General features: G+C 43.9%; 5 protein-coding genes across 14 annotated transcripts; 4 read left to right on the forward strand and 1 right to left on the reverse strand.

Annotated features, from left to right (window-relative positions):
- The first annotated feature begins 38,357 nt into the window (after nt 1-38,357).
- psip1a (PC4 and SFRS1 interacting protein 1a) lies at nt 38,358-58,817 on the forward strand. Of its 6 annotated transcripts, none has more exons than XM_036933769.1 (18): nt 38,358-38,512; nt 39,169-39,262; nt 39,810-39,886; nt 40,063-40,201; nt 41,146-41,241; nt 41,710-41,805; nt 42,658-42,702; nt 43,200-43,259; nt 43,654-43,717; nt 43,939-44,038; nt 44,489-44,687; nt 45,115-45,218; nt 50,772-50,827; nt 50,927-50,997; nt 52,473-52,574; nt 53,175-53,376; nt 57,445-57,541; nt 57,804-58,817. In XM_036933769.1, exons 2-18 carry the CDS (start codon nt 39,191-39,193, stop codon nt 57,877-57,879), a joined length of 1,656 nt encoding a protein of 551 aa, XP_036789664.1. In that variant the 5' UTR covers nt 38,358-38,512; nt 39,169-39,190; the 3' UTR covers nt 57,880-58,817. The 6 variants fall into 6 exon arrangements, with proteins under 6 accessions (XP_036789664.1, XP_036789666.1, XP_036789665.1 ...); XM_036933771.1 differs by having other exon boundaries at nt 57,849-58,815; XM_036933770.1 differs by having other exon boundaries at nt 57,854-58,815.
- A 784-nt stretch (nt 58,818-59,601) lies between these two features.
- LOC110497342 (snRNA-activating protein complex subunit 3) lies at nt 59,602-73,967 on the reverse strand. Its single transcript, XM_036933775.1, has 9 exons — nt 73,600-73,967; nt 73,264-73,347; nt 73,048-73,129; nt 72,556-72,660; nt 72,168-72,317; nt 71,101-71,183; nt 66,769-66,927; nt 59,976-60,083; nt 59,602-59,843 (listed from the first exon to the last, which is right to left on the reverse strand). Exons 1-9 carry the CDS (start codon nt 73,827-73,829, stop codon nt 59,696-59,698), a joined length of 1,149 nt encoding a protein of 382 aa, XP_036789670.1. The 5' UTR covers nt 73,830-73,967; the 3' UTR covers nt 59,602-59,695.
- Nucleotides 73,924-90,641, forward strand: LOC110497341 (tetratricopeptide repeat protein 39B). 4 transcript variants are annotated; one of them, XM_036933767.1, is made up of 19 exons: nt 73,924-74,033; nt 74,796-74,813; nt 81,424-81,464; nt 82,064-82,168; nt 82,444-82,575; nt 83,017-83,093; nt 85,355-85,484; nt 86,090-86,195; nt 86,459-86,524; nt 86,818-86,926; nt 87,475-87,542; nt 87,623-87,682; nt 87,942-88,103; nt 88,683-88,774; nt 88,991-89,111; nt 89,208-89,319; nt 89,472-89,589; nt 89,748-89,864; nt 89,960-90,641. In XM_036933767.1, exons 3-19 carry the CDS (start codon nt 81,424-81,426, stop codon nt 90,072-90,074), a joined length of 1,731 nt encoding a protein of 576 aa, XP_036789662.1. In that variant the 5' UTR covers nt 73,924-74,033; nt 74,796-74,813; the 3' UTR covers nt 90,075-90,641. The 4 variants fall into 4 exon arrangements, with proteins under 4 accessions (XP_036789662.1, XP_036789661.1, XP_021429075.2 ...); XM_036933766.1 differs by lacking the exon at nt 73,924-74,033 and adding an exon at nt 74,252-74,533; XM_021573400.2 differs by lacking the exon at nt 73,924-74,033 and having other exon boundaries at nt 74,562-74,813.
- Nucleotides 90,642-95,478: 4,837 nt separating this feature from the next.
- Nucleotides 95,479-107,123, forward strand: LOC110497333 (dnaJ homolog subfamily B member 14). 2 transcript variants are annotated; one of them, XM_036933777.1, is made up of 9 exons: nt 95,479-95,605; nt 95,707-95,938; nt 98,539-98,722; nt 102,813-102,958; nt 104,138-104,326; nt 104,520-104,605; nt 105,067-105,176; nt 105,558-105,730; nt 106,165-107,123. In XM_036933777.1, the coding sequence occupies exons 2-9, from the start codon at nt 95,806-95,808 to the stop codon at nt 106,287-106,289; spliced, it is 1,146 nt and encodes a 381-aa protein (XP_036789672.1). In that variant the 5' UTR covers nt 95,479-95,605; nt 95,707-95,805; the 3' UTR covers nt 106,290-107,123. The 2 variants fall into 2 exon arrangements, with proteins under 2 accessions (XP_036789672.1, XP_036789671.1); XM_036933776.1 differs by having other exon boundaries at nt 95,503-95,938.
- Nucleotides 107,124-108,300: 1,177 nt separating this feature from the next.
- pla2g12a (Group XIIA secretory phospholipase A2) lies at nt 108,301-110,999 on the forward strand. The gene is given in 4 exon segments (NM_001165095.1): nt 108,301-108,686; nt 108,985-109,061; nt 109,490-109,655; nt 110,555-110,999. Coding segments are annotated over 4 exon segments (582 nt in total). The 5' UTR covers nt 108,301-108,466; the 3' UTR covers nt 110,674-110,999.
- The last annotated feature ends 11,230 nt before the right edge of the window (nt 111,000-122,229 follow it).

A 122,229-nucleotide genomic window follows, 5' to 3' on the forward strand; every position in this document is an offset into this window, starting at 1 on the left:
ATTCACTGGGATGATTGAGCTGAAAAAAAAGTGATTAAGGATTCAAAAACGTAAAAGAACACTGCGAGTGATTACACTCGGCCACGGTCGTCCATTCGCGTAGTGAAATATCTTGACCAGAGAGAGGCATTAGCAGAGATGTTTAATCATGTATTCCCTTTAAGCCCATTAAGAATATCTATGTGGACACTTTTGATTGCTACAGAAAGTGTATCATCTAGGAATAGGCTTACCTTCAAACCACATCTCACCCTTTCGTCTCTTTCCCCCCGAGCCACAAAGATCAACTGGACCAGGCTGTAATTGTTCAGAAGTGAAGGAACACCAGAGAGGTGGATGCTACAGAGAAGCAGGTATCAGCTGACATCTGTTGGTCTGTTAGTGCTGCTAGGGGTTTTAAAGGTGTCATTGACAACGTGAAGACAGGTGCTGTAATGCAATGGTCTGAATGGTCATGCAATGCAATGGTCTGGTTGTCATGATTAGGGACTGATTCAGACCTGGGACACGCCAGGTGAGAGGGAACTCTATGGACAATCAATGACATGAATTTATTTTAAAAAACAGCAGTACTTCCAGGCCACATGTGAATAGTTCTGTCATGATCTATATCATTGGCACTTTGATGGAAGACTTTTGATAATCTAATATTTAAAAAATGTTTTTATCTCAACTTAATAGAAAATCACTTGATAGCCCAAAAAAAACAGCAAGGTCTGCATCTGCATCTTTTTCGTTTTATTGATTAATGCAACATTCATTTTGTTTACTTGTTTCCTGCTCACACATCAGTCCAATCTCCGTCCGTCCGGAAGGTTTCCCTTCTTGAATTTGTCTTGCAAATATTTATTTGGAGGTGATGCAAGCCATTGCAACTGTGAGAGGGGTGGTCAGCATGGGGTTGTGGGATCACTGTGAAGTAACCCACGTATCACCGATACCACTCCCTGTGCTCCACTGTGGGTTGAGGATTAGATAAAGAGCGTGCGTGTCAGTATTGGAATGGACAGTAATACAACACAACAGCTTACATGTCATGGATGCCAAACAATAACAAATCATAGTTTGGTTGGTGCATCCCTCGACGGGAAGAACTATCAAAGCCTGTTTGCTTTTACTCCGTGATCACTTCTCTCTTCCAAGGCTACGTGTGCCTTTTAATTCTTTTTTTACGTAGTTCTGTCTTTGAGCTGTTCTTGTCTGTTGATGTTCTGTATTTTGTCATTCTGTATCATGTTTCATGTTTTGTGTGGACCCCAGGATGAGGAGCTGCTGCTTTTGCAACAGCTAATGGGGATCCTAATAAAGTACCAAATACCAAGAGGAGGGATTGTCTAGTCTACAGAGAAAGAAAAAGAGAGAGAGAGAGAGAGAGAGATAGAGGCCCATTCACAATCCACCCTGGGGGGGTCTGGCTGGTCTGAGTGTCTTCACCGGGGATGGGGCTCCGGTCTGGGGCTCGGCTTCCACCGCTCCTGGGCCCGTCTGTCTGGGTGGAAGATGAATCTGGTCCATAGTCAACCGTCAACCTCCAGCCCCGAACAGACCCCCAACCAGCCTCCAGCCCCCAACAAACCCCCAACCAGCCTCCAGCCCCCCAAACAAGCAACCATTTCCCATGCGCCAACCAAATGGCAGGGGCTCATGAGGGATAATTGTGTGTGTAAGTAATGTTGTTTCTTTAACCATTGCAGCTCTAAAGCCCCTCAACACTTGCTAGGCCGTCATTGTAAGTAAGAATTTGCTCCTGGATGAATAACAAACCAAATAAAAAGCAGAGTGTAGGTCCCTGTTTAAGGACTCTGTCAGGGGTTGGGGGGGGGGTCTATAAAACCACACCGACAGGGGGTAAACAGTGCCGAGTCAACCCCGGCGACCTCCACAGCGACGCCTTCACTGTGTTATTAGCCCGGGGCCCTCTGGGGAAGGAGGCTTTGGAGAGCTGCCCACGCTAATGCCACGACAGACAGACAGACAGACAGGAAAACTGGCTGGGAAGCACAATGAGGCCTAATTAGCACAGAGACCTAGCAGCGTTAGCAGTTCTCGGCTACGCGCTCCCCTGGATAGCTAAACCCCCGGCCCTTCTTTTCATTTACTCTACTACTCTCATCCATCCATCCAGTGGCGTACCACATGTTGTGGCAGAGTGAAAACTGAGAGAAAACTGTGCAGTTTTATAACTAATCTCAAGTTATTCTACAAATTTTACAATGAGGCTGAGAGAGTTTTGCATTTTTAAAGCACATTTCTACACAAATTTTACAATGAGGCTGAGAGAGTTTTGCATTTTTAAAGCACATTTCCTGCCATTCTACACAAATGTTGCCATGAGGCTGAGAGAAAATATTGCAGTTTTACAGCTAATTTCCTGTAATTGTAAACATTTTTGCCATGGTTTATGACATGTTCACATGCCTTGCCAGGGCTGCTGGGGTGTGTGGTACACCAGTGCATCCATCCATCCCTCCATCCACGGAATAAAATGTGTGGGTTAGTTCACATGTGGGAGAGCAGGGAAATAGGAGAGCACCAGCCTCCCATCCTATCTCTGGCCCCAACGTCAAGCCTCAGTCTGGGCATCAGGAGGGGGCAGAGGTGGTGGGGGTATATTGTCTAAGGGTGTCGTTTAGCAACAACCCACACCATTTATGTCTAGAAACAAGGTACTGTAATTTAGAATGCGTTTCAGAGCAATTAAAATTTTACAGGCACAATTACTTATTTCCCCACTGGGGCAGCCACAATCAGAGAGTGTTTGTGTGTGTGTGTGTGTGTGTGTAATGGGTTTATGGCCTTGACGCCGTGGCACAAACATGTGATGCCTATCGCCCAGCTCGGCCGGGGCTTCTCTCAAGGCTACGGACCTGCGTTTATTAATTGTGGCTAAAGTTGATAAATAAAATCAGCTGTTTGCTCTTATGCTAATTAGCGTTAGAGATCAAATTTATGATTTCATAAGCACATATTTCTCCAAAGACTTAGGCCGTATGCCCCCTATCCATCGGTCATATGCTGCCTTGTAAGTAATCTATCTTTTGGGAGAGGAGAGGGGCCGAGAGGGGAGCTTGGACGAACACAGGCAGTAAATACTAATAGTACTTAGTGGGTACTTTGAGACTTGAAGTATTTCAGGCGATTTATTGAGCTAACTGGGCTTCTAAAGTAAAGATGCTAGAATGAAGGACTAACGCACAAAATATGACAATTTGTAGAAAAACGGAGCATCACAGGCTAACTAGCATTTAAATAAGATACCTATCTCACAATCAACACACAGAAAATAGTATAGTGTGAGATTAGGTGTCACATCTATTGAGCATTTGTCTAATTGAATCCTAACCATTTCCTCTTTTGGGTTTTCTCTCCCTTATTTGAGGTAGAGTACGGGTTAAGGTCTGTATAAAGCGACCCGTAGTGGTTTGAGAGATTCTTCTAACATAAAATGTGAAAAAGCCCTCTGACTGAAGCCCTCTTCCTCGGGTAAACCCAGTGCACCAGCTTCACACAAACACTTCATCTGTTTTTAACATCATAGTATGTCGGTGCCACCGGGCTCCTAGTCCGACTATCGATCCAAGTCACGACATCAAGGTGTAGCGTGGACGCCAGAGCCCGTGAAGAGTACCACGGCGGGACCATCCTGAAAGGGAAGACAACGTCCACATCTCTAGCCTCTAGGCCATGCCCGGAAGAGTGACAAGTGCTGAAACCACTTCAATGGACTTCACTGTGCCCCTAGCCCTTTCTAGTCCCTGCTTCAAAGCCAAGAGGAGCCTCTGGCAGTTCCCTCTCTCACTCTCTTTCCCTCTCTCCCTCACTTTCTCTCTCTCCAGTCCTTTGGGGTGGCTGGTCCTCCTCTCCTCCTCTCAGGCCTGTCAATGTCAAAGCCTGACTGAGTCCAGTCAAAGTCAGCTACCCCGCTCTCTCTCTCTCTCTCTCTCTCTCTCTGATGCTCCAGTCTCTTCCCCTCTGCATGGCTGGCCCTATCTGACAAGTGGAAATCACAGAGATCCTAGCTCCTCGCTGAGCGAAGAAGACTTCTGAGTGCCGACTACCCTACAGCGATCAGTTGTCCTGAACCTTAAAGATGACACAGAGTGCATACATTTCCCTGTACTTCAGAAACTACTTGCAGTTTGAGTTTCATGAAAAAATTTGAAAGGGGGCAAGGGATATAAAAATGGTCTGCCTGCTACTCTGCTCGTGATGTTTTTTTTTTTTACTTTCTAGGATAAATAGAGAGGGAGGAAAGAGGGATGAGAGAAAGGGAGCTTCACTTGCCAAAAGGGACCTTGGGTTTTGCCCTGTGGGCATGGCAGCTTTCATTTTCCTCTGCCTCCATCACTATTCCCCCCGGTTTCCAGAGGTATGATTAAGTTTCACATATTGGAGTTATATCTGGCAACACGTCTTGTTTATCTGCTGGGCTTGATAACAGTACTGGTCTAGGTCCGAACGGGTGGGGGGGGGGGGGGGGGGGGGGGTGTAGAGAGAGAAAGAGACTTGAACTCAATCTCTCTGTTTGACTCATTGATTTAGCCAGAGTTCATTGGCAACCCTTTCCAGCCACTTGTTATCTCAAGCTCCAGATTGGACCCAGGGTGGACTCCCCAGGACCCTCAGACCCCGAAGGCTAGCTGGGCAAGAGTCTGGTGATCAAGGTGGGCTTTCTCTGCCCAAGACAGGGAAGACAGTTATTCTGGGTGACTTGATGGGTTTTACTACCGGGTAATCACTGTTTGTTTGTGTGTTTGTTTATTTCAGTTAAAGTCCAGCCCTCAAAGTTACTCTCCTGATGTCCGCTGTGGGACTTGGTGGGGCGCACTATGGTTCAACCTTTTGGTTTTATTTTTTATAAACGGTATCCATTTTTAATAGGAGAGTCTAGGCTTTTTTTAATCAATACAAACGCTATGAATTATATTCTGCTCAAGTCCCAGGACAGTATGAGGGCGAGGGGGGGGGGGGGAGTTCTTTGGCAGAGGGGTGTAGGATGGAGAAGGAGGGAAAGGGAGGGGGGCTGTGGAGAGACAGGAGGGACGATGGCAGCCCAACTCAACTCAGGGATCATTTCACCAAAGTGGATGGTGCCACGTCTCCCAGACTTCTCTTATTGTCAAGGATTAGATGTGTCCAGCCGGACAAAGAGAAAGGAGAAAGAGAGAACGAGGGAGGGAGAGATAGCAAGAGAGATAGAGAGAGAGAGAGAAGGGTAGAGCTGTGCTTGCTGGACCCTGGCTGCGTTGCAGCGAAGCCTCAATTATTCATGGTGCAGTGCACATGTCAGGAGGCCGCCAGACAAGCACAAGAGCAAGGCCGAGCCCGAACGGCGAGCGAATCAAACGGCCGCGTCCACGGGCAAACCAGGCCCACAATGCACCTGGAGCAGAGCAGCAGCACGCCTCACCACGGCCTATCTCTACTGTTCTCTGGATAAACAGAGAACAAGGCTACCTGAGCACCGGCTGACTCTCCTGCTTCTCCTCTGGAGCCAGGAGCTGCTGGCCTGCTGTTGTTGTTGGGTTCCATCTGCTCACGGCTCATTACTTTTTCAACCACTTCAATCTTAGACTATCCTATATCTCCTCTGTGGTTCCACTTTCTGTGAGTGTGTGCGCATGTCCCCAAAATGTCTACATTAACTTGGGTTGTGAATGGTTTCCCCAGGTGGCCACAGAGGGACTGGATGGTGATGGTTCAGGAATCTCATCTTGTCTTTATTTTACTGTCGACCGCTGACTGACTCTCTTCTCACTTTCTTTATTCCCTGTTCTTGCACCTTCCTCATCTATTGTCGGTAGACCATCCAGGCTGTATCACAACCAGCCGTGATTGGGAGTCCCACAGAGCGGCGCACAAAGGTGAAATAAAATAAAATAAAAAGTTTCTCAAAGCTGTTAGAATTCCATGGATGTATTATTGTTCTAGTTGCCAAAAGAGCCTTTTACACTTGGCCATTGCTCAACACCTGTCAATTAACAATTTCTATTCCACTCAGAGGTGGTAGAATTATGGACTGTTGGCACTATGGCGACCGTGGGCCACCCAGGGCTATGGGCAGCCATTCCAGAATCTTCTGAGCCCAGTGCATGCCTGGGGTGACCTCTCCGTGCTCCCTGTCAGTGACAGCGGGGAACCAATCAGAGAGCTCGTCACTGGCTGACCCTGTGCTGTATTTTAGCAGAGAATCAGGACTGTGAGGTTGGTGAGGCCAAATACGGGGAGAAATGAATACACAGTACATTTAAATCACGATTTTGTGAATTTGCCATTGTTTACAGCATAAATTCACCCCAGTTTTGGGTTGATGCCCTCTTCCGGGTAAAACTATTTCCAAGAAAACTTTTCTAGGATATGTTGAGCTGATTTTCTAATGGAAGTATCAAAATGGTCTATTTACATTTTTTTTTTTTTATCAAACCTTTATTTAACCAGGTAGGCCAGTTCAGAACAAATTCTCTTTTACAACTGTGACCTGGCCAAGATAAAGCAAAGCAGTGCAACAAAAACAACAACACAGAGTTACACATAAACAAACGTACAGTCAATAACACAATAGAAAAAAAAAAGAAAAATCTATGTACAGTGTGTGCAAATGTAGAAGAGTAGGGAGGTAAGGCAATAAATAGGCCATAGAGGAAAAATAATTACAATTTAGCATTAACACTGGAGTGATAGATGTGCAGATGATGATGTGCACGTAGAGATACTGAGGTGCAAAGTAGTAAGAGGATAAGTAACAATATGGGGATGAGGTAGTTGGGTGGGCTATTTACAGATTGGCTGTGTACAGCTGCAGCGATCGGTAAGCTGCTCTGACAGCTGATGCTTAAAGTTAGTGAGGGAGATATAAGACTCCAGCTTCAGTGATTTTTGCAATTCGTTCCAGTCATTGGCAGCAGAGAACTGGAAGGAAAGGCAGCCAAAGAAAGTGTTGGCTTTGGGGATGACCAATGAAATATACCTGCTGGAGCGCGTGCTACGGGTGGGTGTTGCTATGGTGACCAATGAGCTGAGATAAGGCGGGGCTTTACCTAGCATAGACTTATAGATGACCTGGAGCCAGTGGGTTTGGCGACGAATATGTAGTGAGGGCCAGCCGACGAGAGCATACAGGTCGCAGTGGTGGGTAGTTTATGGGGCATTGGTGACAAAACGGATGGCACTGTGATAGACTGCATCCAATTTGCTGAGTATAGTGTTGGGGACTATTTTGTAAATGACATCTCCAAAGTCAAGGATCGGAAGGATAGTCAGTTTTACGAGGGTATGTTTGGCAGCATGAGTGGGCAGTCACAATAGGGGCAGTCCTTTTACACCTCCAGGCTATTCTGTACAGATATCAGATACACCGAGACACGGTACAGATATAAGGCACTTTTCAAGGATGATTTTGGGGGTTTCTTCCTGGTGTGTTTTCATACAGTAGATCTGTTTGATATATAGCATTGTTTATTTTCCTCTGGGTTTTTGCACTTCCATGAGCAGTGACTTGTTCTTCTGAGTATTTGTTGGCTGGAAAATATCAGCTTTCACAGACACCCTGAGAGAGAGTGAGAGAAAAGAGAGAGAGAGAGAGAGAAAAGAGAGCGAGAGAGAGAAAGGGAGAAAGAAAGGAGAGAGAGAAAGAAAGGAGAGAGAAAGAACTCCTCTGTGTCGAGTAGTCCTCAGGAGGTGCGGCTCTCAACACCACTTGACAATACATCATTGGCCAATCCCCTGGCCCTTGTATTCTAAACTGTATTTTCCCCGGCCCAACCGACAGACATGAAATGTGTACGGGTTTAATAGGTCTTCTGATGTGGTCAAGTCGAGCAGAAGCATAGCATTATGTCCCTAGGAAGAAAAAAAATCACTTTTTTAGAGGCGTTGGTCATGTTATCGGTCAATGAATCTCTCTCTCTCTCTCTCTCTCTCAGAAATGTAACATGTTTCTCTTGGACCTGAACTCCTCAACATCAATTTAAAGGAATGTGCACAGGGTAGGGTTAGTGTTGTCCACTCTACTCTCTCAGGGAGTTCACTCCAATTCCCCTCTCTGTTTGCTGCCACATGTAATATGTATTACATTCTGCGGGGTGGAATAGGCTTTTGTATTAAAGGTTAGACTGTTAGACTGTCAAGCTGCAAAAGGACAGTTGACGAGACCCTGTAAGGATGCTGGTGAACCCCTGACAACCATATGGGACAATTTGCCTTAGATATTACCTGTCTTGTGTCTATTTGATACAAATGCTGTCATTTGCACACAGGATGGAATCTTACAAACAACACCAAGTGGAGACCGTGCCTTTGTGTGCAATGTCTGCAAAGTGCAATGCAGTCTCCCACCAATCTGAAGCTTGATGCCATGGTTTAATGAAATAACCAGTCAAACATCTGCCGAGTGTTATTCAAGGCGGTTAACAGGAAAGGTGTGTGTGTACAGAAGTATTAGCAGTATCGGTCTAATACCTCTGACATACACACACTGCTGCTGCCCCAGTTACTCGTCTCCCTCTCTCTTTCTCTCTTTCTCTCTCCTGATGGATGACAAGGCTCTAGAGAAAAGGAGGACAGAAATCCCTCAGTGAAGACGGTAATAATAACTCATTTAATAAGACGCCACATCAGCTGTTTTCCTTTACCCAAAGATCAGTGGCGTTCTTCGTCTTCCGCCACATATTTCCCCTGGAACCGGAGGAGCTGAACTGAAATAAATACTACATGTTTACGTTTAGTTTTTAATGTCCGTCAGTTGTTACATTGAATGACTGATCTCCGGATCAAGAGTGTATCAAAATAGATGTCATGTATTGTCATGTTGTGTCCTGTTCCTGTTCTTTCTCTTCACCCTGTCTCCCTCTGCTGGTCGTATTAGGTTACCTTTTCTTCCCCTCTTTCCCCCAGCTGTTCCTTGTCTTCTCTAACTACCTCGTTCACTCCTTTTCCCACCTGTTCCCTTTTTCCCTCTGATTAGGTCCCTATATCTCTCTCTGTTTCTGCTTCTGTCTTTGTCGGATTCTCGTTTGTGTTACTCATGCCTGAACCAGACTATCGTCGTGTTTGCTGCAACCTTGTCCTGTCCTGTCGGAATCTGCCTGTGCATCTAACCTTGTCCTGTCCTGTCGGAATCTGCCTGTCCATCTGAGCCTACGTGTGTTTCGTCATTAAAGAAACTATGTTTTGTTAATTCGCTTTTGGGTCCTGATTCACGCACCTGACAGAAGAATCCGACCAAGAATGGACCCAGCGACTTCGGATCCTCTCCACTCAGCCGTCGAGATCCAGGGAGCGATGCTAGGCAGACACGAGCAGGAATTGTCTGCTGCTCGACATGCCGTTGAGACCCTGGCCACCCAAGTCTCCAACCTCACAGAACAGGTTCACCATCTCCGCCTCGATCCACCGGCCACTTCCAGGGCTTTCGAATCTCCGGAGCCCAGAATCAATAACCCGCCGTGTTACTCTGGGGAGCCCACTGAATGCCGCTCGTTCCTCACCCAGTGTGATATTGTGTTTTCTCTCCAGCCCAACACGTACTCCAGGAGCACTGCTCGTATCGCCTACGTCATATCTCTCCTTACTGGACGGGCTCGTGAGTGGGGCACGGCAATCTGGGAGGCAAGGGCTGAGTGTACTAACCAGTATCAGGACTTTAAGGAGGAGATGATACGGGTTTTTGATCGATCTGTTTTTGGGGAGGAGGCTTCCAGGGTCCTGTCTTCCCTATGTCAAGGTAATCGATCCATAACAGACTACTCTATTGAGTTTCGCACTCTTGCTGCCTCCAGTGGCTGGAACGAGCCGGCTTTGCTCGCTCGTTTTCTGGAGGGTCTCCGCGCAGAGGTAAAGGATGAGATTCTCTCCCGGGAGGTTCCTTCCAGCATGGATTCCTTGATTGAACTCGCTATTCGCATTGAGCGACGGGTTGATCTTCGTCACCGAGCTCGTGGAAAGGAGCTTGCGTTCTCCGTTGCCCCCCTCTCCGCATCACTACCATCTTCCTCTGCCGGCTCGGGTGCTGAGCCTATGCAGCTGGGAGGTATCCGCATCTCGACTAAAGAGAGGGAACGGAGAATCACCAACCGCCTCTGTCTCTATTGCGGTTCCGCTGGTCATTTTGTCACTTCATGTCCAGTAAAAGCCAGAGCTCATCAGTAAGCGGAGGGCTACTGGTGAGCGCTACTACTCCTGTCTCTCCTTCAAGATCCTGCACTACCTTGTCGGTCCATCTACGCTGGACCGGTTCGTCAGCTTCCTGCAGTGCCTTGATAGACTCTGGGGCGGAGGGCTGTTTTATGGACGAGACCTGGGCTCGGGAACATGACATTCCTCTCAGACAGTTAAGGGAGCCCACGGCCTTGTTCGCCTTGGATGGTAGTCCTCTCCCCAGGATTCAGCGTGAGACGCTACCTTTAACCCTCACTGTCTCTGGTAATCATAGCGAAACCATTTCTTTTTTAATTTTTCGTTCACCTTTTACACCTGTTGTTTTGGGCCATCCCTGGCTAGTTTGTCATAATCCTTCTATTAATTGGTCTAGTAATTCTATCCTCTCCTGGAACGTCTCTTGTCATGTGAAATGTTTAATGTCTGCTATCCCTCCTGTTTCCTCTGTCTCTTCTTCACAGGAGGAGCCTGGTGATTTGACAGGGGTGCCGGAGGAATATCACGATCTGCGCACGGTGTTCAGTCGGTCCAGGGCCACCTCTCTTCCTCCACACCGGTCGTATGATTGTAGTATTGATCTCCTTCCGGGAACCACTCCCCCCCGGGGTAGACTATACTCTCTGTCGGCACCCGAACGTAAGGCTCTCGAAGATTATTTGTCTGTAGCTCTTGCCGCCGGTACCATAGTCCCCTCCTCCTCTCCCGCCGGAGCGGGGTTTTTTTTTTGTTAAGAAGAAGGACGGGTCCCTGCGCCCCTGCATAGATTATCGAGGGCTGAATGACATAACAGTGAAGAATCGTTATCCGCTTCCTCTTATGTCTTCAGCCTTCGAGATCCTGCAGGGAGCCAGGTTTTTCACTAAGTTGGACCTTCGTAACGCTTACCATCTCGTGCGCATCAGGGAGGGGGACGAGTGGAAGACGGCGTTTAACACTCCGTTAGGGCACTTTGAATACCGGGTTCTTCCTTTCGGCCTCGCTAACGCTCCAGCTGTCTTTCAGGCATTAGTCAATGATGTCCTGAGAGACATGCTGAACATCTTTGTTTTCGTTTACCTTGACGATATCCTGATTTTTTCACCGTCACTCCAGATTCATGTTCAGCACGTTCGACGTGTCCTCCAGCGCCTTTTAGAGAATTGTCTTTTTGTGAAGGCTGAGAAGTGCACTTTTCATGCCTCCTCCGTCACATTTCTCTGTTCTGTTATTTCCGCTGAAGGCATTAAGATGGATCCCGCTAAGGTCCAAGCTGTCATTGATTGGCCCGTCCCTAAGACACGCGTCGAGCTGCAGCGCTTTCTCGGCTTCGCGAACTTCTATCGTCGTTTCATCCGTAATTTCGGTCAGGTGGCAGCTCCTCTCACAGCCCTTACTTCTGTCAAGACGTGCTTTAAGTGGTCCGTTTCCGCCCAGGGAGCTTTTGATCTCCTCAAGAATCGTTTTACATCCGCACCTATCCTTGTTACACCTGACGTCTCTAGACAGTTCGTTGTCGAGGTTGACGCGTCAGAGGTGGGCGTGGGAGCCATTCTTTCTCAGCGCTCCCTCTCTGACGACAAGGTCCACCCTTGCGCGTATTTTTCTCATCGCCTGTCGCCGTCGGAACGTAACTATGATGTGGGAAACCGCGAACTGCTCGCCATCCGCTTAGCCCTAGGCGAATGGCGACAGTGGTTGGAGGGGGCGACCGTTCCTTTTGTCGTTTGGACTGACCATAGGAACCTTGAGTACATCCGTTCTGCCAAACGACTTAATGCACGTCAGGCGCGCTGGGCGCTGTTTTTTGCTCGTTTCGAGTTCGTGATTTCTTATCGTCCGGGCTCTAAGAACACCAAGCCTGATGCTTTATCTCGTCTCTTCAGTTCTTCAGTAGCCTCCACTGACCCCGAGGGGATTCTCCCTGAGGGGCGTGTTGTCGGGTTGACTGTCTGGGGAATTGAGAGGCAGGTAAAGCAAGCACTCACTCACACTCCGTCGCCGCGCGCTTGTCCTAGGAACCTTCTTTTCGTTCCCGTTCCTACTCGTCTGGCCGTTCTTCAGTGGGCTCACTCTGCCAAGTTAGCCGGCCACCCTGGCGTTCGGGGTACGCTTGCTTCCATTCGCCAGCGTTTTTGGTGGCCCACCCGGGAGCATGACACGCGTCGTTTTGTGGCTGCTTGTTCGGTCTGCGCGCAGACTAAGTCCGGTAACTCCCCTCCTGCCGGCCGTCTCAGGCCGCTTCCCATTCCCTCTCGACCATGGTCTCACATCGCCTTAGATTTTGTCACCGGACTGCCTTCGTCAGCGGGGAAGACTGTTATTCTTACGGTTGTCGATAGGTTCTCTAAGGCGGCTCATTTTATTCCCCTTGCTAAGCTTCCTTCTGCTAAAGAGACGGCACAAATCATCATCGAGAATGTTTTCAGAATTCATGGCCTTCCGTCAGACGTCGTTTCGGACAGAGGTCCGCAATTCACGTCTCAATTTTGGAGGGAGTTTTGCCGTTTGATTGGGGCTTCCGTCAGTCTCTCTTCCGGCTTTCACCCCCAGTCTAACGGTCAAGCAGAACGGGCCAATCAGACTATTGGTCGCATCTTACGCAGTCTTTCTTTTCGCAACCCTGCGTCTTGGTCAGAACAGCTCCCCTGGGCAGAATACGCCCACAACTCGCTTCCTTCGTCTGCGACCGGGCTGTCTCCTTTTCAGAGTAGCCTCGGGTACCAGCCTCCGCTGTTCTCATCTCAGTTCGCCGAGTCCAGCGTCCCCTCCGCTCAGGCTTTTGTCCAACGTTGTGAGCGCACCTGGAAGAGGGTCAGGTCTGCACTTTGCCGTTATAGGGCGCAGACTGTGAGAGCTGCTAATAAGCGTAGAACTAAGAGTCCTAGATATTGTCGCGGTCAGAGAGTTTGGCTCTCCACTCAGAACCTTCCCCTTAAGACAGCTTCTCGCAAGTTGACCCCGCGGTTCATTGGTCCGTTCCGTATTTCTCGGATCATTAATCCTGTCGCAGTGCGACTTCTTCTTCCGCGATATCTTCGTCGCGTCCACCCGGTCTTCCATGTCTCCTGTGTTAAGCCCGTTCTTCGCGCCCCCGCTCGTCTTCCCCCCCCCCCATCCTTGTCGAGGGCGCACCTATCTACAGGGTCCGTAAGATTTTGGACATGCGTCCTCGGGGCCGTGGTCACCAGTACCTAGTGGATTGGGAGGGGTACGGTCCTGAGGAGAGGAGTTGGGTTCCCTCTCGGGACGTGCTGGACCGTTCGCTGATCGATGATTTCCTCCGTTGCCGCCAGGTTTCCTCCTCGAGTGCGCCAGGAGGCGCTCGGTGAGTGGGGGGGTACTGTCATGTATTGTCATGTTGTGTCCTGTTCCTGTTCTTTCTCTTCACCCTGTCTCCCTCTGCTGGTCGTATTAGGTTACCTTTTCTTCCCCTCTTTCCCCCAGCTGTTCCTTGTCTTCTCTAACTACCTCGTTCACTCCTTTTCCCACCTGTTCCCTTTTTCCCTCTGATTAGGTCCCTATATCTCTCTCTGTTTCTGCTTCTGTCTTTGTCGGATTCTCGTTTGTGTTACTCATGCCTGAACCAGACTATCGTCGTGTTTGCTGCAACCTTGTCCTGTCCTGTCGGAATCTGCCTGTCCATCTGAGCCTACGTGTGTTTCGTCATTAAAGAAACTATGTTTTGTTAATTCGCTTTTGGGTCCTGATTCACGCACCTGACAATATAATTATTTCACAATTACATAACCCTCTATCCACTTAAAATCTTGGCCCAGCGCAGTCAAAATTCAGTTTTTCCAGTGTTTTGTATCATATTGTACAACAGCTGATGAAACTAACACTGTAAAAGTGTGAAAATTTGATCAGTGTTGTTATAATCGACACGGGTCCTTCTAATCAGCAGGTTTGCATGGGCGGGGGTTTCGGCATTCCATGGTGACATCACCATGCATAGATAACATGACATGCAAAGCAAGTTCCTAACGAGTTCCGGATGCCAAGCTAGAGGTCTGTGAGACGTTCACAGCGATGGGGAAAGAAGTTTTGATCAAGAGAGACCTTTAGAAAATATGAACATTTTCTCTACCTAAACACCTTGTAGTTAGTAATTTGATTATACTAGATTTAGAACTCTTATAAGTAATTTCAAGTCTTATTCATGCAGTTTTGTTGAATAGGAAATACATCATATAAAATAGCATTACTAGTTATTGTTTATGGTACTCTCATGATAGTGCCATACTTGGGGGATGATGTAGATTACATTTTAGATTTAATTTAGTTACATTTATAAAATGTCCACTGCAGCTGTTTTTATCTCAATATCAAATCATTTCTGGGTAACAATAAAATACCTTACTGTGATTGTTTTGAATTCAAATGGGCAAAAATAAACAAAAATGGCTTCTTAGCAAAGAGCAATTTCCCAAGCAAGAATTTTGCTAGGTTTGGTCTGGGAGTGTTGAGGGGAAAATTAAAAACTAGCTTTGGAACCCTCTGTCTTAACGGTCTATTAACTTATTTACCACATGGTGATGTCACCATGGAAAGGCCAAAGGTTCATCTAGTCAAAACAGGCTGAAATGTCAGGCGGTCTATTCAAACAGCTCTTACACTAAAAGGGCAGTATCCTCATTTTCACAAATTCACAGTATTATTCCAACTTCATATTGTGGAAATATGTAGAAATTTACAGGAGCAATTATGGTGCTTTGCTTAACTGCTTTGCTCAAGGGCACATCACCAGATTTTTCACTTAGTCGGCTCAGGGATTCAAACCAGCGACCTTTAAATTACTGGCCCGTAACTTTTAACCGCTAGCCTACCTGCCACCCCAGGAAACTCACTGCCAGGCTACCTGCCACCAATGTTCCCTTTAAGCTGCACAGGGACTGCCGAGCAGAAGAAATATCAGTCCGTTCACTCAGCTTTCTAGAGTTTTCCCCGATTGTTAACATTCAACGTTTCCCTTTACTGTGGGAATTGTGATCGAATCAATGCAATATTAGCCCATTTCAGTGCAACATACCGAAACGAACTATGCAAACGTAGTATGCAAAACAAACTATGCAAGAGACTGTTTTGTAGGCAGAACTCATCGGAGTAGGATTCTATTGCGTTGACTGACAGGCACGACTCAGGCCCATACTCTAGTCTACATAGACTGGTGCGCCATAACCAATCAGAGCTGCAGTAGGCCTATGTGCAAATACACCGCTGCCATACATGGATCTGTGCCATTCACTTTGAACTGCTGTTTACAGCATGAGCGGTCTTGAGTAGATGAGTTTGTTTTGAGATCAAAGCGAGAGCTGCATCAGCCACACGCACACATTTGTTCATATTCTTTGCCAGTTAGTGAGTTATTAGCCCAGTTATAGATAATTTGTAGACAGCAATGAAGGAGTGAATGCTTCCTACAAGAGCACAAAACATGTACATTTCTAGACATCTTTGAAAAGAGAGTCAGGTGAAGAGCTTTTTTTTGTCTTAAAAGGGAAGTGTTGTATTTTGAGACATGCTTGAATAAGCTCAGTAGCCAATAGGCAGAGGGTAGCATAATTTGTCTGATTCACTGTAATAATGATATGGGTATAATAATTCATTTTATTTTGTAAAGTGGTTTCTTGCATCAACCAACCATTTTCAGTTTGTAGGAAAAGTAGGTTAACGGGTTAATGTAAAGCCCTGTATGTTTTTTTCAAAAGTCTCACGGAATGTTTTTATTTAACGTGGCAAAATAACAAATTCTTATTTACAATGACGGCCTACCCCAGCCAAACCCTCCCCTAACCCGGACGACGCTGGGTCAATGATGTGCCGCCCTATGGGACTCCCGATCACGACCAAGTTGTGATACAGCCCGGGATCGAACCTGAATGATAGAACAGCTATTTCCATGTTAAAATGTTATGGGATGCATTTTTTCCATTGTTTATGATGGTTGACCATTCTGGTAGGCTTACATTATGGTCAAATAGCCACTTAAAATTGTAACTTACAGCACGTACAGCCCCAGTGTTCACAGTAAACACACAGAAGTTGCACATTGCCTGCCACCCTGGAAACTCAACTTTTTGACTGCACCGGGCACTTAAGGATCAACTGTGGACAGAGAAGAGGAAAGAGGAGTGGCGGAGAAGCAGCCGCCACTAGGCTAATTAGCATGGGCTCACTGCTCCACCAGGCTACAGTTAATTACACACCTGGTGTGGTGGCATTGGCTCTGTGTACACACACACACACACACATATATAGACATACACACACACCCCCCTCCCTGCAAGGGAAGAAAACAAATATACATCCACACACACTAAAGGCACTCCCCCACACTGGCCTATTGTGTGGACAATGCAAAGCAAGCGCATCGGTGGTCTGCCCTGAGATGGCTCCAGTGACTGCTTCATCAGCATCCCATAATTTATGTTGTGTTAATTAGGTCCCTGTGGCTGGGCCTGGCTGCTAGCGGTGACTTCATGCTCACACCAAGGGAGGTGTGGGTGTGTGTGTGACACAGAGAGAGAGAGAGAAAGAGAGAGAGAGAGAGAGCAAAAGTTAGAGGGGGAAAGAGATAAAGAGAGTAAAAAGAGAGAGAGAGAGAGGGAGAGAGAGAGAGAGAGAGAGAGAGAGAGAGAGAGCGAGAGCGAGAGAGAGAGAGAGAGAGAGAGAGAGGGAGAGAGAGAGAGAGAGAGAGAGAGAGAGAGAGAGAGAGAGAGAGAGGGAGAGAGAGAGAGAGAGAGAGAGAGAGCGAGAGAGAGAGAGAGGGAGAGAGAGAGAGAGAGCAAAAGTTAGAGGGGGAAAGAGATAAAGAGAGTAAAAAGAGAGAGAGGCTCCTTGCAGACATCAGTCGCATTAACATGCCCTCAGCATTGGCATCAAACTGAGATATAGACAAGTCATAATTAATGCTGGTGAATTATTAATGGCGCATGAGTCCTCATTGTGTGTGTATGTGTGTGCATGCATGTGTCCATACCTTCTCAGTGCTTCAGTTGTTGCAGGACAAGTCTCTTTTCACACACACACACCTTCGCTGATTAGGACGAATGACATCACCTGGAACTGGGGTATAAAGCTCAGCTGCAGCTGCCGGGGCCCCAGCTCCGCTCCACCATGGCCCTACCTGGCTCATTAGCCATAGTCAGTGTCAGAGGTCAACACTGCACCGTGGAGCCCAGTGGAGCTTGGTGGAGCAGGGGCCACAGACACACAGCTATCCCAGCAGGAGCAGCAGGACCAGGGGCTGAGTTATTAAGACACTGCCTGCTGCCAGGGGCTGGTACAGGTCAACATCACACAGGTCTGGGAGGACTGGAGGATGTCCTGGGAGAGAGAGATGTAGACACAGATTTAAACACAAGTACACACCCACACACCTCAGATGTACACACACACACAGAAGTACACACATAAACTCAGCGCTCATGAACGAACAGAGACAGACAGACAGACAGACAGACAGACAGACAGACAGACAGACAGCTAGACAGTGCACACAAAGGTAAACAGTAGCTGAAGGTATGCCTACAGTATGTGAACTCAAAAATATTATGTGTGTGGGATTCAATGCAAAATACTGACCCAGGCAAAGTTGACACATATGGTAATACATAGTCACACCAGACCAGTACACATTGTGTAAGAAATTATTATTGTGTGGTCTGTTTTATAGCCTTGATTTATAATGCAATTCCACGAGGGAATTCAGGCTTTAAGTCGAATCCAAACGGGATAGGCCACTAGAAATGTATAGAGCTGATTTTATTTATTGATACAGCAAGAAATACATTGTAACAAAACATATCCACACATTTTGCAAATGAAATTTTAGGGATTTGACCCAGTCAAAACCCGATTCAGAACCTTACTGAAAAATGTCTGATTTAGGAAATATCTAAACCAATACAGCATGAGACAAAGCCAAACATATTTGTTATGGTACTGTATTCTAGTGGCATATACAGTTGAAGTCGGAAGTTTACATACACCTTAGCCAAACACATTTAAACTCAGTTTTTCACAATTCCTGACATTTAATACTCATAAAAATTCCCTGTCTTAGGTCAGTTAGGATCACCACTTTAGTTTAAGAATGTGAAATGTCAGGATAATAGTAGAGAGAATGATTTATTTCAGCTTTTATTTCTTTCATCACATTTCCAGTGGGTCAGAAGTTTACATACATTCAATTAGTATTTTGTAGCATTGCCTTTAAATTGTTTAACTTGGATCAAACGTCTCGGGTAGCCTTCCACAGGCTTCCCACAATAATTAATTTTGGCCCATTCCTCCTGGCAGAGCTGGTGTAACTGAGTCAGGTTTGTAGGCCTCCTTGCTCGCACACACTTTTTTCAGTTCTGCCCACAAATTTTCTATGGGATTGAGGTCAGGGCTTTGTGATGGCCACTCCAATACCTTGACGTTGTTGTCCTTAAGCCATTTTGGATGTATGCTTGGGGTCATTGTCCATTTGGAAGACCCATTCGCGACCAAGCTTTAACTTCCTGACTGATTTCTTGAGATGTTGCTTCAACATATCCACGTAATTTTCCATCCTCATGAAGCCATCAATTTTGTGAAGTGCACCAGTCCCTCCTGCAGCAAAGCACCCCCACAACATGATGCTGCCACCCCCGTGCTTCACAGTTGGGATGATGTTCTTCGGCTTGTAAGCCTCCCTCCCTTTCCTCCAAACATAACGATGGTCAATATGGCCAAACAGTTCTATTTTTGTTTCATCAGACCAGAGAACCTTTCTCCAAAAAGTATGATCTTTGTCCCCAGGTGCAGTTGCAAACCGTAGTCTGGCTTTTATATGGTGGGTTTGGAGCAGTGGCTTCTTCCTTGCTGAGCAGCTTTTCAGGTTATGTCGATATAGGACTTGTTTTACTGTGAATATAGATACTTTATTACCCGTTTCCTCCAGCATCTTCACAAGGTCCTTTGCTGTTGTTCTGGGATTGATTTGCACTTTCGCACCAAAGTACGTTCATCTCTAGGAGACAGAACGCGTCTCCTTCCTGAGCGGTATGATGGCTGCGTTGTCCCATGGTGTTTATACTTGCGTACTATTGTTTGTACAGATGAATGTGGTACATTCAGGCGTTTGCAAATTGCTCCCAACCAGACTTGTGGTCTACAATTATTTATCTGAGGTCTTAGCTGATTTTTTCCCCCTATGATGGCAAGCAAAGAGGCACTGAGTTTGAAGGTAGTGTCCAGAGCATGGAGGCGCAACCAGGAGACAGGCCAGTACATCAGGAGACGTGGAGGAGGCCGTAGGAGGGCAACAACCCAGCAGCAGGACCGCTACCTCCGCCTTTGTGCAAGGAGGAGCAGGCGGAGCACTGCCAGAGCCCTGCAAAATGACCTCCAGCAGGCCACAAATGTGCCATTAGGTACCGAGATGAGATCCTCAGACCCCTTGTGAGACCATATGCTGGTGCGGTTGGCCCTGGGTTCCTCCTAATGCAAGACAATGCTAGACCTCATGTGGCTGGAGTGTGTCAGCAGTTCCTGCAAGAGGAAGGCATTGATCTGCACATCTGGGACATCATGTCTCGCTCCATCCACCAACGCCACGTTGCACCACAGACTGTCCAGGAGTTGGCGGATGCTTTAGTCCAGGTCTGGGAGGAGATCCCTCAGGAGACCATCCTCCACCTCATCAGGAGCATGCCCAGGCATTGTAGGGAGGTCATACAGGCACGTGGAGGCCACACACACTACTGAGCCTCATTTTGACTTGTTTTAAGGACATTACATCAAAGTTGGATCAGCCTGTAGTGTGTGACTCCAAATCCAGACCTCCATGGGTTGATAAATTTGATTACCATTGATAATTTTTGTGTGATTTTGTTGTCAGCACATTCAACTATGTAAAGAAAAAAGTATTTAATAAGAATATTTCATTCATTCAGATCTAGGATGTGTTATTTTAGTGTTCCCTTTATTTTTTGAGCAGTGTACATCCACAGGTACACCTCCAAATGACTCAAATTATGTCAATTAGCTTATCAGAAGCTTCGAAAGCCATGACATAATTTTCTGGAATTTTCCAAGCTGTTTAAAGGCACAGTCAACTTAGTGCATGTAAACGTCTGACCCACTGGAATTGTGATACAGTGAATGATAGGTGAAAAAAATCTGTCTGTAAACAATTATTGGAAAAATTACTTGTGTCATGTACAAAGTAGATATCCTAAACGACTTACCAAAACTATTGCTTGTTAACAAGAAATTTGTGGAGTGGTTGAAAAACTAGTTTTAATGACTCCAACCTAAGTGTGTGTAAACCTCCGACATCAACTGTAGGTCAGGGATTCTTGAAAGATGGGACAATCTTCTTAATATTAACAACATTTGAAATATATATTTTGATAGACCAAAGTACCAGCTATCACACCGTGTAAAGGAACAACCTAATTCTTAAATGTTTTCATAAAATGCAACTAACTGGATTCATGTCAACTCCCTCAAACACCGTAAAGGCATTTCATTTGTACATGTATTGTCTGACAAGGGTTTTTAAAGGCCTTGTGTAACGTCCGTCGTTAAGGGTAGACCAAGACGCAGCGTGATTTGGGTTCATCTGTCACGCCCTGGTCTAAGTATTTTGTGTTTATCTTCATGTATTGGGTCAGGCCAGGGTGTGGCATGGGGTTTTTGTATTGTGGTGTGTTTTGTCTTGGGGTTTTGGTGTGTATGTATTGGGATTGTAGCTAGTGGGGTTGTCTAGCAAAGTCTATGGCTGTCTGGAGTGGTTCTCAATCAGAGGCAGGTGTTTATCGTTGTCTCTGATTGGGAACCATATTTAGGCAGCCATATTCTTTGAGTTTGTCGTGGGTGATTGTCCTTAGTGTCCGTGTTAATGAGCACCAGAATGAGGCTGTCTCGGTTTTCGTTACGTTTATTGTTTTGTAGTTTTTGTATTGATTCGTGTTTACGTTGTGTTATTAAACATGGATCGCAATCTACACGCTGCATTTTGGTCCGACTCTCCTTCTCACCTAGAAAACCGTGACAGAATCATATTTTATTAAAATGTGAACCAGCAAAAAAAACAAAAACATTACGAAGAACGAAAAGCTTCTTCGTGCAAAATACATGCAAACAAACAAAGACAAGATGCCACAACAGAAGGTGGGAAAAAGGGCTGCCTAAGTATGATCCCCAATCAGAGACAACGATAGACAGCTGCCTCTGATTGGGAATCATACTGGGCCAACAAAGAAAAAGAAAACATAGATATACATAATCACACCCTGACCTAATCAAAATATAGAGAATAAACAGGGATCTCTAAGGTCAGGGCATGACACCTTGACTGTTCAATTCTAACATTAGATTATTCAAATATGTGATACAAATCTCCAAATGTATTTTGGTTTTATTTTGTATATTTTAATAAATGCTCCAGGGCTAATTTCATTAGCATTTTGGCATGTTTTTCTAGGTTCAGAACATAAAAGAACATGTATAAAGCAAACATGATCCCTTAGATATAGAACAGTAAATACTTCAATGGTTTAAGCATTTGTTGCAGAACAGGGAAAGTTTTTTTTCTGAATATAAACAAAGAAAATCGATCTTCAGGGGGTTAGTTGACAAGCCACTGATTGAGTTGACGACAAATACTCAAAACACAAATATTTTTGCCTCTAAAGATAAAACATTAATAAAAACATGACCATTCTATCAGGAAATGAATAATTTTGAAAATATTTGGACAATTCCAAAATAAATTATTTCCCTTATAAAATTCCCCTAAATGTATTTTTAAGCTAAAATAAGGCAACAAAATAAATATTTTTTTAAACTATAAAAATAACGTTTCCCTGCCGGACAAGGATTGTCCCGACATTTAAGAACTAGGATATAAAAAAGGTAGAGTCCATTATTTATGTATCTGTGGTGTTGAAGGAATAAATAAGCCTTTTTAACACACACACACACACACACACGCACACGCACAAACACACACACGCACAAACACACACACACACACACACATATATACACACACACACACACACACACTCACACACACACACACACACACACACACACACACACACACACACACACACACACACACACACACACACACACACACACACACACACACACACACACACACCACAGAGGTACTCACTGACAAGTAGCATGTTGCTCTCTCTTCTTTTTACCCATACATACAGAAAGCAATAATATCTCCCCTGGACATTTAAATTGCTAATCACAGCATAGCTTTAACATCACACAGACAATAAATGATTTAGACGTATGTCCAGCCTGTATAATTACAGATGTATTTTTCTCAGTCTGTCCAACATTGAAAATGTATCACGGTAATCCAGTGATGTTTAAACCAGATGAAATGGTAATTACAGTGCTCATTATTTAAACCCAGATCAAGGACAGGGGAACCTGAGGGGGGGAAGTGGATACCCTGGGTGGCTGTAGTATGGGGGTGGTGTGAGGGGTGTTACTTGGATGGCTGTAGGATGGGTGTGTGAGGGGTGAGACGAGGGAGAGGGGTGAGGCACTCAGTGTAAATGGGCCAAAGCCCCTATGAACCCCCAACCTCCATAAACACATACCTGTACAGATGCCACCCCCCCCCCCCACACACACACACACACACCCACACACAGTCTTTCTGAGGAACATAATGACACAGCTGGAGTTGAACAGAACTCAATGCCACAGTCACAACCATGTTTATGGTGCATTATTTGGCTACTTGCCAACCCGTTGGAGATGTTTTTCTCTGCTCTTGTTGCATCAGAATGACACGAATCAAAAAATAAAAGGCAAGTTTGTCTACACTCTGACTCTGTGTTATGGCTGGCAGTTAGAGAAGGGGACATGAGGGAGGTTATGTCCTTATGTTTGTCTACACTCTGACTCTGTGTTATGGCTGGCAGTTAGAGAAGGGGACATGAGGGAGGTTATGTCCTTAAGTTTGTCTACACTCTGACTCTGTGTTATGGCTGGCAGTTAGAGAAGGGGACATGAGGGAGGTTATGTCCTTAAGCTTGTCTACACTCTGACTCTGTGTTATGGCTGGCAGTTAGAGAAGGGGACATGAGGGAGGTTATGTCCTTAAGTTTGTCTACACTCTGACTCTATGTTATGGCTGGCAGTTAGAGAAGGGGACATGAGGGAGGTTATGTCCTTAAGTTTGTCTACACTCTGACTCTATGTTATGGCTGGCAGTTAGAGAAGGGGACATGAGGGAGGTTATGTCCTTAAGTTTGTCTACACTCTGACTCTATGTTATGGCTGGCAGTTAGAGAACGGGACATGAGGGAGGGTATGTCCTTAAGTTTGTCTACACTCTGACTCTGTGTTATGGCTGGCAGTTAGAGAATGGGACACGAGGGAGGTTATGTCCTTAAGTTTAAAGATGAAAGGCTCACGGAGAAGGACGACAGAGAGACCTTAATGTGTGGAGAGGGTTTGTCTGAGACTGGACTCCTGGGTGAGTTTTTCTGGGTTGTGATGGTGTGGAGAGAGGAGGGTGGGTGGAATGGTTATTGTCTGGTTGAATGCCGAGCTTTGGACACACGGGCCAAAAGGAGGGCGGCCCGGCGTCTCAGCATGCCCAGCCTCCCAGCCAGACAGCCAGCCCATCCCAGCGGCAGCGAGGCACAGAAAAACCACTGTAGCAAAAACAAGCCTCAAGATGTTGGAAAGAAAAAAAAAAGAAAAACTACTTTATCCACAAAATCAACAAGGAGAATGTCAATGTTTGGTCTCAGGGAGAGAGAGACACGTTTAAATATACATTTATTCAGACCGGGCTGAGATCAAACAGCAACATTGATCGGCTCTTCCCTCAACCCCCCCTCCCCTCTTTTCCTCCCTCCCTTCCTCTTTTTCCCTCTTCTCTGTGAGTATCGACTTTCTGCATGGGCCATCACCATGCCGATTCTGGCCCGCTGTCACCTGCCTCTCTTAGGGGCAGAGCCTGGATTATTATGGGATAGAGTTCATCTGATGGCCTTGTGTTGGGAGTGGAGGCTAAGAACACACACACACACACAAACACCCACCCACACACGTATACAACCACCCACCCACACACACACCTCTCTACGGGGCCCTCTTGTCTTACCAGCAGGGACAAATTGAGTTCCCTCGACCCAGTCCGAACACAAAACAAGTTTCTAATCAAGACAAGGACTGGCCAACGGATTCCTGCCAAACCCCAAGCTACATTTCCCCAGGCCCCTCATAGCCCCTCTCTGCATCGACCCAATGGGAAATCAGATTAACTCACTCCAGCCTATCAAGTGTAATTAGTCCATTCTCCGATATTGCTTAATTGCAAGGCCCGGCCTTTTTACAAAATGGGCTTGTCAGAACCCTTCCGAGGTGATAAAATATTTACAAGGGTATTTAAAAGGTAGGACGCAGCCCTAAATTAAAAGTGGCATCCTGTCTCCTGGTAAGGAATAACAGACTGATTGTGGAGTTAGAATGGTGACCGAGCCAGACAACCTGATGATGATGGTCATGAACAGGCTTCTACTCTCCAGACCACAACCAGTCAAATGGGCCGGGTCATATTTAAAAAGCGGGAAACGGTTGAATATGATTGGATGAACCACTTGTCAGTTATTGTTTTTGACGAATCACCTCCAGACCACAACCAAACGCCACAGTCAAACGAGGTGGATCATGATGTTCAATAAGCGGGAGATAGTTGAATATGATTGGATAAGCCACTTGTCAATTATTTGTTCTGACCAATCAGAATAATACAATGCTTGGTCAACGCTTGGACAACGCATCTCCAAAATAAGCCATAATGGACAATACTGCATAGGTGAGCATTTAATCATTCATCAATGAGTGAAGGGTGTCATTAGGACTTGAGGGGGGAGCGAGTTGTGCTGCAGTGCAGTTTCTGAAGCAACATCTCGTTGAGTGGAGAGAGCTAGAATGGGCATAGGAAGTAGATCGATAAGACCTGAGGCAGATGCAGAGGGAGTGATGGGTACTCCATGCAGCATCACACACACAGTGGTATATTACATTAGGAAGGCCAGCTCATGACGAAACACAGAGAAAATAATAACAAACAAAAAAACAAGAAGACCATTTTTTGTTTGGAGGGTATAGCTGTGAATCCCTAAGTTTGTTCAACTTGGTCTGTGTATTTCAGATAGACACAGGTGGGCTGTATCTAACAGAGAGAAAGGCAGCCCCCATCTAGATCAGTAGTGACTGAGATGGAGTTAACCTGTGCTCTCTAGGTAGTTACAGAACACTAGTTGTCTCATTTGAAAGCAGATCTCGGCTCTAAACAAGGGTCCAAATCAAATCAAATCAAATTTTATTTGTCACGTGCGCTGTGTACAACCGTGAAATGCTTACTTACTTAAGCCCTTAACCAACAACACAGTTCAAGAAATTGAGTTAAGAAAAAATGTACTAAATAAACTAAAGTAAAAAAATGCTTTTTAAAAAGGTAACACAATAAGGAGGCTATATACAGGGGGTACCGGTACTGAGTTAATGTTCGGGGGAACAGGTTAGTCAAGTAGCAGCAGTGTAAAAACAAAGGGGGGTTAATGTAAATAGTCTGGGTGGCCATTTGATGAATTGTTCAGCAGTCTTATGGGTTGGGGGTAGAAGCTGTTAAGGAACCTTTTGGACCTAGACTTGGCGTTTTGGTACCGCTTGCCGTGCGGTAGCAGAGAGAACAGTCTATGACTTGGTTGACTGGCCAATACACTACAATTCTGCCTCACTATCAATTACAGATTTGACTCTTGTATTGAATCAATTTGTTCAATTGAAATGTAAGTTTATTAATCACCATCATCCCTGTGATGGCAGATGATTCATCTGGATACTGTAGATCACCGTTTCCCAAACGATTCATCAAGATCAGCGTTTCCCAAACGATTCATCTGGATACTGTATGCCAAACCTGTCAGCAGTGACTGATATGAATGTATCTGAATAGATCCATATTCACATGTTGCCTCCACATGTCAACCAACTAATTGATTATGACAATATTTTCTGAATGAATTGCTTTGACATTAACATGTTTCATTATAACAGATGAACTCTGTGTCAATAATAATAATATGTTATTTAGCAGAGGCTTTTATCCAAAGCAACTTACAGTCATGCGTGCATACAATTTAAGTATGGGTGGTCCCGGGAATCAAACTCACAACCCTGGCATTGCAAGCACCATGCACTACCAACTGAGCCACACATGACCACTATATTTGGAGTGAACATGTTTGGTTTGATACAGACCAAGAAGGAGAATCTAGTGCAGAGAGAGCAGTAATCTAATTGGAGCTAAAGCTCCTCTTGTGGTCAGCCCAGACTAAGAACATCCACTGTATGTCCTCTCTGCTTCCCTCCAGTCCAGTTCAGTCCATCAGCCAGGACAGATCCACCTCTGACCCATCTGCCCTGTGGTTGGTGGGGCTGGTGATAGTCTAGATGTAGGTGACTGGTGGGTGGCCCAGTGGGACCCACTGTCCCTACGAGGGTGCCCCGCCACGGGTCACCTGGCGCCGTCTCTATTCCTCGTTATTTATCCCTGTCGGACAGTCCATTCCTCTTCCTGTCATCTCTCTCTCCTTCCTCATCCCCCATTCCCTCTCTTCCTCTCCGCTCAGCTGTGTCTGGCACTCGTCCTCCACTCTCCGCTCCCTGGAACTACAGCCAAGTGCCAGCTCCCTGGGCCAATGCCTGCTGAGTCCACCCCTCCACGCCGCCCCCATCCAGCCCCCAACAGCCCCCCTCCGGTAGCCCCATTACGCCCATCCCCCGCCCCGTAGGGTCATGTGACCACCTAATGATGGTGATGGCAGATCCAGAGCTGTGTGCTCTCGATGTATAAAGTTTAGTCCAGTAGTCTAGTGAGTTCCTCCGGCCCAGCCGGGGGTGGGGGGGATGGGTTGCGGTCTCCTCTCCGTGGCCCAGCAGTGGAGGTAATTATTTCCCCGGGTTGGTTGGGTCTGGGACTTGTCTCCTTGCCCCCGCCAGCTCCCTCAGGAGTGTCCAGGACGCGGCCCTCTTTTATTTCTTTCATTAGGAAAGTAGCAGCTAACGGAGGCAAGAGGCAGGAGGCAGCCGGACAGAGTGAAGGCCCCTCTTTTGGCCGGTGATAAATTGGTTCGCCTTGCAGGCTGGAGGTAGGTGGAGGGAGGGAGGGAGGGGGGTAGAATGACACGCAGAGGACATGAAGGGGGGAAGAACACAAAGAAGAAGAAGAAGTCACAAACAACATTAAAGGAGGTGAGGGAATCGGCAGCAGATAAAAAATATCTAGTTCAAAGAGAGAGCAAAGAGAGAGACAGGAGAAGTACACTTCCAGCTGCAGTCTCTGTCCATTCTGGCTCCTTAAATAACAACCCTATTCTGGGGTTGTATTAGCAAGAGACCACTGGTCTGCACATCAAGGACAGGCCCCAAAGTGCGAACAAGTGGTAGGCATTAACATGAATTGAAAGTCTGGTAATGACAGGAAAATAATTGGCATCATCTTCACTAGAGTTCCGGTTAAGGTGGAGGAATCCTCCAAAGCCATTTTCGGCGGTTTTGTACCTTGCAATTACTTTGCAGCGCTCACAGGCAGTTTAAAGTGACACAGCAGTGTAAAAAAAAGTGGGGAAGAAACGAGGGAGCGAAAAAGTGTAATTAGCGAAAGGGTTTCATGTGAGCAGCTCTTTGATTTATAATTCAGTAGCGCAGCGCTCCTGCTAACCCAAGGCTAATGCTCTACTGAATTAGCTAGACCTGCATGCGACTGGGAGAGGAGAGGGGCCAGCCAACCCAACATGGTGGGTAATTTGTGCTCTGTTTAAGGTGGGTTTAAAGAGGGCGAGAGACGTGAGGTCCATACCTGGCCCTGTCTCTCTCAACCATCCACCTGGCAGGCATCAGGCATCAGATCACAGGAAGAGGCGGAACATAGTAGAGGAGGGTCAGGGAGGTATGGATGATGGGAAGAAAGAAGGGTCTCTCTCTCTGATATCTAGCCAGATGAAAGGGATGAAGGGATAGGTTGGTAGGGACTGAGAGACCCCCCATCCCTCAAACTACAGGAAGGAAGAGGACCTCATATGAGGACTTCATAGGAGGACTGTAGTGACAACACTAATAGTTATTGTAATCTACTGCACACACAGTAGGCTCTTTATGTGACCTTTCATCTGACACTGCGTCTGTGTCATAAGAAAAAGTCGGACCAAGACGAGACCAAAAATATGTAGTGTAGCTACCATTTAGAATAGTAGACATACAGAATCGTTTCTAATCAGATAGCTGCTTTGATGATGCTGCAGTGCTCTCTGTTCTCTGCTATAGTAGCCTGGTTTCTACTCGACAGTTAGGCTTTTTCCTCCTCAGTCTGTCTCCCCCTGGGTTCAATGATTCCCCCCTGATCATCTTCTTCTCTGACGCACTTATAAAGCTAATGTGCTGACTTTAGGTTTTCAACCCGCCGTGATCCCCCACAATCCCCTCTGTTCCCTCCGTTCCCCCGTTCACATTCCCGAGCGAGGATCCGCTGCCGCGGCGCCGCCTTTGATCGCATACAGGCAGTCCCCGGTTAACGGTTTAAAACGTCTCAATTCCTTGACGATGTTGGGCCTCGGCGGTTCAGTTAAAGAGCGTTTCCCCATCACCGCACCCCTGTCCAAATTCACAGCTCTTAAACGAAGAGGAACCCCTTTCTACGAGTTTCCCATCACCAGCACTGCTTTCAAGTTTCAAGTGCCCCTCGATAGTGTGCCGTAGATGTAAGCCCTAGATTTTGTCTCGCCCATCTTTGTCAAGCCCGTTTGCCAAATACTCAAAAGGGCCAATAAGCTAGGTCTTCATCGTTGCTCTCCAAGTAATCCTCAGCTCTGACTCTCTCTCAGAAATCAATGTAAAGGTTGAGAGGAGGTTAACTTGCAATTATTCACTCATTGGGGTTGGAAAGTAGTAAAATTTAAGGGATCACCCTTTTTTGTTAGTATGGGCATTGGTCTACATGATGCAATTAACTGCCCACATCATTCAACATTGTACATTTGGTAACAACAGTGTGTCAATATGTGACCCGTTTCAAGAAGCTAGGTGTATGTCACGTCACTTCACAGGAGAGGCATTTGAACATATACACTACCGGTAAAATGTTTTAGAACACCTACTCATTCAAGGTTTTTTCTTTATTTGTACTATTTTCTACATTGTAGAATAATAGTGAAGACGTCAACACTATGAAATAACCCATAGAGAATCATGTAGTAACCAAAAAAGTGTTAAACAAATCAAAATGCATTTTATATTTGTTTTTCTTCAAATAGCCACCCTTTTCCTTGATGACAGCTTTGCACACTCTTGGCATTCTCTCAACCAGCTTCACATGGAATGCTTTTCCAACTGTCTTGAAGGAGTTCCCACATATGCTGAGCACTTGTTGGCTGATTTTCCTTCACTATGTGGTCCGACTCATCCCAAACCATCTCAATTTGGTTGAGGTTGGAGGATTGTGGGCACTCCATCACTCTCCTTCTTGGTAAAAAAAGCCCTTACACAGCCTGGAGATGTGTTGGGTCATTGTCCTGTTGAAAACAAATGATAGTTCCAAGTCCAAGCCAGATGGGGTGGCGTATCACTGCAGAATGCTGTGGTAGCCATCCTGGTCAAGTGTGCCTTGAATTCTAAATAAATCACAGACAGTGTCACCAGCAAAGCACCTCCACACCATAACACCTCCTCCTCCATGCTTTACGGTGGGTAATATACATGCGGAGATCATCCTTTCACCCACACCGCGTCTCACAAAGACATGGAGGTTGGAACCAAAAATCGCAAATTTGGACTCCAGACCAAAGGACAAATTTCCACCGGTCTAATTTCCATTGCTCGTGTTTCTTGGCCCAAGCAAGTCTCTTCTTATTATTGGTGATTCATACAATCTGATTCACACAATCTGCTCTGAACAGTTGATGTTGAGATGTGTCTGTTACTTGAACTCTGTGAAGCATTTATTTGGGCTGCAATTTCTGAGGCTGGTGACTCTAATGAACTGATCCTCTGCAGCAGAGTCTTCCATTCATGTGGCGGTCCTCATGAGAGCCAGTTTCATCATAGCACTTGATGGTTTTTGCAACTACATTTGAAGAAACTCAACATTCTCAACATTTTCTGTATTGACTGAGCTTCATGTCTTAAAGTAATGATGGACTGTCGTTTATCTTTGCTTATTTGAGCTGTTCTTGCCATAATATATGCTTGGTCTTTTACCAAATAGGGCTATCTTCTGAATACCCCCCAACCTTGACACAACACAACTGATTGGCTCAAACGCATTAAGAAGGAAAGAAAGTGCACAAATTAACTTTTAAGAAGGCACACCTTTTAATTGAAATGCATTCCAGGTGACTACCTCATGAAGTTGGTTGAGAGAATGCCAAGAGTGTGCAAAGCTGTCATCGAGGCAAAGGGTGGCTACTTGAAGAATCTCAAATATAAAATATATTTTGATTTGATTTGTTTAAAACATTTTTGGTTACTACATCATTCCATATGTGTTATTTCATAGTTTTAATGTCTTAACTATTATTCCACAATGTAGAAAATCAAGAAAAACCCTTGAATGAGTAGGTGTTCTTAAACTTTTGACTGGTAATGTACGTAAAACCTTTTTTTTTTATCAAAATGTGTTTTTTGGTAGAAATGCCACAGGACGACACAGGACATCTTACTTATTTAAAGGGGTTCATCCATGTATACGGTAAGTCTAGCTACATTTTCAGATATTATGCATTTCTAAATTTTGTCAGAAAGTCATTTTCATTGCTAGCTTGTTGGCTTGTTGGCTTGCTAGCTAATGATACGTGTATGATCTGTGTAGTAATTGTATTTGTATCTCAGAAATATATTTGCATTGCTAGTTATAGCCTAATGTTAGCTAGCTAGCTAACACTGAACCTCATCAGTTAGCTTTAGCTACCTGCAGATTCATACCACAGCATTTCATGTATGGTGGCTAGCTATGACAATCCATTTGTATTACTAGTAGTACTATATGGTTTGGGATTTTGGTTCATTGCTAGCTAGCTACATGTCTGAACAAAAGTCTACACTTCTCCAGATGATTATTGGCCCATGAATTTAGACAAGTGTGTCTGGGTGAGCATCATCTAATAATGATAAAATATTTCTACAATATTTTTATCCAGACACTTCCTGTTTTTGATATTGCTACTATGCAAGTAACCATTTCACTGTACTGTTTACACCTTCTGTATCCTGTGCATGTGACAAATAAACTTAGATTTGATTTGATATAGTGTGTGTTTACCAGATACGGTAATGTGAAGAACAACATGACCTATACCAAAGATAGATTAGGATATAGGCCAAGGACTGTATAAAGTTACCTGGAGTTTTTCATTATCGTAGGCTACTACTGTCACCACTTTTAGTCTTGGGTTATTTACTACACTACTTTACTCACTCTGTTTAGCACATGGCCTCACATGTGACTCCTTAAAGAGATGGGTGGAGCTAAGGCTTAAGAGGGTGTGAACAATGCTGAATAGGTGTAGACAAAGAAGAGCTCTCCAGTAGGTGTACCAAAACATTCAAGGGCCATTTTCTGTGTGGTTACAAGCTTATCAACATTCAATGCAGAATTACTTTCCCATTGTTCCTCAACTTCAGTGTAAGATATATAATTGTGTAGCTCTGAATCTCTATATTTATCCAATGTAAAAAACACTATTTTAAATTTTGCAACACAAGACTGAATAGAAGTGGTCGGTCAGATATATCCATAAACATGTGTAAACCTACCTCATGCACCACTGGGGTAAAAGTTCAGTAGTTTAGCTGTTGTCCTAAACTCTTATTCTTCATGACAGAGGTGCTACTATCTAAATGTATCCTGGTCCATCTATCACGGTTTAACTACTCTTCCACAGAGATGTGGCCATAGAGGTCTGCTGTGTGTGTGTCTGTGTGTGTGTGTGTAAAAGTAGGCTAGCTCTGGGACGGCGCGGGAACTGCCAGGAAACCTTGGCTAATGTCAACCTGATCGAGGCTCAACCCAGTGGGGTGGGATGTTCCACTATAACCCTCGGCACCGGATCTAGCACCATAATTAATATGTTGTTGTATCAAAGTTGAAGCGTTTGCCTCCAAAATGTCCCGTGCACCGCTCCCCTTATTGAAGACCTGACCTCCAAGCAGCTGAAGGTTGCTCCGGAACTTGGCTCGCCCCTGAGCGAAAACATCTGCTCCCCTCGCAGGGTGGACCAGCGCGGCGGACCCTGCGTCTCAGCTGGCTCCTCTAGCCCAGCAAGAGAGCCCTTCTCCTGTCCTCGCTCGCTGACCCCCGCATTTATAACCCCGCCAGCAGCCCCACACATGCCCCCTAGACCCAAGCCCCCGGCACAGCTCTGGCCTGTTCCATCACCTTACTCCTCCTCTGCCAACGCCAGCCCGCGTGTCAGTGTGGTCACTCCACCACTGAGAGGACTGATCCTGTCTTGTCATCCCCCATCGCAGCCTGTCGAGAGTAGAGGTGGGAGGGATGGAGGGAGGGAAGAAGGGAGGGAGGAGGAGGCATCTGTGGCGCTCCCACTAACCGGCGACTGTTGGAACGCTGACAGAAGCATCTGTCATCCCCTGCCTTCACACACTCACCTGCTGTCCGAGGGCCTGACTCTCATTCCCTCTCTCTCGCTTTCTCGTCCCTCCCTCTCTCCCTTTCTCGTCCACCCCTCTCTCTCTCTTTCTTGCTGCAGAGCTGATAGGAAGCTCTCTTACGCCTCCTCCAGAAAAACTCTGCCATCTCTCGTTCTTGTTTAATCTGGAAAAGGTACATTCATTTTTGGACTTGGGGGTTAAAAACACAAATGCCGTCACTATCCATTTACAAAGTAATTCTACTTCAGATTAGTCACCACCAGACATCCAGTGTTTCAACAATAGCCATTTTGTATTACTGCTAATACACGACCTGTGCCACTCGGTACCAAATATTGTTTCAGACATTTAATTAAATCCATTATTTTGGACAACATCTCACCTATAGTATTGAAAACACTATTCAAAATACCTACTCAATCATATGAAGTTTGATTGGTTCTTTTACTTTCATACTAGGTCATTTAATAGAGTTCCATAGTTCATCACCAGGTCGAGTAACACTTCATAAACAAATAATATGCCCCCTGATCATGGCTGTGGTGTTAATGAAGATACTGACCTGCATGGCAATTACTTTATCATTCACCAATGGCACCCCTGCCCACCCCCCAACGAGCTGAAGAGTTGCCAGCCGCGGCGAGGGGAAGGATGCCAATCCACGGGCACGACACACACACACACACTCAAGGACACCATCGTTCACTAAACTCTGGCAAGGTGCCCTTCAGAAGAAGCCACACAGTCCAGGCATGGAGTACCCTAAATCCTACATACTCAGTCCTGGAATACCTTAAACCCTACACACATGTTTAGTGTACCCTAAACCCTACACACACAGGCCTGGAGTACCCTACACACTACATACACTGGCAAGGAGTACCCTAAACCCTACATACACAGGCCTGGAGTACCGTAAACCCTACACACATGTCTGGTGTACCCTAAACTCTACACACACAGGCCTGGAGTACCCTACACACTACATACACAGGCAAGGAGTACCCTAAACCCTACACACTACATACACAGGCCTGGAGTACCGTAAACCCTACACACTACATACACAGGCCTGGAGTACCCTAAACCCTACACACTACATACACAGGCCTGGAGTACCCTAAACCCTACACACTACACACACAGGCCTGGAGTACCCTAAACCCTACACACTACATACACAGGCCCGGAGTACCCTAAACCCTACACACTACATACACAGGCCTGGAGTACCCTAAACCCTACACACTGCATACACAGGCCTGGAGTACCCTAAACCTTGCACACCTTGTCCTAAAATATGCCAAAACCTGAACAGGTTTAAGGGTGTGTTATTATGTTAATGGTGTGTTATTATGTTAAGGGTGTGTTATTATGTTAATGGCATGTTATTATGTTAATGGTATGTTATTATGTTAAGGGTTTGTTATTATGTTAAGGGTGTGTTATTATGTTAAGGGTGTGTTATTATGTTAAGGGTATGTTATTATGTTAAGGGTGTGTTATTATGTTAAGGGTGTGTTATTATGTTAAGGGTGTGTTATCATGTTAAGGGTGTGTTATCATGTTAAGGGTATGTTATTATGTTAAGGGTATGTTATTATGTTAAGGGTGTGTTATCATGTTAAGGGTATGTTATTATGTTAAGGGTATGTTATTATGTTAAGGGTATGTTATTATGTTAAGGGTATGTTATTATGTTAAGGGTGTGTTATTATGTTAAGGGTGTGTTATTATGTTATGGGTGTGTTATCATGTTAAGGGTGGGTTATTATGTTAAGTGTGTGTTATTATGTTATGGGTGTGTTATTATGTTAAGGGTATGTTATTATGTTAAGGGTGTGTTATTATGTTAAGGGTGTGTTATTATGTTATGGGTGTGTTATTATGTTATGGGTGTGTTATTATGTTAAGGGTGTGTTATTATGTTAAGGGTGTGTTATTATGTTAAGGGTGTGTTATTATGTTATGGGTGTGTTATTATGTTAAGGGTGTGTTATTATGTTAAGGGTGTGTTATTATGTTAAGGGTATGTTATTATGTTAAGGGTATGTTATTATGTTAAGGTTATGTTATTATGTTAAGGGTGTGTTATTATGTTAAGGGTGTGTTATTATGTTAAGGGTATGTTATTATGTTAATGGTATGCTATTATGTTAAGGGTATGTTATTATGTTAATGGTATGATATTATGTTAAGGGTATGTTATTATGTTAATGGTATGTTATTATGTTACGGGTATGTTATTATGTTATGGGTGTGTTATTATGTTATGGGTGTGTTATTATGTTAAGGGTGTGTTATCATGTTAAGGGTGTGTTATCATGTTAAGGGTGTGTTATAATGTTAAGGGTATGCTATTATTTTAATGGTATGTTATTATGTTAATGGTATGTTATTATGTTAATGGTATGTTATTATGTTAAGGGTATATTAGAATCACCTTTATTCGCCAAGTAAATGTACACACTCTGAATGTTACTAGGTGATATGGAGCATCAGCAGTGAGAATAGCAGGACATCATGGGGCTCCAGAGAGAAAGAGGGATGGAACGTGGTGCCAACACCTCGTCTGCCAGGGTGAAGGGTAGATAGACACACTACCACCGTCCATCCCTCCCTCCCTCTCTCCATCCGTCCATCCCCCTCCTTCCTTCCTTCCTTCCCTACCTACCTCCATCCCCACTAGGCCTGGTGTCTGAACCCCACTGAGCTGGCTCAGGTCCAACACCAAGGTCTCTCACCCTACAGGCTGGGCAGGGGTCCTCCTCCTCCTCCTGGTTGCTCTTCAGTGCTATTCCTGGGGCCTGCCCGACCTGCTTTGCTCCTCTCTCTCTCCTCCCCAATCCCCCTCTCTGGGGTGACGGGCCTGTCCTTCACATTCATCAGTATCTCCTTTACTCCTATTGTCTTCCTCACGCACATACGCACACACACACAACTGTTCTGTCCTGTGTTTGGTGGTCACACACACCTAGGTCACCTTCATTCAGTCCTTCCTGATGTGTTCATTCAACAGTAGAAAGGTTCAAGTAGTCGTGACAGTTTTGGTGGTGTCAGAGGAAGCAGTCGCAGGCCTAGTATTATTGATGGGATGTCATTGCTGCACAGAGATTCACCTTTCTAGACGAGACCTCTGATAATTCCAACTCAGTGATGTAGTGGAAGATAAACTCAAACTAAAACCTTTTTAATTGTGTGAATAGGGTCTATCTACCCTTTTTACCACTACATCCCTGCACTACAACATACACATAACCAAACATGTATGTTCCTGAATGAATGAGACATTAAGAAGATGCAAAAGAGAATGTAACTAAATACACTGCTCAAAAAAATAAAGGGAACATTAAAATAACACATCCTAGATCTGAATGAATGAAATATTCTTATTAAATACTTTTTTCTTTACATAGTTGAATGTGCTGACAACAAAATCACACAAAAATGATAAATTGAAATCAAATGTATCAACCCATGGAGGTCTGGATTTTGAGTCACACTCAAAATTAAAGTGGAAAACCACACTACAGGCTGATCCAACTTTGATGTAATGTCCTTAAAACAAGTCAAAATGAGGCTCAGTAGTGTGTGTGGCCTCCACGTGCCTGTATGACCTCCATACAACGCCTGGGCATGCTCCTGATGAGGTGGCGGATGGTCTCCTGAGGGATCTCCTCCCAGACCTGGACTAAAGCATCCGCCAACTCCTGAACAGTCTGTGGTGCAACGTGGCGTTGGTGGATGGAGCGAGACATGATGTCCCAGATGTGCTCAATTGGATTCAGGTCTGGGGAACGGGCGGGCCAGTCCATAGCATCAATGCCTTCCTCTTGCAGGAACTGCTGACACACTCCAGCCACATGAGGTCTAGCATGGTCTTGCATTAGGAGGAACCCAGGGCCAACCGCACCAGCATATGGTCTCACAAGGGGTCTGAGGATCTCATCTCGGTACCTAATGACAGTCAGGCTACCTCTGGCGAGCACATGGAGGGCTGTGCCGCCCACCAAAGAAATGCCACCCCACACCATGACTGACCCACCGCCAAACCGGTCATGCTGGAGGATGTTGCAGGCAGCAGAACGTTCTCCACGGCGTCTCCAGACTGTCACGTCTGTCACATGTGCTCAGTGTGAACCTGCTTTCATCTGTGAAGAGCACAGTGCGCCAGTAGCGAATTTGCCAATCTTGGTGTTCTCTGGCAAATGCCAAACGTCCTGCACGGTGTTGGGCTGTAAGCACAACCCCCACCTGTGGATGTCGGGCACTCATACCACCCTCATGGAGTCTGTTCCTGACCGTTTGAGCAGACACATGCACATTTGTGGCCTGCTGGAGGTCATTTTGCAGGGCTCTGGCAGTGCTCCTCCTTGCACAAAGGCGGAGGTAGCGGTCCTGCTGCTGGGTTGTTGCCCTCCTACGGCCTCCTCCACATCTCCTTATGTCCTGGTCTGTCTCCTGGTAGCGCCTCCATGCTCTGGACACTACGCTGACAGACACAGCAAACCTTCTTGCCACAGCTCGCATTGATGTGCCATCCTGGATGAGCTGCACTACCTGAGCCACTTGTGTGGGTTGTAGACTACGTCTCATGCTACCACTAGAGTGAAAGCACCGCCAGCATTCAAAAGTGACCAAAACATCAGCCAGGAAGCATAGGAACTGAGAAGTGGTCTGTGGTCACCACCTGCATAACCACTCCTTTATTGGGGGTGTCTTGCTAATTGCCTATAATTTCCACCTGTTGTCTATTCCATTTGCACAACAGCATGTGACATTTATTGTCAATCAGTGTTGCTTCCTAAGTGGACAGTTTGATTTCACAGAAGTGTGATTGACTTGGAGTTACATTGTGTTATTTAAGTGTTCCTTTTATTTTTTTGAGCAGTGTACTATAATACAATGAAAGAGAAGTGAGGGAACAATACTCAGTTCCTGTAGTGGTATGTTAGTAGGGCTAAGTACAGATCTTCACCACTGGAGGGCAATGAATCGCAAGCAGTAAGGAATGTGATTTCCTGTACTGGTGCAAGACTAGAATACTCCACTACATGTCAGCATTCTGTAAGATATGAAGACAGCTATAATGACCACGTCGACATACAAAGTAGCCAACAATTTCAATATTAAGTTATTTCACGCAAGAGTCGGCTAACGCTTTAAAAAAATGCTCTTACCTGCAAATGAGTGATATGCATTAGTATGTGATAACATAGTCGAATTTTGGAGTATTAGACAAACTCATATTTCAGTTTGAGGCAACTTGAGAAAAACGGAAAGTATAGTTCCTCAAGTCAACTGTACTAGCTGTCAAAATGATCACATGTGGACTTGGTCAACCATAATAACAGAATGCAGCATCAGTACCAAGGAAATGTACTTGCGCAGTTCTCCTAAACTTGCATCTTATAAGAGGGGTGTACCTCATCCACTTGAATTGTCTTGCATTGATTACATCTACAAATACAACCATGTGCACACCAGAAGCACAAATAACGTCACTTCAATTACTTTCTTCACGTAAAAAGACCAAGATACACATTGCAAAGACTATCATTTTTGTGTTTAGGATTTTAGCTCACCCTATTTTAGAGCTATTATGGTAAAATCCATTACCGTGTTGCGCGGGAGCAGGACAAGTTGTGTAGGCTGCTTAGCTAGCTACGAATATAGTACTACTTTGGTAAGCATTTTTCATTTTCTTCTAGGTAACACCATTCAGAATGTTTGTGAATATGATACTAACATACACATACTAGTATTCCTTTCTTAACGATATGTATTAGTTCGTTTTGAACTGAGGTCAAAGCTAGAAAGACAGCCCGCATGTTCATGTTGTCACCGGAAAATACTAGAATGTCGCGAAAAGGAAACATTGTATCTAAACACTAGGTAGCTAGATTTTGACAAGCACGAAAATGTATCTACATGTAAACATATGTAATGCCATGTTCATGGGTCGCGGGAGAATCGGTATTTGGAATGAAACTGGATTCGTCCACGTTTCTGTTTGTGTGCACGACCCGATGCGCTAATGCATGGGGGTAAGGGTTAGTGTCCTTGCTACATACCCACACTGTTATGCACGAATCATGCATTCTATAAGTCGTACACTTGTAGAATGGATTCGCAACTGAAACTCAATTCAGGTGTGCAATAGGTAGGTGCATGGTCCTGTAACATTTTCCCAATTGGCTTTTTCGTAGGACTTGATGCATTTCATCAAGCTGTTCTTTCTGTGTATGTAGGCTAAAGTTGCATTCTGTTTGCACTGTGTTCTACGTATTATTATTATTATATCAAATCACATCAAATGTGATTGGTCACATGTGTCAACAGAGTGCCGTACGTCGCAAGAAGAATGGCTCGGGATTACAAACCGGGTGACCTGATCTTTGCGAAGATGAAGGGCTACCCTCACTGGCCTGCCAGGGTAAGCCAATACACAATCACACAAGACAAGTTACTTCCATTTACCTTAACGACGTATGTAGAGCTGGGCGAGATCGACAAAAATCCATATCGCGATAAATTGTCTGAAATTATGCAATAACGATACATTTACAATTACACCACATTTTTTCATGTATTATTCTTTTAAACTACTACTAGTTTGCTGATTGTAGCCATCAATTGTCCCATTAACAATCACTCATATTAGCACAAATATTTCATTTCAAACTTCATATTTCTCTAGTATAGGCTACTTATCTTAATGAACGATATCAGCAAAATGCCTGTGATGGGTATGGTCTGTCGATTATTTTTGGTTTATCGTCCCAGCTCTAACGTATAGTCATTAGTCTTATTTCATGGTATTATAGAGTTGTTACTTCCATTCTAAACACTTAATGCACTTGTTACACAGTTAATTTGTCACATAGGGCATTTATTAAAGATGGATTTTTGGAATTGTCTGCCAATTACATGACATGTACACACTAGGCTAATCAATTCACTGCTCTTTCCCTTTCTACCAGATTAATGACTACTCTGATGGAGCTGTGAAGCCGGCCAACATGAAGTTTCCCATCTTTTTCTTTGGTACCCATGAAACGTAAGAAGTTATCTACAGTAGTTCCCTTTGTCTCACCCATACACTATACTACAATACACTACACCCTCTATCTGAACAATACACCAGTACTTGATATTGGCATTGTGTACAATATACAAACATCAGTTTGAGCACCAGAAAAGCATCTATGCATTGACTTTCCTCCTCTATTGCAGTGCATTCTTAGGCCCCAAAGATATATATCCCTACCTGCCCAATAAAGAGAAGTATGCCAAGCCTAACAAGAGAAAGGGTTTCAATGAAGGCCTGTGGGAGGTTGAGAACAACCCAAAGGTGGAGCTGAATGGAGAGAAGGTTTGTTTTATCTCCTCTCTTTTGTCATGTTGCTCTGGTTCATGTTCATTAGGGCACACAAACGGAAGACTTTATGCAACAGAAACTGAATGTGAGCGTTCAGCCTGGTCTCAGCCAAATGAAAAGTACTTTACGTATTTATAAGCACCTCTAAGACGTACTGTATGATGCCTGTTAATGGTCTAGTTACTTTAGACAGAAACAAAAGTGGGGAGGATGAGGGGCCTAATCCGCGACCGTCTACGTTGCACATTGAGAGTCGGGTCAGGGACAACTGTAGCATTTTAGCCCATCAAATCTTATTTTATTTGTCACGTACACAGTTTACAGCAGGTATAAACGGTGCAATGAAATACTTACGTGCTAGCTCCCCCAACAATCAGTACATTCATCCATTTACTTCCATTTAGTGCCAAATTAACATGACCCTGGAGTTCTCTATGTGGGGGGGGGGGGTGCCCTAATGGTTAAAGGGGCAATCTACTATTGCTACATCAATTTTGGGGCTGTTAAATTAATGATATATAGCCATTGATTCTTGAAGAATATAACTTATAAATGCCTCATGAGCTTAGTTCAAGTGTCATAGCCCATCAGAACCCAGAATATAAGCTTGTTTAACTCAACATTTAAAAAAAACAAAGTCAATGTAAACAAACACTGTATAGCTTCAAAATATGTGGTTAAATCTATAATTTGGACATCATGGATGGTCAGTCCTTGCATCCATAGTTCTGCCTATGAATGCAAGAGCAGTAATATTCTATTTCTCAAGGCCCATCCCTCAGCTGTTTACCAAAACAAGTGACCCCTTTTTGTTATTGTTTCAAATGTGGATTTCCCCTTTTAAGGTTGGGTTTTGGGGTGAAAGTAGTCTGTTCCTCGGTCTGTGATTTAGGAATGTTTTCTTCTTTCTAGTAACATGTTTGGTTTTCTTTCATTAGCAAATGATGCTGTCGGATAACGTAACGGAGAAGGACTCTGACAGTAACCCGGAAGGGGACGAGGAGGGAGGTTATGAGAAGAGGAAGAAACCCAAAGTAGGCTAACTACTCTACCATCTACCTTAATTCATAGGTCATTATTTTTATATGGACTTTACTGTGTTATTCACGTGAACACCATAGAATACTGACTAACCTCACTTTCTTGACAAGCACCACGCCTACGTAACATTAAATGCCGTGCGCTCTTGTACCAATGTGTCTGTCTGCTGTTGATGTTGTCTCCTTTTGCCAATGGTACCGTGCTTTGTGTCATAATACCCCAGGAGGCAAATCTTGAATTGGCAAATGTTATTTGTGGGGTATATTACTAGTACTTGACCAGAGTTGTTTGTCCAAGCTGAATCCCAATTACGTGTGGAATTGTCTGGGAGCGAAGGACTGAAGTCAAGGGAGAGACGGGGCCCAACTTCTCTCTCTGTCTAGCTGTCAATTGGCCCCACTAAATAACTAACCTAACCCCCCCATACCCTGGGCCCTGTGTGTTTTGATATGGTTACACAGGTGTCGGGGGCTGAGAGTGAGGCTGGACAGGAGGAGGATGATGAGGAGGATGGGGGCATGCAGGTCTCTGAACAGGGACAGCCCCAGGGCCAGGATGTACGTACTGTTGCATGATGGGATAGGTGACCCTTGCACCCCACTTAGGGAAAGCATGATGTGGCACCTGGTGACTTTCCTTTTATAGGTGGTGTTATTTTGTTCCTATTGCTAGGCAACCGTGTTACCATTGGCTTGCACGACTACCGTTGCAAAGCCTTAAGGTGATGGTTTGGTGCCGTATCCTCCCTCTGTTTCTTAGCTAGCCTGGTTTTTCTGTTGGTAACAATGGTATTTTGAGTGTTTTACAACTGTACCACTGAACTACAGGCGAGGATAGGGGTATGGAGGGTTATTTCCCTATAGTGAATGGTGAGAGGGCAGGGCAAAGAGAGAGGAGTTTTCAGTACCTGTGTTACAGCCTGTAAGTTTAATATACCATGGATATTGGTGTGATTGTGCCCTTAAAATAACCACTGTCATTCATTTTGAACAAACCTGGGCTCTCACTATGGGGGATGACGCAAATGTTGTGTTTAGTGAGAGTGGTCATTCACCATAAAAATGTAAATAAATGGGTAAATGTTTTTGTGAATTAGATGTGGTATGTTAAATGTCATTTGCATGACCTGAAAGCATGTTCCCTCCCTTTCCTTCCCACCTCCTAAAGGTTTGATGTACTAGACTGTTTTACTGACTCAGGCACTGAGGCCTGATTGTTGATCAGTGACACGTGTTGCTCCCTTACTCCTTGTGGTGTTTTTATCAAGCTTTTAATTGGTGGGCTGAACTACAGCAATTCTTATCAGTTAAAGCAACGTATTTATGTTTTATTTTTGCATGGCATTCTATGTCGCTCTGGAGAAAGGTAAGTTGCTCTCTTGCGCCAATGACTGATCCTTCATTTGATAGGAACTGTTCTGGGACTTGGAAACTAGACTCTTGCCTGCTGACTTGGTAGGTGTAATACCACAGTAATCCACTAGATGTGGCTGAAACACAACTTCCCCTTATTTTAATGCAAGGACAGTTGGGAGGGAATTATTACAATACAGATGCAGTCAAATATATTGGCACCCTTGCATGGTTTATATTGGCACCTTTGTATGATTGACTATTTATTCTAAAATAAGTTAAAATTGAAAAAGATGTTGGTGTTTACACGTGTATTTGTTTGATTTACAACTGTACATGACAAAAAATAAATACATGAAGATTTCTAACTTCAAAGTAAAATAATGGCTTGGATTAAATTGATCAAATTAATTTGTTTGGAGCCAATGATTCTTGTTTACTGTGTAATTTCTCACCTGTGATAAGTTTCATGTGCCTACAGGGTAAAAATAGCAATTTTATAGAAAAGCAGAACATTCTACTCCATTGCACTGCACTGCATTGTGAAGAGCAAAGTGTGCCAATCTATTTGACAGCATCTGTATGTCTGTTTTTTCTAGGACCCCACACCAAATGAATCTACAGACACTCCCAAACCCAAGAGAAGAAGGAAGAAAAAGGTATCCCATATCCTCATTTATAAACTGGGTGCCCTGAATGCTGATTGGCTGTCAGCCGTGGTATATCAGACCGTATACCACGGGTATGACAAAATATTTTATTTTTCCTGCTCTAATTATGTTGGTAACCAGTTTTTATAATAGCAATAAGGCACCTCTGGGGTTTGTGGTATATGGCCAATATATCACGGTTAAGGGCTGTGTCCAGGCACTCTGTGTTGCGTCGTGGATGAGAACAGCCCATAGCCGTGGTATATTGACCATATACCCCCCCCCCCCCCCCCCCCCCCCCGGGCATTATTGCTGAAGTATATCATGAATTCACCTAATCTAGACATAGTGCAACTTGTGAATTACTTTGAACCTAAACTCACTGTCTTGTGTCATTTGTCAGAGTGATGTAGAGGCCGACTCTGAGAAAGAGGACGCTGCCAACAGTCCCACATCCAGCCCTCAAGGTACAGTGTCTGTCAATGCAACCCTCTACCTTTCCCACTGTGTGCAAGACAGCAGACCTACCCCAGGCACTCTATTGTGTTGTCAAAGGGTAAAACAACAACCAAAGTAATGGAAAACAGCTTGCATAGCACTCCTCTGTATTGGGACAGTAGTGTCCCCCCTCATTATGATAGCTGATGACGACTCATAACTACAAACTCTATGACCTGTGTGTGTCCAGATGGAGAGGGCCCCACTCCTAAGCGGCGAGGCAGGAAGACCAAAGCTGAGAAGATGCTCCTACTCCAGCAGCAGGACCCCCAGGGCTCAGGCAGTGACCTGTACGGTTGTGATTATGGTTCATCTGTCTGTCTTACCTGCTGTTATCACCTGTAGAGGCCTCTTCAGCAGGCTTCTCCTTGTCCGACTCCTGCTTCTTATCATCAGGACTGGGGTCGCCATTCATATTGTTATCTAGAGCAAGAGACATACAGACAGACAAGAAACACACAGAAATACATACAATAAGAGCAAATGTGCATTTACAAGAACAATAAATGTGTATTTTAAGAATTTCAGTTCTATACAATTTCAGTTCTATGTATCTAATAGAATCTCTATATGAGACCCATCTGCTGATTTTAAAGGATCCACTAGTAATCCATCATTAATGGACTATTTAATTGTCAGAAAAACAACAGTGGCTCACCACTACTGTAGCTACCATTGAGCAACATTGCTTTGACTTTCCTGGGTAAAATAACTCCTAAAAGACGTTTCTCTCCATTCAGGGACACTGCTGAGTCGGAGAGAAAGAGAAAAAGGACGCCGGAAGACAAGTCCAAGAGAGGAGAGGAAGAGAAGAGGCTGGACGGGAGGAGAAAGAAGGAAGACAACAAAGGGAGAGAGTTGGAGGGGAAGAAGGACCCTGATGCTAAACGGAGGAGACAGACCAAAGAGGAGAGCTCCTCTGACTCAGAGAACCAGGAGGTGGGTGTTCCACAACCAGACAAGGGAAGTGTCCCAAATGGAACCCTAATGCCTATGTGGTACACTACTATTGACCAGGGCCCATAGGGAGTAGTGCACTAAACAGGTAATAGGGTGCCATTTGGGACTCGCAGAGGTGAACCACAACAAATCACCTCACCAACAGGGATTGGCAAAATTCCAAATGGCACCCTATTCCCTATGTGCCCTAAATAGGGATTAGGGTGCCTGGGGCTCTGGCCAAAAGTAGTGAACTAGTTATTCTAATTTAGTTACTGTTTCCACTATTACAGAGTGTGCCCTAAATAGCCTAGTGAAGCAGACAGTTACACAGTGAAACCATGTCATGACAAACGGTGCCAGCCAAGCATGTCTACATGTATGTACATCCAATCAGCATCTCTTTCTCCACCCCGTTAACCATTAGAAGAGCAAGGGGGTTGCGGGAGACCGCAAGCGGCAGCAGCCCACTCTGACCGAGACGGGGGACAAAGACGATCGTCAACGACGCAAACCAGACGAGCAGAAAGAGTAAGGCAACCATCCGTCTTATCTATCTCCCAACACTCACCTTTCTAGTTAGTACCCCACGGGGGCTCCACACCCCCCCATGGGGGTGTGGCCCACGGGGGCTCCACACCCCCCCCACGGGGGCTCCACATCCCCCCACGGGGGCTCCACACCCCCTCCCATGGGGGCTCCACACCCCCCCCCCACGGGGGCTCCACATCCCCCCACAGGGGCTCCACATCCCTGTTATGGGTGTAAGATGGCACAGTGATGACATCTCTTGGTAAATGTTCATTACTGCAACTCATGTGTTTTACCGGTGTGCTTGAGATACCCGGATGGATTGTGATGTACTGAACAAGACTGGTTACTCGCATCAATGCCTCTGTCTCATCATTTAACATTCAAACATGGAGTCGGATAACTAACCATGCTTTCTGCAAATTAGAGTCACCTGTTCTGGTTTACCAAACAAATGCTTATTTGAGTAATATTTCGCCGGAATTGGCCTTAGCCGGTTAGACATGGCAGCGAACATTCCCCCTCCCACCGTTATGAAGCTCAGTGGGGATTGGAGCACGAACTGGGATACGTTTAGAGGTGAATGGGAGGACTCTGCGCTAGCCACGGGACTTCTGGAAAAGGACGATGAGGTAGTGGCTGCCACTTTGAGGACTATAATGGGAACTGAATGCCGACACGTATACAAACACAACCTGAACCTAACAGCAGCTCAGCAAGGTAACGCTATAGCTATTCTTGATGCTCTTGAACATTACTTTAAGCCAGCAAAGAACGTCATCTACGAGCGTTATGTTTTCTGTTGTTGCAAAAAAGAGGACGGGGAGTCCATTGACAGCTTTGTCATTAGGTTAAGGGAAAAGGCAGCTACATGTGACTATGGTGCTTTAAGAGATGAACTGATCAGAGATGAGATTGTGCTTGGCATAACTGATGAGGGCACCCGCAGACGTTTGCTGAGAGAATGTGACCTGACGCTGTCCTTGGCAGTGGAGACATGCCGTGCAACAGAGCTTACTGATATACCGTTAATGTCCATGGGCTAGAAAGGCAACATACGGACAATGTCAATGCTACATTCAGGCAGCCAGTAAAGAAATTCCCCTTTGCCACAGCTAATACTACAGCCAACTCTGCAGTAGACAACCCCAATACATGCCGATATTGTGGCATTTGTCATGGACGAGGAAAAGAACACTGCCCAGCCTATGGAAAAATATGCAATTCCTGTGGTACAGCTAATCACTTCGCAAGGGTCTGCATGAAAAGCAAGAGAAAGGAGGGTAAAGTGCACTCCATGGAAACAAACACAGATGAAGGGAATGACAGCACAGAGGATGTACATGCTAGCGAGTGCATAGGGGCAGTGAGGGCAAAAGGACAAAGTGGTTTGTCACTCTGCTACTTAATAATGAACCACAGCAATGCCAGCTAGATTCAGGGGCCACATGCAACGTTATGAGCCTTAAAGACAAAAGGAGGCTCGCGCCCAGAGACAAACTCACACAGAGTAGCACCAAGCTGAAACTGTATTCAGGCCAGTTCATGACCTCTTTAGGCCTGTTTGTGACAGAGTGTGTTTTACGTGGCCAGAAACACACCCTAGAGTTTTAAATAGTTGAGGCTAGTCAACAGCCATTACTGTCAGGTTCTACATGCGAGCGCCTTGGGCTTATTAACTTCACCATCCCAGCTGATCTTAACATTATAGACAAAGTCCAGGCTGGGCCCCTGAGCAATGAGACACTCCTAAGCAAGTACCATGATGTCTTCAACGCACCGGTCGAGTCAGTTCCCGGGTTAGTCCACTTTGAGTTGGACGCAGCAATCCAGCCTGTCCAGTGTGCAATGTCCCAGTGGCCATGAAAGCAGCTACGAAGGCTCAGCTTGACAAATACGAAGCAGATGGCCACATCATATCCGTCACCGAGCCTACAGACTGGATAAGTAATATGGTTATCGTCTAGAAACCAGACAAGCTACGGATATGCATTGATCCTAAACACCTCAACCGGGCTCTGCGACGTTCACATTACATTATGCCCACGTTGGAGGATGGTCTTTACAAGCTCCCAAAGGCCAGAGTCTTCACGCTCGTGGATGCCAGAGATGCCTTCCTGCAGTGCAAGCTCGACGAGCCCAGCAGCTACATGACCACCTTTTGGACACCCTGGGGCAGGAAGAGGTGGTTGAAGTTTCCGTTTGGTGGCTCCAGAGGTGTATCAGCGGAATCAGCATGAGCTGTTGATGGGACTCAGTGGCGTGGAACCCATAGCAGATGACATCCTCGTAGTGGGCTGTTGGTGACAGTGATGAGAAGGCAGAATGTGACCATGATGCCAAGCTGCTGGCCCTGATGGTCAGATGCAGACAGGTCAAGCTAAGGCTAAGCATAAAAAAGCTTCAGTTTAAAGTGCCAGAGGTCTGCTTTCATGGGCACATCTTGTCCTCCACCGGATTGAAGGTGGATCTTGAAAAAGTGAAGGCCATCTGACGTGAAGGTGGTGCAGCGCTTCGTTGGATTCGTCACCTACCTGGCCAAGTTCTTACCGCGGCTCTCTGAAGTGTGTGAGCCACTAAGGAGGCTCATGGACAAGGACACCATCTGGCATTGGCTCCCAAAACATGACGCAGCGGTGAGGGAAATAAAACAACTGGTCACCCAGACACCTGTACTGCGATACTACAATGTGTCAACCTGTCACGATTCAGAGTGACTCAAGCCAGTATGGACTTGGCTGTTGCCTCATGCAGGAGGGCCAGCCTGTGGCATTCGCCTCTAGGGCACTCACCCCAACAGAGCAGAACTATGCCCAGATAGAGAAGGAGTGCCTCAGCATTGTGTTTGCATGCCAACGCTTCCACCACTACCTGTACGGGCGCGACAATATTACCGCAGAGACCGATCACAAGCCCCATATTGCTATATTCAGCAAGCCTCTTCTGAATGCCCCAAAACGACTGCAGAGCATGCTACTGGCCCTACAAAACTACAACCTCAAGGTGGTGTATAAGCCAGGGCCAGAGATGTATGTGAGTGACACGCTCAGCAGGGCTACTGCATCAGGCACTCACACACGCTCCATGCATGAACAACACGCAGTGTGCAGCTTACAAACAGAGCAAGTGGATGTTGAACACATCAACCAGGCTGACTACCTTAATGTTACGGACCAGCGCCTTATACAAATCAGACAGCACACAGACAGGGATGAGCAACTCCAGGCATTGAGGTCTGTGATTCTGATGGGCTGGCCCGACTGCAGGGAAGAAACTGCTTTAGGCGTCAGAGAATATTGGCCAGTCAAAGAGGAGCTCAGTGTTCAAAACTGAGTAATATTCAAGAGTCAGAGAGTCGTTATTCCCTGGTCTCTGCGCCCTGAGATGTTGGCTCACGTGCACTCAAGTCACATAGGAGGTGAGGCCTGTTACAGACAAGCACGTGACACACTGTATTGGCCAGGAATGCAGAGTGAAATCAAAGACTATGTCAGTAAATGCACAATCTGCAATGAATATGCCATTGAGCAACAGAGAGAGACGATGATGTCCCACGAGCTACCGATGCGCCCCTGGCAGATAGTAAGTCTAGATCTCTTCCAGCACAGTGGCAAAGACTTTCTGCTGGTAGTCGATCATTACTCAGACTTTTGGGAGATCGACCTCCTCCCCGACCTCTCAGCAGAGACAATGATCAAACGCTGCAAGGCTCAGTTTGCCCGCTATGGCCAGCCAGATTGCGAGAGGGCAAAGATGCCTGGAAAGCAATCCTGCAGTGGCGCAATACCCCAACAGAGGGCATGGATAGCAGCCCGGCCCAGCACCTCACGGCACGGCGCTTAAAAGCAGCTCTGCCAGTAGCCAGCACTCTCCTGGAGCCATGTGTGGTGACAGACGTGCTGGTGAAGCTACGTCACAGAAGACAGGTCTCCAAGTTCATCTACGACAAATCAGCAAAATACTTACCTGAGCTCAGGGTGGGTGAAACGGTGCGAATGAAGCCACTGCCAGGGGACCGGACAGGCCTCTGGAGACTCGGATCCTGTGTACAGAAAGTGGCACCACGCTCCTACTTAGTTGAAGTGAATGGATCACTGTACTGTCGTAACAGGGTTGACCTTCGGATTGCTGAGCCAGCACCTACTCAGAACCCTGATGGTCAAAGAGGTCGCATGACAAAAGACTGAACCCCAGCAAGTCACATGGGGCCTGAGGCACTGGGCGAAGAGCCAGGGGATCACAGGTCGGCCGCTCCCTCGCCCATCAATACTCCCGTTAGACAGTCAGGTGACACGCCTGTGCGGGGACGCGCAGTCCTCGCGGACAAGCCCCCTGTCTTTTCACGCTGCGGGTGTCTGTCCCAGCCACCAAAAAGACTTAATCTGTAGGTTTCCCATCAGACATTGTTGACAGAGATAAAAGTGAAGAGGATATCAAAATGTGTTGTTGTTACCTGAGAAGAAAAAAAAAAGCCAAGCTGTTCATGTTGGAAATTATGACGAGGTTTGTTCTGGTAGTGAATTGACAATGGGGGCTCCACATCCCATCCCCACGCGGGGGCTCCACATCCCATCCCCACGCGGGGGCTCCACACCCCCCCCCCACGCGGGGGCTCCACATCCCCCCCCCCCCCCCCCCCCCCACGCGGGGGCTCCACATCCCCCCCCCCCCACGGGGATATACATTTTCAATGGCTAGTGATTTTATTTTTTACTGCTCCATCTAAAAATGGCTCCCGACAGTCGGGTGTGTAGAAAGCCGTGTGTCAGAGGTCAATGTGACAAGATGACAGGGTCAGGGTTTATGTTGAATGGCAGCCGCAGCGGGAGGACAGGGGAGTGACATAATTGGATGTCAGACATGAGGCTCATTCCATGTGCACAGGTCACAAGGGCCCTGCTGGCGCTGGGCAGAAGTCTCCATAGAAACACTCCATAGGGGTCTGGATGGGGTGGGAATTGGGTTCCCTGTTCTGTACATCCATCTCAAATTATCTCCAGTTGATATGTTGATGAGGGAATTTCCAGTGGTGCTACTCTTAAAATGACTGGCAGTTCAGTTTGGTTGTGTGTGTGTACTTGTGAGGTTTTTGGTAAGTCATTTGCATGTTTATTTTTTCAATTTTTTTTATTTCACCTTTATTTTACCAGGTAGGCTAGATGAGAACAAGTTCTCATTTGCAACTGCGACCTGGCCAAGATAAAGCATAGCAGTGTGAACAGACAACACAGAGTTACACATGGAGTAAACAATTAACAAGTCAATAATACAGTAGAAAAAAGGAGAGTCTATATACATTGTGTGCAAAAGGCATGAGGAGGTAGGCGAATAATTACAATTTAGCAGATTAACACTGGAGTGATAAATGATCAGATGGTCATGTACAGGTAGAGATATTGGTGTGCAAAAGAGCATAAAATAAAATAAATAAAAACAGTATGGGGATGAGGTAGGTAAAAATGGTTGGGCTATTTACCGAACTTGTGAACTTCAAATTGAAATGGACACATGACCTGAGTTGATTTGGTGCGTTAATGGTCTTCTGTGTTTCAGGCAAAACAAAGATGATGGAAACAAAGTGGATGAAAGGAAAGGAGACAAGAAGAAAGGTGACTACTTGGTGCTACTTGTCCTCTGTCAAGATGGATCAACTCTGGCTTTCATGAACAAGTCATGACCGATGTCGGTTTTTGTTTCCTTCATGGCAGAGATATCGATAGAATCGAGGCTGCAGAGGTTGCATGGAGAAATCAAAATCTCCCTCAAGATTGACAACCCAGTAAGTTGCCCTAAAAGACTGCCCTAAATCTAGACCTTGCCTTCTACAGAGCCCTTACCCAAGAGACAATCAATTATTTACTTCACCAGGGTCATTTTACACACTCACTTTTTGCAGAAGAAGCAGCTTTCAAATCATTCTAGGTTTTAGTTGGGAGACAGTTTAATGGATCCTCCTAGCCATTGGGTGGTTTTGGCTTTGTTTGACATTTGTGGCTGTCACACTGAAGCCAGAGTCTAGTTGAACCTTATCTTGACCTGTGATGGATTCAGGTCTTCAGAGCAGACAAGTTGACTGAGTAAAGCATCAGTTTTTTGTCTGGGTTTACATGAGGCTGAAAGAAAAAGAAGCTGCTCTTTTTGGTTAGACCGAGGGTGAAGTTATTATGCAATGGTATAAGTACATTTCAAGTTGAACGTTTTGTGTGTCCGTCTATTGTAACGGATGGCTCTTCTGCTACTCTTAACCTTCAACCCCACCCAAACAACACCAACCATATGGGAGGGGAAACATCTAATCCCATTTTGTATTGGTCACATGCGCCGAATACAACAGTGAAATGCTTACGAGCAAATTCCCAACACTGCAGAGTTAAAAAGTTAGACCAATATTTGCAAAATAAAATGGTAACACAAAACAAATAAGGAGTTTATATACAAGGAGTACCCGTGTGGACAAGGGGAACACTAGTTGTCATTGAGTTCACTTGACCTCTTGACACCTTCCTGACTGTTACCAGATGTATTTCTGGGTGACATATAATATGCCATTTAGCAGATGCTTTTATCCTGGGTGACTTAGTCATGTCCATTATGCCCAGTCAACACATACCTTCTCAAATGGGCAAAACGGCTATATTAGTGACAAAACCAGCAGCTATAAAACCAGCAGCTGTATCAGTGACAAAACCAGCAGCTGTATCGGTGACAAAACCAGCAGCTGTATCGGTGACAAAACCAGCAGCTGTATCGGTGACAAAACCAGCAGCTGTATCGGTGACAAAACCAGCAGCTGTATCGGTGACAAAACCAGCAGCTGTATCGGTGACAAAACCAGCAGCTGTATCGGTGACAAAACCAGCAGCTGTATTAGTGACAAAACCAGCAGCTGTATTAGTGACAAAACCAGCAGCTGTATTAGTGACAAAACCAGCAGCTGTATTGGTGACAAAACCAGCAGCTGTATCGGTGACAAAACCAGCAGCTGTATCGGTGACAAAACCAGCAGCTGTATCGGTGACAAAACCAGCAGCTGTATTGGTGACAAAACCAGCAGCTGTATTGGTGACAATACCAGCAAAAGTTATGGCCAATTTCAGTTAACTTACTGAATTGAAATGGAATTGACCCCCAGCCTTGCACTATACTGTTATTATTGTTTGGGGGGGTAAGACCTTTTGTATTTTTGTCTAATAGGCTGTTACTCACCTGGTCGAAGAAGATAAATAGTTTTGTCTCGTGTGTGTTTGTGTGTAGGATGTGAAGAAGTGTCTGGTGGCGTTGGATGAGCTGGGCATGCTGCAGGTCACCACCCAGCACCTGCAGAAACACTCAGAGCTCATTGCAACACTCAAAAAGGTAACGTCTCTGTCAGAGCTGCCCCCCTACATACACACACACACACAAACACGTAGTTCTCAATGCCTTTTGTTTCACAAAAGAGCTTCCCCTACATCCTTCTGCTTAGGTCATAGACTCACACCTGCTGCCAGTTGGCCCTCTCCTTCTGCTTAGGTCATAGACTCACACCTGCTGCCACTTGGCCCTCTCCTTCTGCTTAGGTCATAGACTCACACCTGCTGCCACTTGGCCCTCTCCTTCTGCTTAGGTCATCACATTATAAGAGTACATAAGAACATCTGCTAATTGTATGCAACTGTGGGTGCATGTTTATATGTTCATGCATACTTTATACCCCATGTACATGCTGCTCTTTGTTGCCAGATCTGGGGATTTAATAAGTGAAATGCTATTGATATTCTAATAATAATAAATGTCCTTTAGCAGACTCTTTTACCCAAAGCAACTTATTCATTTGTGCATACATTTTACATACGGGTTGGTCCCGGGAATCAAACCCACTATCCTGGCGTTACAAGCGCTATGCTCTACCAACCTGAGCTACAGAGGACCAGCTATATCTCCTGTATTTACTGTCTGTTCTCCATGGGTGAGCAGATCCGGAGGTTCAAGGCCAGCCAGGACATCATGGACAAGTCCACCATGCTGTACAACAAGTTTAAGAGCATGTTCCTGCTGGGGGAGGGGGACCAGCTGCTCAGCCAGGTGCTCAACAAGTCCATAGCAGAGCAGAAGCAGCAGGAGGAGGCCAGGAAGGGAGCCCAGAAGAAGGCTGAGCGGGCCAGGGAGAACAACACAGGTACTGTGAGGAGTGAGGGACTGGGGCTCTGTTCCTATATACACACTGGCAAGCTGCACACTAGTGAACTTAGTAAAGCCAAGAGTGGTGATTTGAAGAAGGCTGAGCAAGTCAGGGAGAACAACTCAACAATGGGAGTGTGGGAGTGGGACTGGGGTCTTGTGGAGTGGGAGATAAGTGATACATGTAAGGGAGGTGGTTTGGTGACACACTACTGACTGTATGTCTGGACCTAAACCCAAGGCTTTAGCTAAGTGGGCTAATGTAATTTGGAGTTGTGTGGTTGATACCTGATCACTCAACAATAGCTGGGTTTAGAAGTTGTCCAAAAGTACTTGTCTCAGATCAGATTAGCCTACAGAATCCTTCAGAAAGATGAAGAAATATTACCCAGTATCTGTGGTTAGGGTCAATGCCCTACATATTCCTCCTTGGGAATCTGATATAAATCCTAGATGTGATGAGCGTCAACTCATCAAACATTACAGATTCAGAAGGATGTGTGTCTTCCTCAGTGTTCTGCAATGCTCATTGTGTGGCCTGTGACATATCCTGTGAATTTCTGTCCAAAAGACTAATTGTTTGGGAGAAACTCCTCACCAGCCGGTATAGAGAAAGGCCAAACCGACTCTGAGACTTAACAGATCTGTGCCCTTTTGTTTAGAATGTGTTTTAGTAATTACAGTTTTTACATAAACAATTACTGTGGGAACATATTGTGATGAAAGATAAACACTCACTTAGTATATGTAGTTACGTATCTGCTGTAATATGCACACACAAATCAGATTTTTTGCATAAGTCAGGCAGTGTTAACATTAGGAGAATTATCTCAAATTCTAGTTATGCCCACATATCGTATTATGATTTTACACTGTATTTAATCAGTTATGGTGGGCTGGATCCAAACTGGAAATACGCGCAACTTTTGCATAAATCGTCATGTTGTCAATGGGAGATTCATTGGAATGAAAATTGGCGTGAGCATTGTGCATTCATCCCTGTATGAAAAGAGTGTTGTCTACTGATCATATAGGCCTTGGTGTTCTGGCCACGTCATTGGCCACCCTTTATGACCGGTTAGGCCACTCGTGTAGACTAAAGCCCTGTTCACACTGCAGGCCTTAATGCACAAATCGGTTTTGGAATACTGACTGTCCAAATGGCAAGTTACATGTGACCAAATTTGGATTTGTGTATGTTCAGACAAGTCATTTTCTGACTTGGCTACGCTAGTTGTCATAGTAACGGCGGGTGGTGTTGATTGGTGGTGGTGCTCGTGACTTCCTAGCACTCCATTTATTTTACCTTTTATTTAACTAGGCAAGTCAGTTAAGAAAAAAAATCTTATTTTCAATGACGGCCTAGGAACAGTGGGTTAACTGCCTTGTTCAGGGGTAGAACGACTTGTCAGCTCAGGGGCTACGCTGCCGCCCCAAGTGTAGCAAGCTAAGGTGACAACAATGCCTGCCATGGACATTTCCCAGTTGCTTTCAATGTTCAAAATCAGTTTTAGGGTCATGAAATCTGGTCAGCAGGTTATTGTCATGCAAAGACTGCCGGTCTCACGGTAAATGACCGTTAATTAACAAACATCTCCATGCCTCCTCGCATACAAGCCGCTGATTCACCCCTTTGGAACATCTACATTTAAAATAAAGTCTAAATCAATTTAATGTACACCATCGCAATAAGTCCATGTATTTTAGTCAGGTCTAAAGAAACATTATGATATGAAGAAAAGGTATTTCAGAAGAACAGAACATGAGTCAGGTTACTGTAGGCCTATCTGGCTATGCTCCATGCCATGGGCTTGTTCATCTAGCTGATAATATAGAAGTCCCATCACATTATTTCATGTTCTATGATTTTACAGTAAGAAGAATATAATTGAGCTTATCTGCATCAAATAGAAAGGATATTTTTCCCATTACGGAGCGAGTGCACATATGAAATATGTATGTTGAGCATAAAAGTGACCATTTGAAACTAGTCTTATATGCTAGATTTAGAGTTATTTGGGAACTTTAGTTGTGAATGATGCAAACATTAGAATGTCTTAGAAATCAGAACGTATATGGTCTGCATGATCCAACTGACTATAAGCTGTTGATGATTTGAAAAAGTATTTTAAAAAAGCTTGCATTCTGTTCCTTGCCTCAGGCTGCACAGCTGTTCTCTCATCAACTGATCACATTTTCAACCATCAAACTATTCTCAATTTAGTCTGGTCTTTACCAAAAATGTAACATTTGTTTCGATTTAGAATGGCCCATTTATCAAATGGGCAGGAACAGGGGCAGGGGGGAAAAAGATGTAATCTGTCTGCACTCAAATAGTGAGTGGAGGCCGCGCTTTCCCACCAACCCGTTTTGTAAGCTACTTGGGGTTTATAGTCAGCATGTGCTTAATATGAGCAGCTGAGAAATAAATATAAGAATATTGATTTCACTCCAAGCATGTCACCCAATTAATTATGAACATTCCCTATTACAAGGCTATTCAAAATGAAATCAAATTGACTAATTGCAGGCTAACTGTGAGCCGACCTGCATAATCAGTGAACCAACAGCATGGCCTAGGCCTGTACGTTCTCTCCCAGACTCATGGTATACATTTTGGAGCGGAGCAGAAGGTCCAGTCCATCCATTATGCATAATAATACAGTCCACACTGAAAAGCAATTACTATCATTTGTATAGAGTAGACCAATTATGTACCAAATACATCTTAAATCAGTTTTGTTTTTCTACCATGTGTAATATGCAGTAGGCGTATGTATTTTATAACATCTTAATTCCATTTTCTTTTTGGGGGATCTGGGCTCATGCATCAGCTCCAATATGCTTATGGGAGTTTTGAATGAAGCATCCCCTTAGAAAGAGCTGTTCAACTATGTTTTACTCTGTTCAAATGAATCATCACCGTGAGGTGCGTTTTAAAAGTAAGATAGGGCTACTGTTTTGACAAGTGCTTGATGTGATTTTCAATTGTATTTGCATTGACATCAGAGTGGTTAGCGGGACAATAGAGCCCTGAGTAGCAGGCCATTAGGATCTGATGGTAGTTAGCAAGTTGGGTACTACCAAAGAATGTCCAGAGTGCATAAAAGGAGATTACCATGAACGGTTACGTGGAATCTTACTGCGGTCATGACTCGTGACTGGCGGTAATATGAGTGACCCCTGGTAAAAACACCCTTTTTAAAGTTTCAAAGTATATGATCCAACTTTGAAAAGGAGCCCTTTTTGGCTAGCCACAGCAGTCAACTAGCTAGCTGTTTAGCTCTCTAGCATTCACTAATTTGTTTGTAAACAATTAACAAAATAGTTAGCTACCACTTGTTCTTGTCAAAACTGTCAAGAGAATCAGCAAGCAACAAGATATGCCTAAAAACAGTCTTAAAGAAAACACTTGAGAGAAAATACATCCGATTTGAATCTTGATTTCAAACCACATACAAAGGTGATTTGAAATGTGACTTGAAATATCAGATTCATGTGATTTTATTTTTTTTGGTTGTTCAGACTGCAGGAAAAATACCAGATTATAATCAGGTATGCAAAAAAAGTTGGATTTGAGTAATTTCAAACTGCCAATGTGAACAAGGCTTAAGAGTAAAATGCCCCAGCAGCCTTACCACCATAGAATTCAATTTCTGTGATCCTATAACTCTTCAGACTATGACCGGTCTGTAGGCATTATGCCCTTTTTTACGATGGGCTCTGTAAGTATTAACATGATCAGGAGGGTTGTGTTCTAGTCGGGACCACATCCGTACCACTTAGCCATACCTCAGATAAGTATCTCTATGAAACAGGCATTTCCAATGGATAGAAAATCAGATTAGTCTCCGCCTGGCCCAGATATAGGCATGAGCGTATCACATGTCATCCCCCTCCTAACTCCTACAGGAGATTTCAGATTTGGGGTCGTAAAAGGAGAGCTGGGAAAAAAATGTATGTCTGGGCAAGAAGATGGTTGTCTGTTTGGATTATTAATGCAGGCTGAAAGTGTGTGTGTGTCTGCGTCTGTTCCTGACGTGTGTGTGTGTGACGCTTGCTCTAGATAACAATATGAATGGCGACTCCAGTCCTGATGATAAGAAGCAGGAGTCGGACAAGGAGAAGCCTGCTGAAGAGGCCTCTACAGGTGATAACAGCAGGTAAGACAGACAGATGGACTGTTGGACGGACAGACCGACAGGGGCCAATAGGTTCTGGGTGTTTGGAGGTCTGTGCTTGCTCACAAGACCAATCCTGCATGTTCCTTAGGCCGTTGGCGAATGTCACTCGAATCTCACTCTGTTCACTGCTCTTTGGGCCTGAGTAGGTTTCATGAACAAGAATCCTAAACCAAGCAAATTTTCAAAGTATCCGTATTTTGTCAATTTGCGTTTGTATAACTTCTATACACTTTCTTAACAGCGCTGTGCTAGTTGCCGTCCCATTTTCTAATCCCTTTGCCGGCAGTGTAGTGAAGGCCCAAGAGGAAACCAACTGATGAAGAACCATCTGACTGACTAAACGGAAGGGGATGTTGGTGCTGCTGACCTTCTCCTGAGTCCTGACTGATCTGTGCTGATCCCACCTGCACACACTAGTCCAAACACCACCAATAAGAGGTCCTGTTGCTTTGACATCATGTCGTACAAATCCAGGCTCTTCTCTGGTCTGAACACCCACGTCTTAAACCCTACAGAGCAGTGTCTTCCAAAGTCCTATTTTAGATTTCATTTTTTATGATGAATGCATCCACTGTGGCTGTTTTTTAAACTGATGGTAGTAAAAAGTGGTTCCACAAGGAAAATATGTTTAATTTAACTAGGCAAGTCAGTTAAGAACAAATTCTTATTTTCAATGACGGCCTAGCAACAGTGGGTTGCCTGTTCAGGGGGTTTGAACTTGCAACCTTCCGGTTACTAGTCCAACGCTCTAACCACTAGGCTACCCTGCCGCCCCAATACTACTTGGGGCGACCTTACTTTGTTTGAACTATTCTGCTATGTGGTGAAAAATGTACAGTATCATGTTTGAGAATGTCATGGCAAAAATGTAGTGGGTCAAGGAAGCTTTATAGTCTGTTTTAAAATCACTTAACGTTTGACATCGCAAGATCTTGCAGTTCAACTCAATTATACAAGATAGATAAAATATACGGTAGTTACTGGTAGGAGTCTTTGTATTACTAGTTAGTTTAGTAAAATGTACTTAATACTGACCAATATTACTCCGAGTAGGTGCACATTTTGTTCTTGCACAGAAAGGAAATACTACTTGTGCCAAAGGTTTTTTTTCCTTCCACTCGCACACCCAAGTTTAAATGTCTGTCTGTTGTAAGTCCTCCAATTTGCTGACATTGATGTAAATAAGAGTATTTTTGTGCCTGTCTGAAAGCCTGTTTAGCCTCCTTTGTAATAAAGCATTGGGTCGGTAACTACATAAATTGATATTCAGTTATTTTGTTTATTGAAACATGAGTACTCATGTTAGATGTGGTTAAATATTGGCACCCTTGCATGATTCACTTCAAAATACATTTAAATTAATAACTTGTTTACACTTCACAGGACCAAATCAAAATTAATATTTTTCACTTAAGTCAAATGGCCTAGACTAGCTTATTCAAAATTCATTCATTTGGAGGCAATGAGTCTCATTAAGTCATTTGTCACCTGTAGTAAGTTGCAGGTGCCTACAGGGTAAGAGAAAGCAGAACATTCTGCTCTACTGCAAAGTACAAGTGGCGCCAATATAATTGACCTCATCTGTACGCATTCAAATAAATTGCTTCTATCAATAGTACTGTGTCAAGTCAACAGGTCACACGGAAAACTATTAGCCTCAGATCTGAGCTTTCCGGTCTAAAATGGCCATCAGTAGCTTAACAGATCGGTTAAGATTATTCCATTGATGTGTTTTGAATCAAGATGTTGCTAGAGTGCCCTTCCAAGTCACCACTCGAGCTTTTGCAGGGCGTGATATCCCTATCCAGAGGTAGAAGACAGAAGGGTGTTGTCCCACTGATTTCCACTTTAATTAGTGAAACCAATTCTTCGTACGAGCTATAATCATTCAAGTGAACTTCTCATGAGTAGCATGAGCTGGTGACACCACCAGCTCACCACTGAAGGTTCATCTATCCGAAATGAACAGTCTATGAGCTTTACAATTCTATGACTACAACAAAAACATTTCCATGTGATCATGAATCCCAAGACAAATAGAACAGTAAATAAAGTGCTTTAATGCCAACAGAAATGTGCCCTATGTGCCATTACTAATACTGCACAGCAGTAGGAGGGAGAAACAGGACGGTCTCAGTTGAAGGCCCCAGGGTCCACATAAGGGTAGGCCAGGAACTGTCCTAGTTTGTTTCCTTTCTCGTCATAGTGAAGCATGCGGAAGCATCGCTCACAGAAGAGACACGGGTCATTTGGGGCAAATGGATCATTTGTGGTTAACCATCTGGGAAAAAAAAGTCAAATTAGTACACTGACAACTTGTAATGAATTTAAACTAATGTACAGTCAATTGTTAGGGATATGTTTTTTTGGCCAGGTCATGTAAAAAGAGAATGGTGATATTTTTTCTACACACCTGCCGATGTAGACGTGACACACAGCGCACTTTCTGGTCATGACCCTGTGCTTGTGGGTAAGGAGAGGGTACAACTTCCTATCCAGGCAGTCATCCTTATGAGCCAGTCTGGAAACATTGAGCAGGGATAAAATAAAACATACCATGTCCACACTAATGAAACCAAACCAAGCCTTGTTACACATCTACCACAGTGGCTGGAACCTTTCACCTTTAGCGTGGAATGATCTCCAATGCACAAATATGATGAATTGGTGCCTCAGTGCAGGGGTGTCAAACTCATTCCATGGAGGGCCTAGTGTCTGCTGGTTTTTGTTTTTCCTATTAATGAAGACCTGAACAACCAGGTGAGGAGAGTTATTTACTAATTGCTAACCTTAATCAATCAAGTACAAGGGAGGAGCGAACACTCGGTCCTCCGTGGAATGAGCTTGACCCCTGTGCTGTAGGCCTGGGGCACTTTTTCCCCCAAAACGCGGTCCTCTGGATCCCAAGGGGTGCACATTTTGTTTTTTGCCCTAATACTACACAGCTGATTCAAATGATCAAAAGGTTGATGAATCAGTTGTGTAGTTCTAGGGCAAAAACCAAAACGTGCACCCGTTGGGGTCCAGAGGACAGAGTTTGGAAAACACTGGTCTAGGGCATGTGATGGCTCTTAGGGGATCTTTTAGTGAACAGTGTATTTTAAAACAACCCAACAATACATGAAAAGCAAAACACTATCACAATTCTTTTTGAATGAATGTGTATTCTGTACTGTATTAAAACGGCTCATCTGGAAAAGAGACCTTGATCTCAGCCTTGACTCCTTGTCAAAATAAAGGTTAAATAAATAAAAACTGTGTTGAAAAGGACAAAGTGATGGGAAAATATCTGAGCCAGCACAGTTTTGTAACAGTTTTACTGGCAGCACTGAGGCTGAGGCCTTCTTGGAAACATCACGCCACAAAACCAGCCTTCATGCACAGTTAGTGCCTCCAGCAAAGAAAACCAGTCAGAAGAAGGCTAAAACTTAAATCAAATCAGTCTCAGAAAGCTGAAAAGGCTGACCTACAATATAGATCAATTGGAAAGCCTCAAGGCTCTTTATCATGTGAGTGAATTGATCAAAGATATGACTTTATCCTATTCATCTAGAAAGGGCAGCACTTTCCCCTGACCTGCTGTCTTACCAGAAATCTGGCCTTCTTCACAGTACCGATATGAGTAAGGTGAACCGATTTCTGACACATTGATTTCGCATAGATACAGCAACATATTTTGGCTCTGTAGTCGGCACTTTGATTTTTAAATGATTTAAATGACTAAGGTTAAAGTGTAGACTGTCAACTTAAATTTGAGCTTATTTTCATTCATATCGGGTGACCCGTTTAGAAATTTTTTTTAGAACACTTTTTGTACATTCGGAAAGTATTCAGACCCCTTGACTTTTTTCATATTTTGTTACGTTACAGCCTTATTCTAAAATTGATCAAATGTTTTTTCCCCCCACTCAATCTACACACAATACCCCAAAATGGTTTTTAGAAATGTTTGCAAAATATGTAAATGTAATATTTTTTTTTGTATAAGTATTCAGACCCTTTACACAGTACTTTGTTGAAGCACCTTCGGCAGCGATTACGGCCTCAATTATTCTTGGGTATGACGCTACAAGCTTGGCACACCTGTATTTAGGGAGTTTCTCCCATTCTTCTCTGCAGAGCCTCTCAAGCTCTGTCAGGTTGGATGGGGAGCGTCGCTGCACAGCTATTTTCAGGTCTCTCCAGAGATGGTCGATCGGGTTCAAGTCCAGGCTCTGGCTGGGCCACTCAAGGACATGTCCCGAAGCCACTCCTGGGTTGTCTTGGCTGTGTGCTTAGGGTCGTTGTCCTGTTGGAAGGTGAACCTTCGCCCCAGTCTGAGGTCCTGAGCGCTCTGGAGCAGGTTTTCATCAAGGATCTCTGTACTTTGCGCCATTCATCTTTCCCTCGATCCTGACTAGTCTCCCAGTCCTTTCCGCTGAAAAATATCCCCACAGCATGATGCTACCACCACCATGCTTCTCCAGATGTGACACTGAACTCTTTGTCCTGAATTCCATCTTGGTTTCATCAGACCAGAGAATCTTGTTTCTTATGGTCAGGTGCCTTTTGGCAAACTCAAAGCGGGCTGTCATGTGCCTTTTACTGAGGAGTGGCTTCCGTCTTGCCACTCTACAATAAAGACCTGATTGATAGAGTGCTGCAGAGATGGGAGAACCTTCCAGAAGGACAACCATCTCCACAGAGGAACTCTGGAGCTCTGTCAGAGTAACCATCAACCATTGGTCACCTCCCTGACCAAGGCCCTTCTCCCCCGATTGCTCATTTTGGTCAGGCAGCCAGTTCTAGGAAGGGTCTTGGTGGTTCCAAACGTATTCCATTTAAGAATGGAGGCCACTGAGTTCTTGGGGACCTTCAATGCTGCAGACATTTTTTGGTACCCTTCCCCATATCTGTGCCTCAACAATTCTCGGAGCTCTACGGACAATTCTGTCGACCTCATGGCATTGTTTTTGTTCTGGCATGCACTGTCAACTGTGGGACCTTATACAGACAGGCGTGTGCCTTTCCAAATCATGTCCAATCAATTGAATTTACCACAGGTGGCCTCCAATCAAGTTGTAGAAACATCAAGGATGATCAATGGAAACAGGATGCACCTGAGCTCAATTGAGTCTCAAGCATTTAGACCCTTTTGCTATAAGTAAATGAGGTGTTTCATTTTAATACATTTGCTAGTAAACTGTCTTTTTTTTAAGCCCATAACAATGTGTGTGTCATGTGTATACTTCTGTTTCAAAGTAGATTTGTTTAAGACTCCCAAGAAATCACCCTGTGACCCTGATTTAGCCCACTGCAGTAAAAGGTTATTAAGGGAGTAAAATTCTGTTTAAGTCATTAGTAAAGAACACATCGTTAAAGAGTATAATTATATTTTTTAGGTGGTTTTAAGCCTGTCAATCATTTATTGCTTCATAAGCAGAAACATTGTGGCTGCCCAGGTCATTAGGCATGTTGTGAACCTAGGGTCACCCTAAGTTCATAATATTGAACTCATTAAGGCGTTATCTGTTAGACGCCTAGAGTTCCGAGCTTGCAGACACGTCGCTGCTTGTAAATACCCCTGCTTGAAACCTGACACCCCCCCCCCCCCCCCCCCCCCCCGCACCAGTACCCCCTGTATATAGCCTCGTTATGGTTACATTTGTTTGTTTTTTTTTTATTTAATTTAAAAAATATTTTCTAAAATCCAATTTTTCTTAACTGCGTTGTTGGTTAAGGGCTTGTATAAGTAAGCATTTCACAGTAAGAACTACACCTTTTGTAGTCAGCGCATGTGACAAATATAATTGGATTTTGATTTGACACACATCCCAAGAACCCATTGGCTCTTGTGTAGAGACAGAAACAGAGCGGGGAGAGACAGATCTAGAGAAAGATTTTATTAAAAGGTAAATAACATTTTCTTAAATCTTTGGTACAGAAATGTAAGCATACATATTACAATTAAAGTTTTCTATGCAATATGAAAAGACTGTTCTAATTACTGTTCTTAGAGAAGAGCATGTCTGTCTTTGACCTGGGACTGACTGTAACCGAACACCCCCACTTGCCCTCCTACCCCTTGTACAATATATAAATAACCCTTACCCTCCTACAAGGTATAAATAACCCTTACCCTCCTACCCCTTGTACAAGGTATAAATAACCTTTTTAGCTAACTCTCAGCTCATAACACACCACCTTGTGAAACACATCCTAGTCCTCAAGCCTGTATTCCACTCAAGGTTTGGTCTGTATATTCTTCTTCTTCGGCTAAGGTATAGAGCTTCGCTCTACAGGCTGGGTAATCAAACCCCATAGCTGTCCATTAGACATAACCACTTGATCTCCCAGCACCTTTATGGATAGTATTTGGGTTCTGCACAAATGTAGAAATCAATTTTGTGTAGTGCTGATTTACACTAAGCCCTTTTTCTGTTGAAGCCGGCATCATCCTACTTTCGATGTTACGGTCATCACGTGTGTGTCAGTAAGTGACAACTCCATGTTTTTCTTCTTCTTTAGAGTTCTGTTCCTCTTTCTCGAGGTTTCTTCTCACTCGTAGTGTTCACAGGACAAGCCTAAGACTTACTTATACACAGGCAAACCTACCCGGGTTGACCAAAATGGCTGTCAGAGAGGGCTGCCTCGCTTCTAGGCCTTAGGAAACTTTGCAGTATTTTGTTTTTTTTATGCATCATTCCTTACATTGTTAGCCCAGAAAATCATACATACAGCCAGGAAGAATTATTGGATATCAGAGCGACATCAACTTTCCAGCACTACGACCAGGAATACGACCTTCCCGAGGCGGATCCTTTGTCTGAACCACCCAGGGCATTTGAACTGATTCCAAAGGCTGACCCAAAACAACGCCGCCGGAGAAGAGGTAGATGGAGCGGTCTTCAGGTTAGACTTGGGAGGCGCGCACACCACCCACCGCTTCTGAGTATATTACTTGCTAATGTCCAGTCTCTAGACAACAAGGTAGATGATATTAGGGCAAGGGTTGCTTTCCAGAGAGATATCAGGGATTCTAACATACAGTTTCACGGAAACATGGCTCTCTCGGGATATGCTGTCAGAGTCGATTCTTTGTGCGTCGCGCCGACAGGAATAAACATCTCTCCGGGAAGAAGGGCTTGTGTTTCATGATTAACAACTCATGGTGTAATTGTAACAACAGACAGGAACTCAAGTCCTTCTGCTCACCCGACCTATAATGACTCTCAGTTGCTGACCGAGTTCTACTCGGTTATTGTCACAGCCGTGTATATCCCCCCTCAAGCCGATACCACGACGGCCCTCAAGGAACTTCACTAGACTCAATCACTCAACTCAATCATCAAGTTTGCAGACGACACAACAGTAATAGGCTTGATTACCAACAACCACAAGACAGCCTACAGGGAGGTGGTGAGGGCACTCGGAGTGTGGTGTCAGGAAAACAACCTCTCACTCAACATCAACAAAACGAGATGATCATGGACTTCAGGAAACAGCAGAGGGAGCACCCCCCCCTATCCACATTGAAGGGACAGCAGTGGAGAAGGTGGAAACTTAAGTTCCTGGGCATACACATCACAGACAAAATTAAATGGTCCACCCACACAAACAGTGTGGTGAAGACGGCGCAACAACAGGTCACCTAAAACCCTGACAAACTTTTACAGATTCACAATTGAGAGCATCCTGTCGGGCTGTATCACAGCCTGGTACGGCAACTGCACCGCCCTCAACCGCAAGGCTCTCGAGGGTGGTGCGGTCTGCACAGCGCATCACCAGGGCCAAACTACCTGCCCTCCAGGACACCTACACCACCCGATGTCACAGGAAGGCCAAAAAGATCATCAAGGACAACAACCACCGAGCCACTGCCTGTTCACCCCGCTATCATCCAGAAGGCGAGGTCAGTACAGGTGCATCAAAGCTGGGACCGAGAGACAGCGTCTATCTCAAGGCCATCAGACTGCTAAACAGCCATCACTAAACCAGAGTGGCTGCTGCCTACACAGACTTGAAATCATTGGCCACTTGAATAAACGGATCACTAGTCACTTTAATAATGTTCAGATCTTGCATTACTAACTTCATATGTATAAACTGTATTTTATACCATCTATTACATCTTGCCTATGGTCGCTCCCATTGCGCATCCATATATTTATATGTATATATTCTTATCCCATGCCTTTACTTAGATGTGTGTGTATTAGGTAGTCGTTGTGGAATTGTTAGATTACATGTTAGATATTGCTGCACTGTCAGAACTAGAAACACAAGCATTTCAAGTGTGATTTGAAATTGCTTTTATGTTCCTTCTACAAGGGGGGGGTCACACGCTCACAACACTTCCACAAGTTCACTACAAAACTTACCAACTGTTTGAACTGTCAAAAGTTCAAACTCAAGCCTCCCCGAAAAGTTTTATTTTATTTTTATACATATTTTGACTTTAAACACATTTCTTTAAGTTCAACAAGTTCACTGCACATCACCTGAGAGGATGTCACTACGCATTTTTTACTTCAAAGAAACAGGTGTACTGTCAAGTTACCTAATGACACACTAAATAAAGTGAGAACATCCAGAGAGGATGTCATTAACAGGTCCACCAAAAGGACGACACAAAGCACATATCCGTTTTTGACAGCAACTGTCTACTATATTCGCTCTTGCATATGCTGATTGTTTTGGTTGTGTTTGAGATCATTTTGTGCCCGATAGAAATTCATGGTAAATAATGTAGTGTCATTTGAGTCACTTTTATTGTAAATGACACATTATGTACCATGAATTTCTATTGGGCACAAAATAAATCTGAAACACAACAAAAAACAAACAGCAAATGCATCCCAAAAATGTGTCGAGTCACAAGTTTGATATAGTCATTGCGTGCTATGAACATGGGACCAAATAAACATTTTACGTGAATTTGTCACAATACGTTTGGTCCCCTAAAATGGAGGGACTACGTACAAAAAGTGCAGTAATTTCTGAATGGTTCACCCGATAAGGATAAAAGTACCCTCAAATTAAAGCTGACAGTCTGCACTTTAACCTCATAGTTGTATCATTTATAATCCAAAGTGCTGGAGTACAGAGCCAAAACAGCAAACGTGTCACTGTCCCAATACTTTTGGAGCTCAGTGTAGGGGGAAATGACATACCAAGTCAAAGCTCAAAATCCAGGTATCAATATGGATGACAAAATGACCTCTGACCTGATATCGGTGATGATGACAACGTGCTCGCAGTCTCCCTGGTGACAGAAGAGGTAGGGGTATCCCACCTTCACCTTCAGGTCGTAGAACCTGGTGTCCTCCATCTTGGCCTTGTGGAATGTGGGGAAGTCTCTGGTCTTTGCCCATTCAATGGTGGTCCTGGAAATATAGTACAATGCAACTTTGTCCAATTTGAAAAGTACAGTAGAAAGTAGAGGAAGAGAAATGAACTCCAACACCCAGAAAATACGCTTTGGAAATTCATCTTAAATTTACACAGAACAAAAATCTAAAAGCGCAACAATTTAAGATTTTGCTGAGTTACAGTTCATATTGAAATAAATGAATTAGGCCCTAAACAGCTCTGGTGGACATTATTGCAGTCAGCATGCCAATTGCACTCAAAATTTGAGATATCTGTGGCATTGTGTTGAGTGACAAAACTGCACATTTTAGAGTGGCCTTTTATTGTTTCCAGCACAATGTGCACCTGTGTAATGATCATGCTGTTTAATCAGCTTCTTGATATGACACACCTGTTAGGTGGGTGGATGGATTATCTTGGCAAATGGGAGAAATGCTCACTAACAGGGATGTAAACAAATGTGTGCACAACATTTGAGAAATAGGCTGTGTGTGTATGAAAAATTTCTGGGATCTTTTATTTCAGCTCATGTTTCATGAGAGACCAACACTTTACATGTTGTGTTCATACTTTTGTACAGTATACTTACTAGCATTGTCTGAGAAATGATTTGATTATACTTGGGCTTAAAGGTGATTAGCTCACTAAAGAACGCTGGACTCTACCTTAGAAACTACAAAGAGTCACTCATTGGCCCAATTACTAAGGTCACCAACACATCTATTGGTCTGGGGGTGTTTCCAAGGGTATGGAAGTCAGCCATAATAACGGCCATCTTTAAATCGGGCGACTCTGCTAACGTGAGTAACTACAGGCCCATCAGTATACTACCTGTGGTGTCGAAGGTCGTTGAAAAGTGTGTAGCAGAACAACTGATTGCTCATCTCAACAGCCCCTTCACATTACACTCCATGCTGTTTGGCTTCAGAGAGAAACACTCCACAGAAAAGGCCAACTGCTTTCTTTTGGAAATTGTGAAGTTCAAGATGGACAAAGGGGGCGTTGTTAGGGCCGTGTTTCTAGACCTAAGGAAGGCTTTTGATACTGTTAACCATGAGATTCTCATCACAAAATTGTCCAAGTTCAATTTTTCCCCCCAATGCCTTGAGATGGATGAAATCATACCTTGAAGGCAGAACTCAGTGTGTCAGAGTGAGCAATGAGCTGTCGCCCACTCTAAGCCATGATGTGGGTGTGCCCCAAGGGTCAATACTGGGGCCCCTCCTGTTCAGCCTGTGTAATGATCTGTCTTCTGTCTGTACTGGGTCTGAAGTTCAAATGTATGCAGATGATACAGTGATATATGTGCATGCAAAGAGCAGACAACAAGCTGCACAAGAACTCACTACTGTAATGGTCCAAGTTACAAAGTGGCTCAGTGACTCGTGTTTGCATCTCAATGTGAAAACAACTGTCTGCATGTTCTTCACAAAGAGGGTAACAGATGCTACTGAGCCAGATGTCTGTGTCAGGTGAGAAGCTCCAGGTGGTATATGATTAAGTACCTTGGCATCATACTTGATTCCAACCTCTCTTTTAAAGAGCAGGTGAAAAAGGTAATTCAAATAACTAAATTCAACCTAGCTGATATCCGATTTATACGAAATTGTTTGACTACAGGAGGTAGCAAAACTGTACTATAAATCTATGATACTCCCCCACTTGTCATACTGCTTGACTAGTTGGGCCCAAGCTTGCTGTACAATATTAAAACCCATTCAGTCTGTCTACAAACAGGCTCTCAAAGTGCTTGATAGGAAGCCCAATAGCCATCATCACTGTTACAGCCTCAGAAAGCATGAGCTCCTGAGTTGGGAAAATCTTGTGCAATACACCGACACGTCTTGTATTCAAGATCCTAAATGGCCAGGCTCCCCCTCCACTCAGTATTTTTGTTAAACAGAAAACCCAAACATATGGCAGCAGATCCACAAGGTCCGCCATGAGAGGAGACTGTATAGTTCCCTTAAGGAAAAGTACCTTTAGTAAATCTGCTTTCTCTGTGAGAGCTTTCCCATGTCTGGAATACACTGCCATCAGACACACATAACTGCACCACCTATCACACTTTCACAAAATGTATGAATACATGGCTAAAGGCCAATCAGAAATGTGAACATAATCCCTAGCTGTGTGTTGCCGCTTTCCATGTTGTCTGTAGCTTATGAGGTGTGGAAACACTGTTGCTTTTATGCATTTTGTCTTGTTGCTTTTTGTTCTATGTTGCTCTGTCTGTGTGCTACATCTTGCTTGTCCTATGTTGCTCTGTCTGTGTGCTACGTCTTGCTTGTCCTATGTTGCTCTGCGTGTGCTCACTGCTCAATGATTGTCTATATTGTAATTGTTTTTAATAACCTGCCCTAGGACTGCGGTTGAAAATTAGCCGGCTGGCTAAAACCGACACTTTTACTGAAACGTTGATTAATGTGCACTGTCCCTGTCAAAATAAAATAAACTCAACAAATTAACTCAAAGGTTGTTCCAGTTCATCAATAAAATGCATATGAATATCCATTAGATATAGCAGGTACTGAGCAAATGGCTAAGTGGATGTAGAACATATTTTCCTATTTCTAATGGGTCTTGTGGCCTGGTTTGACATTTTAAATTACTGGATTGTGGCACATTACAATCTAACATCTGTTGATTCCGCTGACATCACCAAGGTTCACCCAGGCATATAGTTTAGTCTGGGTCATAGTTAGGCAAACCGAATGCAATATTCTGCACCTAAAACCTCCATCTCCGATCCAATATAGAGTTCTATGGCTGAAAAAAGTATTGTCTTAATTCTCTGTGGATCTGCCCCTACCTCTCACTCTCTACAGTATTGTCTTAATTCTCTGTGGATCTGCCCCTACCTCTCACTCTCTACAGTATTGTCTTAATTCTCTGTGGATCTGCCCCTACCTCTCACTCTCTACAGTATTGTTTTAATTCTTTGTGGATCTGACCCTACTTCTCACTCTCTACAGTATTGTCTTAATTCTCTGTGGATCTGCCCCTACCTCTCACTCTCTACTTGTCTTAATTCTTTGTGGATCTGCCCCTACCTCTCACTCTCGACAGTATTGTTTTAATTCTTTGTGGATCTGCCCCTACCTCTCACTCTCTACAGTATCGTCTCTGCAATATACAGGCCTGGCTTTTGTCTTTTTCGGGTTACTCCCTGGCTTCTACAGGCCCATTTCCACAGATGTTCTCTCACAGGATCCTGCTAAGGTGAGTTCAAGTAAGCCTAGTCTGAAGTGTTCAGTCAGTCCAGTCGACATAGCCAGAGAGGATGATGGTTCAGTCAGTCCAGTCGATGTAGCCAGAGGGGAGGATGGTTCAGTCAGTCCAGTCGACGTAGCCAGAGGGGAGGATGGTTCAGTCAGTCCAGTCGACGTAGCCAGAGGGGAGGATGGTTCAGTCAGTCCAGTCGACGTAGCCAGAGGGGAGGATGGTTCAGTCAGTCCAGTCGACGTAGCCAGAGGGGAGGATGGTTCAGTCAGTCCAGTCGACGTAGCCAGAGGGGAGGATGGTTCAGTCAGTCCAGTCGACGTAGCCAGAGGGGAGGATGGTTCAGTGAGTCCAGTCGATGTAGCCAGAGGGGAGGATGGTTCAGTCAGTCCAGTCGACGTAGCCAGAGGGGAGGATGGTTCAGTCAGTCCAGTCGACGTAGCCAGAGGGGAGGATGGTTCAGTCAGTCCAGTCGACGTAGCCAGAGGGGAGGATGGTTCAGTCAGTCCAGTCGACGTAGCCAGAGGGGAGGATGGTTCAGTCAGTCCAGTCGACGTAGCCAGAGGGGAGGATGGTTCAGTCAGTCCAGTCGACGTAGCCAGAGGGGAGGATGGTTCAGTCAGTCCAGTCGACGTAGCCAGAGGGGAGGATGGTTCAGGAAGTCCAGTCGACGTAGCCAGAGGGGAGGATGGTTCAGTCAGTCCAGTCGACGTAGCCAGATGGGATGATGGTTCAGGCAGTCCAGTCGACGTAGCCAGAGGGGAGGATGGTTCAGTCAGTCCAGTCGACGTAGCCAGAGGGGAGGATGGTTCAGTCAGTCCAGTCGACGTAGCCAGAGGGGAGGATGGTTCAGTCAGTCCAGTCGACGTAGCCAGAGGGGATGATGGTTCAGTCAGTCCAGTCGATGTAGCCAGATGACAGTTGGATGTCAGAGAAAGCGAGAAAGAAGAGAGAGAGCCACTTACTCACTCATGTCCTGACACTCAGGGTGACGCATGTCATTGTAGAAGACCCCTTCAAAGTAGAAGAAGGCGGATTTGAAATGATCCTGAAACAGACAGTGAAAAGGGTCACCCAACACCGACATGATGATCAAGTCCTATTATGTAGGCTTATACTCTCTGTGAGTGTGTGGCTGAGTAGCTCCCAACTTAGACATCCGTATTATCTCATTTATTACTAATTGTATTCCATAGTCAATGTGTTCCAAGACTCACAATCAATGACTACCTGTGTAGCAGCACGTGTTCCACGTTGGAATGTACTGTATATCCATGATGACTAGACGGTTCTTCTTGAGAAGTCGTCCTTTACGTCACCGAGCCGTGCACAAGAAATATACTGGCATCTGTAACAGTATAGCTTTAGTCCGTCCCCTCGCCCCTGCCCGGGCTCGAACCAGGGACCCTCTGCACACATCAAGAACAGTCACCCACGAAGCATCGTTACCCATCGCTCCACAAAAACCACAGCCCTTGCAGAGCAAGGGGAACCACTACTTCAAAGTCTCAGAGCGAGTGACGTCACCGATTGAAATGCTATTAGCGCGCACCACCGCTAACTAGCTAGCCGTTTCACGTCCGTTACACATCCACTGAATGTTGGGTTTTGGAAGTGGGGTGGTAGCGTCTAACATTTGGATTCATTAGTTTGTTGTGCACTGCTCTGTGATGTAAGGGACGACTTCTTAAGACGAACTGTCTACCGACTATGGATACACATTCCGACGGAAGCCTAGCGTCAGCTGCTAGTTCGAACCCCCCGAGCCAACAACGTGAAAAACCTACCTATGTGCCCTTGAGCAAAGACTTCAACCCTAATTGCTCCAGGGTCGCCGCTGATAATGGCTGACCCCTGGCCGTGACCCCAATCTCTGAGGGCGTCTCAGGGGGAGTTGGGATACGCAAAAAATACATTTCCATTTCACACGTGTATAATACACACGTGTACATGTGTGAAACAGGGAAATATAAGCACCCACCTACCATTACAATAGTATGGTTTGAGCGCGATCTCTTTGTGTGCGTGTCACCTTGCTGATGAAGTCCGGTGCCATGTCGGGCGTGTTGCTGAACTCTCCAAAGACCTGCAGGTCGCTGATACAGCAGATAGCGTCCCTCAGGTCCACCAGACTATGGGAGCCCAGCATCTGAAGGGTCATGTGGGGCCTCACATACCTAAACTGGAAGAGAATGTACGTTATAGGAAAATAATGCACGCTCTAGAATGCCCTTTAAGCCAATCAGAAATGGGTATTCAACAATTCCATGGTATAAATGAGATTAATAGGCAAAGAATGTACATGTCTTACAAAAGCACATTATTGTTGTGTTTAATGATGGAGATTGTTGGAATTAGGCTTTTCAACTTTTGGTGATTCTCACAAAGACTTGGATTCGAAGAAGTGAAACTGCACGTACTCTCTCAAATACGGCTGGGTAGAGAACGTTGATGCTCAAAATTATCTCCCCTTCTGGCACCAAGTCAGCAGGGTCCTCAGGCCTTTTCCCCACCGCTAGGCTCTCCTAGAAAAATCAAACACACAAGTCAATCAAATTTCTAAAAACAGCCCCCCTCTTAGCTCTTGTCGGTCGTGTTCATCTGGCACCAAACTGAATATGACCCAGGGGTCTGGGTGTGTAGACTTCTGGGTGTCAGTCACGCTACAGGTTACATCAACAGGTTATACTCTATTCAAGGGATGCATTGTTTTCCAAGAAGTAGCCTTGAAGTTTTTTGAACTTTTGTAGGCTTTTTTTTAATGATATTCAATGGGCAAAAAAAATGTGTGCAATGGTCTGCAACGCAAACACCTGGTAGAAGTAAATTCATCCCCAAACACAAATATAAGTTTATATATCTTAAATGACTTAAAACGGAAGGGATGGTTACTTTCACAGGGTATAACTAACCAGTTCGTCTTGGTAGTGGTCAACTCTGCTTATCTTATCGATCCTCAGGGTGCCTTTGTAGTCCTGCTTCTTCTTCCTCTGTCTGAACATCAACAAGGCAACACTTTTTTAATGCAGTTCATGAGTAACTGTCTGCAGAACATGGAATTGCCGCATTTGTCATGTGGAAATGGTCTAGGATATCATTTGTATAGTAAAAACGTTGTAATGTTTTACATTAGTGTTTGAAGAGTGGGGTCAGGTGGCACAACGTTGGTGTCAAGAGGCTCATCTTCAGCTTGACCCCGAAGAGTGTCAACGCTGGAGAAAAAAAAAATCAACAATGTGAAGTTCACAGAACATCTCTGATACCACTAGTTGACCAATATTCTAAAATGCGTCATAAAACAAAAACAAAGGGAAGTTATATCCCTGGTCCACTACTACAGACGCTGAAGTTCAACAACAAACACATTATTATTGACAAACGATAACTAGCATATTGAGAAGTTACTGCTTGTCAACTAGACAGACACAATGGATTTTCAGCTACCTACCCCTTACTGTACAAACCTGCAGATAGCTTTCAGTTCATCCAACGTTTCTGGTGCGATTCCCATTTCCTTTGCAAAGTCGGCATCTTCATTCTCTTCGTATTTATCCTCGTAGGAATAGTCAATTGGTTTCAATTTCTCAAGCCATGCGGTTCTGAATGAGCCAACGTGGAATGGTTTGGTGTTTATGTCTTTATACTCAAAAACTGGAATATTTTCGTTCACGTTTGAGCTACTGCCCGCCGCCATTTTTTCATCTAAATGACGTCAAAACTCCCAGGTAACGCTGGGTAATGAAGTGTCTCGAGATGGGAAAATACAAGAGAAATTACCGATTGATTGAGTTATTTTACACTGGCCCGGGTTGAACCGGGTGAAACCCGGCACGTCATCCAGCGAAAGCTGGGAGGGAGGAGTGCCCATCTCAAATGGAAGAGTAATCTGCGCTGCTCGGTAATTTTGTCAACATAGTGCACCGTCCAGAAACATACATCTTTCCATGACTAGTTTTCATTGGGAAGGCAGATTAAGCATTTTTATCCAAAGCAATCACAGAATCCTAATACATTTATACACGTGCTTAATTACGTCACTTTTGCATTGCGCCGACTTCGCCATAAAACCACTCTGTGGTTCCAAATCGAATGCAATCAACTTTCAGCCGGGCAAAAACACGCCTAAACGGGTGCCCGGGCGAGATTAATCGAACCCCTTCTCTAATACAGGCTAATTGTGGGGCTGCGTTTTGCATTTTTTATTTGTATTTAACCTTTATTTAACCAGGCAAGTCAGTTAAGAACTAATTCTGGGCCAATTGTGCGCCGTCCTATCGGACTACCATTCACGGCCGGATTTGATACAGCCTGGTTTCGACTCAGGTACTACAGTGACGCCTCTTGCAATGAAATGCAGTGCCTTAGACCGCTGCGCCACTCCCGAGCCCTGCAATTTAGGTGGGTGTGTCCTTAATTATGTAACCCCACCATGCATAATTTAGTAGGCTATTTTATAAAGGTGTCAAATGGGCAAGTTCTCTTCCTTCTGGTGAAAGATGAACTCCAAAGCCCAATAGCTATTTTTTCGTCTAAATTCAGAGAGAACTATTCTTTCTTTCAACAGCTGGTATCTTTTAGACCTATTCCCCCCCATGTATTTATTAATACGTTTCTTTATTTGATAATCATTCCTGACGTATCGAACATGGCTCACGTGAAGAATGGGAACATCCAAAAGGTAAGACGTTTTTAGCCTTTTTTTTAACTTGTTTTTATTTGAATGTTCAATAGGCCTACATTTTATTTAAAGGTTAAATCTGTAATGTTGATATCATTGATGATCAGTCCTTGTCGATCTGACCATGAATTTGAAAGTGGTTACATTTCAATAACAATGTTAAATATATGTCAACAGTCCTTCTTATTCTATGGATAAAATTGTGATATAATTTTTGGGGGGGTATTTTGTATGTCCACTAAAATAATCTGCTATCATGGGACTGACCAACATTTCTTTTGTTGGCCTAATCCTACTTTCTATAGAAGCGTTCAATATAATTGTTGTATAGCATCATACACATTACTTTAGAGTTGGAAAGTGTCATTTGGTCGAAGCTGCCTAATAGCGTCATTGTTTTGTTCTTTAAAGATCCAATGTTGCCTTTTTTTTATCTCAATATCAAATCATTTCTGGGTAACAATTAAGTGGGCTGCTTTACTAACCACGTTTCCATCCCCAGTTGTTATGCTATTACAGTCATATGCTACCTTCTAAACAAATCAACAAAGACAGCTGTGATGGAAATAGGTTTCGGTACAATTTTATGCATGCAGACAGGCCTAATTTGTTCGTTGGACATGGTAGGATATTTTTGTGTCGTAAAATTCGTTATGCGAGAGATGGCATTGGAAAGGGCTGTAAGCGCATCTATTGATATAATAAACACCATATCCACGTAAAATTGGAGTCAATTTCTAAAATAAGTTAATATTTTCTAGATATGGTGTGTTGTCCTCCCACTAAAAGTCGGGAAACCATGCAGTTTATAGGCTACAGATTAAATGCATTCATAAACTCATTATTACAATAACAGCCCTACATCCACACTATAGCCAAATGATTTTGCGTTAAACCAGCGAGATTGATCTGTTAAAATATCTAATTAATTCAGGAAGATGCACATGCAAGACTGATAGTGAGAGGTGAAAGTGCATTATATCAGTCAGGTAGGCCACAAGTAGGGATACAGGAAGAGGATGATGTGGGCCTACAGCAAGAAGTAAAAAAGTTAGCCCAACTAGGTAATCATTCATTATTTGGATTATCTCAATTATCGTTCTCACTGCGTGACAATGCACATTTGTTATAGCCTACAATTGTTATTGTCTTTGAAGCCAAAAACAAGACATGCATTTTGGGTAATTGCTCTAAATAGCAAGTTGTTCAGTTATTTTCATACCAATAGGGCTCTCCTAGCTGTGCTGTTGAGGAACTACTAGAGCAAGCTGAGTTGTTTTCTATGGAACACAACCCTGCATCCCCGCCATCACACAATTACTGTTTACGCATTCTAAAAAGGTCCATACTAAATTGCAAACTGGACAGGTGGGCATTTGAAAGTGTGTTCTATTGTCAACATGGCTAGCTAAGTTACAAAATACAGTCTTACAGTGTTAGACTTTTGCAAGGCAATTCAGAGAAGCAGATCGTCATTTTGGTGTGCATATATACTGAACAAAAATATAAAGGCAACATGCAACAATTAATGATTTTACTGAGTTACAGTTCATATAAGGACATCAGTAAATGCATTAGGCCATAATCTATGGATTTCACATGACTGGGCAGGGGCCACCCACTTGGGAGCCATGCCCATCCAATCAGAATGAGTTTTGACATTGGCGGTGGCTTATGGTAGAGAAATTAACATTAAATTCTCTGGCAAAAGCTCTGGTGGACACTCCTGCACTTAGAATGCCGATTGCACACTCCCTCGAGTCTTGAGACATCTGTGGCATTGAGTTGTGTGACAAAAATGCACATGTTAGTGGCCTTTTGGTGTCCCCAGCACAAGGTGCACCTGTGTAATGATCAAGCTCTTTAATCAGCTTCTTGATATGCCACACCTGTCAGATGGATCGATTTATCTGGGCAAATGGGAGAAATGCTCACTAACAGGGATGTAAACACATTTGTGCTCAAAATTTGAGAAGGTTTTTGTGCATATGGAACATTGACGGTATCTTTTATTTCAGCTCATGAAACATGGGACCAACACTTTACATGTTGCGTTTATATTTTTAATCAGTATATTATCACAGCGCTGGCAAAGATGGTTGACCAACTCCCTGACCAAAATTACTGACATTTATCCCATCATAAGAAGATTGATGGCCATTCTGATATTCTAATTATATGAGCATGTTACTGTACAGCCCCTGTGTCCCAATGTCAAATCAAATCTTATTGGTCACATACACATGGTTGGCAGATGTTAATGCGAGTGTAGCGAAATGCTTGTTCTTCTAGTTCCGACAGTGCAGTAATATCTAAGTAATCTAACAATTCCCCAACAACTACCTAATACGCACATCTAAAGGGGTGAATGAGAATACAGTATGTACATGTAAGTATATCGATGAGCGATGTCCGATCGGCATAGGCAAGGTGCAGTAGATGGTATAAAGTACAGTATATACATACACTGCTCAAAAAAATAAAGGGAACACTTAAACAACACAATATAACTCCAAGTCAATCACACTTCTGTGAAATCAAACTGTACACTTAGGAAGCAACACTGATTGACAATACATTTCACATGCTGTTGTGCAAATGGAATAGACAACAGGTGGAAATTATAGGCAATTAGCAAGACACCCCCAATAAAGGAGTGGTTCTGCAGGTGGTGACCACAGACCACTTCTCCGTTCCTATGCTTCCTGGCTGATGTTTTGGTCACTTTTGAATGCTGGCGGTGCTTTCACTCTAGTGGTAGCATGAGACGTAGTCTACAACCCACACAAGTGGCTCAGGTAGTGCAGCTCATCCAGGATGGCACATCAATGCGAGCTGTGGCAAGAAGGTTTGCTGTGTCTGTCAGCGTAGTGTCCAGAGCATGATTGCGCTACCAGGAGACAGGCCAGTACATCAGGAGACGTGGAGGAGGCCGTAGGAGGGCAACAACCCAGCAGCAGGACCGCTACCTCCGCCTTTGTGCAAGGAGGAGCAGGAGGAGCACTGCCAAAGCCCTGCAAAATGACCTCCAGCAGGCCACAAATGTACATGTGTCTGCTCAAACAGTCAGAAACAAACTCCATGAGGGTGGTATAAGGGCCCGACGTCCACAGGTGGGGGTTGTGCTTACAGCCCAACACCATGCAGGACGTTTGGCATTTGCCAGAGAACACCAAGATTGGCAAATTCGCCACTGGCGCCCTGTGCTCTTCACTGATGAAAGCAGGTTCACAGGTGAGCACATGTGACAGACGTGACAGTCTGGAGACGCCGTGGAGAACGTTCTGCTGCCTGCAACATCCTCCAGCATGACCGGTTTGGCGGTGGGTCAGTCGTGGGGTGGCATTTCTTTGGCGGGCTGCACAGCCCTCCATGTGCTCGCCAGAGGTAGTCTGACTGCCATTAGGTACCGAGATGAGATCCTCAGACCCCTTGTGAGACTATGCTGGTGCGGTTGGCCCTGGGTTCCTCCTAATGCTAGACAATGCTAGACCTCATGTGGCTGGAGTGTGTCAGCAGTTCCTGCAAGAGGAAGGCATTGATGCTATGGACTGGCCCGCCCGTTCCCCAGACCTGAATCCAATTGAGCACATCTGGGACATCATGTCTCGCTCCATCCACCAATGCCACGTTGCACCACAGACTGTCCAGGAGTTGGCAGATGCTTTAGTCCAGGTCTGGGAGGAGATCCCTCAGAAGACCATCCGCCACCTCATCAGGAGCATGCCCAGGCGTTGTAGGGAGGTCATACAGGCACGTGGAGGCCACACACACTACTGAGCCTCATTTTGACTTGTTTTAAGGACATTACATCAAAGTTGGGTCAGCCTGTAGTGTGGTTTTCCACTTTAATTTTGAGTGTGACTCCAAATCCAGATCCAGATCTAGGATGTGTTATTTTAGTGTTCCCTTTATTTTTTTGAGCAGTGTATGATATGAGTAATGTAAGATATGTATACATTATTTAAAGTGACTAGTGATCCATCTATTAAAGTGGCCAGTGATTGGGTCTCAATGTAGGCAGCAGCCTCTGAGTTAGTGGTGGCTGTTTTAGAAGCTGTTTTTCAGTCTCTCGGTCCCTGCTTTGATGCACCTGGACTAATCTTGCCTTCTGGATGATAGCGGTATTAACAGGCAGTGGCTCGATGGTTGTTGTCCTTGATGATCTTTTTGGCCTTCCTGTGACACCGGGTGCTGTAGGTGTCATGGAGGTCAGGTAGTTTGCCCCCAGGTGATGCATTGTGCAGACCGCACCACCCTCTGGAGAGCCTTGCAGTTGAGGGCGGTGCAGTTGACGTACCAGGCTGTTATGCAGCCCAACAGGATGCTCTCAATTGTGCTTCTGTAAAAGTTTGTCAGGGTTTGGGTGACAAGCCACATTTCTTCAGCCTCCTGAGGTTGAAGAGGCGCTGTTGATCCTTCACCAAATTCTGTGTGTGGACCTTTTCAGTGTCTGTGACGTGTACGCCCAGGAACTTAAGTTTCCACCTTCTCCCCTGCTGTCCCTTCGATGTGGATAGGGGGGTGCTCCCTCTGCTGTTTCCTGAAGTCCACGATCATCTCCTTTTGTTTTGTTGACGTTGAGTGAGAGGTTGTTTTCCTGACACCACACTCCGAGTGCCCTCACCTCCTCCCTATAGGCTGTCTCTTCGTTGTTGGTAATCAAGGCCACTACTGTTTTGTCATCTGCAAACTTGATGATTGAGTTGGAGGCGTGCATGGCCACGCAGTCGTGGGTGAACAAGGGAGTACAAGAGGGGGATGAGCACGCACCCTTGTGTGACCCCAGTGTTGAGGGTCAGCCAAGTGGCGATGTTTCCTACCGTCATCACCTGGGGGCTGCCCGTCAAAGTCCAGGACTCCAGGACCCAATTGCACAGGGTGGGGTTGAGACCCAGGGCCTCTAGCTCGAGTTTGGAGGGTACTATGGTGTTGAATGCTGAGCTGTAGTCAATGAACAGCATTCTTACATAGGTATTCATTTTGTCCCGATGCGATAGGGCAGTGGGATGGCGATTGCGTCTGTGGCCCTGTTGGGGCGGTATGCAAACTGAAGTGGGTCTAGGGTGGCTGGTAAGGTGGCGGTGATATGATCCTTGAGTAGTCTCTCAGTGCACTTCATGATGACAGAAGTGAGTGCTATGGGGTGGTAGTCATTTAGTTCAGTTATCAGCGACACTTATCAAAATTGGCTTTTCGGAACCGGTATATGGGTATGAGTGTAAAGAGCTAACCTACGTCACTTTTGTTTTCAAACTTCGTCATCGGCCAAAACGGGGCACCTGGCTCACGCCTAGGAAGCAGCACGGTTCCAAAACGAATGCAATCAACAGTAACCTGGTTCACCTGGGGCATGCCTGGGGTATTAAAGCCTTGTTCACATTGGCAGTTTGAAATGACTCAAATCCATGTTTGTTTTTTTTGCATTTCTGATACGAGTCTTTTCTTTTTCCTGCATTCTGAACAGCCAAAAAGCACATGGAATCGGTTATTTCAACCCCTTTGTAGGTCGTTTGAAGTCCGGTACAAATCTGATTCCTGGTGCCGTGACTTGTCTTAACGGTCAAATCTGATTTATTTGTCCTGAAGTGGTTTTTAGACTGTTATTCTGCATATCTTGTTGTTTGCTAGCTACGGCAGTTTGACAAGAACATGTGGTAGCTAACTAGCTTGTTAATTGTTGACAAACAAATTAGTTTGTGTGCTAGAGAGCTAAACAGCTAGCTAGTTGACTGCTGTGGCTAGCTAGTTGACTGCTGTGGCTAGCAGTCAACTATTTTGAAAGTTGGACTGTCTTATTCTTTGAAGCTCTAAACATTTCTTGACACTGATTGAGTATTCCAAGCACCTGGGAAACGTCCATGGCAGGCATTGTTGTCACCTTAGCTTGTTACATAACTTCTGAGTGATAGGAACCAGGAGCACCACCACCAAACAGCCTACACCACTGCGCACACACCCGTCATTACTATGACAACTAGCATAGCCATGTCAGCAAATGACTGCAGTCTGAACACACACCCATCCAATTTGGTCACTTGTAACTTGCGGTTTGGACAGTCAGTATTCCAAAGCGGATTTGAAAAGCAAAACTGATTTGAGCGTAAAGGCCTGCAGTGTGAACAAGGATTAATAAACCCCTCACTGTAAGGGACTTCTTTGTTATTGCCTTCCCTTTGAAGTAATAACTGATTAGAAACACCTCAGGGAAGAGGGTAAGGAAGGATACACTTAAGGAACTTGAACGACCCCAACATTCTCAATTATCCAATGGGAATCCTGTGACAAATGCACTGCTATACCATCGCAGTGAATTTATTTTTCTTCTTTGGTATTTCGATTGATTCTCAGGAGGTTACGTTTACACTTATCCCATGTCTCATATTTGGCCACTAACTGGCCTATTGACCAATCAGATCAGCTCTGAAAAAGAGCTCTGAAAAAGAACTGATGTGAAAAGCTCCAATGGGATTGGTCAAAAGACCAGTTAGTGGAGAGAAATATGAAAATTGGTCTGCCTGTATAAACACAGCCAAAGGGCTTGCAGTTTGGCTAGGCACTGATGATGGCTCATTGTGCAGTTGATCAACTTGATTTCCTTGACTTTCAGATGGACCCAGAGGATCCCTTTCTCCTGGTACCTGATAAGATGTAAGTCTCCTACTTCACAAGTCTATGCTAAGATACACACTGATTTAGATCTTCCCTCTATGTGAAAAGAGCTATGTAACCATAGTTACAGTATTAATGCCTACAGCACAAATCTCAGCCGATGCAGACACATTCAACGTTGTGTTCTGTGTCTAAATAGATATTTAATACGGTCTGCCACATGCTGTGATTGCTATAGCCCCCATACTCAACTGGTGGACTGCAATCCGGACCCAGAACAGGGTCAATATGGACTCAAGTTTTTTTTAGGAACTCTGTTGGGATTCGACCCCTGGTATCATATAAACACACAAGACATGGAAGAGTGTCGAATTACAGGAAAGTAGCTTTAAAGTTTCTAAATTCTCAACGCCAGCAAGAGGGGTTTGAACCGTTTGGAATGGCATGGGTTGTGAGTTTTATTTTATTACGCCAATAAATGACCTTTGCCGCCTAGGACATTTTGTTACCCAACCTTCTCAAATAGTACTTGAGTAACCCTTTGGCTGATTTTGACAGGACTCTAGAAATGACATCCATGTGTGGAACATTACTGGAGAAATACTACACCTGATCTGCACTTCTGTTTCCCTTCCCAGGAAATCCCAGATGGATTTAGAGACTGCGTTGCAGGATAGTGCCAAAGCCCTTGACCTCTTCCTCAACAACCGGTTCTCAGATGCCTTGGATCTCCTCAGACCCTGGTATGTCCCAGTCAACTTCATCATAGCTTGCCTTGAGGCTTTACATGCTTTAAGATGAACTGCTCATGTCTGTCTCTAATAGTGATTGGTGGTGACCTGTTCGGTAAAGTGTATTCTACTGCAATATTGCCAACACAAATTGTCCTAATTGGCTACCAGAAACTGTCCACTTTTTCTGTGTATATTCATTGGTTGGTCACATTGGATCCATTTCTCAATAAAAGTGCTTCTCGAGTTTCTTATGTTTTCTGAAGGGCTTTGTCATGTTCTCACAGGAGGAGCCAGAGTATGTACCACGCTGTGGGCTACAGCAGCATGCTGGCCATGCAGGCGGGCATGACCTTTGAACCCAAGGATGTTGAAAAGGCCATGACTGCTCTGAAGGAGTCTCTGCAGACGTGCCAGATGTATGGTTTTGCTTCTCTCATAGAAATGACATGAATGTAGGGCATCTCGTTCTATAGAGTTTCAATTGCCAATGCATTGAAGAAGCTTTATCTCACACGTCAGATTCAGACATTGTTGGGCAGTGGCAGGACTTAGAGGATTGAATCGAAACAATAGCTAAGCGGACACCCCGCCTCTGTTTTGGTAAAAAGCTGAAGGATGGACCTGGAGTAATCTAACAATGGATGATGCAAGGACTGTTAGTTTGCAAACATTGGAGTTACCCCATCAGAACCCAAAATGTACATTTGGTTATGACAGTTGAACTAAGCTCTTGAGGCATTTATCTGTGTTATATTCTTCAAGAATCAATCGTAGTGTACATATTATACATTTTTGTCCAAAGGTGGATGTAGCAACTAAGGATTCTAACTTTAACACAGTACGTTATCTCATCACAGGTTCCGGAAGAAGACTACCATGGTGGAGGCCATCACTGAGATGTTTTACAAGCAGCCAGCTGACGACTTAACTGAAGGTGTGATTGGCTACCATCTCCGTGATGGTTGTAGGTTAAAGGATGATATCAATATGTCGACATCTAGACATCCATACATGTAGTATGCGTCATCCATACATGTAGTATGCGTCATCCATACATGTAGTATGCGTCATCCATACTGAAATATACGTGTTTCATGACTGGCCTTTTGATTGATTTCATGTGTTTATTGTTTGGGTTGTCATACTTCAGGATGCCCAGCACACATGGGGTTAAAATACTATTTTCTGTATCAAAATTATAATATACAGTGGGGCAAAAAATTATTTAGTCAGCCACCAATTGTGCAAGTTCTCCCGCTTAAAAAGATGAGGCCTGCAATTTTCATCATAAGGTACACTTCAACTATGACAGACAAAATGAGAAGAAAAAAAATCCAGAAAATCACATTGTAGGATTTTTTATGAATTTATTTGCAAATGATGGTGGAAAATGAGTATTTGTTCACCTATAAACAAGCAATATTTCTGGCTCTCACAGACCTGTAATTTATTCTTTAAGAGGCTCCTCTGTCCTCTACTCGTTACCTGTATTAATGGCACCTGTTTGAACTTGTTATCAGTATAAAAGACACCTGTCCACAACCTCAAACAGTCACACTCCAAACTCCACTATGGCCAAGACCAAAGGAGGACCAAAGGACACCAGAAACAAAATTGTAGACCTGCACCAGGCTGGGAAGACTGAATCTGCAATAGGTAAGCAGCTTGGTTTGAAGAAATCAACTGTGGGAGCAATTATTAGGAAATGGAAGACATACAAGACCACTGATAATCTCCCTCGATCTGGGGCTCCACGCAAAATCTCACCCCGTGGGGTCAAAATGATCACAAGAACTGTGAGCAAAAATCCCAGAACCACATGGGGGGACCTAGTGAATGACCTGCAGAGAGTTGGGACCAAAGTAACAAAGCCTACCATCAGCAAGGGCATTGAAGATGAAACGTGGCTGGGTCTTTCAGCATGACAATGATCCCAAACACACCGCCCGGGCAATGAAGGAGTGGCTTCGTAAGAAGCATTTCAAGGTTCTGGAGTGGCCTAGCCAGTCTCCAGATCTCAACCCCATAGAAAATCTTTGGAGGGAGTTGAAAGTCCGTGTTGCCCAGCAACAGCCCCAAAACATCACTGCTCTAGAGGAGATCTGCATGGAGGAATGGGCCAAAATACCAGCAACAGTGTGAGAACCTTGTGAAGACTTACAGAAAATGTTTGACCTCTGTCATTGCCAACAAAGGGTATATAAACAAAGTATTGAGAGAAACTTTTGTTATTGACCAAATACTTATTTTCCACCATAATTTGCAAATAAATTCATTAAAAATCCTACAATGTGATTTTCTGGAGAATTTTTTCTCATTTTGTCTGTCATAGTTGAAGTGTACCTTAGGATGAAAATTACAGGCCTCATCTTTTTAAGTAGGAGAACTTGCACAATTGGTGGCTGAATAACTTTTTTGCCCCACTGTATGCACAGTATAGTTTATTTGGAAAGTTTTCAGACCCCATTACTTTTTCCACATTTTGTTAAGTTATTCTAAAATTCAATCTACACACACAATTCAATCTACACACACAATACCCCATAATGTCAAATAAAAAATAGGTTTTGAGAAATGTTAGCTAATTTAAAACAAAAACTGATCGTGTTTACGTACATGTTCAGACCCTTTACTCAGGACTTTGTTGAAGCACCTTTGGCAGCGATTACAGCCTTGATTCTTCTTGGGTATGTGCCTCCACACAATCCTGTTTTGGAGCTCTACGGACAATTCGTTTGACCTCATGGCTTGGTTTTTGCTCTGACGTGCACTGTCAACTGTGGGACCTTATATAGACAGGTGTGTGCCTTTCCAAATCATGTCCAATCTATTGAATTTACCACAGGTGGACCCCAATCAAGTTGTTGAAACAGCTCAAGGTTGATCAATGGAAACAGGATGAACCTGAGCTCAATTTCAAAGGGTCAATAGCAAAGGCTCTGAATACTTCTGTAGATACATTTCTATGTTCTGCAAAAATGTCTAAACCTGTTATTGTGTGTAGATTGACAAATGCATTTAATCAATTTCAGAATAAGGCTGTAACGTAACAATGTGGAAAAAGGGAAGAGGTCCTGAATACTTTCCGAATGCACTGTTTCCATGTACTACATCCACATTGGTTTAAATGTGTGGGTCTGTTCTGGACTTTTGACTGACAGGCATCTCTCTTTTTTCTCCCCTTTCCCGCTACAGAGGAGATGCATGCGGAGTTGTGCTATGCTGAGGCGCTATTGCAGAAGGCTGCACTCACTTTTCTGGACGAGAGCATGATCAGCTTCATCAAAGGAGGCATGAAGATCCGCAACAGCTTTCTGATCTACAAGTGGGCAGTTTAAAAATATATATATATATTTTTTTTTCTTCACACGACTTACCCTGGTCTTGCCTGGTTTCACATGAACTGGTTGATGATATAATGTGAAAAGGATATTATGTTTCGTGTTTGGGTAGTCCAGCCATAGGTGGCTGGTGACACCTTAATTGGGGAGGACAGGCTCAAAGTAATGGCTGGAATGGTATCAAGCACATCAAACGTGGTTCCATATGTTTGATGCCATTCACTCCATTCCAGTTTATTATTAGCCACCTCTACCATCCTCTCACCAGCCTCCTGTGCTTTCAGTATATGAATGACTGTTCTCAGAATTGATGCACTAGAAATAAATGAATCAGATGTTATCAAGCAGTGATTGTTTTTAGCAGGGTCACATTTGAGAGTCAAGTATTTTGGGAGATCTTGCATGGTTGCTAGTGTACTCAAGTTCATAGTTCAATATGTAATTCTGTCCATGAGCTGCTGTTGTCTATGAATGTTCTGTATTATGTCATGTTTTGTGTGGACCCCAGGAAGAGTAGCTGCTTCATTAGCAATGTCTAATGTGGATCCTTATAAAATAACCAAATGCCTGTTTGGCTCCTCTCTACAAGGGAATGTGATGTTATGTCAACCATGGCAAAGAACCAGTCTGACCAGATGAGCACACAAACTCACTTCAGGAGCGGTGTGAACATGGGCATTGGTTCATTTAACTTGGTAAGAGTGTTGGTGTTTAGTGCTTCAGCGTTATGGGTGAGGTAGAAGATGGTAGGACAGGCAGATTAATAAGAGTTGCTAAAGCTTAAAAAAAAAAAAAAACATTTAAATGTAAGATTACAAATGTTTTTTCTCAACTCAAAAATGATGAATGTTTTTATTTTCTATTGGCTGTTTTTTCTTTGACAGGAAAGAGGGATTTTTGTTTTGTGGTCCTCAGATGCTGAGGTCACTACCTTCACCATTTGGTTTTCCTCTTTCAGTATTTGTCTCTCTTGCCAAGCAAGGTCCTCAGACTACTGGAGTGGATGGGTTTCTCTGGAGACCGGGTAGGTGACGAGGAGCAGTCTCACCACTTCTCTCTCTGACAAACTATTCAGCATCACACGCCAGTCGCCTTGCAAAATACTCATTTTCTCTTGGATAGTCCGAGTGGGGAGTCTATTTTTCTTCAAAGTAATTATTGTCCCCCAAAAACTGAGTGCTTGCATAAGTAAAAAAATAATACATCTGTAAATGTTTGAAATGATACATTTCTTAAGTTTACTTCCCATTATGTCTCATAATTAAGCCAATGACGATGCAATGAAGTGGATGTTGTTGATAGAGGCTTGTTGTGCAGGAAGTGGGTCTGTCCCAGCTGAGGGAGGGGGCAGCCAGCAACAGCCTGCGCTCCATCCTCAGCACTTTGTGCCTCCTGATGTACCACCTCTACATCAGCGTCATACTGGGTAAGGTACAGATCTAGGATCAGCTTTCCTTCCCCGAAACCTTACCATAACCTCGGAACCCTAAATTGGGGAAAACCCAAAAAGGACCCAAGACCTCTGTCTAAGGGCAACATTTGACCTACTCCTTAAATGCCACACAGGACCCTGGAGTTTTGAGGATAAAGGATGCCCTCTGGTGGTGGTGATGCTAAACTGTTCCATTGTTACTACAGTACTGTGATCATCAACTGTCGCAGTCACGCTTTACAAAGTCACTTTGTCTTCAGTTGGTTTCTTATGTGAAGAGCATTTAATCCATTTGTATGGCCTATTAGGCTGTGTTTACACAGGCAGCCCATTTGTGATCTCTTTTCCACTCATTTATCTTTTGACCAATCAGGTCTTTTCACATCAAATCTTTTTCAGAACTGATCTGATTGGACAAAAGACGAATTATTGAAAAAGACAGGCAGAATTGGACTGCCTGTTTAAATGTATCTTTAGATAATGGGTTTTAATTTACAACAGCCATTAGGGTTGATTGATGCCTTGTCTTTCCTTCTCTATAGGTACTGGTGAGGCAAACTTGGAAGAGTCTGATGTTCTTCTGGACCCCTACATTGAAAAGTTCCCCAATGTAAGTGAACAGTCCCCCTCCTGCAAGGTCTTCCCACTTGCCCATCTCCTCCGTTAACATCGACTGTGGTTGTTCTCTAGGGGGCCCTCATTCTCTTCTACCAGGCCAGGATTGCTGTGCTCAAGGGTAACTTTGAATTTGTGAGTAATCTCCCTTTTTAAGAATGGCATCTTCATACATTTTCCTGGGTAGTATTCATTAGGTACCAAATGGAAGAAAACATCATTGGGAGCAACTTCCTAAACTTGTCCAATGAGAAACGCTTGTGTTCTGTTACAAAGCATTTTGCTATGCTGTGCCCTAATGAATATGACCCTGTCTGCTATGTTACAAGTTATAAAATTGACCCCTCTGTCTAACAAGAACCATATCTCCTTGTTTTGTGTATCTGTCCGCCAGGCCCAGAAGAAGTTCCTGGAGTGCATAGCGGCGCAGCAGGAGTGGCGTCAGATCCACCATCTGTGTTACTGGGAGCTTATGTGGTCCTACTCCTTCCAGCAGGACTGGCTGGAGGCATACCAGTATGCAGACCTTCTCTGCAAAGAGAGCAAGTGGTCCCAGGTATAGTACACCTGTAGCAGCCTGACTAAAACATTTAGGATGGAGTTCCCAGATATAGTACACCTGTAGCAGCCTGACTAAAACATTTAGGATGGAGTTCCCAGGTATAGTACACCTGTAGCAGCCTGACTAAAACATTTAGGATGGAGTTCCCAGGTATAGAACACACACTTTTTGTTGTTGTTGCATACACTGGAAAGGTGCAGTGAAATGTGTTCTTTTACAGGGTCTGCCATAGTGGTACGATGCCCTCTGGTGCAGATTAGGATCAAGTGGACATCGATAGATTTTTCACCTTGTGTACATGAACCAGTGACATTTCGGTTACTGGCCCAACACTAACCGCTAGGCTACCTGCTGCCCTAGCAGCCTAACTAAAACCATTTTACTTCCCAGTCACAGATTAAGGTCCTTTTCCAGTAACTCTCCTTCTACACTTTAAAAAATGTTTTTATCCATCCCTTACGGTCTTTCCTCCTTGCTCTCTACAGCTCCCCCATGTTCTAAAACTGGTATAGTCCTTGGAGGTCTGGGTACAGATGGCTCATATTCATTGTGACTTTTGTTCTCTCCTGGCAGGCTGTATACGTGTTCCAGAAAGCTTCCATCCTCAGCATGATGCCAGAGGAGGAGGTGAAGAAAACTGGGGAGAATGTGGAACAGTTGTTCAGGTATGTGTTGTCAATAAAGACATTTTATTTGTATGGCACCCAAAGATACTATACAACTTGAAAGAAAGTAGGACCACACCAAAAAAAAGATGACTATTTTTAGGATGGCATAAATGTAATATTTCCATGAATCATAAACTGAACAGAAGGCACTATTACAAAGGGAAGGTGGGTTGTTAAGGTTTATAGCGATGGCTACTTTCATGTGTCTTATAGGCAAGTGGAGAGCCTGCGGCTGCGGATTGCAGGGAAGTCTATCCCAACAGAGAAGTTCGCCGCGAAGAAGGCTCAGCGATACAGCGCCGCAACCCCAGTGACGCTGGTGATTCCTGCCGTGGTGAGAACTCTTCTTTTTTATTTATTTAGTCAAAGCAATATATGTGAACTTTTAAAATGTGGTATTTAGGTCTAAAATGCATTTTCCTCATGACAGGAAATGATATACGTTTGGAATGGCTTCACCATCATTGGCAAAAGGCCTGAACTGACAGAGAGCATTCTGGTCACTATCGAGAAAGCAGAGGAGCAACTGAAGAATGACCCAAGTGAGTTTACCTTCACAATGCTCTAGGTCTAATTTATGGGACGGTGTGGGGGTCTCAAGGGGGGGGGGGGGGTGGCCAGGGCTGATTTCTGGTCCTTCAGCCCCTGTCTAATACAGAATAATCTAGTTTTTTTTCTGTCTTTCCTCTCCCAGATCCATCAGAGTACCACGTGGATAACGAGTGCATGGTCCAGATGCTGAAGGGGCTGTGTCTGCGACACCTGGGCCACCTGGACCAGGCCCAACTCTGCTTCACACACGTAATCTCCAGGTAAGGCTATTATCGCCATTCACTGATCATTGAGGAATGTGGTTTGTGTGGCTCCTCAGGGGGCAGCCCACCATCTACTAAGACTATTGATGCACCCAAATGTAATAGATCTGTTGGCTTTCTTACAATCTGATTGTTGTGGTGATTTGTTTTGACAGTGAAAACCGGATCAAGCATGACTGCTACCTGGTGCCATACAGCATGTATGAACTGGGTCTTCTCTACAAGCAGCAAGGAGACTTGGGGAAGGCTACCACCACCATAGAAAATGCCAAGTAAGTGTCAATTGAAACCAGCACTACTTTAGATGCATTGTTTACTGCCTAGGATGAAGAGTGAATGTCATTAAGACGTATCTGGATGTTTACAGGCTGAACTACAAGGGTTATAGCATGGAGTCGAGGCTACACTTCCGTATCCATGCTGCCCTTAACACAATGGGGACCTCGGTGGCCAAACTTCCACCCCACCGCACGTCAGCTTGAGGACGTGAAGGTTAAAGGCAACACTGCCAACGAGGAATTGCTGAATATCTTGTTTCCATTCTACCTTGATATGGAGGTGTACAGACTTGAAAGAGTCTTGATTATAGTACACTTAGAAAAAGCCTGCACTTAAAATGTAAACGTTGCAATATGACAAATTGAGTCTTTTCTGTAGGGCCGACTCATGACTAGAGATTTGAGCGCATAACTCATTTTAAGCACAAATCTTCCATTGTAATCGATGCATGATTTACAAGAAACGTGTGAGCTGCACACTTGGATCTTAAGTTAGGATATGGCCTAAATGTTTTGGGTTTAGCCTTTGGATTTGAGTCTGTAAAGACATGTACCTGTACGGTTTCTGTTCTCTTATACTTGTGTTCTATACACATTATGCTGTTATACATTCTGCTCTGTTTAATTTTCTGCTAATTTAACCAATTTACATTTGAACACATGGCTCTTTATTATCCACGTATGAAGGTGCACTGGAAATGCGACGTTTTACCTGTCATTGTACGAAGTATTTACTCAAAAGATTTTGAAAAATAAAACTGTTGGAATGGATGAATGAGATTTTAATTTTTTGCATGAATTGTCTGCCATTCATTCACTGACAATTAGATCCGACAAATGAGCCCACTTGTCACTATCAGATCTCAATAACAACGCATCACACCTACAAAACTGCACATTACTGCTGTCTGCGCAGCAAACTATAACTGTTCAGTCAGTTTTCAGAGGATGCTTTTTGTTACTATTCAGTACTGTATCCAAATCAGAGGTTGTTATAGTGCGTTTACTGTACAATCAAACTCCAACCGATATGTTTCAGGTGGTTTGTGTATATATACAAACAAAAGTATGTGGACACATCTTCAAATTAGTGGATTCGGCTATTTCAGCCATCCGTTGGTGACAGGTGTATAAAATCGAGCACACCGCCATGCAAGCTCCATTCACAAACATTGACAGTAGAATGGCCTTACTGAAGAGCTCAGTGACTTTCAACGTGGCACCTTTCCAACAAGTTTGTAAAATGTCTGCCCTGGTCAACTAAGTGCCGTTATTGTGAAGTGGAAATGTCTAGGAGCAACAACTGCTCAGCTGTGAAGTAGTAGGCCACACAAGCTCACACAACGGGACGCCGAGAGTTGAAGCATGTAGCGCGTACAAATCGTCTGTCCTCAGTAGCAACAAACTACAGAGTTCCAAAATGCCTCTGGAAGCAAGATCAGCACAATAACTGTTCGCCAGGAGCTTCATGAAATTGGTTTCCATGGCTGAGCAGCTGCACACAAGTTTAAGATTAATGTTCAATGCCAAGTGTCAACTGGAGTGTTGTAAAGGTTGCAGTTAAACCATCTGGCAGTCTGACGGGCTAATTTGGGTTTGGCGGATACAAGGAAAATTAACCTGAAGTTGTGGTAGAATAATGGTTCGGGCCTGTTTTTCATGGTTCGGGCTAGGCTCCTTAGCTCCAGTGAAGGGAAATCTTTACGCTACAGCATACAATGACATGCTAGACGATTCTGTGCGTCCAACTTTGTGGCAACAATTTGGGGAAGGCCCCCCAGCCGACCTCTTGGGGGAGGAGAAGATGGTACTAATTGAGTTACAAAATAAACTGGATAATATATATAGATTAAAAGCAGAAGGAGCCTTTATTAGATCTAGGAAAAAATGGATTGAGGAGGGAGAACAGAATTCATCCTATTTCTTTAGACTTGAGAAATTTCACTCTAAAAATAACACTATCCATAAGTTAAACATTGATGGTGTTATTACAGATGACCAAAAATTAATCGCTAAATACTGCAGCAATTTTTACAGAAAATTGTATAGCTCTACGTACTGTCAGGAATCCACAGATATGTTTTTTAACTCGCTGAATAATGTTCACTCTATCAGTGATATAGAATCTAAACAGTGTGATGAACCCATCAAAGTTGAAGAGATTATAGAGTCTATCAAACATCTAAAGAACAATAAATCACCAGGTGTTGATGGAATTACATCAGAATTTTACAAATTATTTTCTGAACAAGTAGCTCCCTTCCTATTTGAAGTCTTTTTAGAGAGTATAAAAAACAATGTTCTCCCTCCTACAATGAGTCAGGGGTTAATAACACTGATACCTAAACCCAAAAAAGAAGTGCTGCTCATCGATAACTGGCGTCCAATTTGTCTTCTTAATAATGACTATAAGATATTAGCCTTACTACTTGCAAAAATAATTAAAGAAGTCCTGGATGCAATCATTGATGAAACACAGTCTGGCTTCATGAGGAACAGACATATTTCTAACAATGTCAGACTAGTATTAGACGTACTTGACTACTCAGACCTAATAACCGAGGATGGCTTCATATTATTTTTAGATTTTTATAAAGCATTTGACACAGTAGAGCATCAGTTCCTCTTCCACTCCCTTGAGAGACTTGGCTTGGGGTATTTTTTCTGTAAGGCTATTAAGACTCTATGCAAATGATAACAGCTCTATCAAATTGAAATATGGCACCTCACCTAGATTTGAGTTAAAGAGAGGAATTAGGCAAGGTTGTCCTATCTCTCCGTACCTGTTTTTATTAATCACCCAACTTCTTGCAAATTCTTTAAATAATAGTCCTGTACAAGGTATTTCCATAGCTGGTAAAGAAATTATTATAAGCCAGCTGGCTGACGATACTACACTTTTTCAGAAAGACGCTAACCAAATTCCCATATCGATCAATGTGATACAATCCTTTTCCAAAGCGTCTGGTCTATATCTTAACATTAAGAAATGTGAACTCATGGCTGTCAAAGATTGTGTGACACATTCATATTATGGTATTCCAGTAAAAGAAGAACTTACATATTTAGGCATAACCATTACAAAGGATCAGAAGTCTAGAGGCTTACTAAATTTTAACCCTCTTATTTAAAAAAACCCAGAAGAAACTAAATCAATGGCTACAGAGGGACTTATCTTTAAAAGGTAGAGTCCTAATAACCAAGGCTGAAGGTATCTCTAGACTAACATATGGTGCTCTGTCTTTATATCTTGACAGTAAAATAAGCAAGGAGATAGGCCAGATGCTTTTCAACTTTCTTTGGAGAAACCGTACCCATTACATTAGGAAAACTGTTGTAATGAACACTTATGAGAATGGTGGACTGAATTTTCTGGACTTTACTACTTTAAATAATACTTTTAATGATCAATTGGATAAAACAATTCCTAAGAAGACCCACTTCTATCTGGAATTTTATTCCTCATCATGTCTTCTCTACTTTTGGTGGCCTTAACTTCATGTTGTTTTGCAATTATAACATTGACAAAGTTCCAGTGAAACTTTCTGCTTTTCATCGGCAGGTTTTCTTGTCATGGTCCTTAATATATAAACACAATTTTTCTCCACACAGATATTATATATGGAATAATCGGGATATATTGTATAAAAATACCTCTCTGTTTTTAGAATATTGGTTCCGAAATAATATCCTATTGGTGAGCCAACTGGTAAATGCAGAGGGTCTTTTACTCAGTTATAAAGAATTCTTATCACTTTACAAGGTCCCTGTAACACCTAAAGATTTTGCAATTGTTTTAGATGCCATTCCCTCAGGTGTTGCTATGTTATTCAGGAACATGTCAAGACCTGACCCTCAGAGCCTACAGTACCTTCTGTTGACCCTGTTGACTCATCAGTAGGAAAGATTTGTTTCTCTTTTGGTCCATTCAACAACAGAGCGATACGATCCTTGTTTCAGCAGGATATTGTATCTATACCGTATGTCATGCCTTATTGGAATGGATTTATTGATAATATCTGTTGGAAAAAAGTTTGGATGTTGCCACACACATACCTACTTGTTAACAAAATTAAGGAAGTTTCCTTTAAAATTATTCATAAATATTATCCTGCCAACCACTATATGAAGAAGTTTAAGGAAAACATAAACTCAAATGGCTCCTTTTGTAATGACCACCCAGAAACAGTTGTGCATCTTTTCTGGCATTGTATGCATGTAAGAAAACTGTGGCAAGACATCAGTAGGTTTATAATTGAACACATTTATGAAGATTTTACACTATTGTGGAGAGATGTACTGTTTGGATTCTTTACATACAATAGAAATAAGCGGAATCATTTTTACGTAATTAATTTCATTATTCTTTTGGCCAAATTTCATATACACAAATGTAAATTTACAAACAGAAAACCACATTTTCGTACCCTACAAAAATAAATGGAACTGTATTTTAAGACGGTTAAATGCTCTACTAACAAAAAAAGCGGTTAGAATTGTAAGTATATGCATGTCCCTTAAGGTCCTTATGTAATTGTAATGTGATATTGTACCCCCTAGCTCGATTGTCTATTGTTTGTAATCTATGTATGCTTGTGTTCCCTCATGTGCTTTATGTATTGATTTGTTATTAATAAAAAATTTTTTTTTTTAAATACAAAAATAAATAAAAAAATAAATAAAAATGCCTTCTCAAAGGCAAAAAAAAAAAGGTTAAAAAGGTTAAAAAAAAAAGGTTACAAATAAATAAATAAATATGTGCGTCCAACTTTGTGGCAACAATTTGGGGAAGGCCCTTTCCTGTTTCAGCATGACAGTGCCACTGTGCTCAAAGCGAGGTCCATAACGAAATGGGTGTGGAAGAACTGGACTGGCCTGCACTGACCTCAATCCCACCGAACACCTATGGGATGAATTGGAACGCGGACTGCGAGCCAGGCCTAATTGCCCAAAATCAGTGCCCGAACTCACTAATGCTCTTGGCTGAATGGAAACAAGTCCCCGCAGCAATGCTCCAACATCTAATAGAAAGCCTTCCCAGAAGAGTAGAGGCTGTTATAGCAGCAACGGGACCAACGCCATATTAATGTCCATGATTTTGGAATGAGAGGTTTGAGGAGCAGGTGTCCACATTGTCATGTAGTGTATATTTCAGTGGGTTGGAAGTCATGCTCTAATATTGAGAAATGCAGAACAACCCCACTATATGAGATCAGAATAATTGCAGCGTCTGAGGATCACTGACGAAAGTGCTGCTCCGAACGTTCAGATGTGTTTTCGGTGAGCCGAATCATTTGGCTCCGTCACGTAAAAGAGCCGGCTCATTTGGCCCCCAAAACGGCTCTGTTAATTAAAAATGCTTGAAGGGAAGTTAAACTTTTTTTGTATTTTATTTTACTTCAGATTCATCTTCAGCACCACCCCAACATCAACATATGTGAAAATGGCAGCAGGTGTCTATGTTTAATAGATAGAGAAAGGAAGGTAAGTGTTTCCAGTGACATCATTGATGTGCGTCATGATTTTAACCAATTATTAGTGCCTACTAATTGTCTAATTGGTGAACGTCATGAGAAGATGTGTTTCCAATCCTTTTGACTGCAAAACATATAAACACTCTGTTTTCACATATGTTAGTGTGGTGCTGGAGATGATGAATATGAAGTTGAACATTTTAGAAATGTAAAACTAGAACCAGTGAAAAAATAACACATTTCCGATTTAAAGCCCAAAAGGTAGGCTCCCATTATGTCAAATCAGGAAATGCACCTCCAAATAAATGTTTACCTGGCTGGATTATTAGATGGCGCTGAATTGTTTTTGTTGCATGGACCAGATTTCACTGATTCGGTTCCCGACGTTCACCAAAAAGATCCGTTCGTTCGCGAACTACCCATCACTACTGTCAGCTGAGAGCCGGGGGGGAGGAAGAAAGATGGAAGGGAACAGAGACGAAGCAGAAAAATGTATAAATATAGCCACTAAAGCTCTTGAAGCAGGAGACAAAGACAAGGCGGTGAAATTCTTAAACAAAGCAGAGAAGCTCTATCCAACCTACAAAGCGAAAGGTAAATATCTACGTTACCATATTTCAGTTCATTAGCCCGTTACACATTAAACAACACCGATTTAAAATAAGATTTGGCAACTTGCCTTGGAATATTGTCACTTGCAATGCACGGATAATACGTAAACGAATACATGATGAAATGGTTAATTAACGTCATTAACGCTTTAACTGCTCAGGGCAAAGGAAGAAGTGACGTTTCTTTAAATTGCTAACTAACGTTAGCATGCTATCAGTGTGTACTATGTCGCTAACGTTAACTACTTGACGTTAGCCATTTCTTAGCCTATTTTGTTGATTTGATAAGGTCGACATCATCCACGGTTAAATGTCTCACTTGACAAGCTATGTTTCATTTTATAGTTATGTTTTAGCTCAGTGACGAATGTGGACTGGCTATGCTAACTAGCCAATTGGCAAAGCTATTGCTAACTATCATTTACAAACTTTAGCTAGCCTATATGAGCTAGCTAAATGTTGGATTGCCAACAAATTCAGTTTTTCATTATGTGGTCAGTGGAGCGAAGTTCCCAATCTGGGATGTTATCTCCCCACATGTATGGTCTTTCGCAATAACAAGGTCAACTGACTAAGCAAGTAATGCCTATGCACCAGTAAGTTAGCCAGCTAGGGGTTGTTTCCAGTGTCCTCATGACAGAAATGTAATTTTAAAATGGGTATCAATGTAGGCCTGATACTAGCTTAGTAAGGGACTTGGCTAACTAGCCGGACACATGCCAAGCCTGGCTGTGGTTGTATTGATACATGATGATGATCCAGCAGCTACCTCGGGCCATAAGCAATTTATCTGCTTATTGCTCTCAGCTGCCGTGATGTTTTGTAATTCATTGCTTTGTCTGTTGAAAAGTGCTTGTCTGTAATCAAACACTTATGTTTTGTGAGTGAATCGTGTTCTTGCAAGAGGCTGCTTGCATTATGGTCAATTGTGCAGCCTGCCACCTACCAATCATATTTAAAAGCTTCTGAAATTGTCAATACTAGTATGTCAGGCAGGATACATATTTACCTTGTTATGAAGGTAAATTGCAATTTCCACAGCAGCCATATATAATAGAACACATATTAGCTGAACGGTTGGCTATGTGACAGTTGACAGCAATTATTCCTCATGTTGGCTTAACTCTCACATCATGCAGTTATACATGACCGTTTATGTTCACAAGGAACATTTAGTTGTAGTGAATACTCAAGGTTTGGTTAAATAGTGTTTGTTGTGAATACTCGAGGTTTGGTTAAATAGTGTTTATAATGGTCACCAAGGAGATGGCTATAGCAGCCTATTCACCTCACTCAAATCAATGTTTATTTGGTAATGTTCATGGGATACAGCAGGTGCAAACAGTACAGTGAAATGCTTACTTGCGAGCTCTTCCTCACCAATGCCTTATTCAATATAAAAAATGGAAGGAAGTAGAAAAGTGGCTGTCTCAACTTCTGCTGAGAATCTTTTTTTGGAAATGGAGGTAATGTGGCTCTTGCAGGATGAGGCAAGGGGGTTTGTAGGGATTCCACTGTCAGAGCAGATGAGGTAACGTGGCTCGTGCAGGACGAGAAGGTGTTTTGTAGGGATTCCATTGAGCGCAGAGGAGGTAACGTGGCTCGTGCAGGATGAGGTTAGCGAGATGAACAGGCTTGTCCACCTCAATCCCTTAATTGAATGATTGACCCAGAGCTGAGGGAACAATGGTAGTGCATTAGCCAGGGCTAAGCTGGGGCCATGGTAAGGAATGATAGGGCAGTTGGCCAGGGAAAACCAAATCATCCTATTCACCTTTTAATTTTTATTTATTTCATTAACTCACAACAAGAAAGAATAGTGAATTCAAGGAGGATTCTGAGGATTCAGGAAGATTGCATCTTGATTGAAGAAAAACAGCCACCATCTTAAGTTCAGTGTCATGCAATAATACATTTACTACTACAACCATTAAGATGAGTATCTTTCCCGACATGCCAGTATTGTCACTCTGGCGTGTCTATCCAACATAGTGTTCAGTTACCTGTGTAAACTTTCACATGAATTGCAGAGCTGTATTGCACAGTCTGGGTGCTGCCAGAGAGAACAGCGATGCACTAGGCAGTATACTCAGGCTGTTGCTTAGGCTGCTGCTGCAGTGGTCATGGGTAGACTGACACAGAGAGCTGCTTTGTGTCACTGGAAAAGCTTAGCACATTCTCATTGAGCAACCAGAGCTGGATATATTCGCCTGCGGCTCTCATGGAAGCATGACCAGATCTCCACTACAGCTCGTCTATGGAAGCCAACTGGATGCTGGGAACAATGTAACCTTAGTTTCTGTGTGAACCGCTGATGTTCCCTTGCATGGTGGTCTGACTTTCAAGAGCCTAGTGTTTTGCCCAGTGAGATTGAGTGGCAGTTTTCCAGAACCAGATTAAGACTAGTCCTTGACTAAAAAAACACTTTCGATTGAAAATGAGAGCGCTTTTTAGTCGAGGACCCGTCTTAATCTGGTTCTGTGAAATTTGCCTTTGAAGTGCTTAGCTTTGTTTCTTTCCGAATGTGCCACGTCATGCTTTGTTCTGTCTTCTCTTTCTCTTCATCTCTCTTTTCCCTCCTAGCCTTGTTGGACACCTTGACGAGGAACGGCAGCTCTGCAGGGAATGGCACGCACTGCAGACAGCGTACTACAGACAGCTCCTCGGAGAGCACCAAGGCCCGGGCTGGTGGGCAGGACCAGGAGGCCGGAGGGGGCGAGCCCAGCACCAAGGGCTTCACCAAGGACCAGGTGGAAGGAGTGCAGAGGTGAGCAGGAGGCTTTTGACTTATTTTCCACTTGATTGCTCACTCAGCCAATCCCAAACAGATTACATATCTGTTTGTAAAATCTCTGTTCCGCCCTCCCTGATGGCCGTATGGTACGATCCTCTGTCCCACTTCTCATGTGTGCAGCAGGCAGGCCTGTGTGTGTAGTTGTTGCTTCACTCTGGTGCATTCTCATGTGGCGATTAGGGCGGGAGGGCCACTTTCAGCCTGGTTGGGGTTGTTGACCCTGAGTTTTTGTAATCAATGTGAATTTAGGAGACTGACACTTTTGGGTGTTCTTTTTTCATTGGCTACCTGTTAAGATGAGGAAATGGTGGATTGTAAATTCCCTTACTCACCTGAATTTCCTGTTGCATGTGTGTGTATTATGATCTATTTTACATTTTTTAATAACCTGATGGTGGTTCTTGCCACAACAGGAAATTGATAAGGATTTGTCACATGTCACGTGAGCATGCTCTCACACTAATCAGATGTATTTTAGATGAAACTGGAAGTATATCCTTCACACCTAAAATAATGAACCCATGTACTCCGTGTCATTCTGTCTCAATCGAGGGACCATTAGTCAGTGCTTTATGCTTGACATTCTGACAGTAACCGGTCCTTCGAACCGGATGATGACTGAACCAAAGACTGGTGAAATGGAGGCGGAGAGGGAATAATTGTCTCCACTGGAAGGAAGAAGAGGGGAGGAGAGAGCAGCTGAGGGAAAGGTCTTGGAACAAAGGAAATATCCAGGCGCTAAGCCTAAAGCAACAAAGGCTTCATCCTCAACCACCAGCAGCACCAGCAGAACCAGGCCAGCACCTGGTTATCTTAAGGATTATGTGGTCGAGTTTCCGACAAAGGGCAAGCCCACCAGAGCTCAAAGTGGTGATGGATCAACTGTACGTTTCAGCCCTCAACCATCCACTTTGAGCCAAGTACTGGAAACTGCTTTGGAGTGGTGACTCCCACAGCACAGGTCGACCAGCTTCCTGAGGCAGGCTCCACTCACCCCTTAACTAATGGGAAATCGTGAAGCACTCTAGACGGAGTGGGAGTTTGACCAGTGGATACCCCTTTGGAAGTGGCCGTGGCAGCCGCCATTCACTAGCCCTCAGCGATTCACAGACCGCTGTCCTACAAGACAGGATGAAACTATTAGCTTTGGAGGAAATTGAGCGTCAGTTTGAGGAGGAACGACAGGCTGATGAACAATGTCACCAATTGGATGTGCAGGCCCGTAGAGCTCTACAGGAACGGGAATTCATTGCCAAGGACCTGGCACAACAGCGACGGCACCGTCAAGCCAGAAGGGAATTGGAGGAGGCACGGATGGTCTCATCCTTCCTGGAGAGGAACAAACAGGGAGTTGACCTGACCACCCCTCCACAACATTATGAAACTTCTAGTAGCCTCAGCCTATGGAATTCCCACACCCAAACTGCCATACTTTGAGAGCGGAAAGGAGAGTGAATTTGTCCTTTTGGAAATGGCATTGGAGAGCCTACTGGGTATTCACAGTCAACTGTCAGAACGCTACAAATACCAAGTACTAATGGATCATTTACGGTTTCCCAGTGCATACAGGCTGGCCCAATCCTTTATGCACTCCGCAACACCATACACTGCAGCTCTCCAGGCTTAGTGGAATTTCTGGCTTCTCAGTTTCTTGTTCTCTTGGCCATCAGCGCTTTTAACCTAAATAATAAACCATCTTTTGTCAGTGTGTCTGCACTAGGGACTCGGGATGTGGTTGCATTATTGATGTCATGTTAATCAGGTCTTTTGATTTGAACATATAGATAGGTAGCCTACAAAACAAACTATTTAATTTAGGGATCAAGCCTTAGCAGTCATTCTGATCTTGTTCCCAATGATCAGTGCTTTATGCTACTGTCCAGCGGTTCTGAATTTGCCATTCACCTGACTGTTTTTTTTCTTCTATTCAATAGTCTTTTGATTTGAACATTTCAAGTTCTTGTGTGTACTACACCATTTGATTTAATTTATATATGCTACAGCACTTTGATTTCACTAATATATATTTTGAAATTGAACTAAATGATTGGTTTCTGTCTTCAGTCCTTTTTAAATGAGAGATGGCGATAACATAACGATATGTCAAACTCATTCCATGGAGGGCCGAGTGACTGGGTTTTCTCTTCTCCCTTGTACTTGATTAATTGTCACTGATTAGTAAGGAACTCCCCTCACCTGGTTGTCCAGGTCTTAATTCACCAGAAGAAGAAAAAACAGCAGACACTAGGCTATAAATGGAATGAGTTATACACCACTGGGCTGTATGGTCTACTGCAGTATAGGTTGAATGTGATAGGCCTACTGAGGCTGGTTATAGAGAGACTATAACTCCATTCCTGATTAGAGAAATGAATCAAATTGGCTATTATCAGGTTGGTTAATGCGATTCTTTTCTGTTGAATTTGGGGGGAAAAATCGACCCGCATGCAGCCCCACCCACTCGGCCAATCAGTAGCCACTACTGTGTTGTATCACACTGCACACTTTTTACTGAACGGTACGTGCTAAATAGTATGTTAGCTAGTATGGGTCTTTGGCCACTGATTGTTGTTGGACCCTGAATCATACCAACTGTGGGGGGAGGGGTGTTCTAGAATGATCTCCCTTGAGAGTTCTTGTTAAACACCTCTCTTTCTGTGTCACTGTTTCATCATTGCTGTCCCCATAGGCCAGGGTAGGTGGCTGGGACTGGGAGCTCTGAGCGACTGATGTCCCTGGTGAACAGAAGTGTTGCTAATAATGGGCCGAGTGTAGCCTAGGCCTCCACCTTCCCCTAGCGAGGTCGTCTGACGGTAGTTAGATGGTTCTATTGGGCTCCATGTTTTGTTTTCTCTAGCATCTTTATGGTTTGTTAATTAACCCTGCAGTTGACCTACAGGATCACTCATAATCCCCCAGTCCAGTGTGGTGTACTCAGAGGGGTTAAACTTCTCTACTGTACTATGAGCCAGCCAATAACACACTTTTTATGTAGAGAAGGCTGCTGTTGAAACACTTACTCAGCTCAACATTTTGGAGTTGGGTTTGAAGTTGAAGCCTGTGGAATATTTGCAGTGTTTGCTGAGCTAATGACAGCAGACGGGTTGTCTGTGTATTTGTATGCAAGTCTCATGGCAGAGCTGTTTGGGTGGCTTGTTGTGGTCGGCTTTGTGCCATTGGTGGTGTGTGTGTGGGCCGTTAATCAACTGCTCAATGAGGACACTGCAGTGTTCTACACACCATACTACCCCTATGGGAACCTCAGACTCGGCAAGGTGCCCATAAGGCCAGTGAGAGGGGAAGGGAGAGGGACTAAGAGAGTGAGACAAAAGAGAGCTGTGACACATCTCGTTATGGCAACACTCACATAGTGCTTGGTAGGCCTGACCAACATCTAGTCCCATCGTAAAGAGCGTAAGACGGTATGTTTTACTAAAGATGCTGTGTTTGTTTAGACTAACCTGTATGTTTTGTTAAAACAGGCCTACATGCAGTGTAGGGTTTAACCTCCAATTGAAAGGTACACAGTGACATCAGCATATATTTGATTATTCTAATTGAATGTTAATGTAACAGTCTGGCAAGTATCTCAGGTGGTTCTCCTTGGAGACTGGAGGCAATCTCTCTTCTGCAGGTCATGCAATCGACTGTGTATTGCATTTGAACTCTCCTGCTCTGTTCTGCCACCAATGTTGATTTGCCCTCTTGTGGTTTCAAATGGTACTCCAGGAGCACCGTTTTCTAAACCCAGAGGCGCAACATTGCGAAATTTCCAGGAACACTTGCGAAACAGACCAGAAGTGAAAATTCTTCACTTGGATGTTGATTTTCTCTAAATGTAAAGGCACAACCTAGATACTTTCCAAATACTAGTTCTTGAAGCAAGAAATATCCATTAGGTTTTTTTTTTTTTTGTATTGCTTTTGGGCCAAATGCGATCTGCGCTACAGCCCTCGTGATTAATCAGATCCACTGCATTGTAATAAACTAGGTCTATATCTGTTTCCTGGACATGTGTAACATAGCCCTGATGAATCACTCACTGTCATCTCTCTTCTTAAAGGATAAAGCGGTGTAAGGACTACTATGAAGTCCTGGGCACCAGCAAGGAGGCCAATGAGGAGGAGCTGAAGAAAGCCTACAGGAAACTAGCACTCAAGTTCCACCCAGACAAAAACCAAGCCCCCGGAGCTACAGAGGCCTTCAAAAGTAAGAAGTTTCACATGCATTGTTTTTGTGTTCGGTGCCAATCACAGGGCGCGATACAGCCAGCAGACGGACCAAAGACGGGAGAGAGCAGAGGAGAGGGGAGAGGTATGCATGCCTGGCATCTACAGGGGCGGCAGGGTAGCCTAGTGGTTAGAGTGTTGGACTAGTAACCGAAAGGTTGCAAGTTCAAATCCCCGAGCTGACAAGGTACAAATCTGTCGTTAAGAATTTGTTCTTAACTGACTTGCCTAGTTAAATAAAGGTTAAATAAATAAAAATGTGGCTGTAATGTAGGCTACAGGTCTTCACGGATCCACCTGTACCTGATTTTGGGACCCGGGCGAGTCACAGGTCTGGGTCGGATCTGATATGATTGACACATGTCTCGGGTATGTGTAAATTTAACCGACTTGTCCGGAAGGTACAAATCCAAACGTAACTGCTGCAGTAGAGGGAGAGAAATTGTATCATTTATGCTGCTGCTCTTGTTTTCACGAGTGGCGGGTGTAGGTTGTTGGCCAATCATTAGTCATCAAAGTGGCAATGCCATTGAGCCTTACTCCGTGTGTGGCAAAAGTTAGGAGAGATCTAATCAATGGAAGATGGAATTAAAATGATGGAGTTAAAGGAGAAGAATAGTCTACAAGAACCAATAGGTAGGCAGGCTGCTACTTATCTGAATAGAATTGTTTGTAACTGTAGGATCAGGAAGCGTTTGCACTGCAGCCTCAGCCTACCTTAACTGCATCAAACCGGGAAGAGCTAGTTAAGACGGGCACTACGTAATCATATTGATGATAAGTAATCATGCTATTAGTCTACTATAGTGCCAGTCAGCTTGGTTGGTTGCTGTCTCTCCCTCCCGCCTGCTAGAATGGTCTCTCACACTCAGCTCTGGTTAATAAAGTAGCTTTCAAAAATGACTTCTTCTGCTTCCCTCACTGATCGGACCGGGTCTGGAACAAGTGAGCCCCTACAGCATTGTTAGCAGCCTAACTTTGACCTGCCATTAATTTAATTGGAATAGATTGAGGACTGGCAGAGTATCTACGTCTGGCCCCCCCGACGTGAAGTTTGCAGATCATTGTTAAATGGGGCATCGGATCCAAGCCCAATGTCTACTTTTTCGCTGACTTAATGTGACACTTATTGACCACGAGTGTGTTGTGGTTCTAACAGAGATCGGCAACGCGTACGCCGTGCTTAGCAACCCAGACAAGAGAAAGCAGTATGACCTCACGGGGGCGGAGGAGCCGACCAGTCCTGGCCACGCCCACAGCCAAGGGTTTGACTTCCACCGGGGCTTCGAGGCCGACATCACTCCCGAGGACCTCTTCAACATGTTCTTCGGAGGAGGATTCCCCTCTTGTAAGAGACACTCATACATTTTGAAGTTAATTTCATCAAGTGGTTGCAGAGTTTGTCTCAATGTTTAATAAACAAGTCTTAATTCATTACATCAATTAAATACAATTGTCTTGCTCAAACATGAATGTTTATTAAATGAGTATTGTATTGCAAGTCTTTGCCGAGTCACTAACAGGGTACCTCCTCTCCGCAGCGGCTGCCCACACGTTCACCAACGGCAGGGCGCGATACAGCCAGCAGACGGACCAAAGACGGGAGAGAGCAGAGGAGAGGGGAGAGGTATGTAATGTCTGGCATCTACACTGCCAGATGTATACTGTGACTGTCAATATAATACCTAGTGAGTCTGGGGTAACTTCAGGTCAGACTTCCATAGCAGACCCCCCTCTACAAGCTATGGGAGTCTCGGCAGCATATTGCAGGCTCTGTTTTAGTGAAGGACACAACCGTTCCAGCCTTGACTGGGATGAGCTCTAGTTAATTTCCGTGTGCTACATAGTAAAGCAGGGAAACATGCAAAGTCACGAACAGGACAGTACACGTCTTAAAATATTAAATAGTAATATGCCATTTAGCTGATTCTTATCCCAAGCGGCTTAGTCATGCGTGCATACATTTTACGTTATGGGTGATCCTGGGAATCAAACCCACTATCCTGCCGTCACAAGTGCCATTCTCTACCAACTGAGCTGCAGGACAAAATAGTGTCTGCTTAGTGATTTCTGTAATCTGTTTTCCAGGGAGGGTTCTCCATGTTTATCCAGCTGATACCCATCGTTGTACTGATCCTGGTGTCCATCTTGAGCCAACTGATGGTGTCTACCCCTCCCTACAGCCTCTACTCCAGACCGTACGTGTACACACACACACACACACTCACGCTGGGGTCGTGCTCAGTGTGGATCACAGTACTTAAAAGGTTGTGTTCATATTGGACACATGTATTTAAGTGGTACCACTCCGTTTCCAAACGTTTTCTCCCACCTGAACACGGCCCAGGCCTTTTATTCTGTACCCCTGCTCCACATGCTCGGTGCTGAAAAATACTGTCAAATGGTGACATGGTTGGTGTAAGTAACGGACACACCTTCCAGTAAAGTACTGATGCATTTATTGTGTGCGTTTGATCATTCCCATTGCCTCATCTCTTCACCTGGTATAAAAAGCTATACATCTCGCTGTTCTCAGAACAGCCGTCTGTAACCTGATGCCTGTCCTCTGTCCTCTCCAGGTCCACGGGGCAGACGGTGAAACGGCAGACGGAGAACCTGCATGTGGATTACTACGTCAACAGAGACTTCAAGACAGAGTACAAGGGCTCCAATCTGCAGAAGATTGAGAAGAACGTGGAGGAGGACTACGTGTCTAATGTCAGAAACAACTGCTGGAAGGAGAGGCAGACGAGTAGGTGTCCATCATGCCTCTATTAGTTGGGCGGTATCCAGATGTTCATACCGTTTCTGTACCATACCAGGTACTACCATAAGTATTAAAACAATTTAGGCAACAGGGATCTTGATCCAGGAGGAGATTAAATGTCTCTGCTGTAATCTAGCCACGTACCTAGCAAGTTAGAAGACCAAATGCCTAGCTGAAGCTCTGACCTGGATATAATTGATTTGACACAGATTTCTTATAGTTATAAGCAGTGGCGTAGCACGCAGCCCCTGCAGGGTATAATTACAGTGAGGACTTCAATCAAATTAGCCCCATGTAAAGCAATACAAGTTACTCGTACAAAACACGCATTCATTTCCTTCTATTTTGTGACGAAAGCATTCCCTCGACGTAGCTTAGTGTGACATGGTTGATATTGACATCTCCCCCTTCTCTCTCAGAAACAGACTTGCTGTATGCTGCTAAGGTCTACAGGGACGACCGCCTGCGTAAGAAGGCTGAGCTGATGACCATGGATAACTGCAAGGAGCTGGACAGACTAAATGACCTGTTCAGGGGGGGCTGAGCCCGCCTGATGCCGCAGGCTCCCACAGGACGCTTTTAGAAGAGATATATGAATAGGTATATGTATGTAAATGTTTTTTTTAAGGAAAAACCATGGAGATTGAAAGGAGGAAAATAAAAATAATTAGCCTTACCGTTGACGTTATAAGTTGTCCCCATCCCTCCCCCAGTACCCATCTTTCCATCCTCCTCACCACCCCCTCCTTCCTGGGAACTGCCTTGCTGCATCTCAATGAACCAACTGAAGAATAGACCAACCTCCCAAAACACTTGAGAACCACAACTTCTTTCTCTTCTATCTTTGCTTGTCTTTTTGTGTTTTCTGGAAATAAGAACCCACTCTGGAAATGAACACTGACTGGAAAAGCAGAAGGCATTGTGCTGGTGCCTCGAGTATTGAAGCGCCAAGCATTCTGCTGTAACAAGCAAATCACAATCTTCTTCTCTCTAGATAACTACTTCACCTGCTTGACTTAAACAAGATTTTTAGGCTCATCTGGAGATGCTGCCCTCCTTCCAATCCATACATTAGCAGTGCTAGTATTGTGAGGAACCCAGAGAATGCTTCCTAGCTACCACAGTGGAACCCACAGTGGAACCTTGTGTGGAGTTACATGGACCTTGAAGTTCATTCCGCAGATGAAGAAATGACCACTGTCTCACTTGAACTTTTTTTGGCCTGGGAAAAAATGTGAAGTTGGAACCATAATCTTCATCAATTGTATATTTTTCATTTTGAATGTTTGAAAATTTATGGAGTTATTTAAGTAGAAAAACAAGGTTTTTCTTCATTGCTCGATTAATCATTTGAATAAACAATAAATTATTACCAGAAGCAGTTTTGATTTGTTTCGAGCACAAGAGAATGTGCAATTGTGTGTATGAAGCAGATGGAAGGGCAGGTTAAACACCCTTTTAAAATGTGTTCATAGTACTCAGACTGTAGGCCTATTCTCTCCACATAATATTCTCCCTGGTATACAGATCCGTTACTCTAGTAGTTTGTATACAGTCTCACTTTCGTTTTGCAGGAAGCCTTGTTCTCAACCTAATATGGCCTCACCATATTCATGAGGCTTGTAAAAGATGTGTTGATGTGGATTTGTATGGCTACATGCTCCAGCTTGGTACCCAAACAGGTTGGTAGTGTGATTCTTAAAACTGAAATGCAACTGAACAAGTCTACTAGAAAGGAGACTTTGCTGTTTTTCCTGGAAGTCATGAGAATTGTGGTGGTGTTTCTGAAAAATACATCGGTTATAGGCCTACAGTGATTATCACTTGTATTGATTAATATCAGTGGTGGGAAAAGTACTCTATTGTCATACTTGAGTAAAAGGAAAGATACTTTTGTAATTTTCTATTAAGGTAAGTCACCCAGTAAAATACTAAGTATTTGGTGTTAAATGGTTTTAAATGTATCAAAACTAAATGGAACTGCTAAAATGTACTTAGGTAGTAATAGTATAAACCACTTCAAATGCTGTGTATTAAGCAAACCAGACAGACTTTTCTTGCCTTTTTTAAATTGACATAACTGGGCACACAGACCATTTTCAAAGGAAGCATTTGTGTTTAGTGAGTCTGCCAGAACAGAAGCAGTAGGGATGTTCTCTTGATTTGTGTGAATTAGACCAGTTTCCTGTCAAAATGTAAGTACTTTTGGGTGTCACGGAAAATGTATGGAGTAAAAAGTACATTATTTTCTTTAGAAAAGTAAAGTAAATGTTGGCAAAAATATTAATGGTAAAGTACAGATACCCCCCCCCACAAAAAAAAAAACACTATTTAAATAAAAATACTGAAGTACTACACTGATTAATATTGCCTTAAAACAGAAAGCAAGACAATGTCTCAGTAAAAATCATCAAATCGGTCATGAATATACGTTTGTTCGTGGCATGCATGAACTTCGAACATCTGTGGGCGTTGAGTGACCACGTGTACTGTAAGTGCCATGTATATTGGCACTGATAGGCTTATTGCTGTCACGTGACTAATCCCACATCCGGAAAGAGAATTGCATGACAGGCGATTTGTTGACATCGAATAGGACCAATAGTGTAACATTTGGGAAAGTGTGAAATTATTTGTTTTACCGACGTTTGGTGCAGTCATTTAACTTTGGATTCACATGCCGACCAATTGCAACTATTTTCTAGCACCGGTGCTGTCATCATGCATCATAACAGTTGTATCCCGGTTTTTCTCGTTGGCTTACTATCTTTCTATGGATTTCTGAGCTGTGTGTCATGTAGTAAGGAACCTGAAACACCGGACTGGCGGATGACTTTAAAAACCATTCGCAATGGGATCCATAACATTGACAAATACCTCAACGTTGCTCTGGACTTATTTGGAGGACAAGATGGACTGTGTCACTATGAATGCAGCGATGGTAAGGTCTCTCAGGCCACACACACAGTCAGTACTTGTTGGTAATGGAAATAAAAACATGGCCATAACTACTTTGCTTATTATGCAGACAGGCCATTTATTAAAAAGCTCAGTTGAAAGTGATTATGTTTCACAAACAAAGCAGATAAGCACCACTGTAGCTATCTTGAGTTGTAAACCATTAAACTGGTACAGTGCCACCCCCAACACACACTGTAGTTTCTCTGAACAGGTCGTCTCTCTCAACAAGATTAAAGAAGAACACTGAACACCTCTCTACCTTTGCTCTTTCCTTGCAGGTTACAAACCAGAACCCCGGCCTGGTTACAAACCAAACCCACCCAATGGATGTGGGTCACCCCTGTTCGGATTCCAGGTGAGCTAGTGTCATGTATGACTTTGATCTATAGCAGTGGTCTTCCCTATTAGTCCTGTGGGGGGGTGCAGTGTGTGCAGACCAGTCCAGCACTAACCCACCTGGTTTAGCAACTCATGTTTTTTTATGATTAGCAGAGACCTGTGTTTCAGACAGTGACGCCTGCACACACTATAGTGTATTGCTATAGCTGCGGCTCTTCAGGACCATAAATTAAGACCCCCCCCCCCCCCCCCCCCCACACACACACACAAAATGTATTTTATTTTATTGTCACACATATGTGCAGTGGAATGTGTTGTTTTACAGGGTCAGCCATAGTAGGGCGGCTCCCTTGTACGGCGACCATTGTTTATAGGAATGTTATTACACCTGTCATATTATATATTGCATTGATCTAATGGTCATCTATTTTGTCTACTCTACAGTTTGACATCGGCATCCCGTCCTTGACCAAGTGCTGTAACCAGCACGACCGTTGCTATGACACCTGTAACCGTGATAAACACGACTGTGACGATGAGTTCCAGGAATGCCTGGAGACCATCTGTAGGAGATTACAGAAGATGTTGGGACTGGCCCAGAGTGTCCAAGGTAAGATGGCACATGGGTTGTGTTTATTAGGGCATGCAACAGAAACCGTTTTACAACGGAACACGACAATGTGTTTCTTATTGTAGTTTCTGCCTGTTTCAGTCTGTTTTCTTCCATCCTGTTTCTTTCTGTTTTCTCCCATGTGTTGCCTATTGAACACCATGCTGATTCATGTATTGATATGCTCCCAGTGTTGAACACAGAGCAGGACTTGACTCAAGCATTCCTCACAGTTAATTCAATAATGTGTCCACCATCTTGTAGCCTGGTTAAATCATACTGAATGCTGCGCTCACCATTGTCAATTGTTTCACTTCACTGGTGAGTTCAGCATTCAGTCAGGTTTAACCAGTCTAACAATCTTGCTGGTGCGGAAGATCATACAACTCCCCCTGATGGCATTTCTGGTGAGGTCTATAACTTAGGGTGAGGTCTATATCCATATTAGGGCATGCAACAGAAAACGGGTGGTTCAAGTCCTGAATGCTGATTGGCTGAAAGCCGTGGTATATCCTACAAACCAGAACCCCATACAATGGGTATGAAAAAAACGTGTATTTTTACTGCACCTATTAAGTTGGTAACCAGTTTATAATAGAAATAAGTCACCTTGTTTTTTTGTTGGTGTATGGCCAATATACCACGGCTGTGTTGTGTCGTGCATAAGAACAGCCCTTAGCCATGGAGTATTGGCCATATACCACACCCCCTCGGGCCATATTGCTTAATTATAGTACTGCAATGTTGGGGGAGCTAGCACAAGCATTTCACTGCACCTTTTATACCTACTGTAAACTGTGCACGTGACAAATAACATTTGATATTGATTCATTTTTCTGTGTGTTTCATATGTCTGTATATAATGATCAAGTCGTGTTTCCATGTCTCTCTCTATACAGCGTGTGAGAATACTGTGACCCTGCTGTTTGAGGCTGTCATGCACATGGGGTGTAAACCTTACATGGACAGCCAGAGGGACTCCTGCATATGCAAATTTGAAGTCAAGAGGGATCTATGAGTTGCCACCCAGAGGGGATTCTGGAATAGTCAAGCCACCAGAGAAACATTGAAGTCAATACTGTATCTTGGGATAGAGCTGTGGAAGTTTCCATTGATAACAATGTGCTAAGCCTTGTGAAGGGGCCTGGATGTGCTCTCAATGAATGAACGTTGGGTGATCTGAGTTTTTAAATTGCTATTTGATAATTTTGTAGAATTGTTCTCCTATGCAAAGGTTGTTTAGTGGTTGTTGTCATGTATGTAATTTGTTTGTTCTGCCACACATTTATATGAAGTATAAATTAAGAGAGAATATAAATGTTTATAAAAGGTAAGAAGACATTGAATACAAATGTATGCACATAATGATACAGTGATGAGGGTAATGGCTACATTATACTGCCCAGTAAGTGTATTGTTTTGGTTACACTTCTGTAACCGATGTGAAATGGCTAGCTAGTTAGCGGTGGTGCGCGCTAATAGCGTTTCAATCGGTGACGTCACTCGCAAGGGCCGAGGATTTTGTGGAGCGATGTTTAACGATGCTTCGTGGGTGTCAATGTGTGCAGAGGGTCCCTGGTTCGAGCCCGGCGAGGATACGGACTAAAGTTATACTGTTACACTTCTCCGCCCATGCATTGGCTATGTAGACTGCTTTATTTCGCATGTGTGGCTACTGAATATGAGCAGCGAGAGCGGACACTTGTACATTCTCTTGAACTACGTTTTGCATATAGGATATAGCCTACATTTTAGGAGGATAATTTGCAGGCAGAGACAAATAAATGGGTAATTAATATTTATTGCAAATGAAAGGTTCGCTCACCATAGCCTATCCGCGCGTTACGCCTTTTCAATAATTTGTATTATTGCACCTTGACTAACGTTGGTTGAGCGGCCTCCACTTCTTTCCATTATCATTTATTTACAGACACTAGTAAACTGTAGTCTAATCATATTTAATGTAATTTTCTTGAAAAGACGACTACCACTTGATTCTCCTCCCACGCATAGGCAGCCTACTCTATTTCATTGAGACCAGACTATAATCTCTCGGGGACTAATTTATGTGGACAGATGAAACGGCGAGAATCTGTCAATGCACATGTAGGATTTTGTGGTTGATGAGCAACATTGAGGGGTTCAATTAATATGCCCGGGCGCCCGACAATGCGTGTTTTTTTACCGGGTGAAAGTTGATTGCGTTTGTTTTGGAACCGGCCTGCCTCCGGGGTGTGAGACAGGTGCCCGGTTCCAAGCCCACGGAGAAATCCGCTCAAAACGTAATTAGCACGTGGAGTAAAGAGTACGGTTCTGTGTTTTCACATGTAAAAGTGATTGCTTTTGACAAAAAAAGCATCTGCTTTCCCAATGAAAACTAGTTTGAAAATGCAAACATATTTTGAATGGAAAAGAGATGTAGGCCTATGTATGTTTCTGGATGACGGACCTTGTTGACAGAGCGGCACAGACTACTGTTTGACTTGAAAAGGGCACTCCTCCTCCCTTAGTGCTTTTGCCAATTCACGTCAAAGGACATACCGATGCCCCGCGGTTCACCATTTTATTTAACTGTTTTTTAACCAGGAAAAAAACATTGAGACCCAGAGTCGCTTTTTCAAGGGATACATGGCCGAAAATGCCGCAACAATCAATACATTACAGAAATAAAACATACAACAATATGATCCAGCCCCAAAAAAGCATTTACACTACTCTGTAACAGTCTCCCATGAACATTTCAATTCATTCAGTGGCACTAACATATCTAGATGAAGTATGGATTGTACACTACACCATACCTCCGGTGCACAAGACAAGAAGGCAGTCTTGCTTAATAGTGCAAATGTCCTGAGGACTTTATGTAGGTAGCCTAGTGGTTAGAGGTGTGTGCCAGTAACAGAAAGGTTGCTAGATTGAATCCTCAAACTGACAATGTAAAAATCTGTCGTTCTGGCCCTGAACAAGGCAATTAACTCACTGTTCCTAGGCCATCATTGTAAATAAGAATTTGTTCTTAACTGACTTGCCTAGTTAAATAAATGTTGTTGTTTTTTAAGTAGCAACTGCCCATCAGACCGGGTATGGTAACTGCTGGTGGTGAAGGAGACCAGACTACATAGATGAAGAGGGAGTTTACACAAAAGGGTTTTGTAGATGAACACTTACATATAATCAATCCTCCCAGTAGTTTCTGGATTTGTTTTTTGTTGTTTATTTGGACGAATCAGGATTGGGCAAATGCATGCATAAAGTGCTAATCAGCAGTTACATCATTTTTTATACTTATAAATTAATGATATGCACACATTGATTCTTGAAGAATAGGCTATAATTTATAAATGCATCATGAGCTTAGTTCAACTGGCATACAACATCAAAACCCCAATTATGAACTTGTTTTACTGCAATGTTTGTAAACAAAGAAAATGTCAAACAAATAGCCCACTGCAGCCTCAAAACATGGTTTAAACTATCATGTTGATATAATGGCTGTTCAGTCCTTGCATCCATAGCTCTGTCTATGATTTTGAGAGAGGTTACATTCCTCAAGCCCCATCCCTCAGCGTTTTACTGACAACCGCTTTATTATTGTTTCGACTGCTGCTTTAACTGGTGCTGTCACGACTTCCGCCAAAGTCGGCCCCTCTCATTGTTCCGGCGGCGTTCGGCGGTCGACGTCACCGACTGTCTAGTCATGGCCGATCCACTTTCATTTTCCATTGGTTTTGTCTTCCGTCACACCTGGTTCCAATTCCATCAATTACATGTTGTATATTTAACCCTCTGTTACCCCCGCATGTCCTTGTCCGTAATTGTTTGTTGTCAGTGCTGGTGTGCATTCGGTTATGTACCCATTTATCTTATTGTTCTGTATCCGGTGGGTTTTGATGATTAAACTGAGCCGTTGGAAGCACAGTTTTGCTCTCCTGCGTCTGACTTCTCTGCTGCCAGTACGCACCCCTGACAGGTGCAGTGGTTTTCAAGCCCCTGTGTGGATGATAAACGGTTTCCACTAGATTCAACAGCCACAAAATTGAAATAGTTTGTAATCTTTTAAAAAATAAGCTTTTTGGTCATGATAAACACTGGCTAAGTTAACAGAGGGAGGGTTTTGGCCAAGACCCATAATGAAAAAGACATTAGATACAATTTACATAAAGTTAAAAACATTAATATGTGTGTGTGCGAATCTATCAGTTACACACGTCAGTACATAGACACAACGAAATTAGCGGAAGGAGGGTTTTGGCCGAGCTTCCATTTGCGAGATTCATTCAATGAATCAGGGACAATATGGATAAGGTAACTTCAGAATGCTATCTAATTAGACATCTATATACACTGAGTGTAAAAAAAAAACATTTTTGCCCTCAGAATAACCTCAATTCGCACAGGAAGTTAATTGCAGTGCCTTTGGGAAGGCTATAGTTAACTAGCGAGAACTACTACAAGTTATGTTTTGAATTGGAATAGTTATTATTTTATATCCGCTGCTGAAATGTCGCGCTCTCTCTTCTTGGGCAACGGCCCACTGGCACATAAGCAGTACACATAGACATGCACTGAAGGGTCATTCCTATGATGGCTGATAAGTGAGTAACAATATTTAAGTGTGCCTTCATGAACTATGTTAACAAACATTTCCATTACTTTTTATGACCTTACAACCCCTGATTTGGCCATTTGGAACAACGCATCATGCCATTCACACTGATGCATTTTCAATCCACACATTCTCGAACACTACTAGCCTACTGTCAAGCATAGAATCACAGACTAGTGGCAAATAAACTTGAACATAGCAGAATCGATAAATGCCGAACCCGCTTTCATTCCGCTTTGATCAAACTTTTTTGGGGCTCACTGTGTGAATCTGGGCCGGTGATATTCTACTTGTTTTATATAGGAGCTGGTACGCAATTCAACTCCAAAATGTTGTTTCTGGTACCGCGTACCAGACAACTCGACCACAACTAAGCGCTGATACTAGACTCACTTGATTTCGCATGCCCAACTAGGCGAGGTTGGCTACAATATGTAACTTTTTGGGCGACCACATCAAATCCACATAGAAATGTGAGTTATATATCTGTCATTCTCGTTGAAGGCAAATCTAAGAAGCGGTAGCCTATATTCTATGTGCACTATTTCTATGCTTCTTGTTCTTAAATGTAGTTTTAGCGTCTTTTACTATCGGTTTGGTACACCAACTTCGAACAGCTGAAAATGCATTGTTTTTGGCTGTTGAAAATATATATCACAGCGGTTTACATGTTAGGATAATTTAACTTTTGGGATTCACATGTCGACCAATTGCAAACTATTTTCTAGCACTTGCATCAGGTGGACGGTCAGTCATCGTGCACGTTCATAGTTGCATTTCGTTTTTTCTCGTGGGCTTACTGTGTTCCTGTGGATTTCTGAGCTGTGTATTTTCATACAGTAAGGAACTTGAACCTGAAACACGGGACCGAAGAATGACTTTAAAAGCCATTCGCAATGGAATCCATAACATTGACAAGTACCTCAATAAGATCTATACCATTAAAAAAGATCTCAACGTGGTTCTGGACTTACTTGGAGGACATGATGGAATGTGTCACTACGAATGCATTGATGGTAAAGTCCCTCCCTCAGGCTGCACACACACACACACACACACACACACACACACACACACACACACACACACACACCAATACTTGTTTGTAGTGGGAAAAAACATGGTAATAACTACTTTGCTTATGCTATGTGGATAATCCATTTACTCAAAAGCACAGTTGAAAGTGATTAGGATCCACAGACAAAAAAAGACAAGCACCACTCTACTGTATCTTGGATTGTAATCATTAAACTGGCACAGGGTGACCCCCAACACTGTCCGTAGTCTCTCTGAACAGGTTAACTCTTTCAACAAGATAAAAGAAGGTGGGAGAACTCAGAAGACCTTTGCTGTTGCCTTGCACGTTATAAACTAGTAACGTTATAAACTAGTAACAAGCCCGGCCTGGTTACAGACCATCCCCTACCAATGGATGTGGGACGCCCCTGTTAGGATTCCAGGTGAGCTAATGTCATGTATGACTTTGATCTATAGCAGTGGTCTTCCCTATTAGTCCTGTGGGGGGCGCAGTGTGTGCAGACTGTTGTCCCAGCCTGCACACACTATAGTGTATAGGTAGCTACAGCTGCGGCTCTTCAGGACCAGACATTTTTATGAGCTTTTTACATTTATTAGGATCCCCTTTAGCTGACACCAATGGCGACATCTAGTCTTACTGGGTTCCGACACAAAACGAAAAATACATTACAGACAAAATACTTTACAATTTACATACATTTAAGAACATTAACATGTAAAGTGTGTGTGCATCTGTCAGTTACACATACATGTCGGTGCATACACACAACAAGTAGGTCACATGGGGGAGAGGTGTTGTGCCATGAGGTGTTGCTTTATTTGTTTTTTGAAACCAGGTTTTCTGTTCACATGCTCTATACAAGATGGAACGGAGTTCCATGCACTCAAGGCTGTGTATAATACTGTACGTTTTCTTGAATTTGTTCTGGACCTGGTTACTGTGAAAAGACCCCTGGTGGCATGTCTGGTGGGGTAAGTGTGTGTTTGTCAGTGCTGTGTGTAAGTTGATTATGCAAACAAGTTGGAATTTCCAACACAATAATGTTTCTGATAAAAATGAGAAGTGACGCAGTCAGTCTTTCCTCAACTCTTAACCAAGAGAGACTGGCATGCATAGTAATGCAATGAAGAGCAAGAAGTACTTCTCTGTTCTGGGCCAGCTGCAGCTTAACTAGGAATTTATTTGCAGCACTTGACCATATGACTGGAAAATAATCAAGATAAAACTAGACCCTGCAGGATTTGCTTTGTGGAATGTGGTGTCAAAAAAGCAGAGCATCTCTTTATTACAGACAGATCTCTCCCCATCTTTACAACCATTGAATCTATATGTTTTGACCATGACAGTTTAAATATAAGGTAACACCAAGTAATTTTGTGTCCTCTACTTGTTCAACAGCCACACCATTCATTACCAGATTCAGATGAGGTCAAGAACGTAGAGAATGAAGACTACTGTTTATAGGAATGTTGTAAGAGCTGTCATATTATATATTGCATTGATCTAATGGTCATCTCTTTTGTCTACTCTACAGTTTGACATCGGCATCCCGTCCTTGACCAAGTGCTGTAACCAGCACCACCGTTGCTATGACACCTGTAACCGTGATAAACACGACTGTGACGATGAGTTCCAGGGATGCTTGGAGACCATCTGTAGGAGATTACAGAAGATGTTGGGACTGGCCCAGAGTGTCCAAGGTAAGATGGCACATGGGTTGTGTTTATTAGGGCATGGAACAGAAAACTTTTTACAGCGGAACACGACAATGAGTGTTTCTTATTGTAGTTTCTGCCTATTTCAGTCTGTTTTCTTCCATGTGATGCCTAATGAACACCACCCTTATTCATGTATTGACATGCTCCCAGTGTGGAACACAGAGCAGGACTTGACTCAAGCATTCCTCACAGTTAATTCAATAATGTGTCCACCATCTTGTAGCATAGTTAAATCATACTGAATGCTGCGCTCACCATTGTCAATTGTTTCACTTCACTGGTGAGTTCAGCATTCATTCTGGTTTAACCAGGCTAACAATGTTGCTGGTGGGGAAGATCATACAATTCCCCCTGATGGCATTTCTGGTGAGGTCTATAACTTAGGGAATGAAGACTAGTCTTTACAGGAATGTTATCTGGGGACCCTGGGACTAAACACCTCCCTCTTCAACTGGATCCTGGACTTCCTGACGGGCCGCCCCCAGGTGGTAAGGGCAGGCAACAACACATCTGCCATGCTGATCCTCAACACGGGGGCCCCTCAGGGGTGCGTGCTTTGTCCCCTCCTGTACTCCCTGTTCACCCACGACTACATGGCCAGGCACGAATTCAACAACATCATTAAGTTTGCTGACGACACAACGGTGGTAGGCCTAATCACAGACAACGACGAGACAGCCTATAGGGAGGAAGTCAGAGACCTGGCAGTGTGGTGCCAGGACCACAACTTCTCCCTCGTAGACTACAGGAAAAGGAGGGCCGAACACACCCCCATTAAAATCGACAGGGCTGTAGTGGAACCGGTCGAGAGTTTCAAGTTCCTTGGTGTCCACATCACCAACAAATTATCATGGTCCAAACACACCAAGAAAGTTGCGAAGAGGGCACGACAATGCCTTTTCCCTCTCAGGAGACTGAGAAGAGTTGGCATGGGTCCCCAGATCCTCAAAAAGTTATACAGCTGCACAATCGTGAGCATTAATCTAATGTTCATCTCTTTTGTCTACTCTACAAGTTGACATCGACAACCCATCCTTGACCAAGTTCTGTAACCAGCACAACTGTTGCTATGCCACTTGTAACTGTGATAAAGATGACTGTGACGATGAGTTCCAGGAATGCCTGGAGAGAGATTTCTGTAGGAGATTACATAATATGTTGGGACTTGTCTAGAGTTTCCAAGGTAAAATGGCATCTGGATTGTGTTCATTAGGGCATGCAACAGAAAACGTTTTACAACGGAATACGAAAAGGAGTGTTTCTTAATGGAGAACTCCAGGTAGTTAGTCTGTTTTCTTCCGTGTGGTGCCTAATGAACACAACCCTGATTAATGTATTGACATGCTCCCAGTGTCAAGCATTCCTCACAGTTAATTCAATAATGTGTCCACAATCTTGTAGCGGGGCGGGGCGGCAGGTAGTCTAGTGGTTAGAGCATTGGACTTGCAACATCGATTCCCAGACCTGACAAGGTAAAAATCTGTCGTTCTGCCCCTGAACAAGGCAGTTAACCCACTGTTCCTAGGCCGTCATTGAAAATAAAAAATTGTTCTTAACTGACTTGCCTAGTTTAATAAAGGTAAAAAAATAAATTGAAGATTGATTATAGAACTGCAATGTCGAGGGAGCCAGTGTAACCGATGTGAAATGGCCGGCTAGTTAACAGGGTGTGTGCTAATTGCGTTTCAATCGGTGACGTCACTCGCTCTGAGACCTTGAAGTAGTTGCTCTGCAAGGGTCGCGGCTTTTGTGGAGCGATGGGTAATGATGCTTTGAGGGTGGGGCGAGGAGAGGGACGGAAGCTATACTGTTACATTGGTGCCGTGACCCGGGTCACTGGTTGCTGCGGAAAAGGAGGAGGTCAAAAGGGGGGTGAGTGTAACCGATGTGAAATGACTACGCGCTAATAGCGTTTCAATGGGAGACGTCACTCGCTCTGAAACCTTGAAGCAGTTGTTCCCCTTGCTCTGCAAGGGCCGTGGCTTTTGTGGAGCGATGGGTAACGATGCTTCGAGGGTGGCTGTTGTTGTGTGCAGAGGATCCCTGGTTCGAGCCCAGGAAGGGGAGAGGGAAGGAAGCTATACTGGTACACCAGCACACAAGCATTTCACTGCACCTTTTATACCTGCTGTAAACTGTATACATGACAAATAACATTTGATTGTTATTAATTTTCTGTGTGTCTGTATAACATGATCTGCTCGTGTTTTCAGAGTGTGACAATACTGCAACCCTGCTGTTTAATTCTGTCATGTGCATGAGGTGTAAACCCTACATTGACAGCCAGAGAGACTCCTGCAGTCTCCTACACCTCCGCTGTTTTCAATCAGGATCTCAGAGGATCTCCTCATTACCTGTGTCTGCTATGGGTCCGTGGTCAAACGACCACTCCTCATCACGGTCAAACGCTCCCTATAACACTTCTGCGAGCAGGCCTTTCTAATCGACCTGGCCCAGGTATCCTGGAAGGATATTGACCTCATCCCGTCAGTCGAGGATACCTGGTCATTCTTTAAAAATAATTTCCTCACCATCTTAGATAAGCATACCCCTTCAAAAAATGCAGAACTAAGAACAGATATAGCCCTTGGTTCACTCCAGACCTGACTGCCCTAGACCAGCACAAAAACATCCTGTGGCGGACTGCCATAGCATCGAATAGTCCCCACGATATGCAACTGTTCAGGGAAGTCAGGAACCAATATACGCAGTCAGTCAGGAAAGCAAAGGCTGTTTTTTTCAAACAGAAATTTGCATCCTGTAGCTCTAACTCCCAAAACTTTGGGGACACTGTAAAGTCCATGGAGAACAAGAGCACCTCCTCCCAGCTGCCCACTGCACTGAGGCTAGGTAACACGGTCTCCACTGATAAATCTATGATAATCAAAAATGTCAATAATCATTTCTCAACGGCTGGCTATGCCTTCCCCCTGGCTACTCCAACCCCGGCCAACAGCTCCGCCCCCCGCAGCTACTCTCCCAAGCCTCCCCAGCTTCTCCTTCACCCATATCCAGACAGCAGATGTTCTGAAAGAGCTGGAAAACCTGGACCAGAACAAATCAGCTGGGCTAGACAATCTGGACCCTCTCTTTCCAAAACTATCTGCCGCCATTGTTGCAACCCCTATTACCAGCCTGTTCAACCTCTCTTTCGTATCGTCCAAGATCACTAAAGATTGGAAAGCTGCCGTGGTCATCCCCCTCTTCAAAGGAGGTGACACCCTAGACCCAAACTGTTACAGACCCATATCTATCCTGCCCTGCCTATCTAAAGTCTTCGAAAGCCTAGTTAATAAACAGATCACTGACCATTTCGAATCCCACCATACCTTCTCCGCTGTGCAATCCGGCTTCCGAGCCGGTCACGGGTGCACCTCAGCCATGCTCAAGGTACTAACTGATATCAAAACCGTCATCGATAAAAGACAGTACTGTGCAGCTGTCTTCATCGACCTGGCCAAGGCTTTCAACTCTGTCAATCACCGAATTCTTATCGGCAGACTCAATAGCCTTGGTTTTTCTAATGACTGCCTCGCCTGGTTCACCAACTACTTTGCAGAAAGAGTTCAGTGTGTCAAATCGGAGGGCATATTTTCCGGACCTCTGGCCAGTCTATGGGGGTGCCACAGGGTTCAATTCTCGGGCCTGCTCTTTTCTCTGTATATATCAATGATTTTGCTCTTGCTGCGGGCGAATCCCTGATCCACCTCTACGCAGACGACACCAGTCTGTATACTTCTGGCCCTTCCTTGGACACTGTGCTAACTAACCTCCAAATGAGCTTCAATGCCATACAATACTCCTTCCGAGGCCTCCAACTGCTCTTAAACGCTAGTAAAACATAATGCATGCTTTTCAACCATTCGCTGCCCGTACCCGCCCGCCCGACTAGCATCACCACCCTGGACGGTTCCGACCTAGACTATGTGGACAACTATAAATACCTAGGTGTCTGGCTAGACTGTAAACTCTCCTTCCAGACTCATATTAAACATCTCCAATCCAAAATCAAATCTAGAATCGGCTTTCTATTTTGCAACAAAGCCTCCTTCACTCACGCCGCCAAACTTACCCTAGTAAAACTGACTATCCTACCGATCCTCGACGATGTCATCTACAAAATAGCTTCCAACACTCTACCCAGCAAACTGGATGCAGTCTATCACAGTGACATCCGTTTTGTTACCAAATCACCTTATACCACCCACCACTGCGACCTGTATGCTCTAGTCGGCTGGCCCTTGCTACATATTCGTCACCAGACCCACTGGCTCCAGGTCATCTATAAGTCAATGCTAGGTAAAGCTCCACCTTTTCCCAGTACACTGGTCACGATAACGATAACACGTAGCACACGTTCCAGCAGGTATATCTCACTGATCATCCCCAAAGCCAACACCTAATTTGGCCGCCTTTCCTTCCAGTTCTCTGCTGCCAGTGACTGGAACGAATTGCAAAAATGGCTGAAGTTGGAGACTTTTATTTCCCTCACCAACTTTAAACATCAACTATCTGAGCAGCTAACCGGTCACTGCAGCTGTACATAGTCCATCTGTCAATAGCCCACACAATCTACCTACCTCATCCCCATACTGTTTTTATTTTATTTACTTTTCTGCTCTTTTGCACACCAGCATCTCTTCTTGCACATCATCATCTGCTCATTTATCACTCCAGTGTTAATCTGCTAAATTGTAATTATTCGCTCCTATGGCCTATTTATTGCCTCCCTCCTCATGCCTTTTGCACACACTGTATATAGACTCTTTTTTCTACTGTGTCATTGACTTGTTTGTGCTATTGGCTCGTTTATTTTTTTACTCCATGTGTAACTCTGTGTTGTTGTCTGTGTCACACTGCTTTGCTTTATCTTGGCCAGGTCGCAGTTGTAAATGAGAACTTGTTCTCAACTCGCCTACCTGGTGAAATAAAGGTGAAATATATATATATTAAAGTGCACACTTAGCTGACATTTGACGTTCGTTGAGCTTTCCTCCTTCACAGGCATACTGAAACATGTATTTTGTTTTTACAGTATCCCTCTGCATAATGTCACACCCTGAAACATGTTTTATATTATCCTGAACAAAAATATAAATCGATACCACAACCGCAGACCACGTGTAACCACGCCAACCCAGGACCTCCACATCTGGCTTCTTCACCTACGGGATCGTCTGAGGCCAGCCACCCGGACAAGAGGAATATTTC

Source organism: Oncorhynchus mykiss, chromosome 10 (genome assembly GCF_013265735.2).
Source record: "Oncorhynchus mykiss isolate Arlee chromosome 10, USDA_OmykA_1.1, whole genome shotgun sequence".
Taxonomy (NCBI): domain Eukaryota; kingdom Metazoa; phylum Chordata; class Actinopteri; order Salmoniformes; family Salmonidae; genus Oncorhynchus; species Oncorhynchus mykiss.

Excerpts from the sequence above, each read along its gene's own strand:
- LOC110497341 (XM_021573400.2), top strand. The coding sequence starts at position 74,565 with ATGCATAATTTAGTAGGCTATTTTATAAAGGTGTCAAATGGGCAAGTT. Across the intron at positions 82,169-82,443 it reads TTGGATCTCCTCAGACCCTG|GAGGAGCCAGAGTATGTACC; the intron begins GTATGTCCCAGT and ends ATGTTCTCACAG. Across the intron at positions 89,865-89,959 it reads ACCACCATAGAAAATGCCAA|GCTGAACTACAAGGGTTATA; the intron begins GTAAGTGTCAAT and ends GGATGTTTACAG.
- psip1a (XM_036933769.1), top strand. The coding sequence starts at position 39,191 with ATGGCTCGGGATTACAAACCGGGTGACCTGATCTTTGCGAAGATGAAG. Across the intron at positions 42,703-43,199 it reads GACTCTTGCCTGCTGACTTG|GACCCCACACCAAATGAATC; the intron begins GTAGGTGTAATA and ends TGTTTTTTCTAG. Across the intron at positions 52,575-53,174 it reads TCATTGCAACACTCAAAAAG|ATCCGGAGGTTCAAGGCCAG; the intron begins GTAACGTCTCTG and ends ATGGGTGAGCAG.
- LOC110497333 (XM_036933776.1), top strand. The coding sequence starts at position 95,674 with ATGGCGCTGAATTGTTTTTGTTGCATGGACCAGATTTCACTGATTCGG. Across the intron at positions 95,939-98,538 it reads TCCAACCTACAAAGCGAAAG|CCTTGTTGGACACCTTGACG; the intron begins GTAAATATCTAC and ends TTTCCCTCCTAG. Across the intron at positions 105,731-106,164 it reads CTGGAAGGAGAGGCAGACGA|AAACAGACTTGCTGTATGCT; the intron begins GTAGGTGTCCAT and ends CTTCTCTCTCAG.
- LOC110497342 (XM_036933775.1), bottom strand. The coding sequence starts at position 73,829 with ATGGCGGCGGGCAGTAGCTCAAACGTGAACGAAAATATTCCAGTTTTT. Across the intron at positions 73,130-73,263 it reads CCCACTCTTCAAACACTAAT|ACAGAGGAAGAAGAAGCAGG; the intron begins GTAAAACATTAC and ends GTTGATGTTCAG. Across the intron at positions 59,844-59,975 it reads TGTCACGTCTACATCGGCAG|ATGGTTAACCACAAATGATC; the intron begins GTGTGTAGAAAA and ends TTTTTTTCCCAG.